The 136,311-nt window shown below is 34.7% G+C and overlaps 1 protein-coding gene across 4 annotated transcripts; it reads right to left on the reverse strand.

Moving 5' to 3' along the window:
* Positions 1-6,885: 6,885 nt before the first annotated feature.
* Scn2a (sodium voltage-gated channel alpha subunit 2) lies at positions 6,886-121,411 on the reverse strand. 4 transcript variants are annotated; one of them, XM_010606879.1, is made up of 27 exons: positions 121,177-121,411; positions 88,747-89,063; positions 87,562-87,680; positions 81,523-81,612; positions 80,691-80,819; positions 79,996-80,087; positions 78,842-79,114; positions 76,140-76,203; positions 74,495-74,636; positions 74,150-74,356; positions 72,443-72,730; positions 69,670-70,017; positions 65,624-65,756; positions 61,070-61,308; positions 51,104-51,277; positions 50,136-50,495; positions 45,803-46,282; positions 34,271-34,391; positions 32,203-32,357; positions 30,562-30,735; positions 27,860-27,982; positions 26,153-26,434; positions 24,871-24,924; positions 23,506-23,643; positions 23,018-23,122; positions 10,213-10,483; positions 6,886-8,667 (listed from the first exon to the last, which is right to left on the reverse strand). In XM_010606879.1, the coding sequence occupies exons 2-27, from the start codon at positions 89,011-89,013 to the stop codon at positions 7,472-7,474; spliced, it is 6,024 nt and encodes a 2,007-aa protein (XP_010605181.1). In that variant the 5' UTR covers positions 89,014-89,063; positions 121,177-121,411; the 3' UTR covers positions 6,886-7,471. The 4 variants fall into 4 exon arrangements, with proteins under 4 accessions (XP_010605181.1, XP_010605180.1, XP_010605182.1 ...); XM_010606878.1 differs by lacking the exon at positions 121,177-121,411 and adding an exon at positions 90,657-90,733; XM_010606880.1 differs by lacking the exons at positions 79,996-80,087; positions 121,177-121,411 and adding exons at positions 80,180-80,271; positions 90,657-90,733.
* Between the last annotated feature and the right edge of the window lie 14,900 nt (positions 121,412-136,311).

Consider the following 136,311-nt stretch of genomic DNA (forward strand, 5'->3'; position numbering starts at 1 on the left):
CTAATATACTGTTAGATTTATCAAGTTAGAAATCTTGTGCACATATTTACTTATATTAAGGTAAATATTGAGTCGTTCCCTGTTGCAGTTTACTTTCTCAGTAATTTTCTCTCCTTTTCTTGAATCCCTTCCTTCATGAAGGCCATGAGACATTCTGTTTCAAATAACAAAAGATCAGGTGCCAAATATATCAACAGTGGGAAAAAGTATTCACCTTCAAACTTGATATTTATAACTTCATAGTAATGTTATCAAGACCCAGAGATTTAAAAGATGAACAAAATATAGAAACCATGCCTTAATCACTTTCTCATCACTGAGACAAAATACCCAACACTTGTAACTTATAGCACAGGTTTATTTTGGCTCTTGTTTACAGTCCATGGTCAGCTAGCTTCAAGGCAGGTTGGCATGGCAGAGGGGCACAGTGAAGGAAAAACTGCTCACATCATGAAAGCTAGGAAGTAGAGAATGAAAAGAGCCAGATATACCTTATAAGTCCTACCCCACCAAGGACCTTCCTGTTCCCACCAGGCCCCATCCTCCCTACCATCAAATTTAGGCATAGTACCCTGCATGATTCATTCAATCTCTTTTCAAAAGACCAACCTCTAGGTGCATGAGAATTTGGGGGAGACAGTCCAGATATAAATCATGACGCGCCATTCGAAGAAGAATAGTATATTATGTGAAACACTTTTTTACCTCCCTGGAAAATAAAGGCATTTCCTGTTACTGGCTAATGGAAACTGAGAGGAAAACTTAAAAGGATCAGGTAAGAGACAGGTGATCTCCCTCCCTCACAAAATAGGATGGAAGGTGGTAGTGGTAAGCAGACACTGGAAAATAGAACTACAGAGCTACCAAAGGGTATATTCTGCAAGCTTTAAGATGTAGACAAGAAAAGTTGCAAGCTAAGTGATTTAGTATGGCCTGGGGCTATGTGGGGCTGTCTGTCAAGGAGAAGCAGGAAGAGTCCAAAGGAATGGATACAGTGCCCCATGGGTTGTTCTGGCTTGAAGAAAGATAAAGAGTGTCCTTGAAGGTCTGGCATGTGGACAGGTAGAAAGCTGGGTATAAAGACGACAAAAAAAGAAAGCCCAATTGACTAAGTAATAAGTTAAATGAAAACTTTGACACATTCATTTATTTATGCGTATGAGCATTATGGTTTTTCTGTGTTGTTTGAAACGATCTTTTTATAGAAGAAAAAGAATGTTATTATCAAAATGCTAAGCTGGAAAGATACTATTTAGAACTTTGTATTTAGTGGAAATATCCTTCAAATTGAAAATAAGAGAGAGATTGTTTGGTACCTAAACTTGAAAGTTTCAATAAAAGTGGGCTCACATTAAAGGAGATACAAAAGAGATTTTGTCAGGAAGAAGAAAAAAATGATCCACAGGTAAGGATGAAAATGCAAGAAGGAATAGAAAGCTAAATATTTTAGGAAAATTAAGTGAGAATACTGACTTCATAAAGACAGTAACAACAATAATACCTTCCAGAGTTTAAACTACATATAAAATAAAAATACATGATAATGTTAATAGCACTTCTTTGGTGTAGTTGGAAATCAAATGATAGGTGTGCTGTTCTTTATATGTTAAAAGGGTCATATCTAGTATTTGATTTTCAACAGTACATGAAATTATATGTCAGATTTAATAGTGAGTTACAGCACAATTCTCCCAAAATGCTAAATGACTAAAATTAGGCAAAGAGTATAATTTGAATAGAGTAATTAAACCAAAAATAAAATAAACATATTTAGAAATTTTCTCAAATATTTGATAACTAAGAAGTATTTTTTACTTTCCTAATAAAAATAAATCAAAAAATATATTAGAGAATACTTTAATTTGGTGATATTAAAATAAAACATACCAAAATGAGTAGTATATTATTAAATACAGGCTTAGAGAGAAATCTATAACCTTAGGTGTATTTACTTTAATAAAATGGTAAAGGCTAAAAATTAATAAGTAGTCATTTCAAGGATTTAAAAGATACCAGTACACTTAATAATGGATTAATGAAACCTTCCCATTCAGATCAGAAACAAAAGAAAGCTAACATTACCTTCTTCTATGTTGTAGTGGATTTTCAGACAGTGCAATATGAAAAGACCATAAAACTGATAGTCGTAGGATTAGAAAGGGCAAAAATCAATAAAATAGAAAACTAAAAACCCATTGAACAATAATCAACCAAAGTTGTTTTTTGAGTAAATTGATAAAATTAAAGAATTCCTAAAAAGGCTAATTAAGAACAGCAGATACATTTTAAATGCTTAATAATTGAAACAAAAGAAGGGATCTGAGTAGAAGTGCCACAGAATTTTTGAAAAAACAGAATAATATGAACAATTTACATACAAATAATATGAACTCAGTAAATCAGATGGACACATTATTAGTTCATGAAAATTAAAAGAAACATTAAAAAACTCAAGTCTATAGTTGTTAATTAGATTGATAGAAGTAAAAGGGCTGAGCCAGGGAGTTGGCTCAGTGGCACCAGGCCTGCCTGGCAAGCACAAGGTCCTGAGTTCGATCCCCAGTACAAAAAAAAAAAAAAAATCAAGTTCCAGATGGCCTTACTGGTGAATAATTCTGTCAATGTTCAAGGAAGAAATAATCCCATTCTTTTTTTAAAAATAATCCCATTCTTACAGAAATTTGTTTAGGAAGAATATTTCCTGGATGAAGTTTTATAACATCAGCACTGTCCTGGTATCAATACCTACAAGTGATCAAGAATAGCATAAACTTTAAGAAAAAAGATACTGAGTTATGGAAGACTTAGAAGATTCATTATATAACTCTCCACCTTCCCAGATGGAAAAAAATAGAAATGTGGAGCATAAAAACTTTGCATGAGTGAAAAGCTAATAATTTTCCAGAAGTATTTTAAATTGAATATAGTAATAGATTTTGAATTTTCAAATTATGTTGGCATAAACTAACACAAATAATTTAATAACTAAAATCATACAAATTGAAACAAAAATAATTATAAGCCAATCTATTCAAAATGTGGCTGAAATAAAGTCAGCTTCAATAAAAGGAATGATGAGTCAGTTTGCTCTCCAACCTTATAAATAGGATTTCTAAAGGATGTATCTGAAGAAGAAATAGAATACAAAGTGAAGAAGCAGAACATTTGAGGACAGGAATTAACTAGCATGTAAGTTTAAGCATTTCTATGCAAATCTGCAATAAAATAGTTTAATTTGTTCAGTATCAATTAAGCTAAAGTTAAAATATTAGACAAAAATAACATATAAGAGGTGAGGTGTAGAGGATTGTAGCATTGATTATGTCCAAAACAGGTTGTAAAGAGTCAACCTCACAACTGGCTTGTTTATAGGAGTGAGTCTGTCCAAAGTCTACCTGTTGAGGTTAGACTAACTCGCACCCAGATTCTGCTCCCACAACTAAAACCTTCAGACTATAAGGACAATATTTTAATTACAACCATACATTTTGTCTATTCTGTTCCTAATTTGAGAATGCTTTGTCTTATCCTTTATAAGCCTTGTTTACATGCATTTCCATAGAAACCACTCCTGGCTTGGGTGTAACCCAATTGTCAATAAAAGTTAATGCCTGGGACTGGCCAGTGCCTTTGTTAGCAGCACCAGCCTTGGTCGTCCTGGCACACCTCTCTCTCTCTCTCTTGGTTCTGTCTCTTAGTTCTGTCTCTTAGTGTCCTTTCCCGACAGTGCTGCAGCTATTAAAAGCAAACTTTTTTCAGGAGATAATTTATAAAGCATCCCCTCTCATTTCCTATACTCACTTCCCTCATTTTCCTATTTTTTTCTTTCCCCTCTCTATCTCTTTCCTTCTGGCTGTAATTTGTTCTGTTTTTATAGAGTTTAGGAAAACAACTGATCATGAGAAGTACTCCAAGAATGGTGCTGCTGAAAATGGGAATTTTGTCTGTCTCTAATTATGAGTAATATTGAAAAATTGAATTTTTTGGAGGGGGTGGATACTCAGAGTTACTTCCCATTGGCCCAAATAATGGTTCTCCTGCATCAGGACATACAGAATTAACTCAGGACCTGTTTGTAAATTCATAAACTTTCCTATATCATTCCCCTATTCAGATCACTCAGTATACATCATAGTTGGGATGCCATATAGTGTGTGTGTGTGTGTGTGTGTGTGCGTAATTTTTAAAAGTTTCCTAGACCATTTGAACACATTTTTCCTTTTCCACCAAAGTCCTCAAAAAGAACCCTCAAAATAAGTAGATCAATGTCACTTCTTTACACCAAAAGACAAGTACTCCAAAACATATTGACATTCTCATTCTGTACATAATGAGTTAATCTCATGAAGTTCTGCAGGGAACAGCTGTATTTTCTGTGTAATATTTTTTTCTGTTGAGCATGGAGACCTTAACTCATTAACACCATGCTTAAGGTTGAGCATGCTAAGGGTTCAGCATCAATGGTAAATAAGCCATAAAAATATTAAATCCATAAATCTTACCTGTAGACATATGAATCCAATTGAACTGGTCTTTATCTACACATGGCATTAGAAAAAAAAACTTATCAATAAGCTATCCAATATGCAAAGTTGAGAAATTGTTCATAGCTAAATGGGAAAACTGAATCTAATTGGTGAATTCTCTTTACATGTCACAAAATATTCAGATCTAAGCTTTCTTGGAACTTTTTGTCAAGGAAATTGTGTAAAATGCATGTAAGACAACATACCATGTAGATTTTATTAGTGTTACTGAAAATTATTAGAGGTCTAAGTTTGTGGAGTCATTCTTCATACAGTGCAAGAGATAAGACATTTGGTGACTAAAACAAACAAGATCATCAATACTGAAAAATGCTAAGAGCCCAAGAAAAGGATGGAAGAGTATATGTAACTGCAAGTCAGGAATATATAAGCAAGAAAGTTAAAGGGAAAAGTGAAAAATAAGACAAAACTATACATAGATGGGGAGGAGAAAGGATACACAACTTAAAATGTTAGTCAATTCTTTATTAATTTTTGTAACTTTCTACTACTCTACCTGATTCCATATCTTGGTTTTTGGCCAATATTAAAACTACATATCCGATACACTCCTCTGCATTAATTTCCAGTCCATGAAAAATTTTAAAGATGAATTATTATATTTAATGTGTATTCTTTACATTTATCTTTTGTTAGATCATTTTTACATGATAGAAATTTACCCTTAAATGGCATTTCAAATAGAAACAAAGACAGAACAATTAAGTATGAAAACAAAAGCGAAACCTTTATTCTTTTGGCTTGATTGTAATGTGGTTTACCGTTCTTTATGGTAATAGCATTTTCCTGCATGCATTTCATCAACACACTACAAGTCAATAGCGTTAGTATAAAGAATCTACATTTAATGTTGCTTGTGAAACACAAAATGTTTTGCTGTAACTGGTAATATAATTTCACTACCTGGTTTTGTGAAAAAAAAAAAAAAAGCTTGGATCCCATATCACATCTGATACAGCCCTAGTGCCATAAGGATCAGTAAGGTTAGGTCTATCTGTGTAAACAAATGTTGGAGAAGACTGATGATTGCTGAATTAAAAAGACTAGGTGAAAACATCTGATTCAAGCAATGCTAAAAATATCAGCTGGTCTTTCCTTAAGCCTCTTTCAACAATAAGGCATTACTATTTCAAAGCAAATAAACATTAGACTTAGTCTGAGAATTGTTTCACATTGAAATGTGTGCAAATTTACAGTACCATTCAAAAAGCAGGATTCTACACTGCATCTTAGTCCTTGTTTCTTATTTTGTGAAGTGCTTTCATTCAAAAGTGCTGGGAACAGAAATGAACAGTAGCGACTGTGACATCAACCTGAAGATACTTTTAATTTCTTATTTTATATACAAAAGGCTGAAAAATAAAATAAAATGAACTTTTTTTACAGTATTTATATTTTCTTAGAAAACTCTAACCATATATTTTCAACAGATTTAAGCAGCTTGCAACATTTGTACAGTCAGGCTTTTTACCCTAGAGTGTTCAATTAAGATTGGAAGAAGAAAAAGCAAGAAGCTCTTCGTCGATTGCTGCAACCTATTGCTCAAGGACATGAAGAATGAGGTCTTGATAGAACAGTTTGTTTCACTTCACCACTGACATATGGCTTCCCATATCAGACTTCTGAACAGTGGAAGGAATAAGATACGGCAGCATTGGCAAGATAAACATGCAGCAGTGACAGCTTCAAACTATAAGGGAACCGACTACATCATAGTACCTGTTGAAAGCTTGCAAACTATACTTACTGTGGTACATATTTGATGCAATAAATACTGTGCTTAACTCATCATTTTGTTTGCTCAAACATGCACCACTGGGTAAAATTACTATTTACAAAGCAGACTTTTATATTTTTAAATTGACATGTATTTTGTCAACCTTACCAAGAGCAGAAAATGGCTAAACAATATTGCAGGAAAAAGCAGAATCAACTTTATAAAGTGGTAGTGGGGATTCTTTTTGGTCAATTCAGTTTTCTTAGAAAGGACTGACAGGATATTTTTATTTTATGTCAAAGGACACTTATCAAAAATGTTTTAGTCATGCTGCCAGGACTGTGACTGACTGTGTAACGGCATGTGTGAATCTCTGTGTGCACATGTGTGTATACATATATATGTATATACACTCACATATACATATATACATATATACATATACAGATAATGGGTTATGTAAAAATAAAAGAACTCTGTAATGCTTGTGATTCTGTGGAACATTTACAGGCACATTCAAAATTTTCTGGATGAAACACCTTAAAAATATGAATAGCTATTTAAGCACCTCAAAAATCTAAAAACATCCCAAAACAAGAAGTAAACTCTTTCCTTTTGTGATGTGAATTTTTTATGCATGAATGAGAACTGCAACATGCCTTCATTTAAAATATATTCAGTTATACAATAGAGTAATGCAGAATTCCCTCCCTTTAATCCCTCTCCCCAAACATAGACCCATTTACAAAAATAGTCACATATAATAGTAAACAACCTGTGAATTAAAAAAAAAAGGTGATAAATTCACAGCACACATTTTGTAAAAATATGGCAGGTGTGGCAGTTAAAACATAAACAGCAGTGACAGTTACTATTGTCAAGTGTCACATGTTAAATTTACATAAAAATTTAACTTCCCTCCCCCTTTCAATTGGTTCCCATTGTCCAAGTAGCCATTACTCTCTGCTCCTCAGCAGTGTCAGCTGGTTGTGAAAACAAAAACCTCCTGGCGCTATTTCTCTGATTTATTGATTTCCAGTTTGCGGAACGGAGGCCCCTGTCTTATTATAGGCACTGACCTTTAGTATACATTTGTAAAAACAGTCAGTTTGGCATCGACCTCCTGTGAGAGTCCCATTGACACAAATACATCACCATCACAGGCTGTAAACAGTGGATCACAAAATGGATTATTCTTTGTTTATTTTTACTTTTTACTTTCCCTGATATCTTTTCCTTTGTCTTCCTTTTCGGATTTGTCTTTCTCAAATTTCTCTTTTTCTGGTTTGGTCACACTGTCATAGGAAGGTGGAGAGGTGGTGGAAGGTGTCACATCGGTTTTCTCTGGAGTTGAATTCTCGTTTAGTTTATCAATGAGGATATCTTCTTTGATAGGAGTTCCCTCGCCTTCTTTGCCTTTGTCTTTCTTATATATAGATGAAACCTTTTTAACTTTCTGCTTCAGGAGGTAGCGTCTATAAGCTCTCTGGATAACAATAGCAGACACCTCCTCTTGTTTGCGTTTCAAAGTGGTTGTGATGGGCTCATAGGAGACTTTGGAGGGATTGGAAGCCATGAACCGCTCTTCCATCTGTATTCGCAGGGCATCCATCTCTCCACTCTCACCCAAAACCCGCTTTGTAAAAGCAAATAAGATGTCCAGGCAGTGGATCCGGTCTCCACTCACCATGGGCAGGTCCATGGCAATGAGCTGGACTTTGTTTGGTTTTGCTATGAGAAGAGGAGGATCCAGGGCATCTGCAAAATCGGAGAGCTTGGCAAACTCTATGAACTGGGTTGCATCAGGATCAAACTTCTCCCAGACCTCGTAGAACATCTCAAAGTCATCCTCGCTCAGGGGCTCTGCGCTCTCTTCAGTGGCAACACTGAAGTTCTCCAGGATGACGGCGATGTACATGTTCACCACCACCAGAAAGGATATGATGATGTAACTGACGAAAAAGAAAATCCCCACCGATGGGTTCCCACAGTCACCCTTCACGGAGCTTCCAGGGTGATCTTTCTCAGGGTCACAGTCTGGAGGTCCACTGTTGAGAATAGGCGCGAGCAGTCCGTCCCAGCCCGCAGAGGTGGTGATTTGGAACAGGCAGATCATGCTGTTGCCAAAGGTCTCAAAGTTGAACATGTCATCGATTCCAACTTCCCTCTTAACATAGGCAAAGTTGGACATTCCAAAGATGGCGTAGATGAACATGACCAGGAAGAGCAGGAGGCCGATGTTAAACAAGGCAGGAAGGGACATCATCAAAGCGAAGAGCAGCGTACGGATCCCCTTGGCTCCTTTGATCAGACGGAGGATTCGGCCGATCCTGGCAAGACGGATCACTCGGAACAGGGTAGGGGACACGAAATACTTCTCTATCAGCTCGGCTAGAAACATTCCTGTAGAAAATCACAATCAACAAAAAGAGGGTTGTTAATAAGATCAGTGAACAACAATGTATACTACAAATGCTATCTAGTTTTACAAAATGTGTAAAAATTAAGTACCGACATACCAATACAAATAATCTGTAGTGTTTGTTTAATAAAATTAAACTGGCATGTTTGGTCTTATAACACTTAAATCTTTATGTTAAAAGAGGACATTAGTGATTATTTTCTTTGTTTAGAAACCGTCTATCAAAAAAAGTATCTTATCAAAAGAGAAACTCATTCACTAAAGGTCTAAAAATGTCATGAAGTGTGTGGTAGCCCAGCACAGAAATGAAGTTATACTTCCAAAATACTAGAATAATTTGCATAATACCTAAAAAACGTGATTCTTTATTAAAAATATGAGAATTATTATCTTTCTGTGATAGTAGTGATTTTTTTTCTTTTGGTAGCAAGCTAGTTACAGGAAAATAAATAAATAAATAAAAGCTTGGGCACCGACAGTTTGAATTCTTGCTCTTGGTTTCATGCCTTGTTAAATGATATTGCCAACTTCTTGTTAAACATTTACTGAATTTATTCTTCATGCTAGGTACAGTGTTAATTACTTTTATTTGCTCAATTGCTTTAATTATCACATCAATACTTTACAGAAAGATTCCTTGTAAAAAGAGGAATTGGGGGACTGGCATACAGTGCTCTGGGTTACAGAACTGATAAGGAGTAGAAAGAAATAAAGAAGCCCAGGTCAGAAGAATTTCAAATATCATCTTTTTAAAAAAATAGCTTTAAAATTTTAAACTGATACAGAAAAACATAAAGTGAACATATTTAAGGGGTACCCTGTAACATTTCAATATATGTATAAGTTGTGTAATGTTTAAGCCAGATCAAACATCTTTCTCCTTGAAATAGTTAGCTTTTTGGTGAAAAAATTCAAAATCCTTTCTTCAAGCTTTAGTCCTTTATTCTACATTATTCACCCTGCTGAGTAGTAGCATATCAGATCTTCTCACTTCTAACTTTGACTTAATCTCATTGCCCAACTTCCTTCCTCCCTTTTCCACACTTTCTCCAGAGCTTCTATTAATAACAGTTATTCTACTCCCAAATTCTATGAAATCAAATTTTCATATTCCTTCCCCCTTAATGACTATATTACTGCTTTGTGGTACTGTTGTGAAGACCAAATGCAGCAACATATTATTCCAATGTTCTATTCTTCTAGAGGGCAGTACATAGTGATATAGCAATACAGGCACACCTCAGAATTATTACAGGTTTGCTTCCAGATAACCACAGTAAGGTAAATAAAGCAGTAACTGAGTAACGTGAATTATTTCATTTCCCAGTGCATTCACAAGTTTATGTTTATACTATATTGTAGTTAAGTATACAGTAGCATTATGTCTAAAATTGTACATGTACCTTAATTAAAAATAATTTTTGCTAAAAGATGCTATCATCTGAGCTGTTGGGAAAAATGATGCCAATGGGCTTGCTTAATGCAGGGTAGCCACAAGCTTTCATTTGTAAAGAAAGCATTCTTACCTACAATGGAGAGAATGACCACAACAAAATCGAAAATATTCCATCCGATGGTAAAATAGTAATAACGAAGGGAGATCAGTTTCAGCACACACTCTCCGGTGAACAGAACAATAAACACCAGGTTAATCCAGTACAGAATGTTTGTCATCTCTTGACTTTGATCATCTGTTTCCACCATCATGGTGACCATGTTGAGACAAATAAGGATCATGATGCTGATGTCAAAGACTTGCTTGGTTACAAAATCGAAGACCATTCCTTGGAATTTATTCTGAAACAAGTAATGTGGAAAAGTTTACTTAGAGATTTAAAAAATTCTAATCCAATTATCTCATTTTAATATAGCAATATGAAAATATGCCTTTATGAGAACATACCCCATTTATTTTACGTCTGGTAGATAATGTTGTATATTAGAATATCCAACTATTCTCAAATGTATTGGTATACTATACATGATATGGATTTTATAAAGAACCACATACTATGTTATCATTCTCCTAAGCATCACCATGTAACTGATGGACAGTCAGTAAATATTTTATAATAAACATTTTTATTCCATGAAATAGACAGTGGGTATTGAAATTACCTTTAAGTATCTAATAAACAAGTACTTCTGTAGGAATTTCTCTTTTTTTGTGGTTTCTGCCACAGCATGTAACATTTCCCTTTAAAATTTATTTCATTTTAAATTTATAACTAAGAAAAAGAATATTAGTGAAAAAAACAATGAATTTGCATCAAATTCTGTATTTGTGTCATAGTATTGTCCCAAGATTAATTTCTTAGTTTTGATAACTTATCTATTGCTAGTCAGAGGTCTTCCCTTCACACAGGGAAATCTGTTAAAAAATTACATAGGTGACTTGTAAGAAAAAACTATCATTATATTTCATAATTCAGACAGTCAACCTTTGCTGTAGTCAAGGTGGACTTCATTTTCATTGGCCTTATGTCTTGCTTATGAAATTAAGTCTTCAACTTGTAAACTAGACATGATCTCTGGGTTGTATTTTGTTCCATTTTCCTGTATCTGTTTGGTATTTCAGACACTGTGAGGCGTGATTTAACCATTTGGTCTTTTTCTAAGGATGCTCTGCTATGGCTAGCTTGCTTTTCCAGATCCTGATACTTTCTTTGGTCTGAAAGTTCCATATTAGTGCTCTGCCCTATGTTGCTGAACTTCCATTCTTTCCAGTTGAAATTCTTGGACATCAAATAACATTTGTTCTGTTTTATTTTGCTCTTTTTGCTGAATATATATTCTGCCTACTGGGCCGATTTCTATGGCTGTAGGGGGAGTCTCTCCTTCCGGGGTGTCCTTCTACCCAATGTGTCTGATTCCGTTTCCCACTGTCACTTCTTAGTTCTTATTCACTGGAGTTTGGTTTTGCAAGTTTTGAGTGTTCCTTTTATGCTACTCTTAGTAAAATATGCAGATTCTGCCATACCATTTTGCTTCATTTATCTGTCCCCGTCTAAAATAAGTCCCATCCTTTCTCTGCCTGGTGAATTATAAATGCAGTTTATGTTTTAAGCACCTGATGTTCTCAGAAAACTTTGCTCTTCACCTGTCATAAAATTTAGGAAATTGTATTGTAAGTGGTTTGTCCTTAAATATTTAATTTTAGTTTTCTCTCTTCTGCACATTTGGAAGGTACTCAAGATTCCCATCCTGAGTCATTATTTGCCACCTCCGCTTTAAATCCCAGATTGTAGAATGTTCTGGAAGAATCTGCAAAAGCCTGAAGGCCTTACTTAACAGAGAACATATTCCCTAACTTCATTTTGGCCCTGCACAATAATTAGTAATCCTTGCCCCTAGTTTGCTCCCACGATAATTCCAAACTTCTCAGACACTTCCTCATTTCCTCTCTTGAGAACATCAAAGTCAATCAGTGTCAAGTGACTACTGTACGTCCTTATCCATTTCACATTGTCTTGATTTCATATTCTTTTCATGTGTTGTTATTCAAAATTCATCAAAGAACTCAGTTCCACTTTCTCTCTAAATCTAACCTACATGATTATCTTCTTGAGCTCTGTCTTGTGTAATCCTATTCCATACGTACTCTCTTTTTTCATACCTTCTTTTCCGGAATTCCCTTTACTCTACTCCCAACCTAATCTCTCAGTCTTGTTTCCATCATTTCTCTCTCTATCCCTCCTGCTTTTGTTTGCCAAATTCTGCAAACTAACGCCTCCAAATGTCTCAGTACACATGTCCTTTATATCCGGCATTACACTGAGGTAGGGCAGAAAAAATTAACATAGGTACAAAGAAGACAAGGAAAAAAATCATAATTTAAAAATTGTACTTTTAAGAAAAACTGCAGCTGCAGACATAGAAGTTATTTAAGATTACAATGACTTTCCTTTCCAGCAAATTCACTCCAAAAAAAATAGCCCCAAAGATCTTAAAAGATAATAAGCTTGCAAATTGGGCCTGGTCTTTTCATCTGTAAAATTACTCTTCCTCCTTCTGACCCCTATCCTGGAAAAAGCAGCACTATTAAGGATTCAGCATGTTTCAACTCCAAAAGTTCAAATGGCTTAAGTGATAGCATAGCCCACCAGGTGGGTAACCTGACTAAGAGTATATATTCCAGATAACACGTCTGGAGGACACCCTCATGGCCACCTAAAAGTCCCCAACCTCAGGCTATAATGCCCTTCAGCTTCAAGGTCCCCACACTCCATTCTGAGTGTGTACTTCTTTCTGCCTGATAAACCTCTTCATGCCTCATTAATGCATCTTGAAAATTTGTTTTCTGTGATTAAAGTCTGCAATCTGACAACCTATCCTGTGAGTAGGGTGAGCTCAGGATCCCATATTCTCTTTTAGGAACCTCCTCTGACCCCGTGTAGTGACATTTTTTGTCAAGTTAGGCAAAAAATAAACTGAAGAACCGACTTTGATAAGTTCAGCTGAATGCTTTGTTCTCAACTCTGCCCTCTTGGGGGGTGCTCCCCCACCCTCCCTTTTCTTACCTAATCTTCCTCTCTCCTTTCTGCATACCTCTGCAGCTTTGATTTCCCTTTCCAGCGGCCAGAGGCTCCTCAGACCTGAGAACATGAGTACTCACACACAAAAGTCCCAAAGATGCTAGACATTTTGTCTAATCCTAAGTGGCTAAACTAGAGCAATCTTGTCATTTCTTCTTTTCTCTTTAACTATTTTTATAAGCATACAAGAAAGGTCATGGAGACCTGGAACTTATAAAGTTTTGGGCTAATTCAATGTCTATCCCCAAAACATAACTACTACTTTGTATTTTATAAAATTGGAACCGTTATAAAATGAAGAAAAAGGTCGATTTCCTTTGCAACTGAGCTTAAACTCAATATAAATTAGAGACATGGGCTCAAAATAGAATTTCAAATTTTAACACAATATTTCAACCTAATTTTTGAAAGAAGAAACAATTGACAGAAGTCCCATATGTCTAGAGTTATTATAATCCTTTATGAAGATCCAAAATTACTTGGATCTTGTACAATGTTATGACCATGTTCCCATAGAAAAAATGAAAACCACATCAAACTCTGTGGAAGGCAAGCTTTTAAGTGTTTCAAGTAGAGTTCCCCGGATGCCTGGAGTCCCAATAGCAGGGCTCACTCTAGAGCAGCCTGGAGGAACCTTTGGATTCAGTTCAGGGAGTTTCACTACCCATCTTCTCCCTTGACTTCGGCCTCCATAACTCCACCTTCTCAAACTTTCTTTTTCTCTTTACCAGAGGAACTGGCCCTGATCCAGTAACAAACAGCAGCACCTCTCATAGCTGGAATAATACTCAGGATGAGGATTTCATTGCTGTTCCCCATCAAGCTCCTACGTGACAAAATCAGACTGGAGATGGGGGTCAGGAAAAACACAGTCACATGATTGCTTGTTTGACTGAGGAAATAAAAAGATGCATAAATAAACCAGTGAATTATAAAAAGGTACATCACCCAAAACAGCAAAGAAAATCCTGCCTTGTTTCTGCAATGTTTAACTAAAAACTCCATAAATATAATAATATTGATCTTAACTCACAGGTGGAATGAAGTTTATTGGGGGCATATTTTATTAGACAGAGTGCCCCAGTCATTTGTAAAAAAAATAAATAAAACTTCAAATGCAAGTCATGGGTCCTCAGAGTACTATTAAGCAACTATTTTGGGGAGGTGGGGTTGAGACAAGGTCTGACTATATAGTTTAGGTCGTTTTTCAACTCACTACGTAGTCCAGGCTGGCCTCAAACTACTCATGGTGATCCTTCTGCCTTAGCCTCCCAAGTGCTGGCATTACAGACGTGTTCCCCCATGCCGAGGTTCCTATCAATCAATTTTTAAAGTTGTCCTTAAGGGATTTTTAACAACAGGTACAAAGTGGAAACAACTGTCAAGGCCCAGGGAAAATGACTATAGGCACAGAACAGGGCCAAATCAGTTTCTTTGGTGTTAGAAAATAAAACCTGCCTCCACAGAGAAACCACAAGAACTCCTTTACAAAGAGGAGTAATAACAGAACAAATCATTGCCACTGCTATGGTGAGCCCCAAAATTTCAGTAGCGCTTCAGTAAGTGGGAACTTCTTCACTTGGGATGTGCTCCCTCTGCAAAGAGCAAAAACACTGGAAGCAAGACTGCCCTTACCGCCAGAGCACAGAAGGCTTCCCATTATGGGCACTCGGGAAGGCTGAAGCTACCTGAGGCCTCTCGAGCCCTGCTCAACAGGGTAGACACCACCCTAGCACAACCTCATGAATTAATGCGGCAGGTGAAAATATTCCTTTTCTTTTAGATACTTAGGTTTCAGTTTGTACCTTGCTCAAATCTCTTGGACTCCTTTCTAATAAAACCTGTGTTTTGACTGATGCATAAGGTTATCCTAAGGCCAAACACCTTAAAATGCCTTTAACCTATCTATCTGGGGAATTAATTTTCATACACGCGTTCTTAATTTCCCAAAACTATTCTACTTCATGATTGAGAAGAGTTCTTTTTTTGAGACAGGGTTTCACTATGTAGTTGAGACTGACCTGGAACTCACTATGTAGCCCAGCCTGGTCTCGAACTCACAGCGATCCTCCTGCCTCAGCCTCCCGAGTGCTGGGATTATAGGCGCACACCACCACGCCCAGCTGAGAAGAGTTCTTTTTGCATCTCTGGGATCAACTCTTTATCTCACACTGGGAGTGTCATCTCTCAGGAGCATTAATCTCAGACACAGTATTTAAGAGATATTCCTAGGGAAATTTTATCAAAAATAGATCCACAAATCTGGGATACTAACCCCCCAAAAGGCAATTAATGCTAAACCTGTTGTCATATCTTTAAAAACCCAAATATTTAGCCTCATAAATGGCATTGTCCCACTAAACTAGAGGACCACCAAAGGCTTTAGCCCTTTATTTTAAAACTCTTCAAATATGATATTTCAGTCTGTTGCCAGTCCCCATGCAATATTTCCATTTTTCCAGTGCCCAAATCAAGTAACATCCACGAGTCCAAGATTTAGAGGCTATTAATGAAGTTGTAATTTGACTTTATCCTATAATTCTAACCCTTATACAGTACTATTAATCCATATAATACTGAGTGGAACTGTATAGCTTACTGCTTTGGATGTTAAAGATTTTTTTCTGCATTCCTTTACATCTGATTCACAATGTCTATTTGCTTTCCAAAGGACTTATCCTGATACTATGGAAATTGCCCAATATACACGGACAGTACTGCCTCAGGGGTTCAGGCTCACACACCCCCCCAACACTCAAAAAGACTAAAGGTCTCTAATTTTAAAAATTGTAGACCTACTACAATCTGTAGATGATCGTCATACCGGCAGCCCTGCAGGACTGGACCCTGATGAGGACACTGTTAGAGTCTTGTATTTGATCCTATGTCTCCACAAAAGGCTCAGATCTTTCAGCAAAAACTTGAATCGTTAGGACCATCTTAACCCCAAGGGAACAAACTCTCACCCTTAAAAGAAAGGAAAACTTCTTAAAACTAAGGCCCTCACAAACTAAAAGCCAACTCAGGCCTGCCTAGGGAGTGGCTGGATTTTGCAGCTTGGATCCCCGCTTTTGAACTCAGAGCTAAGAAAGACTCTATGAGGCCACCCAAAGGTCTGATTATAACCTTCTAGATTAGACTGTAAGATAAGAGGCTCTTCAAAAGCTCAAAACTTTGTCACCATCTTACAATTGGGAAAGAACAAAGGAGCCAACACCTACACTGCAGACATACCATGTTAGTTCTTCAGCTTACAGTTGTCATATGGAGAGAAAGTGACTCATTAAAAAAAAAATCCCCACTCAAATACGGGCATGAAAGTCTTTCCTTCCTAAAAGCAGTAGGGTTATCTGCCCAGGTAGCAATAATGCACTGCACAGTGTATCTAAAGGATAATGCTTTCAAAACCCAGGAAAATGCCTTGGCACAGTGCCAAAGCAAGCAGCACTGCATATCTCAGGGTTGGCTTTGGTACTCCTGACTCCAAACCTAAATGGAAGCCTTTCCTACTCAGAAAATGAAAAGAAATGACAGCAGGGACATAAACCAGCAAAGGAAAGCTGGTGGATTAAAGAGAAAAATCATATCTTTTGGGGAAAAAGCCTCCAATTGGAGTGATCACAAGGGCTTTCCCCTTTATTTCTTCAACAATCCAGGAGAAATGTTAAACTTCCACCTTTACTTAGCCTAGTACAAAGGCATGGTACTTTCTCTGGAGAAGACTGGTAGCTACACTAGACCCACATACTTTCATGCCAGTTATAAACACCTCTTAGTTTTTGCTGACACCTTCTCTGTGTAGATAAAAACATCCCACCCAGATTGAAAATTCCCAGGAAGTCACTAAAGCCCAGTTGAAAGAAATTATTCCTAAATCTGGACTTTCCTGCCCACTTCAGAGTGATAATGGGCCTTCTTTTATTTCTGAGGTGACACAGTAGGTGTGACAAGATAATAATAACTCATTATCTTCACACTCTTGGCACTCTTAAGCATCAAGAAAGGCTGAAAGGACCAAATTACATATTAAAATCACCTTGGAAAAATTACCAGAAACACCTCAAGCCATGGCTAGACTACTCCAAATATGTAACTGTTTTACTAATATCAAAATTGCCCCAAAAGCTTTTCTCCAACTAAGCCCACCTGAAATGTTCTGTGGAAGACCATTTATTTTTCTTTCTTTCTTTCTCTTTCATTTTGTTGTTGTTGTTGTTGTTGTTGTTGTTGTTCCGGGGATGAAACTCAGGACCTTCTGCTTCCGAAGCAGATGGCAGAACCACTGAGCTAAAAACCCCGGCCCTGTGAAAGACTATTTCTGACCTCAGATCCAATCACTGTTCTTGAAATACAGGAAAGGGTTAAATATATATTTAATCTGGGTCAGTTATGAAAGGCTCTGTTAAAATATGATAATAAAGTCCTGACATTGTCAGATTCTTCAGCTCACATGCCTAAAATTCGACTGATTATGTGACACGTAATATTAGTCAAAAGGAGTCACCTATAGATCACCTCCTCCCTCCCTAAGTGCAAAGCCCCCCACCAAGTTCTTCTATCACCCCTGGACCTGCCAGGTTACAAGAAAATTCACTGTGGATTCACTTATTAAGAATTAAATGTTTCTCTTGGCACTTTACAGAATTAAGAGATGTATACCTGTGATCAGTATTCTTGTGAGTCTTTGGAAGATTTGTAAATAGTATTTTTTTTTAAAAAAAGTTTCACTCAGGATAAATTGACAAAGTTTATTCTACTTCCTGTTTACCAAATTATTGACTCCTCACCTTAAATATATCTCTCCTAACTCTACTATGTCTGCTCAAATAAAAATCTGTCATTTAATTTGTCTAACTCTTGTACCATTCTCCAATGGAGAAAACACTTTTCATTACCTAAATATAACAAGTACATTAATAAAAATACATGTGTGAATTGTAGAATGTTTCCCTCTTCTAGCACATCTGGCAGCCCCTTTACAGAGAAATGGATAAATCTGCAAAGTTTTTTTTTTTTTTTAAGTACTGCTATAGTTTTGAAGGCTCCTCTCAGTTCTATTGTTATCATCAAGAGGGCTGTAAGAAAAAAAAATACTTTCTCTTGCCAAAACTAATACTTAGATGTGGTAATGTGCAAGGCTTTATCTATCTCAGGCTCCAAAATCTATGATGATAAAAGACAGAAATCATAGATATTTTCAAATTTGGGATAAATACATCTAGCTGATATCCACTATGGTGTAATTCAGCCAGGTAGCTCCCCTTTTCTGGAAACAAACAAGCAAACCCCATATTTATGGTAAATGGGTCAATGACACCCACAATATGAAATGAATTCTTACAGAAAGCTCTAACCACACCACTATGTTAAGATACACTGATTTTTTGGCTACTGATTTAAAAGTAATAGCTGGGATAAAATGAGTTGCCCCAAATAGTGGCAAATGACTCTGTGGTATGAACTTACTGCCATAGTTGGATAGGATCTTCCTGGATATAGGAAGGTTTATAATAGGATATCCATGGGGCAAGGCTGCTAGATTAAAGTCATAGATCAACCAGCCAATCTCCTAATCTTTATATAACTGATGGGCCAGGTCAGTTTTTTTTAATTTAATTTATTGGTACATTCTAGGTAGACAGTACAGTTGCATTCATTACTGGGATCTTGTACCTTTACATGCCAGGTCTTGGTTCTCATTTATTCCTCTTGTCCCCACCCTCCCTTCACCCTCCCCTCCCCTTCCCCCTTCAAACACTTTAATTCCTTTTTTACATTTTCTCATATTTTTTTCCTCTTCCCTTATTCCCCCTTCCCTATCCTTCTCACTGTCCCTACACCTTTGGTCCTTTTCTTCCTGTTTGCTCATTGTCCCATTAGGATCTTGAGTACTATTTTAGTTTTTCACACCAGAAATACTATTCAGTATTTGCATATGTGTGCCTTATTTATTTCACTTAGAAGTATATCCTCAAATTGTACCCATTTAACTATGAATGAATCTACTTTCCCATTCTTTATGGCTGAGTAGTATTCCATTTTATAGAAAAACCACATCTTCTTTATCCAGTTTCCAATTGATGGGCAGATGGGCTGTTTCCACGTTTTAGCTATTACAAACTGTGCCGCTATAAACATGGGTGTGCATATATCACTCTGGTATGATTCTGTTAGTTCTTTTGGAAAGATACCCAGCAGAGGGATGGCTGGGTCAAATGGAACCTCTAGTCCCAGCTCTTTGAGGTATCTCCATATTGATTTCCACAGTGGTTGCACCAGTCTGCACTTCCACCAACAATGGAGGAGGGTTCCTTTCTCCCCACAACCCCGCCAACATTTGTTATTGTGTGATTTCTCGATAGCAGCCGTTCTTTGTGGGGTGAGGGGGAATCTCAGTGTTATTTTCATCTGCATCTCTTGAATGACCAGTGATGTGGAGCATTTTTTCATATATTTACTTCCTGCATTTTTTTCTTTGTCTGAGAAATGTCTGTGTTTTTTTTTCTTCACTTTTAGCCTTCATCTTCATTCCTCAAACAGGATTTGAAGACATCATGTGGCACAGTGAATCTTTTATTAAATTTACAAAAGGCTCCACATGACACTTTCTAGGGTGTTTCATTACTAAATTCTAAAGTTAAAATGAGAAAAAAACATTTCTTCCAAAACTGAATATCCCTAGACAATTTAGCTACTGCACAAGGTAGAACCTATGTCATTATGAAAGCAAAATGCTGTGTACTTATTCCTGGAAACTCTGCAAATGTGTTCTCTATATTTAAAAACCTACATTCACAAATTAGTGCAACGTCAGACTTGGCTTTAAGTGTCAGTGCCTTGCTGATGTCTGGTTCTCTGAAATAAAATGGGGAGAGAAAACTCTTATTTTTAAAGCTGTGATACTATGCATAAGAATTTTTCTCTGTTGCTTTATCTCTTTTTTGTAGGATAAAACACCTGTACCCTTACTCTCTTCTCCTCACTATCAAAAGATGATGGTTATTCAGACAACAAAATCTGATCTACCTTATATTTTAAATCAGTCAGGACAAGGTTTTTAATCCCTGTATAGACAGGGTTAATACATCCTCTCAACCTAAAGCAGCCATAAAAAGATGAATCTTCAGCACCAGCATTCCCTAAGAATAAGGGATCAAAGTCTCAAGGGGAAAATGCAGTAGGATTAAAAATTAATCAAGGAGAATCATAACTATAAAACTGTACTTTTAAGAAAAACAGGATACAAAAGTTACTCAAATTTACAAGGCCATTTTCCCTTACAGGAAATTCATTCCAAAAAACTTCCTACAGGTCTTAAAGATGCAATAAGACTGAAAATTGAGTCTGTGCTTTTCACCTAGAAACTGGCCTTTCTTTCACAAATCTCCATGACCTCTAGGAAGCAGTACTCTTAAGTGGGTAGTCTATCTCAACTCCAAACCCATTCAAAGAGCTTGCATACTAATACTGCCTAAGGGGTAGCCTGACAGACACTAGGAATGCACACCTTAGAGGACCGTAACCGAGCTTGAAGACATCACATTAATATACCCAATTCCAGATCATAACATGTGAGGGCCTCTCTCTGTAGTCTCTTCATGTATACTTATTGCTGTCTAATAAACCTTTTTGTTTCTCATTGATGTCTTTTGAAAAATCTTTTTCTATGATAAAAGTGAACATACAAACATTCCCCATGAGGGGAATGAATTCAAGTCCCTAACTCCTTTTGGGAAAACTCTTTGGACTTCATTTGGTGACAACTCCACTGTTCATTCAGCTGTAAAGGGCAAAAACTCATCGATCTTGTTATTTAATCTTTCCTACCCATATTTAATTATTCGAAACACCTTTTAATTTCACTTTGTGGTAGCTTACAGATTCATGTACTTTCATTATTCTCCTTTTCTCATTCTTTCACTACAGTTCAGACTATCATCTTTGTAGTAACTTCAAACCGTGTCTAGTGACACACATGGAATAGTGACCATCACCAAACCTAAGCTAAGTGGCTCCTACTTGATGGCTTCCCGTGTCTCTTAGGATAACACCTCTGGTAAAGGCTGGAATATCCTAATTTTGCTCTAACATGTCCTAAGTGAAACCCCATTCTCTGCCGCCCAGTCTCACCGGGCATGCACAAATGCATTTGTCTCCTACAGGCTCCTCTGATCCATGTTACTATTGGAATTTGCACATCCTTCTTGTATCCTCAGCTAAATAAAACTCCGAACTTCCCTAATTAATCAACCCACTTCATTTATCAGCATTCATAGCTGAATATATCTTTTTCCTGAATATATTTCTATCTGTTGATGGGACTAATTGACTGCTATCTATTTGGTTAACTAGACTCTACACTGCTCAATATTTAACCTTAATCACCTAGCCTACTGTTAGTAAATAGGTGGAGCAATGAATTTTATCAGATTACTTTCTGATTTCCCAAATTTTACCAATAATGTTTTAGACAAGTCCACTTATCATTTCCTATACATCTCCATACTACCGAGGTAAGTTTATGTCATCTGATGTAAATAGTGTTTTTGTAATTTCATGTATACATAATGTACCTGTCACATATGTATTATTGGTGAATGAAGGAGTACATAGGTAGCTATAGAGATACAGATAAATACAGATTTGCCTAAGCAATTTCATTCCCTTACTGATTTACTGGTGAAGTGCTCAGGACTTCACGTTTACGTCATTTACCTTTACTCTATTATAATTATTTTTTAAAAATGGATTTGTGCTTCAGAGCTCAACTGAATCCTTTTCTGACAACTCTAGAAATCCTCATCTCTGCCTGGACATTTCTCTCTCAAAACGTTTACTTGCAGGGCTTTGTCTCCTACTTTTCATTAATTCAGAACATACTATTTCCTCACAGATTACGCTCAAATTGTTCATTCTATATATCTTCTCCAACATAGCTATATACTTTCTTTGAGTCACAGGGAGATTTACAAATCAATCACTCAATTATGGCTAGTTTTATATTGTCCCCAATGGATTCACAGAATAAATTTTCTTGGGAAATACTAGAATGCCTTAACTCATGTGTGCCTCAGGAAAGGAGTTCTGAGACTTAAGGTCTGAGCTATTATTTCAGAAGTGCTGAAAAAATTTCATGGAATCTCCAAACAAATCTGTGTGGCAATCAAACAGAAGCAGCAGTCAATGGCAAATTAACAACTAAAAGAGACATAAAATGGCATAAAAAGCATAATATTATCCCATTTCAGGGAAGGTTAGTTGGAGAAAATATGAAGATTGGCTATTTTTTGACAGAAAAAAAATCTTGTGAATCTATTTCATTAATGATTACATTCAATTTGCAGAGTTGGGAAAAAAATGGGGGCTATATGAAATGTATCAGTATGTCCATCAATTCTCATTGTAGTCAGAGAACTTTCACTATTTCTCATATATATATATATATATATATACACACACACACACACACACACACAAAATGTAAATACAATGTATTTACATTTTAGGAATCCCCTTGCTGACATCAATTCTGCTACAATACAACTGATTCAACTAGAATTTAAGGCAAAATTTTTATCTGCATAGGTTTGATAAACTTATATATAATATATTGAATATTTATACATATTATGTATATATAAAATATAAAATCCATGCTACTTAAGCTAACTGGACACATTAGTAAGTTAAAACTATTGTTTTGCAAATTCACAAAAATGCTACTTTTTAGTAATTTTGTATGCGAAAGTGATAGATATCATAGGTTTGACTGACAATGACAATGTACTATTCTTACAGCAGGCCGAGGTATGGGCTTTTGTGGTTTCTTTGAACCCAGTTTTTTCATTGCATTATAGTATTTCTTCTGTTCTTCTGTCATAAAAATGTCTTGACCTCCAAAGTAAACAAACAAAACCAAAACTTGTTAAAATCATATTCTTTGTTATCTATAAAATCAATCTTAATAATAATGTGAAAATCGGTTGCCATGTACTATGCTAATGTTCCTAATTTCTATATTAATAGATATGCATATATTCAATAGACAAACTATGCCACAGTAGGCATAGTAATATAAATTGTGCCATATTAGAAATAATTATATATTAAAAATGCAAAAAATTCTACTCAAATTGTCAATTACCTGAAAACTTATTAGATCTTAAAATGATTTCTAAATTTTATGTATTTTGGTGGTTGTATTTTGGAGTCTAAATGAAATAGCATGGCACACTCAGGTGACATATCACACTCAGAGCAAAGGTAAAGTTTCAATATACTTATCTTCTTTTTCTGTTGGTTGAAGTTATCTATGATGACACCAATGAAAAGATTCAATGTAAAGAAAGAACCAAAAATAATAAAGATAACAAAATAAAGATACATGTACAGGTTGTCTTCATACTTGGGTTGCAATTCTACCTACAAAATATAAGGAAGAATAACCACTAGCTTTAATATTGGTTTCATAAAAAACACATCAGAGAATTGTCAATTGTCTTAGAATATCTCAATCACAGGGATGAAATGAAATCACATTAAATATATTTTATGAACTTTCAAATACAACATGTTTGTTGAAGAATCTTAGGCTATTCACAGACTTGAGATAATAAAATAATTCGTGCGAAATTCTAAGTAATTATAAATAATTTCACCAAACGAATGCCTACAGTATGAATATATTTTTCTCTTAATAGGTGAACATTTGAAAACATTCTGCAAATAGAGGATCTCCTTTCCCCCAGAAGAGAAGTTATAGTCAAATATTCCATTTTAAATATTTAATATTTACTTTTTCTTCCTATTTTCTTTATCTATGAATGGAAATAAAACAACCTTGTAGGGTAGGTGTCCAAGTTAAATATGTTAATGCACAAAAAGTGCGTAGACAGATCATAGCTGACAGTAATTGCTAAGTGTAAGGGTTTGATACTTACTGCACATTTCATTAGCAGACTAGAATCATTGTATGTATGCACTGTATCATTGTATGTTGACACTGAGAAATAGGATTTTGAGCTTATCTGTCTATGTGATTTTTCTCTCATTAAAAATGGTAAATCAATAGAAATTGTATAAAATAGTTCAAAAATGCTAATGTGTATAAGGTACATTATGAAATTTCTCCCTTCTATCACACAGTCACACCTCCAAGAATGCACCACAATTAAGGTTCTTTGTTTTGTTTATTTTTTTTCTTATTTACCATTACTCATATCCTTTTTATTACAAGGAAGATCAAAAGCTAGAGGAAAATCCATGACGTATGTAGAAAGTTGCCTATGAAGAATTTCTAATGCATAAAGACCCAGGACTATCAGAGTAATTATACAATGTCTTATTTTGCAAATACAGAAAATTGCCATGCTAAATGCTAAAAAAGATACCTTCAAAATTTCATGAGGAGGGCTAGGCATGTAGCTCAGTGTGAGAGCCTTTACCTAGCATGTGTGTGGTCCTGGCCTTGATACCGAGAACCACAGTGAATAGAGAAAATATTCTAATCAAATTTTGAAAGAACTATGTAAGATGAAATACTTTGTCATAATAGAGATGTGATCTTTTGCTGACAGCAGCACTAAATTACAATAATTTGAAAATATTCACTTGATCAAATTTTTTAATTTCCCAGCTAAATAGACTTACATTTCGTGAGTCAACAGCTGCATACATGATATCCATCCATCCCTTAAATGTGGCCTGCAAAAAAGTCATATAATATAATTTTCTTTTTGCTTAGCTAACTAACATATGCCCAGCTCTAACACATATTAAGAGACAACAAACTTTGTATAGACATCTTATTTCTAGCATGGCACAGCTCAGCAATCACTGAGGAAACATCTCGGCAGATGGGGTAAGGAAGTTAGCAGGCAGTAAGGAAGAAATATCTCATTTTATTTAGTTACCTTTTTATTTTTATTTATATATTTAATTGCATTTAGATATATAGCACTCCTAAAATTGTCTGTACTTTTGTTTTAATCACTTTTAAATTTTTATTTAATTTTAAATTAACATCAAAATATATGTTGTACAATTCAAAGTTATGAGGAAATGGCTAGTTTATGCTAATTAATGTATACATTACCTCACATATGATTTGTTTGTGTTGAGCACTTTTTAAATCTACTGTCTTTCAAGTATGCAATACATTTTTATTATCTCTAATCACCATGCTGTATAAAAATCTTTAAAATGTATTCTTCCCACCTAGCTGCCTTTTAATCAGTATCATTGTTCCTCCCTACTTTAATCCTGGTAGCCACTACTCCTTGCTTTCTGAGTTCAATTTTTAAAAATTCCTCAAGATAAATGAAACTGTGATATTTCTCTTGCTGTGACTTGCTTATTTCACTTAACATAATGTCCTCAAAATTCATCCACTTGGTTGAAAATGACAGGATTTTGTTCCTTTATAGGTTGAATATTAAATATCTACTCTGGTGTGTGTGTGTGTGTGTGTGTGTGTGTGTGTGTGTGTGTGTTAAGTACATCGATCCACTGATGGACTCATATTGGTTCTATAGTTGGCTTTGTGAGTAATGTTGCAACAGAAATCAATATATTTTTAATTGCAATATGAAATCAGTACAGGAAAAAAGATAGGAGAACAGATATCTTCCCCATATAATTATTTGTCATTTCATTTGAACATATACCCGGTAATGGTATTACTGGATCATATTACTGGATCCTTTTAAATTTATTTGAGGAATTTCCAGTGTCTTCCATAAGGGTGGTACTAATGTACATTTGCACTAACAGTTGGCAAGGATTAGTTTTTTCTACCTTCTTGCCAGCATTTGTTATCATTCTTTTTGATGGCAGTCATTCAAAGAGGAGTGAGGTGATATCTGATTGCGGGGAAGAATGTTAGACTTATGTTAATTACATATCACAAGAGAGTAAAGAAATGGTTACTTACCACTTGAAGCAGAGAAAGATATCCCAGTCCCACATTATCAAAGTTTACTTTCACATTCTTCCACCTGGCAGTTTGATTGTTTTCTATGAGGGCTTTACATTCACTGTAGTTGTTGACCACGCTTACATCAAACATCTCTCCAGTGGTATAGTTAATACAATGGTAAAATTTGCCAGCAAAGAGATTCACTCCCATGATACTGAAGATTAGCCAAAAGATCAGACAGACCAGAAGTACGTTCATTATGGAAGGAATGGCTCCTAGCAGGGCATTTACCACAACCTGATACAGGACAAGAAGGAAAACATAGATGAACAGCCAAAAATAAGTAATTCTTTATTTTAAGCATTGCAAAAAGAATGAAATTCAAATTACAGAAAATATATCTGTTCTCAAATTTAATATTAGGTGAAACATCCGATGACTGCAACTAATATAATTTTGCAATTATAATTTAGAGGGATGTAAACTGAATTTTATATAGCAAATTTTTTTCTCAAGAGGTAAGTTACACATAGCAAATTTTTATCAACAAATGGAGCTAATTAAAATGTAAAATTGAAACTACATGAGAAGGAGGGAGGAAATGAAAAGGGATTTAAAGCAAAAAAGACTTGAAAAAAATGAAAATGAGCTTTTATAAGTGGAGAAGGAAGAAGGGTTTGGGGAGGAGAAGGGGGACCAAACTAGAGAATTAAGATGTGTTATGTACTTAGGTGTTATGTACAAATCCCTTATGATGAATATGATCATTGCATACTGCAAACATGTACTTATAAAATATTTTTTAAAGTACATGAGTATATAAAAAGATCATTATGGGAATATACAACTTTTAAGAATGCAAACTATAAAATTTATGGGTCAAAAATTGAGAGTAAAACAGAACACAAGTAACAAACTGCAGAAATTAGAAGTATTGTTACAAAAATTGTAATACTCTGTTTATTAGAACTACTACTGCAAAAAATTGATTTCAAATTGGTAATGTGAAAAAAAATTAACTGATAACAGTTCTTTTCTACATAACCATGCATACACACTCACACGCACACATTGCTACATACAGTCTTGATCTCTGGTTGTTTTCAACACACCCACCCACCCACACACACACACACACACACACACACACACATCATTTTCTAAATTGGCTTTTGAATAGCTAAAAGGATGCGGACATCATTTCCTAGGTAATGAGGTCTTAGGTTTTGTGACTCAGGGAATGACACATGTCAGCACAAATTCCTCCCTGTTGCTTTGTGCCACCTTCAGAGTATCAGCATTCCACGTCTGACCTACTTTTTTAGACATCCTACATTTGAAAATGAAAAGGCCAAATTCAGACTTTAAAAGCCTTACAATACATCATACAGAATGATGAGGAAATGATGAGTAATGATTTGGTAGCCTTAGATTATAGCAAGTAGATTTCCCCGCACATTTATAAATGGAATGAAGAGAACTGATCTTGATTCAGACCAGCAGCCTACACAACATAAGAGATTTCCCACAAAGCAAAAACCTAGGCTATTAGAAGTGACCAAGCACTGTGTTCTGCATCTGATCAGTATTAATGATTTGATTGGTTATGTCAGGGTGAATGTAGAAGATACAAATTCTCCAAGGATTTGTCATTTCAATGACATGAAATGTCAGTTTCCTCTCAATTATAATTCCCACATTCTCTGAAGCATTGGTTCTTACCCTCATTCCTTCAAAGCGGGATAAGGCTCTCAGTGGCCTCAGAGCTCTCAGTGTCCTGAGGGATTTGATGGCACCAAGTTCTGAGTAGCCCAGGGCATTTGCAGTTAAGCTGACCAATGAGACCTATTCAGAAAAAGCAACACAATTTTCTAACTCATAGGCAAAAATATCTATAATTCAACCTTACTCTGTGCAATAAACCAGTATTTATCAAACTTCAAGGAGTATCAAAACCACCCAAAGGGAACTGGTAGAATTTGATTTAGTAGGTTTGGGGCAAGTCTTGAGAATTTGTATTTCTTCAAGTTCCTATGTAAGATTACTAATGCTGACCTATGAGCCACATTTTGAGAAGCATCAAATAAAATTAGTGAATAACTGTAAAATTACAAGAACACTGTTTTCTTTAGTCATCCATGGAATGATTAATGCAACTAATAAAAATTCTAAAATCTCAGTTAAAAAAGGAAAAGAAAAGCTGTCATAAGTGTCACAGAAATGGTTGATTTCCCATGAAAATATATAGAAAATTCAAGAAAATTGTATAAGCTAAGAAAAGATAGTTTATCCTACCGTGTCTGAGAATTTCAAAAACAAATAAACATAAATAAATGTGACACAGCTTTTTAAAGTATGGTTTTAATAGATATTTTAAAAATACATTTTCAAAAGAATAAGTAAAGCACATATAAAATTATTGCAAAAACATTTTATTCTTTCAGCTAATTTTGCATATGCAGCCTGAAAGTGAAATCTCTGAATTTAGAAAAAGAACTGAGCTTTGAAATTTTAAGTACTTTTGCACAGTTGTCCTAAAATCTAAAGCTTTACGATTTATAAGTCTCCTCTCCATAGACAACTGAAAAATCAAGTAGTTAAATCATTATGAATGGAAAGATTTTCTCTACTAGAAAATATGAGGACCTATAGTACTTTACCTTCTCTGAAGACAGACCCAAAAAGAATTAAACATACATTAAAGATGAAAGATAAAAGTTAGACATATGAAAAAATATTCTAAATAGGGGCAGTATTTGCCAGATAATTAATAGACCTAGTAAAATATGTAGTTTGGGTAGGTAAATATGAAAAGGAAATACATTTCAATCTTTTTAGGGCACTGAAACAATCTGCTAATTGGTCTTTTGATTTCTAAATAATTCCCTTTGTATTACATCACTCACGCCCCCATCAATTTCTTTCCTTAAAAGAGCACACTGGTCTTGTCACTTCCTCATCAGTAATTTTTCAGTTGCTTTCTCTTTACTAAATCAGAAATCCAAATTTCTTTTAGATATCATCTTGGCTTCTTCAACCTCTTCTCTAACTTACCTACCTTATCACCCAATTACAGACCTATTAACTCATCCTTTTTTTTTTTACCTTCAAGGACCACTTCTTGTCCCTGAAGCCATCCCTGCACCTCATGAGTCAGTGTCTGAACACATCAGGGTCTCTCTCTCACTGGGACCTGCCAGTTTTCTCATCCCTCAAGCTTTAGCTCACACTGCACCTCTTCAGCAAGCCCTTTTTCTCAAGGCAAGCCCACATCACTTGTAGGACAGGTATCAAGATCTTAAATATGTACGTATCTGTTCTCACTGTTAGACTATAGGCTCCTTTAGGACCAGAAAAATAAAAACGACTTATTCATATTTGTAGCTTCCATTGAACAAATGAGTGATGAACATACCTGATTTAAAGCAAAGCATTGATCAGTTTGATATATAATCATAAGAGTTTTCTTAAATGTAAACTACTAGACTCTAGCATATATTAGGTAATATGAGTACAAGCTGCAGGAAAACTATTTTTTTCTTAAGAGTTTATACTCAAGTAGTGTTGACTTAATGACTATTCTTACTTTGCTATAGTAAAAATGACATATTATTGTCAATGTGTCACCCAGCATAACCACATACAAAATAGTTAAAGGAAAGTATCATTCACAATCCAATTATACAAATAAAATAATGGTTATAGTTTTATAATGCTCAGACATATATGGTTTCAAATATAATTTTCAGGGGTTTTTTTCCTCCAAAAGACTTCCGATGCAATTCTGCATGTATCCTACACATTTACAATTAATCGGTTTAATATTCAATTATTAAAAACCTGTTTGCATTCTGGTACTCGGATTTACCTTTTTAAAAACCAAAATTGTTGGATAAAACCTTTAAGTAATGTCTTAGTAGCTAATCAGATTCTATAATGATCCAAACTAAATGGTTTCCTCTCACTTTTGGGCTTTTGAACTTTTCTTGTAATTAGTAGTCGGTCTGTGTGACAGTTACTTCTCAAGAGGCTAGCTACAGCGACAAGAAGGGTGCTAATCAAAACTAATTTGACACTTTGGTGTCAAAGATGCCTGTGCTATTGTTCTGTGAATGAGAGAGTGAAACAGCAAAATTTCTAAATTAATGTATTGTCTTGCATAAATTTGAATTTCAAGTAGAGACTTAAAACTAAATAAATGATTATAATAAAGTGGCATTTGACTATTAGATCTTGGAAAGTATATGTATAAAAATTAGCAAGTAATGCTTGGGCATCAGAACACTGGGAAAGTAGAACATATCATTTATATTTGGACTAATGCAGTGTTTACTGAACACCTATTATGTGCCAGCCACAATTGCTAGAATCATCGCCTACCACCACCTGTTAAGGAATGAAAGCAGAAACTGTAGAATACTCACATCAACAATCAGAAAGTCAAGCCAGCACCAGGCATTGGTAAAATACACTTGAAAGCCATATGCAACCCACTTTAGTAGCATTTCCAGGATGAATATGTAAGTGAAAACCTTATCGGCATATTCTAACATGGTCTTAATGGTTTTTCGCTGCTCAATATAGATATCTTCAAAGGCCTGTGAGTGAAAAAAATTCTTTAATTTAATTGTCCCTAATTTATATCTTTAAAAAACCTTTAAAAGCTTTTTATTAAGTAAATAAGGCTGGAAGGCTTAGTTTTTCTAGTGACTGCACTTGCTTTATATAGTTATCTCTATGGAAAAGGCTACTTACTGACTAGGTATTTCAGTCCATCAAAGAATTAGCATAGTTTTTAATTTGAATTTGAGAATTAGGATAGCCAAAAAGAACTAAAATTTTTGAAAGACTGCCAAAGACTTCTTTCTAAAACAGGAGGCAAAAAGTCATCTGGAAGTAGAACTGCTAGTTAGGGAATTCATTCTGCCTGGGAGAAGGGAAAATATATCTTCTTCCTCTTCCCTCTCCCCCACCCTTCCTTGCTCCTCTTCCTCCTCCTTCCTCTGTCTTTGTCTCCCTGTCTCTCTGTCTCTGCCGGTTCTCTGCTCTCTCCTCCTGTGGGTATGGTATAGATTGGGAACATCCTCTGTCACTATTTTGCACAGTTCTTGGGAAAAGGAGAAGCATTCATTTGCAGAAGTCCCTGGGCCTTGTCAAAGTAAACGATTATTCATCTAACTCAGTGCTTTGATAGGAAAAATTGTGAGGGTGCCCTGGTGGCCTTGGTCAAGGACAAGAGAGAAAAGGTTTTGTTTGTTTGTTTTCATTTTTAGAGAGCAAGGTGATATAGGGCTTGAAAGCATCGGAGCTCAGCTTGCTGCGGAGCTGGAGGCTCTCAGAAAACAGCGGGTCAGTGCCCTGCCATGACGGAACTGCGTCGCCAGCGGCTCTAGTTTCTGATAAGACTTTTTTACTCCCTCCTTGGCATCAAAACGAAAGTCTAGGGCCGGCGGGGATTTAGCTCAGTGGTTCGGCTGCCTGCCTCGCAAACTCAAGGTTCCGATTTCGATCCCAGATACAAAAAACAAACAAACAGACAAACAAACAAATAAATAATTCAAGTCTAATCCTCTTTATTCTGAGTACTTAGAAAGATGCTAGGTTCTTAGTTAATTCAGCAGTAGACTTAGATGCCTCCAGATACAATGTAAATGTTCTCCTAATGAAACCAGCACACTGAACACTTTAGTAATGGGGAAAAAAACCAAGAGGAATGCTATCACATTTGTATAAGCAAATGAGAAAATGGGTTGCACTATCCTCATTATACTGATCAGCATTTTGACCAAATTGATTATTTGTTAAATGAAACCAAATGTAAATTAGGTGCTTTTGTTTTTGTTTTTTTTAATGCTTTCGACATACTGTGTCTAAGTTTGATTCCACCTGAGGAAAGCTCAAGACAAAGCATCAAACATTTCTATTGATTTTGTGTTAAACGTATCACACATATTTTCTTTCTATCACAAGCACCTTCTTTTAAAAATGTATAATATGAGATTCATTAGAGGGAAAGGGAAAGGATTTCAGGTAAAAGGTGAAGGAGGAGATTATGTTACACCTACCAGAGCCCCACTGCTGAGAAGAATCATGAAGACAATGAAAGTTTCAAACCAGTTGTGCTCCACTATCTTATAGCACGTTTTTCTCACATTCCACCAGAGTTTGCCTTTACCCTCTTCTATGCTTATCTGACAACACTTGAACTTGCGCACACAGTCTAAAATAAATGAGAATAAATGAAGAGAAAATACTCTTTGATTATAAATATTTATGTTTATAATGGAACATTAATCTATATTATTGCTTTATAACACATTGCCAATAACTTTATTTTTAGAGATAACTTTGATTTCCACACGTTGAAATCATACATATTTTTATCATTTATTTAATAGAAATATAACCTTTTCCCATTGGACTAAGTCTTCATAAATAAGGAAGGGTGGAGGGGGAAAAGGGAGGGCAGGGGAGTGGGGAAAAAATAAGAACCAAGATACATCATGTAAAGGAACAGGATCCCAATGATGAATACAACTGTACTGTATACCTAAAATGTACCAGTAAATTTAATGGAAAAAGCTGAAAAAATAGATTATGTTCCATTATAAAACATATAAAATAAAAATAGAAAAATAAAACTATCAAAAGTTGATATTTCCATCCCTCCTTTAATTTATAATTCTACTCATTAGGGAAGTTGTAATTTTAATTCTTATTAGTTCACTCAATGTTATAATTATTTCCCATCTTATCACAAGCAAATTAATTTATGAGATATTTCATAATATTTCTCTAAATAAAATTACTGGAATTATATCATTACTTCACTATTATTGAATATGTAGGTTGCATTACCAGTAACAATTAATAATCATATTTGTGAAATTCATGAGCTACTAGATCGAAGACTCTTTAAGGCTATATTAAAAGAAATATATTAGAAAAAGGATAACACTGTAACTCTAAAACAGCATTGCCTTCAAAGAATGTGCACTTTTCATAGGGATAGTCTGTGTATAAATTCTGTAATTATAGAAGCAATAATTATCACAAAAAAAAAGTTTTATAAGAATTCATCAATACATATAATTTTTGAATTTTGTGGATCAAGTGGAGTCAGGACTAGGTCTAGACCGATTTGTAGGAATCATATTGAGGGCGTGAAAATATAAGAATAAAGAAACCAATATAAGGAAAATTTAGGAAAGTCTTACAGCTGCACAGAAAGAATTAGGAATCAAGATCAGAAAAGCAGCTTAGAGTAAAAGGTTTCATGTGGTTTAATAAACAGCATTGTTATAACAATAGATAATGGATCCATCCCTCAAACAACAGAATTTTAACATTCTTCAGAAAATCTTTTCAAGATTTCTCTATGACATGTTCAGTATCATATAATTTGTAATATATTTCAGCTTTTTATTATCTGTTAACTTTGTTCAGAAAAAATAAAAAGTATTTAACCTTGATTAATACTGAGAACTGTTACTCAAGAGTAGATTAATGTACATTAATCAATTGAATGTATATTAATCAATTAATACTCTCTCTACCATAAGAAAATAATACATAACAACTTCTTTCACTCTTTCTTTCTTTCTTTCTTTCTTTCTTTCTTTCTTTCTTTCTTTCTTTCTTTCTTTCCTTTTGTTTTTTTTGAGACAGGGTCTCACCATGTAGTTGAGACTGAACTGGAATTCACTACGTAGCCCAGGCTGGTCTCGAACTCACAGTGATCCTCCTGCCTCAGCCTCCCGAGTGCTAGGATGACAGGTGTGCGCCACCACACCAGGCTCCAATTTTTAAAACCCAAGCGTTTAGCTTTCTTTCTTGTTTTTTAGAAGGCCAAAGAAAAACCAATTACCAGCATTTCTTTGAGTCGAACAGGATCTTAAAAAATTAAACTAGTCACCTATGGTGAATCTTCTATCTTTAAATGTTTCCTTTGTTTGGAAATAAGAAAAGCCCAAATCAGCCAATAAATAAACACTGGTTAGATAGACAGATATAGATGAATAAGAGAGGGAGGGTTTAAGGAAGGAGGGGGGTGGAGAGGGAGAGAGAGAGAGACTGGATACCTGAGAGAGGATGAACGGGATGAAAGGCCACATGTCCTGCTGCTTCACTTACCTTCTGTAAAACACGCTTCAGGTTCTAGGGATTCTTCTGGCTCGACCTCAGGCTGTTCTCCCTCTGCGGGAGCTCCCATGTCAACCGTGCTGCCCTCGGATGAACTAGTTGCATTCAACTTCTGAAAATCAATCCCACAGAAAATATCGCAAATGTTTCCTTTAATGCAATGTTAAAATTTATAAAGTGTGCCCCCCAGTCTTCTGTATGCATTTTCTTCATCTGTAATTTAAGAATATCTTAAATATAATGCCAGTCTGCTTTAGTAGAGGTGGAGGTCACAAGATTAGATGCAGCACTATAACTTTTAAAAAAGCTGTGGTTCTAACAACTGCAGTAATTTGTGGTAAAGCCCATGTATACAGATTCTGAAATAAAATGCTCCAGAAAGCTTATGTAAACTGCCAGAGTTACACAGTCATCTTTGCTTTTGTAAATTAGTTCATAAATATTGTAGTTGGTTTTATTCTAAAATTGTGACCCAACCAACAAAAGCTGCACGTTTATTTTCATGTCAAATACAGAAAAGATTCGATCAAGTGCAAATACACAGCAACAATCTAAATTTATCCACTTTTCATTGACATGAAAACATATGCTACTGTTGTTATTAAATATATTGTATAATTTTCTAATTCCAAAAGAGCAGCACATTGTTAGCTATATAGCAAGAGCTGATACTTTGCATTCTCTTTGGCCAATGCACTCCTGTTATTCACTGTGCATTTGGAAACTACTTGTTACTCTGGCACTCTTACCTGCCCTGTTAGTACCGGTAGAAATGAATCTTTATTTATTATTTGTTTCCTTTGGGTTAAACCAAATATCACCAAAATACAAGTACAGTACAAAGAAGTAAACTTAAGTCTTGAGATGCAAAAAGCTTTAGCCCAGTCAGGCCGTTCTTTGGATCAGTAGTAATGAAGAGACCCCAGTCTTAAACCTAGTCTCAAAAATTCTATAGAAATGATGTAGGGCCAGGTGTGAGTGCCACATGGAATCAGAGTAGTTTGGGCCACAGCATTCTCGAACCTGTTATAATGTTATTACCATTAGTGCATAACATTAGGAAATGGTTGAGCTGAAAGAGCTACTTTATAAAGAAGATGAGGAAAGCACATGATAAAATGCACACTGAACTTTGTTAAACTAGAATAAAATGAATGCTGTAGTTAGTACTAGAAAAATACCACTTATGTTTGGGTTAAGGATTTTACAGGTTCTCCCCTAAGAATTGGCTGCTTTATATTATGAAAATAATTTTATATAAATATTTGCTTAGCATATTGGTCCCCATGAAGTGAAACTATTTTTATCAGATGTATATAAGGTTGAAAATGATTTTGCTTTGTGTAATTTAATAATATCAATGGCAGATACATAAACATTAAATACTCATGCTTTACAATTAATTTTATTTAGTTTTAAATTTTCCAAAATGGTTAACTGAAAGATAATAAACTATAATGTGCTTGAGTATTGTGAATTTTCTACTTAGTAAATATATTACAATAATAAATAATCAAAACATTCTGTTATCAAAATGTTTTAAAATGTTTCATTCTACAATGAAGCTCCAAACTACGGAGATTTATTGCAAATATTTTTAGTTTTCAGGACTCTAATTTCTTATCTTTCCCCCTTAAGATAGACTCTTTTGTAAACAAATAAAGTTGATTTTCTATACATGTAATTTCAAAATTAATTATTAAAATATTCTCTCATTTCAATTCTTCTAATTCACAGGAAGCTGTTACGTATTAGGGATCTGATAATATAGTTCTTGTCTTTTACAGGATGTTCAAATGTAACACAGATAATCAGATAATTTGAAGCTATGTCACATCTGACCTAGCACACAAAAGAAATGTAAAATGCTCTTTTTAAAAAATAGGAGCACATCAAAAACACAGGAGGAGGGAATTCTTGAGATGAGTCCAAGGGAAAAATAAGAATCTATATTCAGGGTTCTCCACATACTTAGCCAGGTATTGTCAAATGATGGTATCAGGGCCTATAGATATGTTGAGTATGTTGCAAGTACTCAGTAAAAAATGAAAAGTTGAGCGAAGAAATGAATGAAAGACTTCATAATAGTATGAAGATCAGTTTCAGGGAGAGACTGGGAACAGTCACCCAGGTACTAAAGGAAATTTTAAATGAAAATGCTCACATCTTCATAAGATCTCTGTATCATCAACTCATCCTTTTGTTGCCAATTAGTTGAGTTATTACGACTTCAAATGACTTTGGGAAGACTATGCCACCACAACCATTCCCTTCTTTGCAATTTTGCAAACAATCATGCTTCCTCCCTTCGTAAAATGTGGGCTCCTAATTTCCTTTTCCTCCTCTTTATCTTACAATATGCACCCTAAATTGTTAACAGTTCATTTTATGGTTTAAAATGCATTGTGAGGGTCAGGGATTTGGCTCAGTGGTTCAGCTGCCTGCCTTGCAAGTGCAAGGGCCTGAGTTCAATCCCCTGTACAAAAAAAAAAAAAAATCATTGTGACATTTGATCAAATATGACTCAAATTTTTTCAGACAGATTTTTATCTCTCTAACATGCTTGTTGGACATTTGGGGGCAGGATCTTGAGGCTTTGTAGATAAATTTAGTTGAATAACAAGGAGCAGACTTTCCATTGCCCATATGCTTTTCATTAAATACTGAATAAATGAACAAATTGCTAGATAATGCATCGTTTTCCGCATGTTGTTAAAATTAACACTTTACACAATAGTTTGACCTGAGGTTAAAATTACAAAATATTAACTAGTTTTTCATAATTAGTTGACAATAAGAACCATCTAGAAGTTTTTTAAAAATTACTTTTTAGGTTTCATCTCTGGAAATTCTAAGGCAAAAACCCTTTTGTGTTTTCTTTAATTTAAACCACATTAAAATAGGAGAATATACATTGTTCCCTTTCACCTTAGTGCACTTCTTTAACACTTATATATAACTGATAGATACACTTTTCCTGAAACCAAATACTTTATCTATTTGATAGTCAGATTATTACTTTCATAGAAGTAACACTTAAATGTATCTTGTGTTTCTAGAAGACATCTCTACAGGTTTAATTTTTTTTTTGAGCCAAGATCAGTTTTTTTGCCATCAATGTATCCATAGAATCTATCACGAAAGTTTATTTTTAATATATGCTTGTTGAGTAAATGGATGAACAGCCAGACACTTATTCAACCACTAAGTACTTTTAACATCTCCAGTTTGATGCATACTTTCACATGCAAGATAAAACAAGTAATATCCTCTTTTAATTGCAGAGTTATATAAACCCTTCCAGATTCTGAATTTTAAAACCAGGTGACCAGTAAATCAGCCCAAGAGAAGTCTGTGAAATAAACTATACTTTAATCCTGGTGTCAAGAAAACAGAATTATTTGACATTGTTTTCTCTCTTTTTACTCTCTCTACTTGGTTCTGTAGTTCTAGAGGTGAATGGAACAGCTTTAAAGAGAGGTAGTCTCATCCTTTCTCTGAAGAGGAAGAGCTCTGTGCCTCTCACATGCATTACTTGAATATCTTTACATTTTTCATACTTTTGGCAAATGACAAAAAACTAAGTTGTATATTAATACTTAAAATAAGCCTATCCAATGTCTCTTTAGATAAAGAACTGGGTTAACCATTTTGACATAGTTACAGTGAATTAGTGGTAGAACTCTAGGACATTTGTGCCCCAATCTGCCAGGATCTCCAGGGAATTTCTTTGATGATTCACAAGTAAATTCAACCTTCATCAAATTTTTTTTTTAGGTTTCTATGTGCTTTATTTTATTTTATTTTTTCCTCATTGAGTTTACTGGTACATTTTAGGTGTACAGTACAGTTACATTCATCATTGGGATCTTGTACCTTTACATGACAGATCTTGGTTCTCAGTTTTTCCCCTTGTCCCTGCCCTTCCTTCACCTCCTCCTCCCCTCCCCATTTACAAATATTTTATTTCCATTTTTTTCATTTTCTCCTTTTTTTTTTCTTTCCCTTATTACCTTTCCCCTACCCTTCCCACTTTCCCTACACCCTTGGGAAAAAATTTTTACCTGCTCCTCAGACAAAGGACTATTATCTAGAAATATAAAGAACTCAAAACAATCATCAACCCCCACCAAATATAAGGACCCGATTCAGAAACGGGCATCTGAAATGAACAGACATTTCTCAGACAAAGAAGTAAAAGCAGCAAGTAAATATATGAAAAAATGTTCCACATCACTGGTCATTTGATAGATGCAGATGAAAACAACACTGAGATTTCACCTTACCCCACAAAGAATGACTGCTAGCAAGAAATCAAACAATAATAAATGTTGGTGGGGTTGTGGGGAGAAAGGAACCCTTCTCCATTGTTGGTGGGAGTGCAGACCGGTGCAACCACGATGGAAATCAATATGGAGATACCTCAAAGAGCTGGGACTAGAGGTTCTATTTGACTCAGACATCCCTCTTTCCAAAAGAATTAAAAGAATCATACCACAGTGATACATGCAAACCCATGTTTATAGCGGCACAGTTTGTAACAGCTAAAACTTGGAAACAGCCCATTTGCCCATCAGTTGAAAACTAGATAAAGATGTGATTTTTCTATAAAATGGAGTATTACTCACTCATAAAGAATGGGAAATTAGAGTAATTCATAGGAAAATGGATACATATTAAGGATATACTCCTAAGTGAAATAAATAAGTCACACACATGTAAATACCGAATAGTTTCTCTGGTGTGAACAAACTATAATAGTACACAAGATCCTAATCAACCTTCATCGATTTAAAATTTTAGTAGACTGGATATGTAATTAAGTGTTGTAGGTTCGAGATAATGCATATGATATCACTGATTTTTCATATTGCATATTCATGAACCTTAGCAGTAATTCAAGTTATATCATATCTCTTATATGTATGCATTAATGTAGAGGTACATACACAGTAGAGTGCTTCACGAACAAAAAGTTCAAACTATAATCCTGAGATGTAGGCAAGAAATTCTGATTTATAAAATTATTTTTTATATCAGTACAATATCCTTTAAATCAAATGAAAGGTAAATAACATATTATTGATATATTGGATAAGGAACCTAAAATATAGAAATAGACCATAAATATAAGACTACTCAAATTAAGAATATAAAATTATTCAGTTTCAGATAAGGTGATAATTATGCTCAACCGCACTGCCGTGCAAATTCACTAACAGAACTATCAATGATAAATCACTCCGTGGCACTATCACAAGAAGAATTTTCAAGTGTAGGTTGCCTGGCAATGCTCCAAGCACCATTTACTGGAAAGTGCTACAAATCAAAACATGAACGGGCTACCAGTAGCCCCAGTGTGACAAGTTCTATATTTAGTCTTGCTAAAATTTGGAAGTTTAGCTTCTCTTTTTGTCACTCATTCTTATCAGGAAACTGGAAAAGTGGACTGAATGATATTATTAAAAGAGCCCTTGCCTATTAAAACCTTAACAAAATATGGGCACACTCAAATGTCAGCACAGTGAAATGACTAGTCAGGAAAAGCCAATTGTACTTTTACATTCTCCACTTTATATTTCTGCATCAATGGTAAATTATTGGCAAGCATGAATACGCCAAACTAACAATTCTTCCTTCAGAAAGCAAAAGTAAATAAATTAAAGTAAATTATTTTTTAGTTAATCATAAACAGGAAAAGGAAGAGAAAACATTTCCTGTTAAGTTTTTCCCAAAGACATTTATTTCTCATTGTGAAGAGGCATTTGTATGAAAATATAATTAATAACATTGTACAAATTTGGGGGGAGAGGATAAGTTTTAATGCAATTTAATAAAGTAGGATTTTTGAAAAGAAATAAGTTCAAATGTAGGTTACATCAAATACTCCACACTTGACTGTTTTGGTCTACAAGACTTTCAACCTTTTGTTCCTGGATACTATTGCTAACCACTGTTGAAGGCACTCTAAGCCATTTCTCATGAAAAAGTCTTAACACAAGAATGGAAGGGAGGGAAAAGGAATAAATACGAGAAAAGAAAAAAAAATGGAAACAAAGTCTTTGTAAATAATGTGGGTAAGGGAGAACAGAGGAGTGGGCAAAATAAGAACCACGATATATCATCTAAAGCTACAAATCCCCAGCAATGAACATCATCATACTGTATCCCTAAAATGTACCAATAAACTCAATGAATAAAAAAGTGACTCCAAAATCCAGAAAAAGAAAAAAAAATAAATAAAAGAATGGAAGGCACGAGCTTGCTTGATTTCAGTTGGGCTTCAGACCCAAGTGACACACAGTGGGTGAAAGGAATTGCTGATGTGATCTTTTTGATAAGACAGTAAAATGAAAGCAATCATTCTCATATATTATTCAGAACATCATTTTAGTGTTAATCATGGATACATTAGGAGAAATTTAAACCGAACATAGAGGACCTTAAATCCATAGCAAAAAGAATGGTTATGTCATGATGTCTTATTCCTCCATAGACATCAATAAAAAAAAAAAGACAGTTTCTGGCCCATTTTTTCTGGCCCACTTAGAGCCTTTTCTCCTGCTTAATCGCTATGCCACTTATCTCCTTCCCCATGAGGAAGCTTATTCGCCAGGATGAAAGCAAAGATGAACTCCTATAATTCATTCCACCAATGCTTACATACGTCTTCCATCCACCTGTCTATCCCGTTTCTGTCCTCTGTATTGCAATTTAGTAAATTATTTTAGGGAATGGACAGTGTTTCCTAAGGAAGGAACGGAGACTTTTTAAAGAAAATTGGAATGCATAATAATTGAGAACTGAGAGCAAGTGAGCCAATTCCTACTTGGTACTCTATCACTCTTATGCCAGATAAATTCCCTAGATACAATGGTAGATAATATGCTTGGATGTCATTTCCCACAAATAAATTTCTATGCAGAAATGTGGAAAATGGGATATTTAGAGGATAAACAAATGAACCTTGTCTCCTTCCAAGAAACTTGGAAAAACAAGCCATTATTTTAAGTATCTAAAATCTCATGCATTTCTGAATAAATAATTCATAATAGGACAAAACAATTATCTCCAGTCCTTGTATATATTCATGTGTATCTGTGTTTAAATATGAAATACTCAAGCATTTTGGATTTCCTTTCATAGGATACCATTTCTCCAGTACATAAATTCTTATCTTTTATCAATCTAGAACACCAGTGACTGAACATTTTGATTCAAAATATAAAGGAATACTCCAAGAATGACAAGTGTTGTTTCTTTTAAAGAGCCAAACGGCAGAAGGAGAGGAAACTTATTGACAAAGTAAAATTTCTCAAAAGATGATTAAATTAAATGGAACGATTTGGTTTACATATTTGTTCACAAAACTGTCATTTTAATATCAGATAAGTGGTCCACTAAAGATAGGCCACAAAATAGTTAGACTTATTGCTATAGTCACATTATAAGGGTGGTCTCTTTATTTTAGAAACATCAAAGGAACACAATCTCATGATGCTCTTCCTATGTAGAAATAGAAGAACATGATATATTTACAGAATATCTTTCCCAACAAAGTTTCCCAGCAGGTTTTCCACTCACAATGGACAGAGGAGTCAGCAGGAGAAGAGGAAGAAAGTGGCCTCCAGGTCTATTTTCAGGATGAACACATCAGCAAAAGGTTGATGTACATCTTTTCTTATTTTCTTTTGTACAAAATACATTTATTTTTTCTCTTTCACACTAGAAATTTATGAGTAAAAACAAACGAAATCTCCAAAGGAATCATGTTTTTACTGCAAAATATTTTTGGTCAATTGCTAACTGAAAGGGTGCCCTTCCTCAAAATTAAGCAGATCAAAAACCATGCTGCTAGCAACCAAAACATAAACATTCCAATTGATTCACATTATTATCACATGAAAACATCATTTAGGACATTTGTAAATGAGTAACAGATTGCTTTAATTTGCGGACTACCCTTCAGAAAAACTTAGTATGACAGTGAACAAAAAATTATCCCCAAAATTCCCTGAGATTGTGTTCAAAAAGAAAGAAAGAAAGAAGCAGAGGAAAAGAAGGTTTTTGCGAGAGTTTTCCAAAGGGCAACTGCTTTTCTCTAGATTCTTAGTATACCTAAAACTCTGTTAACACTAAATAGAAATTAAATTATCCATAAAGGCATGCATTTTTACTTTTCATTAAATATAATTTCATTCAGAATCTATGTAACAAAAATAATAGCTAAATATATAAATATATATATATTTTAGAAGTCAGAGCTGTCAGACTTGCCTGACCATGCTTCATGTGGCTCAGCATAATCGCAGCTGTGCATGTTTTTTATTTTACTGCCAATGGATGGGCAAGGAAAGTAGCTGAGTAACATGCAGGCCAGTCAAAGGTCACTTAGAAACTGATTATATTTAGAGAGAGAGACATATATATATATATACACAACTTGCTTGGGTAAGCTGGGTAAAAGTGGTGGCACGAGCCTCTGGCTGGTAAAAAACACCAGAGCTGCATTCTTGATGGCTCCAACTTGATTTTTTTACCCCTGTGAGAAGTAAGAATGGTAAGCAGTGAAGGTCACCATATTACACTACTTAATTTCACTTTGAAAAATAATCATTCAAGCATGGCTTCAACATTATTTAAAACTCTAAAAGGCAAATCACTCAATCAAAATTACAAAAGAAATTACATTCACCACAGCCAACTTAACCTAGTAAGAGTTAAAGCATGCATGATTGTGATATGAATTTATTTTACATCCTCCACCGAACTTCCAGAAAGCTAACAGAGAACCACATCAATTTGGCAGAGACATAAAAGAGGACTTAGTTCAAACGCCTCAACAACTCCTGAATCCCTTCGTTAGTTTATTATATAATTAATTTAGGAATTCTAAAAGAAAGTGCCTACACTTTAACTTTAGAAATCATTTAGAATGAGGTAGTAATAACCTCCTGTCACTTCTGACTATTCCATGTATGATAGTGAAGAGCACAAATCCCAACTTATCACTTAAAATATATCAAGCAAAAGTGACCAGAAAACAGACACCAAAAGGGTATTTCAAGGGGAAAATTTAAAATTCTTGAATACTTGCTTCAATTCTCTATCATTTTCTAGTGTAGAAATACAAGGTAAAGTTCTGAAAGATCAAAACAGGCATAGACATAAATGTAGATGTAGCTGTGGATGTAGATTCTTCCTAGACTGTGAACCTAAACACTTGTTACTTTATAAATTTATGTCTATAAAGTTTGATATAAAGCCATAATTAACAATTTATCCAAATAATAAACCTCAACACAAAGGTGGGATGATACCAAAGGTATTCTAAAACTTGATAAAATAATTGTGTTCACAACCAATGGATAGATCAATTCTCTACTTCCAACTTCAAAACATACTGAGTCCATAGTGTCCACAGTGTTATTTTGGAGCACTTAATTCAAACAAGGTTACCTCCAACAGAAAAATATAACAATAACAAACTATAATGGTAATAGAAATAGAATACTGGATTTCCCTCCTGTAATCCCAGTTTACTGAACATGTATTAGGTCAACTGCAACACTCTGAGGTGAAGCTTAACATATGCTCTTGGGAAGAACCAAAGGCTTCAAAATTTCTGAAGATTAGGAAGACTGAATGTCTCATTAACCACAACTCAAAAAGCACTAAAACTTAGCTAAAAGATTTAAACTAACCAATGACCTCAACATTCGATTCTATACAATTCACTTAGTTTATATGATACTTGAAACCTAAACCTACTTCAAAACAGAAGTTGACTTTCTTTACTACAGATAATATACCTAGTATCAGAGTATAATGTCAAAATAACGAGAAGAGAATATACCTTAAAATTCTAATGACTCAATTCTATTTTTTTAATTGCTGATTTCCTCTCCTGCTAATATACAAAATGAGAAAGTAGGTCTTACTCTTTGAGCATAACCCAATTAAGTATATTTATCAATTTATAATCTTAGATCTTAAAGACTTTAAGATATTAGTCCATCTTTAAATGAAAGTCCAACTAGTGGGCTGGAGATGTAGCTTAATGGTAGAACACTTGCCTCATATGTGCAAGGCACTAGGTTCAATCCCCAGAACCAAAAAATAAAAAAAGTCCAACTTGTTAAAAACTTTGAGTTTACCTAACTGCAGTTATTCTTGCTCAAGGCTCTAGATTTTACTACTTCCTCATTAAATTTGTGTCATTGGTTAACTCTGGCCCTGTTACTTAGATCTTAGTTTTTAATATCTAGAATTAAACATTGCTTGAATTTCATGGTTAGCATCTATTTCTACCTAACCATGAATCAGCAATTCTATGTACCTATCAATAAAGAACAGGAAATAGTATGTACTTTTTAGCAGTTTTATCAAATAAATATAGGACTAGTGACTGAAATATTCTAAAGTCTTCTTCTTTGAAATATAATTTTCTTCAATCTATAATTATTGGGATAATGCTATACTTTTTAAATTGTACATTTCAGTGCTTCAGACTCTCTGCATCTATCATTTTTACACTACAAGCAGTAAGAGCAGCCTTAAGCTTCCATTCTCACAGATCAAATAAAGAAGGGGCAAGCCTTTGTTTTTGAGAGTTATTTGTGACACTTTATGCAAACTTTAAATATTGCAAGTCCCATTTCTTCTTTTTATATAGTTGAGAAATTACATATTAAGATTTCAAATTCTCTCTTGTTTTCTCTTCCAGCTCAGTACTTACTAACTTGCAAGTTTATAACAAACAAAACGAACCAAAGACACACCCTGGTACTCATGCAGTTCCTATAAATCAAAGAATACTTTAAATTACCAAGACTCAATTCTTTCTGAGTTAATAAACTCAGAATTTTACATTCTGTAGTGCTATACGGCTTTCTTTTTATTTAAACTACATGCATGGGGATAAGGAGACTTAAAAAAATATTTACTCTGATTCCTTATTGTACATTTCTGTTTCTTAAAAAGTCATGCACTTCAGGAAGCATGAACCTAAAAGCAAACATCAAGCTAAGACCCCAGTCAGATTTTCCATGAGTTAATATGTCTGGGAAAACTAAATAAAATCACAGTTTATGCATTATTTCTTGAGAGGCAAGAATGTAACAAGATGAGAATTGAAACTACCTTCCATAAAGTTTCTTTTGGTACATATAAAAACCTCCATACAAAAACTGCCATTGTAGGAGAATTATAAGAAAAAACAGTTCATACAAACTGAAGCATTTTCATAAATATCAAATTATTTTAAAATACTTAGAAAATTTCATAATAACCTGCATATTGGTACTATCAAGAATTCAGAAAGTGATTATTTGAGCATATGAAAGCTTATCATTTGTCTATTTTAATCTATTATCACTTTATCAATCCTATTTTTGCCACAGAAAATATATCAATATATTTTCTATTTTCTTATAGTAAGGAGACATAATTTGAAATATCTAATTGTTTTAAAGCAACAGCAATGCACGATATAAAAATATCTCCTTATTCAAAAATCCCTACCTCTTTGCTTTCTTCCATATCTGACTCACTGCTGAACTCTTCAGTATTTAAATTTTCAAAATCAGATTCTCCGACAGCAATTGGTACAGTCACAGTGAGGCTGGGGTTGTTTATAAATGACATATAATCACTTTCATCGACGACATATTTTTCTACACTGCTCCCTATGCCACTGGTTGTTCCATTTCCATCTTTGAGATAGTTGAGGTCTTTGCCTATTTCAATAGTAGTATGGTTGGAAATACAGCTGTCTTTTTTGTTATTTAGATCTTCAAGGGGTTTAATTTCATCTAAAGCTTTCTGCTTTCTAACAAAGGCTTTCTGGATAAATTCACGAATCTTTCTTTTGACAAAATCGATTCCTTTCTGCATCCTTCCCACAGCAATCTGTAGGTTATTCATTTCATTATCATCATCAGTGGCAGCAAGATTGTCAGAACTGAAGGAACTCAGGAGCAAGGCCAGGAAGAGGTTCAGAACCTAGAACACAGCAGGAAAATAGGTGATCAGGGCATTCTGTATTTTTAAATGCTTTTATCTCTAAGTTTTTTTAAAACTTGTTTTTTATACCTTATTCTATGCTAGGTATTTCTTTTAGTCCACAAGAAATATCCTGAGTAAATACCGAATGAAATAAAAAATACCTGGCCAACATCAAATAATACTGTATCACAGTACTTCCTTTTTAGTTATTACAAACTCACTAAACTATTGTTGCATGGAAGTTCTATATTAATTTCAATTTCCAAAGAGAAATCTAGACAACAGTGCAATGACAAAGGTAAAAACAAAAGCTTCATTCTGGATGCTACACATTTTGGCACTATAACCATAACACTAATAACTTTTAACCTTAAACCAAATATAATTCCAAATATATTTAAATATTATTTGATTTTCATGCTTTTGCATAATTTCTCATTTAAATAACTTGCTAAATTAGAGAAAAATATACTTGTTGCTAGATCAAACATCTTAAATTTTGATTAAGGAAATCATGGCTCTATATTTAATCAACAGAAATAGTATAAAGAAATGGTTGCTATAAAACAATAATGTTAATACTGAATTAAAAATTGGAGAGTGGAGGTATTGCCATGGATATCCAAAAGTAGCCATACTGCTATGAGTAAGTGAAAAGACTAGTGACAATAACCCTACAGTGCTAATTATAAAGAGGCAATTTATTAAAGAATAAGACATTTCCAGGGCATAAAATTTTTGTCAGGATTTCATTCATTGTGTCCAGGAGTCCCTAATTTTCAAGCATACAGATGTAAAGAGGACTAAATGTAAAAAGTAACTGCTATAAAAGGGAGATCCTGAGAAAGAGTTTAAGTAAAATGCCAATGAAAAATGAAGGTAAAAATATATAATATCCAATGAGTGATAAATGGAAATCTGCACTGGCTCAACCAACAATGGTTATTCCATGGCTTATGATAATCACGGTATGATTTATTTGTATGGTTTTTGGAACTTTTCTTTGAAATTTTTATTTGAATGAGAAATAGAGAAAAGTAAGTAAAATTAAATGCTAAATTTTACTTTTGTATAATAAGAAAATGAATTGTGATGTGATAATTATTTTCTATATTTAATTTCCTAAGATTTATTAATGTATTGGTCTGGTATCTGGAAATTTTACTTGGTCTACATCAATTAATCCTCCCACAGTGATGTCTAATATTGAATACATTTTTATTATATTTTTATCTGACACAAAAATATGCACACACATACATATATGTATACACACATACACACACACACACATATGGTCAATTGTGACTTTTTTGTTTTTGGTACTGGGGATCGAATTCAGGACCTTGAGCTTTTGAGGCAGACGCCGTGCCACTGAGCTAAATCCCTGACCTGTGATGCTTTGATATACATTATGTAATGATCAAATCAAGGTAATTAGCATATCCATTACCTGAAATGTTTTTTATTTCTTCTGAAATATACAATGTATTATTGTTAACTATAGTCACCCTACTGTGCAATAAGATGCCAGCGTCCCTTTTTTAAAACAAAGAGAACTTCACCAGCAGATTGGGAATTCTTTTAGTTCAGAAACATGCTAGGTTAAACAGAAACATTCTTGAAGCCAGGTTCTGGAGCAAGTAATTATAGCAGTAAAAACAGCTTTTTACTAGTCCCTGAGAAAGTACCGGCCCTGTTGTTAAACATTTTACAAAGTTCATATAATTTAATTTATTCTCACAACAAACTGATAAAAAAGGAATCATAATTCTAGCTATTTTATAGGAATTGTGATTGTCACTGTTTTCTAGATGAGATAACTAAGGCTTCTTTACACATTAAATGCCTTTTTGAAGACTACAGTTAATATATAGAGTTGGTGCAATTTTATTTTGGTAATGTAATTCTGGGATCTTAATTGTTCTTAACTGTTACATTTGGAGAAAAAAATGAAGAAACAGTATCCCATGTTTGCTGATTGATATTTCCAGTTGTTTATATTTTTTAATGTATTTATTATTTGTTTATTTATTCACTTATCGGCAGTGCTAGGGATTGAATCCAGTGCCTTGTGAATGCTATGCAGGCACACTGCCACTGAATTACATCCCCAGCTATCAATATTTCTTTTTTCTGAACTCTTGTCATACTTACAATCAACAATACAAACTATACTATTAATTTTGTAATTGTTTCTATAGTCTATTATAGATGACAACTTTTTTCAATGTTATTTTTATTGTCCAAGAAAAAGTAAATGTTCCCTGAACATACAACTTTCTCATAATTTCAATAAGCCAAATTAGTCTCCCGAAAGGAAAATGTTACTACTATTTCCATTTTGGTTTCCAGACTGAAACTCATAGCATATATTCATATTTTCTCTACTCTTTGGGAAGAATCCCTTACCCTTCCATTTTTTCCTGTGTGCTTCTGTTCTTCCTTCACTTAAGAGCCAGAGAAAACGGTACTCACTGCTTCTAGAGTCGACAGTCTTCAAAAAAACCGCATTCACTTTCTGGAACACCTGCCTTAAACTTGAAAAAGACTCAGAAATCCTCATAAAAAATCTTGGCCTCAGGTGGCGCAGTGTGTGACCTTCACCTCTCTCTTGCCTGTGTACCAGGCCCAGCAGTGATTACCAGGCCCCAGCAGCCAGTGTGGGAGCCCTATAAGGCAGTGGCGTGTGTAGAAAGGAGCTAATGCCGTCTCACTTAGCATGCGTGAAGACCTCATTTTAATCTGTATTAAGTAAATAAATAATAAATTTTGTAATTATCTAAGTAATGCTGAGGAGTTTGAAGTCTGATATTGAATAAAAATGAAAAGATAATCTCTTGTCTTTTTATCTCCATTTACTTTCCTTTGGGGAACTGGAGGTTATTTTTATGTGAAAGAAAATAAAGTTTGAGGTTATATGTAGACTTAAAACATTGGTTATACTTGTATGCTTTCTATTCCACTAGATTGAGTGCTGACTTAAAAATGTAGTCTAGTTCTTTTATTTAAAGTATAAGGGCTGCTTCTTTTCACAAAGTCTATTGTTCTCTGCTCCCTAAGTACTTAGTGTCATGTGCTCTGGTTTAGAATGGCCAGCTTTCTCTATAGCAAGCTACATCTTACAATACAATTAAATATATTTCAGGTCTAAACTCTGACAAAAACTTCCACGATCAATTTTGCTACTATAAAGCTATGTTTCCATTTTGTGAACCTGGCAGATAACACTTTGTTTTCACATTTTGGACATGTATTAGTTTCTTTCTATCATTTATTTATGTTTGAGTAAATATCATGACACTTTCTCATATCATCTTCCCAATATTGCTCCCATGTTTTCAAGACTCAGTATGTTGCTGCTGGGCAAAGCTCATTTTATAGAGAAATGATAATTAATGTCACTGGTTTACGTTACACTTTCTAGGTACCAAATAACTGATATATTTTAATGAACTGAGATGATTAGTAATTTTTTAAACTTCATTTTGTAAGAAACCATACGTAAAACATTTTCAAAGAATAGTTATGATATACAAAGTAAATAACTATTTTTAGTGATACTTCCATACTTTAGTACAAGAACTGAAAGACAAAAGCCAGAGATGTTTCACTTCATGGAAAAGAGAAGTAATAACAAAGCACAATACCTCAGTGCAAGAGGACTTTACAGTTTGTATGGATTAAAGTAGTCTAAATCATGTCTGGCACTCGCAATCATAAAAAACAGAGTTAGAAATGACCTAGATCCAAAAAGAAGTTTCCAAAAAAGCATACAAAATGTTCTTCAGTTGAAGCTACTTTTATAACATTATCTTTTACTGAAAGTGAAAAAAAATGTATTACATACCACAAGATTCCCAATGACCATGACCATCATGAAGACAGTAAGGCACATGGTTTGGCCAGCGACCTCCATGCAGTCCCACATGGTCTCTATCCACTCTCCACACAGCACGCGGAACACGATCAGGAAGGAGTGGAAGAAGTCGTGCATGTGCCAGCGTGGAAGTGTACAGTCCTCATTGGAAATCTTGCAGACACATTCTTTGTAGCTCTTCCCAAAGAGCTGCATGCCGACAACGGCAAAGATGAAGACGATGATGGCCAACACCAAGGTGAGGTTGCCCAGAGCCCCCACGGAATTGCCGATGATCTTTATCAGCATGTTCAGGGTCGGCCAGGATTTTGCCAACTTGAAAACTCGAAGCTGGAAAAAAAAAAAAGCAAGAAAGCTTGTAAATAACTGGCATTTCTAAGACATCGTAATTTTATTCAGTTGAACTCTACAGTGTAACCATCTCCATTGTACAGTGATGGACTATTTATATATCAAACTACTATCCAGCAAACGTAGCAGATATCTGATACTACCAAGGTATTTTTCACTCTGAAAGTGCCCATTTTGTAAATAAAAGCATAACATTCCAAAGTTTTTGAATTGTCATGTTAATTATAAGATGCTTCAGATTTTACAGGATCCTACCTGTAAAATGAATGGCTACAAAACCTCAGGTAACTGAGTTGACTACATATTCAACTGTGATTTGAATTTCTCCACGTTTCTCCTTTTCTCCCTCCTCATTAGATCTGCCATTGATTACAAAGGAGAGAACTGTTGACAGTTCATTTGAATAAACTTTAGTCATCAACATTACTATGAAGGAGGAACTACAGTCCACTGGTGGAGCAACTCAGTGTGTTTAGAGACATATTCAAATAATATTATAATTAAGAAAAATCCTGATACTATTACTATGTTGAGAATGATGAGTAAATAAATTATAAAAATAAATATTATGGACATTCTTAATTTACCAGTCGAAATGATCGTAGAACAGATAATCCTTCCACGTTTGCCAAACCAAGCTCCATTAAACTAAGGCTCACAATAAAACCATCAAAAATATTCCAGCCTTCTTGAAAGTAATAATATGGATCCATAGCAATAATCTTGAGAAACATTTCCGCAGTGAAGATCCCAGTAAAGACCTAAATGTAAAATATAGTTGTTTAAATGAGTGAGTACTCTGGGAACACACATAATTGAGCAATTTCATTTGCTCACAGCAAATCAAAATTAAATTCTGATTTTTAAAACATGATTTGGGTTCCACGAATTAGTATTCTCAACTGCTTTGTAACCAAGTCAATATTTAATTGCCCATTCTACTTAAGGCTTATCAAGTGATAAACTATACACAGATGCAGACAATACAATTAATTACTTTTCTTTTCAAATTAAATGTACAACTTCTGGACTCTGCTACTGTCTTCTCTAGTCCTCCAAAAATTCACTAAATACAGTGGACTGAGCTCTTTCATGGTTCTGCATAGAAATCTGGTGCTAAGGAGACCCCAAGGTAATCTGTAGTAAACATGGTCACTGCTACACCTGCAGATAGTAAGGATGTTAAAAGAACTTTGTTGGAAAATGAAAACACTATTTTCTTTTATTCACTTCCATTTTCTGCAATTATTTCAAAACTTCTTTCTTCTTCACATATATTTAATCATTTTTCTTATTCTCTACTCTTATTGATCTTGCTTCTCATAGGTAATAGAAGTAGCCAAGCTAAACCATTTGTTTCCCTTTACCTACCAAGCTACTTATATCCATACCCATGCTTTGATTTTTTTTCACCTTAAATATACACCATTATTATCTAATGAACTCTTCTTTCACTGTTATCTCTTCTAGCTGCCACTATCACCTCCTTATAGTTAGATTTATATGAAAAAGGGTGTACTTCTCATAGTACACTATTTTTAAACAAAAATAAATTTGACCTACACAGCCTTTGTATTAAGGGTAGGTCTGGCCCAAAATGGCCTATACACATACTAAATTGTAATTTACCTTGGTTTGTAAACACACTGTAACCTAAGAATACACTCTTAAGTTATATACTAAAATTACTGAGTCTCAGACAATCAAAATTGCTGAACTGCCAGCCAATCACAGGTTGAAAACCTCTGAATCACAATGACATAGGACAAATGCCAAATGTATCCAAGCATGTTGTTTCTGAATGTCAGATTCTTTTCTTTGGCTATAGATAAAATTTGCATATATGGTAGAACAGTGTCTTCTGAACAATATTTCACCTGGAATGCTTTCCAGTTCTAAGACCACTTTTTCTTGCTTCAATAAACTTCGTTAAATTGAAATGATTGCATTTTCCTCCTCATATCACCAATCAACACAAGCTACTTTAATCAAGATCGTCAACATCACTAACATTACCCTAACTTCATCTAATTTAAAGGTTGATAGTTACTCGTCATTGTTGAAGTTTATGGAGTTGTTTTCCATTTCTCATTATTTGAAACATTTTGTCTTCAGTTTCTATAAGCCATGCTCCCCTAGATGCTTTTCAGTTACTTTTTTCCCCTAACAATTTATTCAAACTTGCAATTCTTCAGAGATCTCTGTAAGACACTCTCACTCCTGTCGCTCTGTTTCCATTTTTTATCTTACATTTTATATCTTTAGATCTATTTTCTGTTCAAGCATGTGTCCCAAATTCTAGGCTACCTAGTCACTTGCCCATTCACTACCTCTGTTTACTCTACTTATATGACTATCTCACACATATATCTGATTCAGTGGATCCACAATTCAACTTATGATTTTGTATGACTCTAGTTCTCCTCTGATATTTCAAACTCTGTAAATGGAATCTCTCTACATAGGTGGCCAAATCAGAAGTCTGAGAGACTTAGAGATTTTTTCCAAATATCTCCAATAGCTCAAATTGAAAAGTATCCATGTTGTATTACTTTATTCTCCTTTTATTTGGTGTAGAACTCGATTGTTTGAATGTTTCATAATCAAATGTACATTTAAATAATGAATAATACTTTTGTTTACTTTCCAAAAATATCTGCCTATCCAAAATTTTCAAAGATGGTTTCTATTGTTTTATTTTAAAGTGTTATTGTTTTAGTTTGTACACTTCAGTTACCACTCACACTGGGTTTTGAATATAGCATGAGACTAGAGGTGAGGTTCATTTGTCCCAATGCATTTATCTAAGTGTTCCATAAATTTCTTCATACTTTTTTCTTATTTAATTTTCTCAGTGTTTTTTAAAAACTTCATAGGCATATAATTTGGGTATAATTACAAACTCTGCACTATGTTTTATTGATACATTTAAGCCAATGCCACAGAATCTTTATTAATATTGCTTTATTATAAGCTTTAAATCAGATATGTTAACTTTTTGCAATTGTTATATCAGAATTATTTTGATTAATTTAAGTACCAGGCATGTCTATACAAATTTTAAAGTCAGTTCATCAATTTCTGCAGAGAAAGTCTGCTGAGATTTTGATTGGGGTTAGGTTAAACTGATAGATAAATTTGGATAGAGGTGATATAGCTTAGTAATGTTGAATCAATGGTATTGAATTCAATAATGTTTTATCTTTTATTCCATGAATGTATATTTATTCCACTTCTTTAAATCATTTTAAGTTACTCTCAACTATATTTTGTAGTTTGCAATGCAGATGTTTTGCAATGATTCGCTAAATTATTATTAAATAATTGTGGGGTTTTTGATATATAAATAAAATATTGAGATTCATTGTTTGGCTCTAATTGTTTTTGAAGATTTATAGGATTTTTTATATATATGATCATTTGTTTAAATAAAAACATTTCAATTTTTATTCATTTTCTCCTATTACACTTTATCACACTTGATAAAGCTTCCAGCTCTATGTTATCTACAAATGGCAAAAATAGACAGGAATCATTCAAGTTTTCTTAGAACACTTATATTATAGCTAACATTAACTAGAATTTTCTATTATGTCCTGTATCAATTTACTTTCTGTTTCCAGTTTACTAAGGAAATTATCTTCCTTTTCTAGTTTATTAAGTTTTTATTATGTTTGTAGAGTTTTTTCAAATGCATTTTCTACATTTATTGAGATGATCTTATGCTTTTCTTTCTTTTATTCTCTTAATATAGTCATTAATCAATCTTTTTTAAATGTTCAACGACTATTCCTCTTCTGAGATAAACCTCATTTTTTAAGATCTTTATCTTTAGCTTAATACTGCTGGATTTTATTATTAATTTTTTGCTAATAATTATTTGCAAGAACTCTTAAGAAAATAGATGGCAAATAATAATTTCAAAAAGAAACATACCTCTGGCAGTCACTTCCTTTTTACCCCAACCCCTACCATCAATGTTCTGCACGTCTCCATGAATTTGCCTATTCTGGGCATTTTGTATCAATGGAGTGATGGAATGTGGCTTTCTGTGAATAGCTTTGTTCACTTAATGTACTCTATACAAGGCTCATCCATTGCTGTAGCAGTGCTTCATCTCTTCTTACGGCTGAATAATATTCCATTATGTGGATATACCACATTTTATTTATCCATTCATCATATGGTAGATACTTATTTTAACTCTCTGTTATTATAGAAACTTGAGTTACTTCTACTTTTTATTACTGCTAATGGTAGGTTATTCATGTGGAAATATATTTTTAACGTTTTTGAATGTATACACAGCAGTGGAACTTCCGGATCGCATGGTAACTGATGGTGTCCTTAACTTTTTAGGGAATAGCTGAATTGCTTGCAAAAGTGGCTGCATCATTTTACATTCACACAAAGTGTTTCCATCTCACTTTCTCCACACATCCTTACCAAAAACTGTAATAAACTTGTCCTTCTGACAGTAGCAATTCTAATAGGTATGAAGTATTGTCTCATTGTGGAATTAACTGGCCTTTGTCCATAGATGAATGATATTGGATTTTTCATGTATTTATTGGGCATTTATGTATCTTCTTTATTCAAATGGTTATTTAAATCCTCCTATCATTTTTAAATTGATGTTTTTATTTTTTGGTATTGAATTGTAATAATCCTGTATATAAATATATATGCAAAATATGTGTACAAACAAATGCCAGATATGTTATGTGCAAATGTCTTCTTCCATTCTGAGTTGCCTTTTTACTTTGTTGATGATATTATTTGTAGCACAAGAATTTTGTATTTTGATGAAGAACAATTGACTTTATTTGGTTCCTTATGTTTTTTATGTAAAAAATACAAAGTATTGTTTAATCCTAGATTGCATGGATTTACTCCTAAATTTCCTTCTCATTATTTACAGTTTTGGCTTTTACATTAGGTTTATGAGGCATTTTGGGTTCATTTATGTATATGTTGTTAGATAAGAGTTCAATTCCATTCTTTTGATGTGAATATTCACTAATCTCACTGCCATTTGTTTAAATGATGACTTTCTTCAATTGTCTGGTCACCCTTGTTAAAAATCAACAATATAAATGTAAAGGTTTACTAATGAACTTTCAGTTCTATTTCCTTGAGCTGTAGATTCATCCTTATGCAAGTACCAACCTGGCTTACTTTAACTTTGTAGTAAGTTTAGAAATTCTAAAGTTTAAAGTTTTAAATGTAGCTCTTTGTTAAGAATGTTTTGGCTCTTATTGCTTCTTGGCCTTTTGGCTAAGATCAAGTGAAGAATGTTTTAGCTCTTGCATTTCCATATGAAATTTGTAATCAATTTGCCAATCTTTGCAACATAGGTAGCTGAGATATTGACAGGTTGCATTAAATTTGTAGATTAATTTAGTGAGAGTGGTCATCTTAATGATATTACCTTCTAATCCATAAACATTCAATGTCTTTCCACATATTTATTGCTTCTTTAATTTCTTTCAGGAAGGGTTTATAATTTTCAGTTTACAAGCCTTGCACTTTATTCATTATGTTCCTATTTTCTTCTTGTTAATGCTGTTAAAATAAAAGTTTCAGGGCCAGGGATTTAACTCAGTGGTACTGCATCTACCTCACAGGCACAAGGCCCTGAGTTCCATCCCCGGTACCAAAAAAAAAGTTTCTCAATTTCATTTTAAGATTGTTTCTAGTATATAGATCTGCAACTGGTTTTTATTTAATGTCCTTGCATTGTGCGACCTTGTTGAACTCACTTATTAGTGAGTGTGAATTGTGTGTGTCTGTGTTTATTTTGCAGGATATTCTAAATATAAAATAGTGTCATCTGTGAAGAATTTTACATCTTTCTCTCCATTTGGATGGCATTTATTTCTTTTTCTTGCCTCATTACTCTCATTAAAACTTTCAGTACATGTTGAACAGAAATGGCAAAAGCAGATATCCTTGCATTATTTCTGATCTCAGAGTGAAAGCGTTTTTCATTTTTATTATTAATTATGATGATATGGGTGTGAGATCTGAGGGTGATTTTTGTAAAGTTGGGGAAACTATCTTCTATTTTAAATTTGTTTTATCATGAAACATGTTGAATTTTTCAAATGTGATTGTTTTAAAATTAATACATTTTATTAACTAATTTAGTAAGTTGTTGCAACCTTAAATATCAAGGTAAATTTTACTTACTTGGGATATGTAGTCCAAAATCCTAATTTGCTGTGTGATTTATTTGCTATTATTTTGCTGAAGACATTTGTACCTCTGCTGAAGTGAGATATGGTTAGTCTATAGTTTTCTTTCTTTTTAATAATATTTCCTGTTTTTGATACAAGATTAATTCTGGCCAGGTAATTCTAGAATCATGAAATTAACTGATAAATATTGCCTTTTCTTCTAGCTTTTTTGAAATACATAGTTTTCTGGAGTTACCATACTGTACAAAAGAACATCAGAACTTCCTTCTCTTCTCTAACCCTAACTCAGTATCCATTGACCAAACATTTCTCATCCTTCTTGCCTCTTCTTTCTCCCCAGATTCTTGGAACTGCCATTCAACTCTCAACTTTAATGAGATCAACCCTTGCAGATTCTACACACAATTGATATAGTGCAGTATTTGTCTTTTTGTGCCTTATTTCAATTAATATAGTAACCTCCAGTTCCATCCATGTTGCTGCAAATGACAGTAATGCCTTCTTTTAATGACCGAGTAGTGTTCCATTGTGTATATACAATTACATAACATAGTATATGTGCCACATTTTCTTTATCCCTTCAATGGTCGAGGGACATTTAGCTTGTTTCACTATTGACTGTTGTTAATAGTGCTGTGATAAACATGGTACTAACATTGCCTCCTTCACAGACTATTTTCACTTCCTTTGGATATATACCCAGGTGGGCTGTGCTCATCATATGATGGTTCTTTTAATTGTTTCCTCAAATCACTGTACTGTTTTCCATAATAGCTATACTAATTTACAGTCCCAGTAGTGTATTAGTATTACTTTTTATCTGCATTCTTGACAGGACTTGGTATCTCCCATCTTTTGGTAATACCCATCCTAACTGGTGTGATGTGATATCTAATTGTGGTTTTAATTTGAATTTCTCTAATTATTAGTGATGCTCCACCTTTATTTTTTCATTCACTTGTTGGCCATTTATCTATCTTCTTTTGAGAAATGTTGGCTAAAAGATAGTCTCTTCAAATTATAGTGCTGGGAATTTTGGATTCTCATATGCAGAAGAATGAAACTTGATCTATATCTCTCATCATATACAAAACCAACACCAAGTGAATTAAAGACATAATAGCAAACTACATAGAAATTATAAAACTACCAGAAGAAACCATAAAGAAAATGCTTCAGAAAATGGAATGTAGGGGACAGGGATTTAGCTCAATGGTTCGGTGGCCTGCCTTGCAAGAGCAAGGACCCAAGTTCAATCCCCGGTACCAAAAAAAAAAAAAAATTTTTTGAATTCAAACAAGTAAATACTCATGAAGTACTTCTATAAAGAAATTCAAGAAGGCAGGATGGCAACCAACACAAGTAAGATTATCTCCTTCTATGGAAAAGTTGCACACTGACTGATTTCAGTGTGTGGGCAGGACAAACACACCCACCCTCTGCTTACACAAAACATAATCAAACAAGCATTTTGGCGGTTATTTGAATGAGAACCATAATTTGATTTTATAAGCCTTTCTGTTTAAGAAACTGTTAAAATTAAGCATAGTAAAAACTAATGAGGCGGGCCGGGGATTTAGCTCAGCGGTTCAGTGGCCTGCCTTGCAAGTGCAAGGATCCAAGTTCAATCCCTGATACCAAAAAAAAAAAAAAAAAAAAAAAAAAAAGGGGGGGGGGGATGAGCAAGGGTTTTCTGTTAAGATTTCAAAAGCATAGGAAATAGACAAATTACATCAACTAAAAACTTCTGTTCATCAATAACAACAAAAAACAAGCAAGGAGACAACCTAGTAAATGAGAAAGTATTTGTATAGTATACTCTGACTGAGGTTAATATCTGGAATATATAAGGAATTCAAATTTCTATGTTTTCTCAAGTCACTATCAGTAGTTTGTTACCTTCTAGGACATTTTCTCTCCCATCTCAGTTATCTAATTTGTTGGTATAGAGTAATAATAGTATTTCTTTTTATAATGATCTCTTCATTCTTGACTTTAGTAATCTTAACTTCTTTTATCTTGGTTAACCTAGGTGAAGATTTGTAAACTCTGTTGATTATTTCAAAGGACCAACTTTTGACTTTAGTGATTTTCTCTGTTCTTCTATTCTTTGGTATTTTCATTGTTCTGCTAACTTTGAGGTTCGTTTGCTCTTCATTTATAATGGAAATGCCCATGATAAAAAAGACAGTTTCTTATAGTCACCAACCTAACCTTATCCTTCCTACCTAAAAACTATTTAGCTGTCCCCATTATTTTGAGTTTAGAGCGTTTTCATCTTCCTTAATCTTAAAAATCTTTTTTATTTCTCTCATGACTTCTTTAACCCACTGTTCATGTAAACTGTTTAATTTCTACATAGCTGTAAATTTTTTTTACCTTTATTATTTCTTTTACCGATTTCTGATTTAATTTTATTTTTGTCAAAAATACTTTGCAGAGTTTTAACTTTTTTCAGTTTTTGCAAGGATTTTTGAATAATTATACTTTATCCTGGGAAATATTTCATATACATTTGAGAAGAGAATGTCCTATGTATATATGTTCTACCATTCCATGATGCACCTCCCCTACAAATCCTACCTTTCTTAACTCATAAGACAAGTCCCGACTTGAATTGTCTATCTACTGTTCATGTCTTTCTAGCAGCCACTCCTCTCTTCAGATAATGACATTTTAATGTTTGCCTCCAAAATCACACGAACTTACTCTCACACTATTCTGATCTAGACAAATACAACAGTCTAGTCCTAGAACTTAACAAAGTCAAAATAATCATGTGACTCTAATAATCAAGACACTTTTATTCAATTCTTGGATCTGAGTTAAAGCTACCAGTTAGGAAGCACAATCTTTCTGTCTCAAGAGCTATACTGGTAGAAAAAGTTAGTAAAACCTTGGCAAAAATAAGAGAATACTCAACTAGACCTTAGGAAACATACTGAGAAGAAGGGGTGGTGGGGGAGGAAGAAGCTACTTCCCAATGATATGGACTGAGAACTGGAATTTATCTAGATAAGAACCTGGAGCTACCTTCAAATAAAAGTTAGTTACTTGAGCCAATGAGTTATCTTTTTGTGTGCTTACAATCATTTGATCCATGTCCATAAATCTCTCGTGCATTGCTTGCCCATTTTTTAGATGTAATGTTGAAGTGAAAATTTGGAATAACACTACTATCTTTTCCTACTATAAGTTTCTGTTATTTGCAATCACAATGTTATCTGAAATAGCTTATAGGGTCTTTGGTAGAGTTTCCAGACTTTCCATTGCTCTATCAGTTTTTCTTGGGTATGATTTTCCCAATTTTATATTAAAGAAAAATCATAGTATTTGCTAGCCTAGGACTAGCTTTGTGGAAACCTAGAGAGAGAGAGATTTCATGCAAACCCTTTAGTGCAGTCCGTGATGCAAACTAACTGATCAGTGTAAATTTTTATCATTTGATGCAGTTTAAGACCTATGTGAAATATAATAAAAACTAAATTAATAAAGTTCATAGTGGTTAATTCAAGGCTAAAATATTATTACTATAGTTTACATTATATATGTGTGTGTGTGTATAATCTGTCTATATGCTCATTTATAAGGCTATAAGGTGCATTTTTCATTTGTAATAATATATTAAGGCATGACTTTATTTGATTTATCTGCATAAGATCATTCTACTTTCATTACTATCACTCTACCAAGTAATGTTTTGTTGTTGTTGTTGTGGGGTTTTTTTTGTTTTGTTTTGTTTTGTTTTGTTTTTTGGTACCAGGGATGAAACTCAGAACCTTCTGCGAGGCAGGTGGCAGCACCACTGAGCTAAATCCCCGGCCCTACCATGTAATGTTAATATAATTTTTTAAAGTAAAAACATAAAAATTATCATTTATATATTTCTAAGATCACAAGAGAAATTAAAACAGAAAGAGTAATCTTCATATCAAGATTTTTGTCCCAAAAGATCCATTTTCAGGTATTTTAAAATAATATTTCAAAATTATTTGACTTGGCATATTTTATAACTAGTTTTTCAAATTTAGAAATGCCCTAAACAATTTACTTTGAATATCTGAGGAATATGTCAGGATTTTCTTATCACAGGCCAATTGTCTCTATATTTCATAGTTACCTTTGTAATGAGTGAGCAGTTTAAATGCAATTCTAAATCAAACTGTATATCCAATCTGATTCTTTTGCATTATGCTTAGCAGTGACAATACTGTTTTGTTACTAACAAAAGGATGTCGAGCTTTTGCTGTCCAGTGGCCAAGGCCAATAGTCCATATTTTGAGAGTGATATGTGGAGCTCACCCAGCCAGCTGTGAACTCTTTCAGTGGGAAGGGCGCCCTCAGTGATCTTACCAGGTTCCCGACAGACAGCACACTGCTAAACTGCTCTGTCATGGGATAGTGCTCCATGGCCATGAAGAGCGTATTTAACACAATGCAGATGGTGATGGCCAGGTCAACAAACGGGTCCATCACGACCAGGTTGACAACATGTTTCACCTTTAACCATGGCTTACAGCAGTCCCAAATCAAACACATGTTAGCAAATTTATACCAGCACGGTGGGCACTTCTGTCTGGATTCTTCAAGTTCTGGAAGAAAAAAAAAATTAGAATCCTCATGAAAACTGCATACTTTTTAAAGTAGTCTTTGGTTTAAATTAGAAGTAATTTTTTAAAACTCCGAAGGTATTAAAAGATATGGGTTAATTTTATGGTGGAGCAAGAGAAAAAGCTCATAATGGGTTTGCTGCCATAAAAACGTTGGGCACAGAAAGACTAGTAAGCTTCCAAAATTTTTCATGGCTAACCACGGTTCCAAGATTCTGTCTGCAGTAGCAAACTGTTTGACAATTGCTTCAAGTCTACCAGAAATCAAGCATTAGGACTCATATTATAAGTACACTCAAAGCTCATCCATATTCAAGATAGAGATACAAGAAGCATACATGTTAACAAAAACTTCTGAAGAGATGTCTTGAGAACATTAACCAATCACACTGAATATAAGATTCTTTGATATATATTTTGGTAGATTCTAGTGAGATAATTTTGTCAGAGTCTCAGGTTAAAAAATATTTCAATAAAATTAAGCTTCATTCTATGCCGACTAGCATATAAACCTCAAAAGGTTTATTTTCTATGTACTTCTCAATTTAACTATAGGGCACAAAGGAAGAAGAATGAAGAATTAAGAACAATAAGAAATTGGTGTCTTTATGTTGGCATAAATTACATTTCACAAATTAAAATTATTTATTTCCTTAAAAATACAAGGAAATTTTAGGTAGATATACATAGAATTCATAAATTTTATGGTATGCTTTTATTTAAATATATTGGAATTTATTCTTTAAACCTAAGACATAAAATTCCATATTAAAAAATTTGAGAAAAAAATACAATGCTTTCAAGAAGATTTTCAACTAAATAATAGGAGAAAAAAGGCAGAAATACGCAGATCTCTAAGGTCTTATCCCAAATAGTGAAGTTCAGTAAATACTTGCAAAGAATTTTGAGGAGCTAAGAAGTAGAAATTTATCTACCATATTTCATTGATAAGATGACCTGTTAATGAACTCATGAATGGGAAAAGATCCATAGTTTGTTGCTTTCTGCCAATGTGTTTGCTGTATATCTTATTACATGCTGTGGCCAGACATGGGACTACTATTTCTGAATATGAGGAAAGATTTAGCACTGGATTAGAGGAGAGATTTCTTCCTTTATCAACTGTGGCATAATTCACCCTGGTCAGTCACTTTAGTATCACTATTGCAGCAATTAGAATGTCTTTCCATGTTTGGTAGAACTTACTATGAACTAAGATGTGTAAGGTAGGAACTAGCATATGAAGTGAATCATAGTCACGGGTAATAATTTTTCTTCTGCTGTTTAACGTGTGCCACAAATTAATGCTATAGAGTGCATCACATCCCTAAAATAAATTAATTTACCCTTTATTTTTAAAGCAGAATTCCATTAGAAGTAAAATCGTTAATTCTTTTTGGATATTATTTGTATTTCTTTTAATATATAATTTAGTAAACAATAAAGAATAGTAGATTTGTAAATAAAAGAAAAACATAAATGTAATATAAATATAGTATATTTCTAACATTATTTTCTAGATACTTTTAAGACTGTCAAACAGATTCATGTTCATACCGAGGAGAAAAAAAGAGATAACGTAACATCATTTGCAATAAGTATAACAGAGAAGCTAGGAAATCTCACTTTGCTTGTAGACTGTCAAAATAAGCTTTTACTTCCCTTCTTTTTTAAAAATGCTAGCTACCAGGAACAGAGTAACGAACGGGAGTAGCACAGAAAAAATAAATGAGAGGAATTGAAATGGGGGAATTTAGCAGATGTTGTTCATCTCGACACCAGGGAAAACTGAAGCAAAGTTATTTAAATTCTAAAATAAAAGCATTCAATTATTCATTCCAAAACACGGAAAAAAGAATTTCACGCTTCGAAACAAAGCAAAGCACTCAGCAGAGAACTACAGCCACCTCTTCATTATTCCTGTGTAGGTTCCCACACTGAGAATCATAGCTGAATTTGTGTCTTCTGCCAGCTTACCTTGATTCCCCCAGTGTGTTTAACTCCCACTCCCACCATCCCTTATGAAAGTGCGACCAGGAAGCAATTCTATAACGTTTTACACTGAAAAAGAAACTTTAAAAAGTAAACAATTCAGTTTTGCCCTCTACTGTTCTTTCACTAAGCACAAGCCTATTCGTTATTCTGGACAACGAAGACGTGGCTGTAGTTTAAAGAAGTAAAACAAAAGTTGCTAGCTGGATCAAAAGTCTGGATCATAAAATGGAAAAGTAAACTAAATCTTAGAAGAAATGATCTTCAAATAAACAGATTGTATCAACCAAGAAGCCTTTCCACAGTCACCAGGACCAAAAAATAACAGTACTCAAGTCAGCTCTAGAATACACGTAGATGCTGAATAATGCCACCAACCAATCTTGACCAGTGCCACAGTGTTAGCTCTAATTGAAAAGTCAGCCTTTCATTTTATGTAACTCATGAAAATCAGAATAAAACTTAGCTACTCTCTGTCACAAAAAATACAAAGTCAAAAGCTTTGCAGGTATTAAAAACAAAACACTCTCTGTGTGTTACTTCCTAAATTATACTTGTTTTTTACACAACCCATGAGACATTTTTCCATGGAGAAAGACATAGATGCATTGCCTTTGAATCCGTATTCTAATGAGTGGACAAGCCCAATGTTGTATGGTTTTATGTTTGTAAGTAATTTCTCATGTTAGTTCAAACTTAATGCTATTGGAAGTGTAAAGTATGACTGTTGATTTAGACTTACCCTGTCTCCTTCTCTACTTCCTGCTTTAGGGAGCAGGAATGCTGCTGACATCGGTAGCAGAACCACTGGCAGCTTCCTCTCAGTGGTTTTGCTATGGCAAGGAGCAGAAGACCAGAGACTCTTCAAAAGATTTACCTGGAGGGATAGGGAGGAGCAAGCTACTGGCAGCTGGGAGGGAAGAGGGAGTGCAAGCTAATGCAGGCAAGGTTGGAGAAGAATGTACTAGAGTTTAATATTTCATTGAAATCAGTGAAGAGATTCCTGATGCTGTACTAGGACATTACAAAAACTGGGTCATGTAATACTGTCTTGTCTGTGATGTGTACAGTTATCTACACTGTGAGTTTGCGTGGCTGTGACTTTTAGGCTTTTGGTGCTGATGTTGACTTTATGGGATCTTTGCATTCAGACTGGAAAATAATTATTCCAAGAATCTACCCAATCTCAAGAGAAACTGTACTTAATGTCAAGAAAGGCTCTCCTTTGGTTTCATTTTTCTTCTTTTCTTCTTTTGACACATCCACACAGACACACACACACACACACACACACACACACACACACACACAAACACACGCACTTTCAGTCATGTGGGAAAAGGTTTGGTTTGAGGGAAAGTCAAAAGAAGGAGAGACAGCAAAATACATTTTATACGAAAGTAGAGAGGGAAGGAAAGAGGGAGGCAAGGGAGAATAGAACACATTTTACATGAAAGAATTTTCCAAATAAAGCTGACAGTTGTTGTTTGAATTGACTTAAGAGCAAAAACATATGAATTAACAATACAATAGAATAAATAATATTATAACAGTTATTTACTGTAATCTGCATGCCAACTACATAGGTGCTTTAGCTATGATGCTTTATTTGGTCCTTATAAAAACATATTTGACCATCATTATTCATATTTCACTGATAAACCAAAATTCAAAGTATAAATCAACACATTAGCTTGTGGCTGAGCTAGGAATTGACCATCAATTATGTTGACTTCAAAATTTTCACCGTGGTATTATGAGATCCAGACTTCTAAGCATTATATTAACAACTCAGGTATAATCTGAAACTAAAGAGAAAGCTGACATATTACAATACTCTGCTCAGAGAAAGGCAAAAGTAGGATTGCAGAATTTTGACCATGTTGATTAAATATGGTTAATATCAAAATGTAATTTCATTAAATTACATTTCCTTTTAAATGAATGGATTTTTTAAAACTTGTATCTCAAGCAGTTAATATAATTCAAATGGATCAGCATCATCACAATGATGATCATTTATCATTATACTCTTTTCAATGTCATGCACACAACAATCTTCAAGCATTTATTAATCTATGAAGGTAGTATCCCAAATATACCTTGAGTTTGCCTCAGCTCCCTGGAGAATAAATGCAAATATTAGTGGGAACCATGTGTTGTGCATGGATTTTACTCTTAGTAAAATGAACTAACAATCATATGATAAAAAAGTTGGTTATCAATTTCATGGAATTTAAAGAAGTGGTTTTGGGTCATTACCAAAGTACCACCAAGTAGCTATGGTATAAAACTCTCGGCATACCTTCCATAGTGTTGGTCAAAATACTGGCCATGCTCATTGCTCTTTGTCTTGAGGTGGGATCTTCCAACAAATCCATGGAAACATGGTAAGAACTAGATCGTCTCTTTCTTATTTCTGTTTCAGTAGTCGTGCCCTACAGATAAAATTTCAGACAAAATAACTTTTATTAGCGAAGGCAGCAAAACCCAAAGCAATCCTATAATAAGTGTCACATAATTAAAGTTCACCATGTGTTCTAAAATGTAAACAACTCATAACAATGTCCCTAAAATTTCCACTTTTGGGGAGTGTTTGAAAATCCATCCGATTTTCGGCTTCCTGGGGTGCCTGTGTTTGCCAAAGTCACCTTTCCTATTTTCTCATGTTGAAGCTGTGCGCTGAGGGAGCACGTCTACTATTGCATAGGTAATTTTTTAGCATTTCAGTGAATCTGACAAAGGACATCAGATTGAAATATGCCGTTCCTTGATTTACCACCAGGTTTAGTTATTAGATTATTATACACATAAATTCATTTATCTTAATATATTAAAAATATTTAGTTTCCCCAGTATGCTTCAGTAATATTTCATTGAGTATGTGAGTTCTAGACGTAAAATGTTTGTGTTTATTAAAAACTGGTAACATTTCCCAACATTCGGAAGAGTAAAGCTGAATTCATGCAGTGAACTTGATTATCATAGGACCAAGAGCCAAATTCAAGCATTTTAAATTCATGTTTGAGTGTTTTAATACTAAGTAAGAGCATTCTCAGTTTTCTGAGTATTTTCTCTTTTATTAATTAATTTTATTGGTACATTTAAGGTATGCAATGTAATGACATTCATCATAATCCATCTTCGTTCTTATTTTTCCCCATTCCCCTGCCCTCTCTTCAACCCCTCCCCCTTCCCTATCTACAAAGACTTTGTTTCCATGTTTTTATTTTCTCATATTAATTCCATTCCCTTCTTTCTTTTCCCCTCCCCCTCCCACTTCCCCTTCCCCTTTGCTCCTTTTCTTCCTATTTCACATTATCTATTATACCTTTTAGTCCTTATTTACACTTTCAGTTTCTCACATCAGAGAAACAATTCGGTATTTACACTTGTGTGTCCTATTTATTACACTTAAGAATATAGCCTCAATGTGCATCCATTTAGCTATAAATGTGTCTAGTTTCTCATTCTTTATGGTATTTCACTATTCCTAAAAGTACAATATGAGTGGTGCTATTCATCTGTTTGGAGCTTTCTGTGACATGAGCAATTATTATGTTTTATCTTTATTAACTGCAGATCTGTAATGCATATATATTCCCAACCGAAGTTTCCATGCAACTGAAATGATTGTCACTAGTGGGTGTAAACATCACACAGGTCACTCTAAAATTAATTTTAAGTAAAAGAGAAGTAAAATAAATGAGTAAAGAAATAAACCACACTCTGAAATAAAGCTCTTTAAATCCAAAGGGAGCCTCTCAATCAATGTAAAATATGTTCCCTTATTAAAGGGAGGTAAACTTTAAGGAAAAAAATCCAGTCAAATAAAGGCCATACAGTCTCTTCCATTCCATAGAGAACCGTTGACAGAACTCTAGATCTGCTTAATTTTTAGAGTCCAAGACTTACAATATTACTAAGGAACCTCTTGAATTTAAATATGAATACAGGAAACTGTGCTCTGGAAAGTGTCATCTCCCCAGAGCTGTTTACCCTTCACCTCTTCAGCCCCCAGCACCAGCTTCATCTGTCTGTTCATTCATGTGAATCAGTGTAGTGTCTGACCTCAAAGCATCTGGCTGCGAGGCTGAAGAACAGAGGAGTCCAGGTGGGAGATACAGGGTTTATAGTAGGCTTTGCTTCAAACTTTGCCTTCAGAGATTTATTCCATCCTCTCTGATAGGATAGGAGGTTTATGATGATTACTGGTAAGTACCAGGTAGTTTCTTATGAACTGAAATTCTCTTTTGTATTTATGCAAAGAAATTATGATTTGTATTTTTGTTTCATTCTTGGTTCTTGCTAAATTGACATTACCAAGATAAGGGATGGTCCTATATCATTATGTGTAAGGACCATGTGGGATGCTTGTTATGGAAAAAAGATTCCCAGAATTTTCGATCTTCAATGTTTCATCTGAGTAGGTCTGGTTTAGCCCAAGAATTTCCATTTTTAAGAAGTAGCCATGATATTCTGATGCAAGAAGTCTGAGAGGGAAATAAATTTTGAGAAACACTGTTTTAAGTGAAAAAAAATCAATTATCATTCGTTCTTGTTTTAAGAAAATTCAATGGATGGCAATATTTTGGTATAGACAGAATGAAGTCTGGTAACCAGCATGCCTGGGGTCAAATCTCCACCATGCACAGGTCTGTTTCCTCCTCTGTAAAATGGGGATAATATTAGTAACTATCATAAAGGGCTGGTGTGAGGGTAAATTGAGTTAATAAGGTAAAGAGTCCTGAACACTGTCTGGTACACAGTAGGCTATTTTTTTTAAATTGACATTTTTCTCATTATTCTTCCTGGCTCCTTCACTACCAAGTTCTACTTTTTCATGGTTTGTTCTCACTCTAGACCTGGATACTTCTCTGAAAGCAAAGTGAGGAGAGACCATGGCAAAAAAGCAGAAAAGATCAGTGACACAAAGCTCTTCTGTGAAGCAACTGAAAACTCTTTCATTTTAATGTGGTCTTAAAGAGCTCCTTTAACTGGAATAAGTGGAGTTATGTAAAAGAAATACAAAAAAAATTTAATATGACTCAGAAAACTATAAAACATTTTGAAATGAAATTGCTGGAGTATTTTTATACCAGCAAATGAAAATTCATTTAGTCGCAGTGTAAACTGCTCCTTATGAGGAAAGGTCACTAACATACTGTGATGTCTGTGGTGCTTGATTACTTGAAACTGTTTTCCATATACTGATTTGGAGCCAGTTTGTTTTCAAAAGGAATTCCTGACAGTAACATAAAAGTCAAAGTCCACTCTAATAATTACAACACACAACTCTACTAGGTAATTTTGGATGATTTCTTTAATACCAAAATTTCTAGTAGCTACTGGCATTTGAGCAGGTGTCAACAACACAATGACTTGCAGAGAGAGAGAATGTTGTACTGTGTGACACAGATATACGCAGTAATAGCATCTACGTCAAGCAGAAGTTTCAAATTCTCATTTAAAACAACCACATCCGACCAGCTAGTAATATGGCCTGATAACATCACAGACTGTCAAAATTATTATGTGACTTTTCAGAGATATTTTTCATGACTCAGCTGCACAGCGGTCGAGCAAGGAGTGCACAGGAGGCAACAGAAGGCTGTGTAGGGAAGTTCTCAGGCTGTGCCAACTCCTCCACTTCCTGCGCCTGCCACACGCAGTCCAACCCAAAGCTACGTGTATCAGGCATTCTATGCCTTGTGTGACATGGCAGGTACAGCGCAAAGATCAGGGACGCTTATTTTTATTAAATAGAAATGTTAAGTTTTCTAATTCATTTATTAAACTTGGGCTTATGTTGTTTCCTAAATTAATTTAATAATTTAAAATGTTTATAAAAGGGAAGTTTTGTCCCCTATATGCATAAGCTATGTTATATACTGCATATTTTATATGTGGCCCGGATGAGTCCTCTTCACTCAAAGGGGCCCAAGTAAGTCAAAGTCACACATGGATGTTCTACGGGAATAATAACAGTAAGTCATTAAGATGAATATTTATATATTTTGTGCACATTGATTTCCTCACATTTAATGAAGTTGTACTAATGAATATTATGCTTGATACGTTGCTGCCTTGCTGTTTGGTACCCTTCAGATTGTGATAATAGTGCCGAAGGAACAGTGCTCAGCAATTGTAGGAGACCTATCCTGTGTTTTAATTGACTTGTAGAATAGCATATAGAACAGTGTGGCAAGAGAAGGTCATAGGTGGAACTAGTTCCTGGTCTTTGAAGAACAGGCTCAGGACGAATGTTCTCTGCGGAAATGAAAGAGCAGCCCCCTGGCCTGCAGGGGCCCTGGGCCTCCCTTCCAAGGGCCGCAGTTTCAATGACCTCACCTCTGGCAGCAGCTGCCCAGCTGGCGACGTGAGGGCGGATGGGCCGCCGACCAGCGAGACGACACCGTTGCAGTCCACGGCACTGTGCATCTTTCCATTCACTGGCAGAATTGGGAGCACCCTGGAGGCGCGGCTGGCCTGGCTGACGGTGCTGTGCCGCCGCTCTCCGTGTCTGTGCGGCACGAACAGAGAGTCTCTCCTGCTGTCGTTGTCCTCAAAGGTGCTGTGCTCGTCATCGGCGAAGTCATTCTCAGAGCCAATATCCTTTGCTCGACCTCTGAAGCTGAAAAGACTCGCCCTACTGTTGCGTCTCGCAGAGAAAAGCGAGCCCCGGATGCTCAACAGAGACTAAGCGTGAGAAGAAAGGGAGTGAAAACAAACGCGCAAAATTAAGAGAGGCATCCTGAGAAAACATGACTAGACTCACTGTTCATCGTTGAGCAGTGTTGAACAAGCCAAGTTTGGGCAAGTGTCACCAAGGACGCTGAGGGCAGCCTTTGAGTGCATCCTGGTACTAGGTTCACCTGTTTACTTTCTTTCCTCCCTTTCCTTGTTTTTCATCTGCTTTCACTTTCTTCTGCTTTACCTCTGCCTGAACATAATCAAAAATATTCCCATAACACTGTTTTGTCTTATTACTGACTCCTAGAACAGCATTTTTTTGCTAGGCCCTTTTCTAGAAGCTATTTTCACTTAACAATCCAGTGGGAAGCTATAAAATACGCACCTACATTTACATCTTTTGAAGGCAAAAATATCTTCACTAAGAGCTCACAAGTGATCACATGCTGGTGCAGTTCTACTCATGGAGGAAAATTAAAATAAATTTTGCCGGTAGATCTGTTTACTGATTGTAAAAAGAGCAGCCTCTCCCCTTTCTGTATATTTTATAATGGTCTTCATGAACAAATTAAGTAAATCAAACTGAAACAACTATATGATTCATCCCCTCATTTTCTGTCTCAAAATCCTGAAGGGCACATATTTATGTGGTCTAGGCTGGGAATTTAGCTCAGTGGTGCTGCCACCTGCCTCACAAGCAGAAGGACCCAAGTTCGATCCCTGGTACAAAATAAAAAACAAAACAAAAAAACCTGATCTTCTCTAAGAATGTGATCACAATCATTGAGAGCACTGAGAGTTTTCTAAATAGTAAATTTGTCATTGACACTGTGCAGTTTACCTTGTTTGTTACCTACACTAGCACTGAAGAGTTGCTTCCTGTAGGTTAAGGGTCTACTTCCGTAATCTCACGCTAATGAACTTTTCTGCTGACCGCTGTATCAGCAGCGGGGTGAGGACGTGCTGACTGAATTGCTAACCATTCCATAACCCGTCTGCTGGAGGCAAGCAAGGCAGGGCATGCTCCATGTGTGCCTAACCAGTCATCAAAGATCCGCTGGATACAGCAGAGCAGAAGTGAGGGCTCTCTTAGACAATTTAATTTGGGAGACACTAAATCAATGGGACGATGTCAATCAGTGTATTTCAAAACTCTAGCTTGTGGAACGGTTTAAAGATGGGCACAAGATCTCCTTGGTCCACTGAGAGCTACCACCTTTCTTTTATAACTGATGGGAAAGAGGTGACTTTACAATTGGGGTTGCCAAAAATATTGCATATGAATTTGGAGCATCTTGCACAGGAAGAAACTGGACTGAAAGTTGTGGAGAAAAAGCTGGTCATTATAATGTTAATATGCTGAACCCCTAGATAGAGGCACATACCTTATGCTATTCACAAATATTATTTACTTGATTTAATACTTCTGTTTTATGCTTAAGCTGTCTTGAGTTGAATTTCCACAATTATCAGTAGTAAGAATACTGATTTCATCATTACATATGATTGGTTTGATCATTTTATCTCTAAAGAATTTAAAACCAATTAGTTATGAATTATTATATCAAAATTATTACTTAATTGCAATGATTGAAATTTCCTGATCAATAGGTATGTTTGCAGTTTTCTTTTTAGATAATGAATTTTTATTAAAGATGCCTATATATGTAAGGCACTTTTTGCCATGATTCTATTCATTACTTACAGAAAGAAGCACATCCCAGAAGTCTGCTCCACCAACAGTAATCTCCTCTCCATTTCTTGTTCCTGTTTTTCTCATCATATCATCACCTTCATTGCTAAAACTCATCCCTGTCTTTTATTACCTTCTACATAAGCAGATTTTTATGCATCTCCTAGACTACCCAATCCCTTTCATGTCTCTCTGTCAGAAATCCTCCTCAGTGAATGTCCACCTAACATTCTTGGCTGCACATTTAGAAAAGTATTGTTCTAGTTCCCTTTGAAACAAGGGCATGAAGAATGCATTTTGCATGTGAAATTTGCTCATGGGTGGAAACAACTACACAGATGGCCTGAAAGCCTCCATGATCCATGCCTGAGCACCTGCCGCTAAGAAAACTCAGTTCCTGGGTCCAGGCATAGCAGCTAAGAAAGGATGGGGACCATCTGCCGATCATTCCTCATGTGGAAAACTTCCCAGAGATGCTTAAGTCTTTAATGAAACTTTAAACCCACAAACCTTCCAAAGCACAGTACAATCTAAAGATTCCTTTCTAGGATTCAAAAAAGTTGTAAAATCCACAGTGTCTCTTAGGTCACAGCCCAAACACTGAATGGCCATTACCACTTTGAAAACATTGTGCTGTCCAGCTGGAACACAGCTTTATCTGCAGCAAATTCTAGAATTCTAGCATAAGATATAAAAAAAATCCTTGCTTTGCAAATGTAATTTATTTTTTATGTTTACCTGGTGTGGAGAAGAAAATCTCTTCTCATACGTGAGCCTACTTCCTTCCAAGGAAAAACGGAAGCCTTTTCTTCTGATGCTGTCTTCAGATTCAGATTTCCGGACTACATCTTCTTTCTCTTCTTCACCCAACTGTTCTTTCTGTTTCCTTTTTTTTCTTCTGTTTTTCAGTTCTTTTTCGCTCTTGGAACTGAGCTTGGATGCTACGGAAGAACTCTCTGAGAAAACTCCGATCCCACCAGCGCCGCTGAAGTCTCTGGATTCAGCAGATGCTGCTGCGGCTGCTGCCTAGAAAGGCACAAAATCAATGGTAGATACATGGAAACTTAAACATATTACCTGTGTGATGAGTTCATTTATCTTCAATATAATCAATATAATCTTGAAAAACAATTAGTTTTATTCTGTATTTTGGAAAAACTGGTTCATTTTCACTTTAGATATCAAAGAAAAAAATCAATATCAAATGGAAGATGATACATGTGAGTGCTAAAAACTTTCACAGCCATGCATTCTGGTTGTCTAGTGATATGATCAAGATGCTCGAGTACCATAACATTTCCTAAGACATAAGCAATATTTTTCAGAATTAAAGCTTTCACTTTAAATCTGGCTGAGGTTTGTCCTGAATCACACTTCCCCTTGATAATGAATTTTAGTGCTAGGCTGAATTACTGAACTTAATTCACTCAAATATTTTAATTTAACAACATTTTTCTTTTTTATTTATTGAGTATATGACTGGAAAAGCACAAAAAAGCCATATTAGAGATTGTGTATTAGATAATTCTGGATTGTGGCATCTACAGGGATATACAGAGATATATAAATTAAAATATTATAGTTTTTTAAAAAATAAAGTAATAAAGTATTCAATGTTACTACTGCATCAGTGTACATTATTCGTTGTTCTTTTTTTTTTGGTACTAGGATTGAACTCAGGTCCTTGTGCTTGTGAGGCAGGCGGCAGAACCACTGAGCTAAATCCTTGGCCCCTTATTCATCTGTTCTTCATCACATATTTAAGGATAATAAGTGATAGACTGGAACTGCATTCAATACTCAAGAAAATATAAAAATAGAACATTGGATTGGTTTAATGCCAAGAGTAATATTTTTTCTTATTTTGTAGATTCATCAGGGAGTCCAAATTTAAGGATTTACAGAATAAGAGGCAGAGAATATTAGTGCTTTGATTATTTCTGTATATGATTCACAGACCTGCATTTGCATACTTCATATGCAGGAGAAAAAGTATTGAATAGTTCTTTACCTCGCCAGCTGCTATGAAATAATCTTCTCAGTTTGACTCTATTTTTCTACCCTTTCTCACCTCTAGTAACACTGCAATGAAGAAGCAACTTTAAGGAATCGCTGTTCTCCAGAATATAAAGAAAATGCTTCAGTTACAGGCATGAAGCTCTACCTACTCTCTGAGCTTGAATAAATAAGGGAGTTAGTAGTCAATTTCTTCAGCAAGGCTCAAGGGAAGGAAACATATCAAAGAAGAAGTTATAATTCTCAGTGTTTCAGTACCAACCTGAATGACGGTAGTCACTAAAATAAAGTTATAAATTCCTAATGACCAAGTGCACTTCTAATACCAAATACATATGACTTTTTAAATGTCAACTACCATGCCACTAACCTCAACAGTTGGGTCAGCAAATGGAGATAAAGCAAAAGATCTTGGGTTGTTAACTATACCTGAGCTTCTTCTTGCTGCTTTTTCAGCTGTTCAAGCATCTGCTGGAATTCAGCTTCTTTCTGTTCTGCCTCTTCCAGTGTGGCCTGATTCTGCTCCTCATATGCCATGGCTACCACAGCCAGGATCAAATTTATTAAATAGAATGAGCCCAGGAAAATGACCAGCACAAAAAATATCATGTATGTTTTCCCAGCAGCACGTAATGTCTGTAAATATGGGAGATATTTTGATAAATTTATATAGACTGTTACAAGTTCACACACTGAGTAATAAAGTATTGAACAGCAATCTTTAAATTATCAGTATTTCATGCTTCCCAGAAGAATCATTATGTCTGTCCTCACCAGTTGATAAAGGTTTTCCCAGAAGTCTTGAGTCATGAGACGAAATAAGGACAGGAAAGCCCAGCTGAATGTGTCAAAGCTCGTGTAGCCATAGTTAGGGTTTCTCCCAGCCTTCACACAGATGTACCCTTCTGGACACTGGCTGTAATTAGGTAGGGAGAAAGAGAGGAGATCCACAGCTTCAAGTCTGCTAGTTGGCTTTTCTATTTTTGGAGATGCCTTTATACAGGCACTGGGGAAAGCCTATTTCTTTCACATTATCTGGTGCTTAATCCTGCAGCATGTGAACTCATTTAAATCCTAACTCAATCTATTTATTATTTTTATCTTGTGGATTTTGCTAGGATTCCTAATTGTCAAGTTACATTTACCACACCCCCATATAAAAGCAATCACATTCTGATTAGATTAGCGTCTTCTGGAACTTAAGCCTGACCAGGCAAGTAAGTCTACAGGAAAAACTGTGAGGTGTGTGAGTGTGTGGTAGGGTAGAAGTGTGGACATTTTTTTTTTTTTGTACCGGGGATCAAACTGGGTCCTTGCCCTTCTGAGGCAGGCAGTGGCACCACTGAGCTGAATCCCAGGCCCAGAGGTGTGGACTTAACAAGTGTGAGTAATCTCAGGGGAAGAATGACAATATGTAGTTGATCTTAAAGATCAAGGTGACCTCGGTATTGTGCTTATTTCTGGGCTGAATGATCTTAGGCAAGTTTCCTAATTTTGTTAATCTTCACATACCTCATATGTAAGAATGGGCTGATAACAGAACTCAAAAGTGACATTGAACATTGAATGTATAATATTTGTAGAGTGCAGACAAGAATTAAAATGTCTGTCATTCTTGTTTTTTGAAAACTGGAGATATGGTCAGCATAATTTTTACCATAGGAGTCAAGTGTAAAGACTAGTACTGAAAATGTTGTTCTAGATATTATTTACTAGTGCTTACAATCTTCTCTTTTACCAAAAGAATATTTGACATTTCTCCATGGTTGTAAAATCTTTCTAAATAGGGAAATGTAACTAAATCTCTGAAATTTCCTAGGCTTTGGTCTACGTCATTCACAATAATTAAAAGCTATATATAGCTATGCATTCACTAATCTACTTAACCCACCACCTTATTATTGTAGTACCCTTTTATTTCATGAAAAACAAAGGCATAGTTTTTATACGGTGTAGTCAACTCTCCAGAAGATGATTTTGATTTGGAGGCATTTTGTTTCAATATGCTAGACATATAGTTACCATGCCTCAGATATCGACATTATCTTCAGAGAGATTTTACATTTCAAGCCACGGAGATCACATTAACATAGCATAAATACAATATCACACTTCTACAAGTACATGCTTATGAAATTCTATTAACTTAAGCTTTTTATGTATATGCACTGCTTTTGTATTTTTTCAATGAGCTAATTTGGACGTTTGGATATGACCTAGTATGGAAAAATAATTTCAGCAGATGAGTATGTGAAGGAGGTGAGAATCCACACTTAACCCGGCTATTCTGAGAGGCAGCGTGAAGTGGAATTTGTGGAGGGTTTTGGATGAAGAGTGAACTGGCCAGGTGGGGAGAGCTGACAAGTTATGGAGGTCGATGGGCCAGTGCAGACTTAGATTTAATGGAAGCACAACTTACCCTGCATCTGAGCTGTTGCCACACAACAGAGCATCATTCTGCCCTTCCAAAAAATAAAAGTGACCTATTCAAACAGCAAGGAATAGAATCATTAAAAGTCTTTCAAACACTTCTGCCACTGTGTTTAAGTCATAAAACTTACACGTTTTCAATCACAATAAAATGGATAAACTGAATAAATACGTATGGCTAAATGAAAAGATTTTCAAATTGAATATTTGTTTAGTATTCACATTTGTTTAACATGAAAATAACACTCTTTACTAAACTAGTGCTTAGAAAATCTGTTTTAAAAAGCAACAATTCCATAAGGAATAACTATTATACCATTCTCCTATCAAGACTGATTACAGATACAAACTCAAACTGCTTGAGTGCTTCAAAACAGAGCTGTGGAATTAAGACTGCTTGCCTGGCATAAAGTGAGTGTGAAACAAGCCTTGTTGCTTATCATTTCTTGCATGAAAATAAAATTTTACTTTAAAAATACTTTTTTGCCTGAATTCAAAATAGATGTAGACATTTTTTACTGCCAATTTAATTTCTCATGGAAACTGGGCTTAGGTGTTTACTCCCATGTTTTTTGTTGTTGTTGTTGTTTTGGGTTTTTTTTTTTTTGGAGTTTGCTTGATTTGTCTTTCAAATGAACAAAATGAACATTTTTTCTGGGACTACATTTTGTCTAAGTAGATCTAATTTTCATTTTTAGGATATATATAACTACAAAGATGATCTGAAGAAATATATATATATTTCACAAACACACACCTAAATGAATTTAAACATACATGTCTTCCTCCAAAATTTCTTATGTTCATATTTAAGAAGATTGAAGTTTTGTTCAAAGATACTCTAATAGATTATTTAGCAAGATTCTGGGTCATAATTTTGTGAATATTTTACATCAAAGTATACATTGAAAAACAATTTTAGATCTTTATAGATTTAAAGGCCAGAATATTAATACAATATCAAAAATATATGTATTTGTTTTGCATGTAAAAATTTGGGTTATTATTTTTATATCATAGTCAAGAAGTATTTTTAAAACAAAAATTTAAAAATGTGACATTTAAGATTTGATTGCCTAAAAATTAAAATCATTTTGACATCAAATATAAGCAATAAGATGAAAAATAACCTGAGAACACACTGGTCAAAGTAACAGGCAAATTGTTAATATTCCTGATAAACTAGAGTCCTTATGACTCTGGGAGCTGAGGCAAGAGGATTATACATTTCAACCCAGCTTGTGCAACTCAGAAACTTAGCAGGACTCTGTATCAAAATGAAAGGGGAAAAAAGGGGATATAGCTTAGTGCACAGGCCCTGGGTTCAATATTCAGTACTAAATTATAAAAACGAAAGCGAAAAGTCTACATAAATTTCCTCAAAATAGTATCATCCAATAAAATAAAGAGTAAAAATATCAACAGAAAATTCACATTATAAGACATACATAACTTGTCACTGGTACTAGTAAACACATTTAAAATTATTTAATTATTAAGGAACAAATAAAACAGTATAGAATATTTCCTTCTACCAATAGATTTTAAAATACTGCAATACTCGAGGCAAGTAGGAGTTTAGTAAGGTGGTCATTGCTGCAGGGAGTACAGAATACTATGATTTGTCAGAAGAACAACTTGACACTGTATCTGTGCAGCCTACAAATAGCCATTCTTTTGACCCCTTCTAAAGATACTAATATAAATCCATCTGAAGGAAACAATTAAAAATAAAGAAATGATGTATGTGCAAAGTGTGTCACTGTGCCACTGTAATATGAGTGGATAACAAGTTTCATAACTAATGTAATCATTTGCTTCATTTATTTGCTGATCCAACTTCTCTGAACCTTATTCTCTCAAGTATAAATATTCATAAGAATGCTAACTTTTTAAACAGTACTATAATGTGAGAAGAGGTATAATTTAATATCCTAAAAAAACAAGTAGACCATGAAAGATATCTTAGAATAAATGTCGCAGTGGGGTATATGTTATGAAGACACCAGTGGGACATGTGCAGCCTAATAGTGCATGGAGAGGAAGATATTTAGTCTACTGAGTGATGGACGTTCTGGCCAAAGGGATAAGAAACAATGCTGAAGTATATGACATCATAAGATTATTCTGATATCCATAGCTATAATACAAAGATTGATTCCAAAGCAATAAATTAGAATATCAATAAGTGAATCCATGAATCAAGGTTGCTTAACTTTCAATGAGTTCTCATGTTCTGATTTCATCTTGGTGGAGTCTGTTTCCACGAACATTATATGTACTCAAGTCAATCAAATAGGTCCAAATTATTTTCTCCAGTCTTCTTAATAACATATTTCAGTATAACACATTCAAACTCCTAATTGATTCAAACCACTGATTTAATAAGATGAATGGAAACTCCTGACCAGTGTTTACCAATAAATACTATTTGTTTATGCAGCACAATATGGGATTGTTTTGGACACGACATTGTGTCGGAAAAGAGAACACATTGTTCTGCAATGATAATTTTTATCATGTCAACTGAGACATGAGGAAAGAGAGGTAAGGTAGTGCTTGATTTCCTTATTAAAAATACTATGACATTAAATTCATCATTTGATTCACATAATAGTTGAGATAATTTTCACCTTAAATAGTTATTAATATTTAAAAAATTAAGGTTAAAGATAAAAAAGTATGTCTTACTTTTATCCTCAATATATTCATCCCAGTTAAACATGCTCACTGTCCTATTGAAAGTAGTACCATTCCCATCCAATGAGTTATTAAAGAAAGAAGTGATATTTATTTCAAAGGAAGAATTGTCTGGGGGCCATTGCAAACATTTATTCCGCAGGTTGCCCATGAACAATTGCAGGCCTATTAGTGCGAACACACTCAGACAGAACACAGTCAGGATCATGACATCTGAGAGTTTCTTCACTGACTGGATCAACGCCCCCACAATGGTCTTCAGGCCTGCAAACAAAATCAGAGGGAAGAATTTTAATGTACTACTCAGTGGCTACTTATCAACAAAAAATATCATGAGCTTGTCCTGGAGAATAAAAACGTCATGCAGAATGCCAACAATATTAGTTATTAATGTTTGTGACTGAAGAACATTTTCATGAAAAGCCTGCTAGCTGGTGAAAATGAATGAAAGCAGAACTTGTATGTTCATTAGGAAACTGTGAATGGAAACAATTCAAATATGTGTTTCCAAACACTCTTTAGAGCAAAAGAAATAATTTGGTTATTCATGCTTAAACATTGACCTCAAGTAAATATTTTGCTTTTATTTGCAGATGTCTTACTCTCCAACCCCTTATTGGTTTTAGAAAAATCTATCTGCACAGGGTAGGGAGAAATCTTCATATCATTGAATTATGAGTTTATTAGTTGATGGATCCTGAAACTTGAGTATGGGTTTAAAAAAAGGAAGACATCTGAAAACTGAGCCCCATGCAGCACTCATGCTATCCCTCGCTCTTTCATATATCTGCAGTTAGAAACGCCGCCAATTTGGGGCCCAAATGCTCAACTTTATTTCAGTTGGAATGTCTGATAGTTTAGCTTCTACGCAGAAAGCTTGATGTTACCAGATGCAAATCAGCTAGCCTGTTACTGCAAATTTCTCATGCAAAACTTGTTAAACTCAAAGGCTGATTTAGAACAATTGTTAAGAAAGCAACTAGTAAAAAACGAAGAATTGAATCCATCCAAAATCCGATGTACCAATTCTTGCTTTATACATAGTTATTTGCAATATGCGACAAGCAATAAGGCCTCTGCAAGAAAGCTGGGATTGTAGCGTCGATGCAGCTAAAGTCAGCCTCAGTGTTTAACCTAGCTCTCACCTGGAATGACTGAAATAGTTTTCAATGCTCGGAGAACTCTGAACGTTCTCAACGCTGAGACATTGCCCAGGTCCACAAACTCTGTCACATATCTGTAATAGGGAGTTCACACACAAACACAATAACACACAAGAAACAGTTGGAGATATAAGGAGCCTACCACCTTATACCACTTTCTTCTTACCTGGGATTACAGAAATAGTTTTCAAAGCTCTCAATACTCTGAAAGTTCGAAGAGCTGAAACATTGCCTAGGTTTACAAATTCTGTTACATACCTGTAGAATTAAACCAGAGTTATTCAGAATTTAGGGAAATCTAAGTTCATGTTGGTCTTTAACCAAGACTTTTCAACTTCAATAAGTGTTGCCATCGAATTTTCCAATTAAGAGAAAAATGGCATCGTTATTGATCATAATCTTTATTATTTGGGAAACCATTACTTTAAAGTGTCATTTTTGTTATTTGGGAAACTATTACTTTAGAGTGTTAATTGAAATCAAAACTATATAATTTATTATGATAGTTCCTAATTTCTCCAAACTGAATGATTTGATTGGAAGAAAAATATTCTAAATTCACATGATTTCTAAGGAAAAATGATTGATCTATAAAGGGAAGCCACCAAGGACAAAAATAGTATAGGCTTCCTGCAGTAATATACTCTCCAGGACAGAAAATGTATGAAAGTACTTACGCAAAAGTAATGACAGTGAAATCCAACCAGTTCCAAGGATCCCGTAGAAATGTAAAATCTTCTAAACAAAAACCCCTTGCAAGTATTTTAATAAGTGATTCAAAAGTATAAATTCCTGTAAAGGTGTACCTAAGAGAAAATGGCCAAGCTCACATTAAAGATAGATAGATAGATAAATAGATAGATAGATAGATAGATAGATAGATAGAAATAGTTATATTTTCCTATGATATGCACACACCCACACACACATATATATATTCTCTCTATAATATACAGCCTAAGCAGGGTTTAATGCATAAAATTACTATTTAATTAATTCTAAAAGACATTCTCATCAAATTAAATAAATGAACATTGTACTATTTTAAATACTCTGCATTTCAGTTTGATTTAAACAGACATAAATCCCAAAATGAATGAAGCAACTGTGTTTCATAGAATATGTACCACTAAAGGCCCTGAAATGTAGTCTACTAAAACATAGAACCGTAATATCTAAGAGAAAGGGAATATAAACATTAAGTATGATATTTATCTGTAGATATTGGCAAGCACTGGCAATCTCAAAAGAATATAAAACATGCAAGGAAGATAAACAGCTACAAACGCTGGCTGTCAAAGCCACTACAGTAACTTGGGTAACTGAGTGAGCCACTGCAAGTTTTGTCCGAGAAAAACTGGTTGTTGAAATGAATTTGAATTAGTGTCTGATTGCGAATAGATGACGTGATTTGGTAAGGAAACTGAAAAGGTTTCAGGATGTAAGAGGCATGATTTGAAACAGAAGGAATTGTACAAATTGAAAGATATTTTTAAATTTTCCACTTACTCTACATTCTTTGTCCAGTCTGGAGGGTTACTCATGGTCATAAACACACAGTTGGTCAAAATAGTGCACATAATGAGCACATTGAATAAAGTAGAAGAATATTGTCAAGGAAGACAAAATTCAAAAGAAAAATCTCACTTTCACGCATTACCGTGCTTTCACCACCACAAAGTTTAAAACTTGCAAGCTAATTATTTTATGATACATATTATTTTATCACTGAATCTTTTCTCTCCATTTCTGTAATTCAACTACACCATATCTAGAACATGTCCTCAGGCCAACTTATCATCAATTATTCTGATGCTATTTAGATAATTGTAATTAAAAAGATTAAAAGCAGATAAATGAGTTCATCGGTGAATAATTTATTGATTTAACTTTTCTTAATGACAGACTCAACCAAACAATAGAGCTGCAAGTTCAGCATGCAAGTAAATACTGGCAAAAATTCAACAAAACCATTCAAGTAATTAACTTAATGCATTATAAATTCATCCGAAGGGTCACCCAGCAGACTGTCTCGTAATAAAGTTCTTTATAAATTGTATTGGGGCTGGGGATTTAGCTCAGTGGCTCTGCCACCTTCCTCATGAGCTCAAGGACCAGTGTTTGATCCCTGGTACAAATAAATAAATAAAGCATATAATATACTGTAATTGCTCATAAAATTCTGACTTGTGAGAGAAGATCATTGGTGTCAATGCAGACATTGCTTGGGTTTGAAAGTAAGACCAAACAGTTTATTAAATTTCCTGAGATTAGACTGACTTGGCAATGAAAATAAGAAAAACCAATCATTTCACAGGATTGGTCTGTGGATAAAATTAGTGAAAATATGTAAAATTTTCTACCATGTAATGTGTGCGTAGTAGAGGCTCAACAAATGGATTTCCTTACTTCCTGAATAATAGAAAAAACACTGTTTGTAACAAATATGTCATTTGTTTGACCCTATCCTTCTCTGCCTTTGAGGTGTAACCAATACTCTTTTCTTTATGATGAAAAAACAAAACAGCAAAACAAAAACAAATCAGCAGTCAGATATTAAAATATTCAGCAGTCAGATAATTGAAATGACTTTTATATTTAATATGAAAACAGAAGAATTCACTTTCAATAATGTAAAACAGCACCCTTTTAAAATGTGAATTGAGACACAATTATAAAACTCTCAGAGGGAATAAATACTATTGATAATCCTTTTTATTGTTATATAAATCATGATATACTTTGCATACAATAAAACATTAACTTGATTACAAATGTTGTTCAGTAAGCCAGTGAGTAGGCAGTGTTGTATTAATTTAGTAAGGAAATGTCCAAATTAGTCAAAGCAATCCTTGATTGTTTTGTTTTTAGTAAGAGCGTTATAAGGGCCCTGCTTAATGCTCAATTTGTTAAAATGTATCCACATGAAAACCTTGATAAGTAAATGATGTACATCAGCCACGTGAGGGCACCACACTCTAAAGAACACAGAAAAAACTAGTTCAAAGAAGAAATGCAGTTTTTCATTGCTAAAAATAAAAACAACAAAAATAAAGCCAAAACTGCCTTGCAGACAAAAGTGAGATTACCTATTACACCTCTAATCCCTCCTCTAATCCCAGCACTCTGAGAAGCTAGGGCAGAAAAAAATCACAAGTTCGAGCCCAGGTTGGGCAACTCGGCCATTTAATGAGAGACTGTACTAGGGGTGTCACTTAGTGTGAAGGCATGGATGGGTTCAATCCCTAGTAAAATACACACACACACACACACACACACACACACACACACACACACACACTGCCTTTATAAAGCTATGTCTCCCTCAGTGCCTGCTGACCAGTTAGGCCCCATCAGGGAACCGAAACACTTTTAGCAGAGGGGTATCACCTAAATGAATGGCCATCAACCTCAGTGGTTCTCACCACAGCCCTCAATTTTTCTGTTTGGTTTCTCCTCCTGCCTATCAAGACAGATTTGAGCATTCTCCCCTTTCCTCCAATTTCAAACTTGCTTCCTCCATTCCAAACTGATACATTTATTGTCATTTCCTAGAGAGAGGAGACAGTGTCCCTCATACTGATAACCACTCTGCATGTGGTACGTACCGTACATGACATCTCGATCATTTTTACTATCCCTTTCTGGGCCTCCTCTCTCCTCCCATCCTCAATCCCCTTCCCATCTCCACAAAGTCTACCCTTATGTTTTTCTATCATTTCACTTCTATTTTACTCTTTAAATTATATTTTAGGTTCTGCTTAGAGATCATATGATATTTAACATTTAACGTTTATTGCACTTAGCATTATGGTCCCAAGATGCATCCCTTTTTCCTGCAAATAGCTCGAATTTATCCTTCCTTATGTATAACCCAACTTCTTGAAATAATTATCTTTCTTTTCCTGACATATTTATTGCAACCTCTGCCTGCCTACATTTCTCTCTAGAGGAGGAAAATATGTTCATGTTTTCTCCTAAAACAAAATGAGAACTCTGAGTTCCTATTTGACTTGCTTTTCAGCCGTACTCAACAAGGACAGTGATTATTCCCCTTTCCATGAAGTTCTCTTCCTTTTGTTTTCAGGAGGTCCTGACTCTCTGGATTCTGAATGCCTTGGGGGAACTAGTTTTCTATATCTTCTGACATAATGAATTTCCATTTTTGAAAAGAAATAGCATCATTGCCACCTACCCTCTCCTGCTATCATGATTCACTTATCAGTAAACACAACTCCAGGTGCTATTATGTACCATCAACATCAAATACAGCCCTCCGAGCAATGCTTTGCTTTGAATTCCATGTACACAACTCAGTTGTCCACATGGCGCCTACACTTACACATCTCACCACTGGTTCAAAATCGTTTAAAAGTTTCTGAGTTCCACAATTGAGCTAAAAATCTTTTCAATCTATCCCTCTGCTCCTTTGACATCTCTATATTCTATAACATGTCCCACAAACTAGCCAGCCATTTAGAATTTTGGATTTCTCTCTCTTCCTGAACCTCTATGTCCAACTTAGCACCAAATCTTGTTAATTCTGTCTTTATTTTTTATCTTTACACTGCTGTTTGGCCCAAGACTAACATTAAGTTTAATAGTTTATCTTTATTATTGCGGTCTTCTTTAAACTAGTATTTTTGAGCTTATGTTGGGCTCCTTTCAATCTATTCTGCACTCTGCTTCAAAACAACTTTTGTAAAATAATTTGGATCATTTTGGTGATTCTTCCCTACTTTTAGAATAATGATCAACATGGAATAAAGATTCTAAGAGATCTGACCCAGTTTATTTCTTCACCTTCAACTTCTTTTCATTATACTGTGTACATTCTAAAAAATCTGTAATTATTTTAGGATATAGAATGTTATGAATGTTTTCTTTGCCTTTTCTTAAATCAAAATCAGGATCTTCCAAAGTAGAGGTCTCCTGGAAAAGCTCTCTGCTTTAATCAGGCCAATTCATACATAACTTTTTAACCCGCAGATAAAGTTATTTCCAACAGACTGACAATTATATATCCATGTAGCACCATAAAATATTCTTCCAATGTCAAACTTCATTCATATTGGGCGTACAAGTTTCTACATTTTTTCCAAAAAGGTAGGATATAAAATAAACATATGGTGAAAATTAACACCCTGGTGAATTTTGTGTTACAAAGGACTCAGCCACAGTTTTATGGTACTTGAAAAAATTCTTTTTTATAATAGAATTTAACAATATAAAATAAAATATACTTAAATATTAATAATATGAAAGATTCTGTTTAGTAAGTCCTAGGTAATAAGGCATTATATTCAATGTTTACTACATTGCATATGTGTCATTTTAGTAGGCTACATTTCAGTTAAAAATCCTGACAGACACTTGAAAACAAATACAAGTATGTTGATTTTAAAATAAAACAGTGGATAACAAGAATTAGGTTTGTACAAATTTACCATGCTATGTCTCTAAAGTTTCAAAATCTATTAACTGTACTAATCATTCTTAATTTATATCAGTCACATATTTTCAAATTCCTGAATTTTGATGAGGAACTGAAATAGCAAGGATTCTGATAATCATAACAAATATTTAATGAACAAGTACAATGGAGGTATAAATTTTATACTGGTAATATTGTGCATTGAAAAATAAAAAAAAAACTGCACATCAAAGCAGATTTCACTGAAATACGTAATTCTCCTGCAAAGAATTTAAAATAGAAGTCTAGCTTTTTTATATTATATTAGGACTTTTAAAATTCGGTCTTCAAATACGGGAAAAAGTAAGATTTTTTCTGATTCATTCAAATCTCCCTTTCACTTATTTTGTATCTGATTCCCAATCTCCAATTTAACAGTCACTGAGTCAATACACATTCTTGAGGCTGGAGGGTGTATGTAGTCCCGTGGTGGAGCACATGCTTAGCACTCACTAGGTACTGAGTTCAGTCCCTTGCACATTAATACTCATTCTCCCAGTGTATACTTTATGAACAGAGTACTCATCTAAGTCTAAGTGCTCCCCTTAATTTCATATATCATGCATGTTTACATAAGGGAAAAGCAATTTTTAAAATATAATAATTTATGGAGAGATTATATAGTACATAAGTTATGGGACACTCAAATATACATCCCAACTTTATTACTCATTTTTAATGCTAACTCAAAAAATGTTATTTTCTATGTGCAATTGAGTTCTCTTACTTAAAAAAATAGCAAAAGGAAATACTATTGTGTAAGGTAATTCACAGTCAATTTTAAAACCTAAAACAAATACATCAAGTGTAAATATATTGAAGTCTTGCAAAACTTGGTCAAGGAATGGATGAGAGGCAAAAACCAAACCAACAGGATGTTGAGTTTCTAAAGACACTGTTGCCACATGGCCAGGCAATCCTGGAAACATGCTTTATCTCCCTCCATCCAGAACCAAGGGAAAGACACCATACCCATCCCAATGCCCGAATTCCTTCTTTATCTAATACCTTATCTAATTCAAAATATTGTTTGTGCCTGCTAGTGGTATTGAGGTTTTTATGCTGTAAGCCTTACAGAAAGGCTCTGGACTTGAATCCCAAGTCATGACTCTTTCTAAAGAGGAAAGGACATTAAGAGTAACCTTATGTGAAGTTCTGCTAAATTTCATTTTACCCCGTTTTACCTCTGGCTCAAGATGCATAAAATTTCTTGTCCCAGGGCTTCTATATTCTGTCTGTAAATGTTCCTGCCCAGCACACCCCTGGTCTTCCAAATTTTTGCTTTCTTAGTTTTTCACTTCTGGGTGTCAGCCAGACTATTGTCCTCAGCCTCCAATAAAACCCCAACACTTTATGTAACTTTAAGGAGAAAATCAAATTACTATATCTCATCATAGTATCATCAACTTTATTGACAGGAACAAGATACTTCAATAAAGAATAAAGAAGAGGCAAAAAGTAAAGCTTTGAAATAAGACATTAAAAATGAGTAACAAAAAAGAACAACATAAAGAAAAAACTTAATGGAATGTTATGGGAAAATAATACAGAGAAATGTTGGAAAGGTTAGTATATACACAAATACAGTATAAATATTTATTAACCTAAAACTTGCAATATTATAATAAAAAGTAAAAAGCACTACAATTCAGACCTAAAAGAGAAAAAAGTTATGTAGTTCAGATAATGTATATATACTTTCCAAGCAGTATAGAAAATTAGTATATGGAAATTACTTCATTACATAACACTGTAAAATTTGAAGACATAAAAGAGGCACTGGACAATACAGGTAAAATTAATGAAATTGGATCTTGGATGTAGCAAGCAGCTCATAGGGACTAGAAGAGAAAATTAAACAAAAGTAGTGTCAGAGATAGGAGAAGTACTTAAAAGATGGGGAAAAGTGCTGTACTTACCTTAGATCCCATTTTCCAAAAAGCTAATTGTTGAGTGCAAAGAAAGAAAAAGAAAGTGCATATAACATTGCCAATCACATTTATTTAGAAACTCTCAGATCAATAATTTGATCAAAGAAAAAAATACCATATTAAGTAACTATTAGAAAAGGATATGAATGTACCAAAATCTTAATAGCTAATTTTCTAATGGGGTTGAAGGGAGTTAAAATGTACAGGGCAGAGGTGGCACTGAATCGAGAGATTGCTTTCCCTTTATTCAATACTATAAATGTCTGAAAAAGAAACAAAAAAACATAAGACAGAATTTAGAATACACATTCAGGATATTTTAAGAAAGTGATACCATATCTAGACATAGACATTGTTCTATAAAATAATGGAGTAATACACTAATTATCCACATAGACAGGGTAGTAGTGCTTTTTTTTTCTTTCTGAGCATTATAAACTCTTGACAAATTTGATAAGTGAGGAGAAGATGTGAGTATAAAGAAAATTTGTAGTCAGTGGCATAGGAATTCATAGTATCTTTAGAAATGTTAACACTATTTTTAAACTGCTTTTAGCTGGGTGTGGTGACAGCTGTCACCCCAGCACTCATCATTCATCACAGGGGGATAAAGCAGGAGGGTCGCTAGCAGTTCTACGCCAGCCTGCACTAAATAGTGACACCCTGTCTCAAAAAACCAAAATAAGTAAATGAACGCGTAAATTGCTTTTATAATTCACATAATGCACAAGGATGAGGTTGTGGCTAGATGATATCCTCATGAGAACTTTGAAGTTTTCCAGGTGTATTCTTTGGTGAAACGTTTTGGCACTTACAAGTTAACTGCTATTATTTTTTCTTCAAAGAATCATAGAAAGGAGAAAGTCTGGTGTGAAGGCATAATTAAATCTGCTGGAGATCAAAGTAATTTATATAGAGCTAAAGATAAGAAAGAGCAACTTAGATACTGCTCTTGGAGACATAAAAAATATACTTCTACTTTCCTCTTTTCACTGCCCCACATTGCAAAAGAACAGAGGTTATCTTACACTCAAATAAAGATATAATTAGTGTGCATGAATAGAATTTGAATAGAATTTTGCCTATCCTCAGTACCCTATTGCATGATGCCTCCTCAGTTCTTTGCTTGTCTCAAGAAGGCAGGCTCAAATGAATGCTTCCAAAAGTCTTACAGAATCATTCATGCATTACTCAGCCAGGCCCACCCTGCATCCTAGTGACACTTAAGACAGAGGAGAGGAGAACAACATTCATCACCATCATCTCAGGGACCAGCCCGGAAACACCTTAGAAACAGGAAAAGTAAAAGCAACTTGACTAAAAACTCACTTTCTTATTGATATAGTAGGGATCCAGGTCCTCCAGGGGCTCTGACACCATCCCTGGAGGAATGTCTCCATAAATAAATGGGAGGGATTTTCCTGCTTCCAAGTCACTGTTTGGCTTTGGGCCATTTTCATCGTCCTCATCCTTGCGCTCCTGTTTGGGTCTCTTAGCTTTCTCTTCTGCAATTCGTTGTTCAATGGCAGCAAGGGATTCCCTGGTAAAGAAGCGGAAGCTGTCAGGTCCTGGCGGTACCAGCACTGATTGTGCCATCTTTTCATCCTGCTCCTTTGTCACTGTTTAGCTCCTTGCATAAGAAAGTGCTACAGAAACAGGAGGGAAAAAAAGCAATGACCATTAGGATAAAAAGTGACTGTGGACACAATACGACACTGAACTCTGACATAAAGTGTACAAATGAAGATAGCATCTAATTTACAAAGGAAGCTGCTTTTAGCATTTAGGGAATCGCATGCGTGCATTCATTTGCTTGCACAGATCTATCCTGCACTTTCAGTAGGTGTCTATGAGGTAATCTGATTTCCCACTCCCAGAATGTTTTGAGTGATTGTGCTACTTGGGGGAAAATACCCAATTCAGAGCTTGGAAATGGAGGATACTGTTTTGTGCTTGCTGTTTCACTTGTGTGACTATGTTGGCAGCCATCTTTTCCAGCATTCTTTCTGAAAATATATCAGATCCATCACAGATTTTAAAAGCACACAAAATTGTAGAGCAGGGGCTGTGTGCAGCTCTTGTACGTCCTTCTCCATTTGCTTTCTATGTTCCCTTTGGCCCACATTATCACCTTTAAAGTTTATTCTAAATCATCACACCCGATAAAGAGCTCTGGCAACTCTGAAATGCCACGCTGTGGAAACATAGGTAGATATTGCTTGAGAGCAAGAGAATGGGGAGGAGCCGGAGATGCCTTATTGTGCTTGGAACTGCTCGGAAGCTGCACAGGAAGGGACCCAGCTCCGGCCAAACCAGGCAGGAAGTCACTCACGTCAGAGGTCTGCAGTTGGACCCCCTGGCTCAGCAACCTGCTGCTACCTAATGTATTGCTTCTTAAATTAACAAATTTGCAGTATCTTAGGAAATACTGTAGGGATAGCCTATTTTTTTTTTCCCAAATAGATCTCATTCTACAAAATCTAATCCATGGATCTATTTCAGAATTTGGACTTTTAAAATAAATTAAGGTAGTTTATCTTTTAAGCAAACTTCTCTTACATGGGTCTTTATGATAGCATAAATGAAGTTTTATTTGTATTCAAGTCATATTTTACTAATGTGGATAACTCAGCAAAGCACAGAAATCATTCCAAATGTACTCTGTGAACCAGGAGTTCCTCTACTATTTGAATAATGCAATCAAAATCTTGACTCATTAATTTCATCTGTACAAAATCACTTAACCTATTTTCCCCTCTTTTTAATGTCAGTCCATTTAACCTCCACACTACAGAAGGAAGAGTTCCTACTGAAATACCAGATGCATTTTGTACGAGTAAAATATATTGATCTTCCATTCATTTCTGCAGTGTATACCAGATAAAGCAGAGGAAATGTGAACTAAAATAAGCTACTGTACAGTTTCATAAATTGTTTTAAAGCTTGACCAGAACATTTCAGCCACCAGACTGCCCTCCCTGTATCACACTACCTTTTAAACATCTCTTGCCCTTCCCCAGAGACCCTCACACCCAACGGCACACAGGCATGAAGATGATCTTTGCAAACTCAAGGAGGAAACTGTTATGCCTGGATGGTCTAACAGAAGAGACATACTCAAACATACAGCCAGTAGCTTCAAAATGAAAGTGGTCCCCCTGCAGATCCCCCCAAGGATTCTAGTGTAAGGTAAAGAATCATCACAGAGAATAAGCATAATAATAATATTAAAACATTACCCCTGCAGAATCTTTTACACTCAGAGTTTGGGATTGATAAGCTGGAACCAAGAAGACTGCAGCTAAAATTCCATCATCCTTAAAAAAAAAATTTTTTTTTTAATTCTCCTTCAAAGACCACACCTAACTTCCTGTAAAAGGATTCTGGTAACTGAAGTAAGATCCCTCGTTTCCTGTTCAGGGACTACAAAGTGGCATTACTATAACTGCCACTAGAGGGCTCGGACGGCGGAAAAACTGCATAAAGACAAATGTGAAGCAGCCCAAAGTTTTTAGGAATGTTGCTCTGATCTTCCAGGCTTGTCTTAGAACTAAACGTTAAGACTTTGCTGGTTTAAATGATTGATTTTGTTAACCAATAATACTTCTACTTATGCTTTTTATTTGCTCTGCCAGAAAGTTATTCAACCTAAATCTAAGTTATAATTAAAAAGAGAGCAAATCGGGAAGGGTTGAAAATAATAATCCATATAAAACAGCAATTAGATTAGTGAGACAATTACATAGTCAGACTTCACATCAGTCTCAATCCTGGACTACCTGTAAGCCAATAAAATTATTTGATAATTTAGCTAAGAAATGGCCTTTTTTTCACAAAATTTAATTTTCCCCAAGGAAATAAAATTAACAGGCTATACATCAACATATTTTTTCTCCGATTTGGGTCATTGAAAAGCAACCAGAATGAAGAACCAATAGGAAAGTGAGAACCTAAATGCCAGTCTTCTGACTTACAACTACAATATAGCTACAATTTGAGGTCTTATAAAGTGCCAGTTTCTGGGCTAAAGCAAAACTCTGTAACTCTATCAAATAAATTCTTTCATTATCTTTATTTGAAGACTTAAGAGGTGTACTGAGTTTAGAAAATGTCTGATAAAATAAAATATGCAGGATTCAAATGATGTCTGACCTCAAAAATCTGTGCTGTTTCCCTAGTCATGAAAGAAACATTTGTTCATGCAACTAAAGACTGAAATATCCATTAAACAAAAATTAGGCAGTAGTACCAATTATAATAAGAAAAAGTGTTAACTATTAGACATATTTATACATTTTCTACTTTCATTTTAATATAATTTTCATTGGAAAATTAATTTCTTGGGCGTCAACAATATATGCATGACTTCATAGCCTAAATCTATTTTATTGTTCCACTTATCTTCCCATAAATGAGAAATGTACCATTAAGATACAAACTTTAAAGTGTAATGCGAAACATATCTGGGATTTTATAAGCCAGTGGACTCCCACTTATACCCAAGATGTTTGTATAGACCAGCAGACCCACTACTAGTAGACAAACTGGAATAACTTACTTTCCCTTATACACTTGTTGGTGGGGTGCTGGCTTGACTTGTCTGGAAAGCAGAAATTGTGTCCTAGTACTTTTGCATACTGAGTACCCTGGGCCCAGACGTACAGGAGGAGCTCACATATTCACAAGGAACTAATACATCAACAATGACTGATGACTATTCGGTTCTCAGTGATTTGTCCATTCTTTTGACTCCAACTCATAGTTATGGTCTCACTAGGCTTGAACTTTCATCATGATCATGTTACATGTATGCGGTCTCTCCTTGGTTATCTGTTCTTGGAGTCTCAAGTGAAAATTTCTGAAATTGGAGCTTATCTTACCTAGAAATTGGTGCCATTTCTTAAATATTTCATTTCCTTCAATGGCACCATTTTTTTCAATTTTCCTTAATTAGAAATGCTTTCGTTTCCTTCTTTATTTATGATCTCTGCCACTGAATCTTTATATTCCAACATCTAGGAAATACATATAAGATTTGTTTCTATCACTGCACCCTCATTATCACTAATGTATCCATGCACAGATACAAAATAGGCCCTATCTATTCACCTCTATCTATAATTTATCTACCTATTTGTTCACTAATTCATTTAATAAGTGATGGTCAGTTCTTCATGTGAAACCTTAGAGTCATCCTTTATTCCTTTCTCTTGTTCTCATTCACTGTCCATATCAATTAGCACATTCTTTTTGGCTCTATATAAATACATATCCCAATCATGTCTCACTTTCTCTACTGTCAAATCCCTGGTTCAAGTTGCCATGGTAGAAGTTTGCAGAGGTCATTGAGAAGCTGTAAGAAGGGGAAGAGTGATCAACCTAGGATACAAGGGACGTGGGTGCAAGTAGTATTGAGCCTGTCCGTAGCAGGGAGACAGTAGGCAGAGTTTTCAACTGATATTTCAATTAGAATCTTTCAATTGCCAGGGCTACTAACATAATTTATGTATTACAACCCAAAATAAAATATGAAATCCCTTCTTCAAGTGACAGGAAAATGGGCATATCACAAGACAATAAAAATATTTCCTCATTTATGTGACTTCATTCCTGATCTGATAGTTTTTATTTCCTTTTAATGTTGCACTACCTAGCACAAGGAAATAAAAGACAAGCATAGAGTGACATAGGAACTCTTGATTTATACTGGAACTATGTCTACCCTTGTTTTCCACCTTTGGCTATCCACTTTTCCTGGCTACCAGGTGCTGGAATAAGGTGGCCTGAACCAGTTGATATCAGAGAAGTCAATCTGCTCATCCTATGAGCCTACTGCCCCAACTAAGTTTGGAGGTGTGACTCCTAATGGACTGAAATTTCTGCACCTGAATACATCTGGATTGGAAATAGATGACAGGCTGAGTGTCTCGTGTGACTTGGTGCTGCCAGACCAGAGCATGTGATCCTAATTAAAACTTGATCTGCACTTGTGTCCCTGAGTCCCAATACAGCTAGTGAGAGTAAAACACAGACCTCTTTGGAACTGCAGCCTGTTTTCTCCATGATGGAAAATGACAGAGGTCATTGAGAAGATGTAGGAAGAATGATCATCCAAGGATATAAGAGATGGTAGTAGACAGAGATAGACATCAAGACCTAGAATATGTTGCAACTTCATGGACTTACTTGCAAATGCAAAGATAAGCTACTAAAAATAACCAAATTTTGGTGCAGAGCATTAGACTTCAAGTGTGGGGAACTTCTAAGCATTTAGCCCTGTGTGATTCCTGTGGAGCCAGTAATGATTCTCTCTCCTTTATTTTTGGTCTACTCAATGTAGTAAACTGATTTTCTTTAAATGCAAGACAGTCGCATCACTGTTCCATTGAAAAGTCTACAATGATTCTCCATTTTACTCAGAGGATGAGTCAAAGCACAGACAATGGCTCGCAACTACCCACCTCCTTCATTACTCCCATTTATTCCAGTCCTGTACTATGCCATGTGCGTGCACTTCTCTGAGCACTCTGAACCCAACACCAGCATCTGACTCTTCATTTGCTCTTCCCTCTGCCTATAATTTTTTTGCTCAAATACTTGCATGGCTCATTTTCTTAGCAATCCAGTCTGTGCAAATGCGGCCTCAGTGGGGAGGTTTTCTCCAACCTCACTATGGTGCCACTCCAAGAACAATAACAACAACAACAACAACAACATCAAAAGCCGCAAGCAATGAGCAGAGCTACCTGAAGAAAACAGCAAGCCAGGAGAACTACGACAAGCAGTACTCTAGAGGAGGGGCTGCTTGAGCCCTTTGGAGCTCACATCTTGCCACAACTTGCCTCAGGTGCTGGACATGGAGCTACAGGATTGATTGTTTGCCCTAATGGTTTTGGTTTGCTTTGGTCTCATTCCTTCCTGGCTTCCTATTTCTACCTCTAAGAATGGGAATGTTTACCCTGTGTCATTGTATGTCAGCAGTGTTTCACTTTCTTTTTTGTTTTTATAGGGGCTCAGTTTGCCTTGAGTCTCACGGGAGACTTTGGACTTGGACTTATTAACAATACATGGTATTCTTAAAACTTTGATGGCTCTAACGGTTAGACTAAATGCACTTTTCATAAAGAAATGGACATGAGTTTTTGGGAGCCAAGGGCCAAACATTATAGTACAGATCTAGAATGTCTCCCCAGATGCTCATGTGCTCTGAAGTTGACTGGATTTTGGGAGCATTATAACTGATTTGCTATTAGGAGGTGGGGCCTGATTGGAAGTGGGCCACTGGGAGCTTGATCCGGAAGGGTATATCTCCCTCCAGTTCCTCCCTTCTGTCTCTGCTTCCTGGATGCTATAATGTGAGCAGCTTTCCTTCCCCAGACTCTTCCACCACGTTCTTTCTGCATTGGAGCCAGCCAGTCATCCACTGAAAACATGAGCCAAAACAAACCTCGCCTCCTGTGGGTGTCAGATATTTTGTTCCAGCCATGAAAAAGTGACTAAAACAAGCATCTTTAAATTTCATATATTACATTCCTCATGAATAGTTTCACATTCTTTCAGGTGGATATATTGCTTTACTTTTTCAAACTTGAGTACTTGGTTTTCACACACTATTTGTGAAAATAAAAGTAATCGCTTCTATTACCTGAAGATTTCTGCATCCTTCCTTGTAATTCATAAAGCACATAAAACAATACCTCACACAAAGTGGACACTCAAAATAACTGAATAAAAGTTGGTTTCAAAGAAATGTAGCATTGAAAAAATTGTTACTTTGAATGGGGGTTCAACAAGTTCTTGTGACAATAGAAGACAGATCTAAGATTTAGGAAAGAAAATTTTGACTCAGTATCTTAAACTGAATTAAGACCAAGAACAGGCATGAAGAACCCCTGAGTACATAAGGCCATTGGACCTCACAAATGTCTTTACCTTAGCTTGATTTGCAAACATATCCAAAACTTAACTCTAGCCCTTTCTTGCACAAGAAAAGTGAAATTTAAGATTAAGCAATGAGATGCTAACAATTAAAATAGTTATATAACCATATCTTTAATAGACTTTCCAGCAGTATAGAGCAAATATGGCAACTGTGTAGTCATAGCCAATCAAATGTTTTCTTTGCTGTATTTTTCTGTTTGCCTTGTAAAGGCTCCCCCCTAAATTACCTTGGGGAGGCCCAAAACCATTTCTTATCTGGGGTCATCTGATTCAAGAAATACAATTTGTTCAAGTAAATTGTTTAAAATTATATTGGCCCTCAGTTTACTTTTTAATAAATAAAAATATTTATCAAATTCTGAAATTTGTGCAAAACAAAATAAATATTTTTAATATGAAATAATCTTCAATTGCCACAGATATTCAAGTAGATCCATTGTAAGGATGTTTTTCTGAGAAAATAATTGGAATGTATAATTCTAAAATTGTTTCTGATTTCTGGATTCTGCAATTGCCTTAACAAAAAAGAGTAGCAATTTTTCTTTTACTAAATAAGAAAAAATAAAGATATAATTATAGTAATTATTAAGATCATTTACATAAATTTTGGATTGGTGATAATTTAGCATCAAGGAGATAGTCATAGAATGCTCCATTTTCCTGATCGCTGCAAGGTGCTGATCTCACAGAGGAGGAAGCTTAAGGGGCTGGCTAAGGATTTTTCAGTCTCTAGTGCTTTTCACATCATGTGGGGGCTTTATAAATATATGATGCTAGGGCCGGGGATTTAGCTCAGTGGTGCGGCCACCTGTCTCTCAAGTGCAAGGTCCTGAGTTCGAACCCCAGCTCCAAAAAAATAAAAACAAAATAAATAAATATATGATGCTGAATTAATAATGAACCTTAATTTACATCTGTGTTACCAGGTCAAAAGTCATCAAAGGAGAAGACAAAAGAACAATCTTACCAATAAAATACAGTATATTTCAAAAGTAAAAGTAATTTTAAATTCTTAAACTTCAATTAAACAAAGCTTTCAAGACTAATGTTCTTGAAGTCTTATGCCTCTTTTAGCATCAGAAATGAATTGTTTTGTGTCTTTTGGATTCACATTGTAAATAATGTATTTTCAGCAAATACATTAAAATATGTGTCTAGACTTGTTTTCCTATTTAAATAAGTTGCCCTGAGATTAAAACTCTCAAGCCTAGAATATTATGGCTCTGCATAATTTTGGAATTTCTGCCTTTGTTACTAATTGATATTAGGGAGCTACTTTGAAGCTTTTTTAACCAAGCTTTTTTGACACTCAGTGTCTGACTATGCCTTATTCATGTAATATTACTCACTTGGAAGAACTCCTATTTGCTTAGGGCTGTCGAGGGGAATCGTGCTAAGGAAATGAGACTTAGGCAGAAGCCCCAAAGAAAGATGAGGAAGCCAGCTTAGTCATAACCTTCCTGCATGAAAGTCTTCCCAGACAAGTTAATGCATCCTGTGACTTACGGAAAGATACATTTGGAAGGGCCTGAGGAAGGTAAATAACATTGACTGAATAAAATGACCACACAAGGCAAAAACACATTCTCAGGAACAAGAAAGTAGAGCAGGTTACAGTGACAGTGGGGACAGTAACAAATGCTGCCAACTTCAGTTAGATCTGCCATCTGGTTTCACAGCAGTTTCACCAGTGACACCTGGGACGTTAATGTCAAGCTCAGAGCCCAAGCCAAACCCTGAGAAGCAGCAAAGGAAAGCTCATTGCCATTTGAGGTCTTCTCCCTGAGCACAGAAGGAAGATGTTGAAAGTGGGAGAGCCATGCCTGGTCTTCCCAGGAAAACCCCAACCTGCTACAGGGTTGACCTAAGAATGGAAAGGACCACAGTCAAATTCAGCAACCAGAAAGAGCTCAGTATCAGGGGTGTAGACAAAGCTTCTCCTCATTGTCTAGAAATATTTTTAGAAATCTTAAAAGACTAGCAAAAGATACTTTTTTTTTTTTTTGGCCAAAATGCAGTTTTAAAAAATAAAAGGCAAAACTGAAAAGATATAGCTACAAGTCAAGTATTGCTACATAATTTATTTTTATTTTCATTTGTGAAAACATGGAGTTATTGTCAGTATATTTGTCAATTCAGTATGTTGACAGCTACCTTCACCAACTCATTCCTTTATTTCTAATTACTACTAATACAGTATGGGTAATACAAGGATTTAGCCACTCTGGTCATTCATTTACTTGATCTCTTGACCATTTGATTTAAACATACATATAAAATATTTCTCTCCTTCTCAGAATAAAGATAATTTTAGTCCTGGTTAGATCCATAAGGCTGTTATTGAAATGGATTCAGATTATTGGAAGTGAAACATTCTTTTGAAATGTAAAGCGATATAACTTTAATAATTCATTTTCTTCTGTTTCTTAATATTATTAAAATCCAAAATGTATCTGCAAGAATAAATGAAGAAAGGGCACATTTAAAACAAAGAGAAATTATCTCCTGCACTCTATATTTAAATTTTCTCTATGCGATTCTATATATATGAATTTTAAACGTATGGCTGGAACTCATAAGCTGGTTAGATTTTGGACAGCATTTCATCCATATACACAGAGGCAGAAGCCCACATATGTTAGATGTATGTGATTTCCACTCTACCATATTGCTACACTAGTTTCCTCTAAAAAGGACATAGGCACAAGATCAGGCCAAGAAGGGAAAGGGACAAAGACTCAGGAAAACCCATCATTGCCATCATTCTGCAAAGTCACCATTTGGTTTCTGCATATTCAGTACTGGGTTCATACCCATAAATGACATTTCTCATTTATTTTTCTCACTCTCAACCAAACAAAATATGCCCTAAAAAGTTAAAAGCTACTTCTAATCCATAAAAAGTAAACCTTGTCATTTTGAAATTATCAAAGCGAAAGAAATGATTCACATGTTTTTGGAAAAGCTCAAATCATGACCATAAATTGTAAGCTGAGTTTCCTTTTGATTTCTCATAAAGGACAGATCATGTAACAGGATAATGGTTTGTGTTCTAAAAGAAAATATTTTTCCGAATAAAAATTTATGAATTAGGAGACAGGAGAGATGTAGATTTAAATCCATTATAAGATCTTCAGGTTTTTTTTTTTCTTATGTTGGCACTACAGTCAATACTAATTAAAATAATGGATTTTGTGTTTGGAAGGGAGCCCCCAAGAGATCATTTAGTCAGGCTTCTTATATTCATTAAGGATTAAACTAAAATCTGAGGCAGATGGTTTTGTCTCATATCTCATAACAGAGATTTCACATATTTCCTTTGTTGCTGATTCACCTCTTTAATCGCTCTTACTTGTTCTTTAATTGTAATCTCAATCAATATTAGCACTATCCAAAATATTTCCACTAGAATATTATTGAGTGAAAATGGAAGCATCGAACATACCACTCATTGTGACTTACCAAAAAAAGTCAAGATTTTTATTTACTATTCTATTTATCAGCATACGGAAAAGATATTTCCCTACTGGTTTAACCTAGATCCAATGACTTCATTACAATTAGAGTGGATAAAAGCATTGGCTGATGAGAGGATTGTGTCCCATCATTTGTAGCATTCAGTCTTTTTTCAGCCCATCCTTTTCTCCCATTTTTTTTCTGAAGAGAATAAAATGTTAATTAATTAATGAGCTTCTAAGATGACAAAATAGTTAAAGGCAGGAATAGATAGATGTTTAAACATATTATATTTTAATTGTCTCTGAGATTAGAATATTTTCTAGGTATTTCTCATGATTCTTTCTTTGATAAGTAGATGAATTATTTGGAAATGTTGCTTAGTTTTTTTAAAGGCCTTTTCTACATATTTCACTGGTTTCTAATTTAATCTCATTGTAACCAAGTATTCTTTGAAATGTATTGAAATTCATTTATGGCCTCATATATAGTCATATTGCTGGAAAATCACGCATATTCTGCTAGTTAATATGCTACAAATGTCATTTAGATTTGCATGCTTGATAATACCAGTTGAATATTCTGTGTCTTTACTAATTTTTGTCTTTTTGTTTTATCAACTACTGAGAAAAGACTGTTAAAATCTCTAATAATTGTAGATTTATTGACTCACTGTAGTTTTGCCATTGTTTTTTGGGGAGGGGTTTTGAAACTTATTTTATTACATACTTTTATGGTTGTTAGTTCTGGCATGAATCAGCCCTTCAACCCATATGAAATGATCATTTTTTTCTGTTAGTAATCCTTTGTCTCAAAATATAATTTATTTAAAATTAATATACCCATATCATCTCTCTTTTCTTTAGCGCTATTATTTTACTTTTAACCTGTCTCTATTATTATTCTTAAAATATGTTTCTTGAAGGGAGTGTATCACTGGCCTTGCTCTTTGTTAAGTCTGGCAATTTCAAGAGTAATGAAAATATATACATACATAAGACCTATTCTAGAATATTCATAGCAATCTTTTTCATAATCGCTAAAACACAGAAACTACTCAAATATTCATCAACAGGTGAATGAAGAAAACATAAGATATATTGTAGAGTACTACTCAACAAGAAAAGAGTCATTGAAGTACTGATAACAAAATGGTTAAAACTAAAAACAGAAATACTGAGTTGACTGACAGGAGCCATTAAAGAAAGTACATACTTTATTGTTTTACTTATGTGAAGAAATCATAAAAGTAGTTATATTTCAGAGTAAAACAATTGACTAGGAGGAACACCAGAGTAATAGAAATATTTTACATTTTTACTGAAGTAATGATAAAGCATAATGTTTTCAAAGTTCTAACTAATGCTCATTTGAAAAATGTGGTTGTTCTATTTTATGGAGAGTATATTTCAATGAAAAACATGTCATAAACCAAAGCTTCAGTACCTTTTATCTACTTGCCACTTTCTATAAGACAGTCTTAGAAATCTGAAACAGATCAATTGTCTGTTCTCATATTTTGTAGAACCTTTGGGCTAAAAGTGTTCTTATCAGGTATTTTCGTCTTACCAGCCCCATGTGGCCAGAACAATGAAAACTGCTTGGAAATGAATTTCATACATTAATGGGAAGCAAAAGCCCCACTAGATATTTAAGTTTAAGAGTAGCAGAAGTTGGGTTCATCTGACCCCAAAGAATTCAAAATATTATTAGGTAGACTAAATAAACACAGACATTTAACTGACAACACTAAGTTTAGAAACAATACAAAAGAATAATGTACAAAAGCAATACAAGACAGAAAGCTAGTATACGCTGTATTAGTGATAATGGCATGATTGATTCACTTTTAAAAATTTATAAAATGAATTTATGTGCATTATTTTATTTTCACTTGTAGCAATCCTGAGAAGTAGATCAAGGAAGGATAAATATTTTCACCTTTTAGATGCCAAAACAGAAAAGTTAGATTATGTTACTGACCACAGCAAATAAATCAAACATGGAAAAAATACTTTTTCTACCCTTGTTTCTAAATATCATAGGCCTTGAGGGCGGAAGTGATTAAAAAGGCTTTTTAGGTGAGCTGGTATTTAAACTGAGCTCTCAAGGATACGCTAATGAGAGTATACATTCCAGTTGAAAGGGAAATTCATGAGCAGAGTCCAAGCTTCAAGTGGGACTTTTCCTTGGCTGATGAGAGAAAGCAAGTCAAATTAGGACGATAAATGAGAGGACTAGTTGCAGTAAAAGAGAGGTTCTTGCCTAGCTCAAACTGCAGATTTAATCTGGGAAGGATAAGAGCACAGTAAAGATGTCAAACAGAATGCTAAAGGTCAATGGCCATTTGCTGACGATTTTAAGAAGGAAAGGAAATATTAAGAAAATATATTTCACAATAGCTTAAATAGTGCGCAGCTGTAATATTATAAAATACTGATTTTTTAAAATACTTTTTTAAAAGTCAATTTGAATACACTCATAACAATGGGTAAACAATGAGTTATGGAGAAATAAAATGAGCTAAACTTATTTAAGAAATTTACAAGTGAGAGTAGAGAAATAGGGGCAAAATAGGACCCGTGAGTGCATTTCCTAGTGTGAGAAAGAGCCATGCTTTCCTGAAAGCAGAAAATAATGAAGAATAAGAAATTAAAGATATGGAAAGAAAAGTTGTTTAAGAACACTTCCTTTTGAAATAAGGATTGAATGAGATCAAGGGAAAAGGGGAAATCATTGAGCTTGGAAATCTAGGGGAATAATTTTTAGCAAAGTGAAAGTAGATAAACAGATAAATTTTTAAAAACATCAAAGAATACTAAATCTGCCTGACCACCTCAATCTTTTCAGCGAAGCACTCTTCAAGATCCTGCTTTTTAAAAAGGATGAAAATAGCTGAGTTTGAAAAATTCAAAAAAGAATAATAAGTGATCATTGACAAAAAAATTTTTTTGTTGGCTATTAGGTATAAAGTAAAATACTACAGTAAAAATACAAAAATTTGAGAACATGATTTTAAAAATCAAAAATGTGGGAAATAATACTACATATATAAGAATTTCTTGCAGTAATATTGACTTTTATTTTTCATGTGAGTAAATGGCATATGATGTTTCACTTGCTATAATTTGGACTACTGCCCCTCAAATGTGCACACGTGGGTTTATCCCTGACTCAAGGCACTACTAGGATGTGTTAGAATCTTTAAGAGATAAGGTCCATTTGAAAGTCTAGGCACATTGGGGAATGTCCTTTGGAGGGGATATTAGCACCCAGGCTCCTCCTTTGCTTTTCTCTTTGCTTCCTGGGGACCATGAGGTGAACAGCTTTCCTTACTATGTACTTCCTGCGAGGCTGTACTACTTTGTAATGGGTTTAAAGGCCCTGGAGTCAAGTGAGTAGTGACAGACATCTCGAAGGTATGACAAGGCAGCAATAATGGGGATAAGGGAATGACCTGAGAATGTCCGAGGATCCTTCAACAAAGTGTGAAGTTTTATATGTGTTGGTGAGGAAATCGCAGAAGCTGAAGCTGACTCTTGTTTGGCAACATGATACAGAAAAGACAGAAAGCCTCTCTGGCTTTACCAGCTCTTATTAATCATCTTACTGACAGTGTAATTCCTTGTGATATCATCCCAAATTTATGGAGGAAAACTAAATGGAAGTTGTACTTAAAAGAAATTATTCTGCCTTGAAATCCTGGAAAAAGAAAACTAAAAGCAAGGACAATTGTGAGAAACCTCTGCCAGAAAGAAACTCAAGTCAGCTGAATGGAAGACTGTGGAGAGTATGTACTTTCAAATATGTCATAGAAGTAAAGCTTGGGTGAAGCTTGTATGGTTAATAAACACGTTATTTAATAAAAATGTATATATGCTTTATAATAATAAAAATGAATATTTCCACAGTTCATTAGATCATTGTAAACTGTATTTCTACAGCAAAAAAGGTAAAATCATGACCTTTCCAAAAAGAAAGGAGCACTCTGGTTCCACGCCATGGTGACGTGCAGTTTTCCTCCACCCAGGGGCTTCCACGATGCCTTCCTCCCTTGGAGCCAGCCAACCATTGACGAAAAGCCTAATCCAGGATGGGGATTTAGCTCAGGGGTTGTACAGCCTGCCTCACAAGCGCAAGGTTCTGAGTTCAATCTCTGGGACCACACCCCGCTCAGCAAAAAAGTAATCCAAAATAAACCCCACCCTTTTGCAAATGTCCAGTATTTTGTCCACGCGATGAGGAAAGTGAAGAAAGATGAATTCCATGACCACAACTAAATCTTAAGGCAGAAGAGCAAGTTTTGCATCTTGTGGTATGACACTGAAGATCGCGCCAGTATTTCTGAAATGTTCACCAGATGGAAAAGTATGTTCCTGGCTTACAGGGGTAGAGAGCCTTGCCAGACCAAATATTCCACAGGAATTATGCGCACAGTGAAGGCACTGAATTCAGGAAATGATCACTTCCCGTGTTTAGTCCTGGATATCAAACCTACACTTTCCCTGCTGTGACTGACTCTTTCTGAAGTTACCAAAGCTCTCAGCAAGCAAAGTTAAGATGAGTTGAAGTAGTAACCATCAAAACAAAGTTTTCCCTTTTGCCCAAAAGATGTTAACATGGTTACAGAAAAATAATATTATTCGATAGAATTCTCTGAAATCTCAATATTATTCAGCATAGAATATTCTCTGTAAGTATAAGTAAGAAGAAAAAAACCACAAGGCAAAGAAAAAATGTGCAGTAATTGCTCAAAATAAGAAACATGTTCGCAGTAATGGGCCTGGGGGGGTTATGAGACAATTACTACAAGTGGGGGCAAATACTTCAGTGTTAATCTACTCTAAAGAAAAACACCCTAGGCACGAAAGCAAAGCCATAGCAAAGGAGTGCCACTGGGAACAATAATGATACTTTTAAATATAGCTAACTTCATGAATATAAACAATATTTTAACATAAACAGTAAATTTGAAAATGCAAAAATTCAAATCTTTTAGGTAGAAGCCAAACTCAAAAAGTTTCCCAAGTTTTCAGAGTAAATTGACAGGGAGATAGAAGTGATTAAAAACATAAAGACATGAAAGAGGCAAATGTAAATGATATTGTAACTGATGACAGTAATTTGAAGACAAATGAAACCAAGCATAGCAGTGGCAACAAGTCTTAATATCAGGGAGAAATAGAATCATTAAAACAATAGTGTTTAAATCATTAGGTATCACTGAAGAACCCACACATTAATGAAGCATCCCACATGCAGACAGCTTGTTGAGCTAGAAAAGGTTAAAACAAAGAAAAAATATCTACTTAGTTCCTGGTAGAAAGAAATAGCATCCACAAAGAAAGAGAAGAAAAAAAAAAGCAAAAATCTGACTCTATACTGTCTCTCTCCATACTAAATGCCTGAGATTAAATAAATAAGATATTTTAAAGGAAAGTATTTGTGTACCAACAGAAATTGTCCATGTATGAAGTACAAATTTTTTAAATTTATGTATTTATTTATTTTGCTGTGCTGTGGGAATCCAATGCAGGGCCTTCAATATGCTTGGCAAGCTGTCGCTGAGCTACATCCTAGTCCAGCATGTATACCATCTATCTATCATCTATGTGTGTATGTGTATATATGTACTATATATGCACAATCTATATGCATTACATAGGTAAATATATATAACAAAATAGTTGAGCAGGGAAGACAATAGCTAACATCTTACATAAAGGTGGTTAATAGATATTATTTCATTGTTATTATGTGGACTTTCATTCTTTCAAAACTATTGTCTGCAAACAATGCCCTATTTGCATTGAAAATAGCTAGAAAACAATAGAAAGAGAGAAAAGGAACAAGGACAAAACTGTAGCCAATATACCCCAATAGGCAAATCAGAAAGAAATAAAGAGGATTAAAAGTGGAAACCACGAAACAAGTTGTGAGAGGGAAAACCAAATATACCTTCCACTTATATTAAGTTGTGAGCTGGTTGATTCATATTAACTAACAAAAAGTACTAAATTAGATCACAATGCAAATGTTGAACAGATGCTGTTTTTTAAAAGTAGCATGGAACAAGTTGCCAAAATTAAAAATAAAATATGGGTAAAAATATATCAGGAAAACACAAATAAAAATGTAGGTTTTGAAAAGTTATTAGAAATATAACAAGGCAAAAACAAGTTACATATATAAGTACGATACTTTGATATTTATAAAGGTAATTTTTGAAGTAAAAATACTGATAAATGCATGTTCTTAGTAGTGCATTATTATATAAAAGTGGTAGAAAGTCAACACAACTGTAGGAAACAAATTCATTTTCCTCAGTTTTTGAGAGATCAAGTGTGCAAACAAAGACATTACTGTTGTTTTAATAAACATATACCAAACCATCTACTGTACAAAGAATACTTTCTAGAATTTCCCAAGTGAATCAATTTAAAACAGTAGTTATCATAAAATTTTAAAAGATCAAACAGCAGTAAAGCAATAAAACAAACAAACAAAAATCCCACCTCCATAAACTTTTAGAAGTAAAAATTTGGTAGACTTCACCCATGTGTCTTGACCAGAATACACCAAGCTTAAAAAATCTTGTAGTTTCAACTACTAAGTGAAACTAAAATTCTTCTCAAAATAAATTGATTAAAAGAAAAAAACAAAACAAAACAAAAATATCACACAAATGCAGTCTTTCAGGAATGTACTCATGGTTTTGAAAAAAACGAACTTGTATTATGATATTTTAATTATTTAGTATTAAATAAAAATTCATTAGTAGTTTCAAAATAGAAAGAATAAACAAAACAGAGTGAGAAACAAGAACATACAGAAGTCAATAGATTAGTAAGTAGAGTAATTGATAAACATATCTGATTTTATTTGAAACTTCTGATAAACTGGAAAGATTACAGCCACCTTTGCTGTAAAGAAAAGACATATAGTCAAAAGTTGAGAAAAGTGACTACAACACACACAACTATGTCTTTAAGAGTTTTACCTATTTTATCTTCCAGCAGATTGCTTTTGTTTTAATATTTAGATCTTTGATCCATTTTTATTTTACTTTAATACATGGTAAGAGATATAGGTCTAGATTCAATCTTCTATCTGTATCAAAGTTCACATGATTGAATAAACCAGAACGGTTAGATGAGAAAGAAATAAAAGGGTACATACAGAAAAGAAGTAAGTCGAACTATGCTTATTGGTAGATAATATGATCCTTTACATGGTGGACCCCAAAAATTTCCACAAAAGACTCCTAGAACTAGTAAATTCAGCACAGTAGCAGGATACAAAATCACACAAAAATCAATATAAAAAATCAAAAGCATTCCTGTACTCCAATAATGAACCCACTGAGAAAGAAATTAAGAAAACAATATTATTCACAATAGCTTCCAGGAAAATTAAATACTTAGGAATAACCCTAACAAAGGAAGTGGAAAAATTAGAGTACTCTGTAAAAGGAGATTAAAAAGGACATCAGAAAATGGGAAGATATCCCCTGTTCCTGGATAAGCAGAACAAATATTGTCCTAATGATCATAGTACCAAAATAAATATATAGAGTTAATGCAATCCCAATCAAAATACCAAAAGTATTCCTCACAGATCTAGGGAAAACCAATCCTAAAATTCATAAGGAACCAGAAGAGACAGAGAAGAACAAAAGAGCTATTGCAACAGTAGCAAATCAGGAAGTATCACAGTCCAAGATTTCAAGTTACATTATAAAGCTAGTGTATTCTGGCTTGTGTCTAGATGTACTCCTAAAGCCTCACGCAGTCATAGGTGGGGCTTTTCAAGGTCACTAAACCTAGAGTATGTGATGCTGTGATTAAGGGTGTATGATTACTAAATCAGCCCACTGATTGATTTTTTTTACCACCCTAAAAGACATATACATAGTCAAAAGTTGAGAAAAATGACTACAACAAAACACAACTATGTTTTTAAGAGTCATAATCCCAGTAAGAAACTTTAAGAGACTTTAATCTCGGTAGCCTAGAGTATAAAAGGGGCAGAAAGAAGCTATTAAGGTCCTTGCTTGTTTTGCTACCTTCTGCCCACCATGAACTGTTTCTCCCCTATGATGCCTGACTGCCATGGCACCCTGCCTTGGAATCAGCAGATTATGGACTTAAACCTCTACAAACTGTGAGCTAAATAAATTTTTCTTCCTTTAACTTGTGGGTGCTGAGTACTTTATTTCAGCAATAAAAAGTAGCTAAAACATACAGTAATAAAAATGACACAGACCTGGCATAAAGCATACATATGAATCAAAGGAACAGAATAGAAAATGCAGGAAAAAAAAATCAAGGCACACTCAGTCATTTGATCTGTTTGATATGTTTATAACAACATTTTAAAACTGTATGTTGAAGAAAATCATGCCCCTCCACTTTACTTTTTTCTTAAGAATTAAGATACAGTGTTTAATGATATACTCAAGTGTTCTAATATGCAGAATTTATGTATTGGTTTTTTCCAACCTAAGATCTCTTTTTCTTCAGTTTTTAGTTTATTATCACTTAACAGAAATTTCCCGGCTTGCTTTTACTTCTTTTATTTTTCTTAGATTTTTATTTATATAGACACCAAAATAGGAAGCTATCTTTTAAAAAGCATTAGTGTATTTACTACCATCTCTAAGCCCAGGCCTGGCATCAGACTCCCTGGATTTTATTTTGTCTTACAGCTTCACCTTTGTGACTGTCAAATTATTTAAACTGTATGTTCTTCAGTATCCTCTAATTTTAAATGTGGTCATAATACATAGCTCACAAGATCATTGTGAGGATCAAATAACTGGATTCATGTCAGTTGTTTCAATAGGGACTATATTATAATAAATCTACATAAACATTTGCTATTTAATCAGACAAAATCTTTACTAGAAGCAGACAACACAGCCTAACAGGAAAGCTTTATTGAAGAGAGTGAACACACTAACATAGAAGAGACTATTAACCAAAGTGCATTTGTGCCTCCAGAAACCAGCAAAGTACTGTGCACACCAGAGCTGGCAGCAGCAACAAATGAGGAAGCAATAATCAGTGGAATCCAGAGGCAGTGGAGACGCCGGGTCTGTGGATTTCATGTTTGACTATGAGAATCTGGTAGAAGGGGATCTTGGAGATGAATATCCTAGTCACATCCCTTTTAAGGAGAACTCTGAACTGTAAAAGGTAATGAAAATCCACTGGGATGGCAGACAGCCAACATACCAGCACAGGAAGCATGGTGTGCAATTCCTGAGATAAAATATTGTCAAGTTCTCTTTTAATATCTAAATGTAAAACATATCTGATTGACTTTTTTCTTTTATTATTGCTATCATTGCTATGATTGTTATTTTTGTCATCTACCAATATTCAATTGGTTTTTATCACCTATGTATTTGATTAACTCAAGGACTTAGCCTTATATATGTGTTACTTTTCAACCAGCCAATACATTCCTTTTGCTTATTTGGCTTCATTTTGCTTACTTTTCCCTCAATCTGTTTATTTTCCTCTCTGTACAGATTAGTTCCTGAATTATCATTCCTATTTGCAAGAAACTGTCACTAAAACTAAGACAAAAGATGCTAAAATATAGTTGAAAATCCATTCAAATCTTGTAGAATATACTTAGTCACAAAATTCATTTTAGTAATTTCTTAAAACATATTTTTTTCACTTAAAACTCTTTTCAATCTTTAATAATGAGAAGAATTTTTGGTAGAGTCAAAGTCAGGAATCTGAGAAAACATAATCTTGGAAAAATAAAGAAGATGAGATCACACTTATTGGCTGAGTATGGTGTTGTCTCAAATAATTCTGCAACTAAGGATTTAAAATTTCTGTCAAAATATACATTCCTTGTCGTTATGATTTCCGAAGATTATTCCCATCTACTCTTCATTCTCTCTTATAGAAGCTAGGTTATATATTTTATAGGTTGTATTTGAAATTAAATAACTAATGAAAAGAGAGGAGGCTTTTTATCTAAGTGTGTGTTTGTGTGACTATTACTGGTGAATTCTATTATTGTTTATAAAATGCATATGGAGTAAGAGAATGCCTTATGAACGAGATAAAGAGATGTTCTAAATTCAAATTATTAAAGTTACCCCTACAAATCATATATATAATGCATTCGTATCACTTTACAAATCACTAAGTAGTCTACTCAAACTAACCACAAATTTAAAAGCTATTGAAGGCACTAACATTAAACAACTGGTATCTATTTTAATGAGTCACTTGAAATAGAACATATTTAAATTGCAAAAGTAATGAAAAGTAATTGAAGTAGCTCAGCAAATGCATTGATCACTTCCTGTGGAAGGCAGTGTATGCAGGGTAATGTGTAGCCTGGTGGAGCTATAAGGCACAAAACTGTCCTTACATAGTTCTTATTTTCACATGAAAGATGATGTCCCAGGTGCACATGTATTTGGCTAATATTCATTACAGTAAGTGTAGAGGTTATAGCAGGATATAGCAGAAGCACATATTACATACAAGAACAGAAAACAACATCAGAAAGGAAGTGACATTTGAGTTAGATCTAATTAGGGAAGAAGTTCAAATATACTTTCTGAAGTATTAGAGATTGCAAAAAATCCTTATAGAAACTTCGAAATTCCAGAAGGGCATAAATTAAGAGCAGAAATGTATACAGAAAAAATTTATTTCAGTATATGATTCTATGTAAAGTGATATATTTTAGAGTGGACATTTGGCAGCTCATATAAGATAAACTTTCTACAGATCAAGTAATATAGACATTAAATGTTCAACACAGACATATTTAAGAAGAGATTTAGAACATGACAATGCATGTCAGGTTTATGGGTGCAGACTTTGGTAGAAAAATGTACCCAGTGATCAGTCTGTAGTTTCAGTTTTCTCAGGGATGCAGGAAACAAAGTTTTCAAATAAGAAAGATGAAGGAGATGTATTAGTTAATTGAGAAGAAGAAGAGAGGATGTGGACTGTAAGTCCTCGAATCTCAGAGAAGGAGTAGTCTCTGGACCTGTACTGCGATTGCAGGGCATCATGAAGTGCCTGCCCGTACTTATGTTCAGCTTCATACATGGAGAAAGGGGGACTTGGATGTAACTAGGATGGGAATGTTTCTAGGAAATTACAGAAGGAAAGCCATGAAATGGGGGGGTGATTCAGTTTGTATGTAAATACGAGAAATGATGATTATGACTGACCAGGGAATTGAATGTATTTGCTGAAAGTGGGATGAGATGAACAAGTTGCAGGCCTGGCTGGGTTCAGTGACCATTTGAATGAGGTGCTTGATGACAGGAAATGCAAGGAGGAGCTGTGCAGAATACGTGTTTTAGAGATTATGGAAAGACCACAATCATCTGGCTATGATGAAATCTAATCTGAAATCATGGAAGTGAAGGAAGGGTAAAGAGCATATTACAGGAAAGGAATATAAGAAAGTTAGAGATACCAGTCTGTAGCTAGGCCATTCATACGCATAATGAAATTAACAAGATTTGGGACAAGGTTCATGCTGGAGAAAATGCCAATGTTCTTGGAGCCAATTTCCTATCTCAAAAAGTTTGCATATTTGTAAAAATTTCTTAGAAGATGCACTTTGCCATATGAAAATAATTTGAATCCATTTTTCTCCAATTTTTGTTTTTATATTTCTATAGATATATGATGTTAAAAGGGAGAGAAGCCAAAAATAAATCACATGTAAGTATAATCCTAAAAAACAATCTCACTTAGAATAAAAACTATAAAGTATATTCAAGCTATACAGATTACAATAGAAATACTTTGATAAAAAATGTTAACATTTATACATCAAGGAAAATTGTCTTCTCTTTAGATTCTGAACAGTGAAGAACATCTTATCTACATTTTTAATCTAAAAAGAAATGTTATTAATACTAAAATGTACATGAACAAGAAGAAATAAAGTTAAAATAATTCTATTATCAAACCTTCCTCATTATAAAAGTCAAGAGCCCAAAAGTAATCACAATTAAATACGAATTTATAAACATCCAAAAACTCTCTACTCACCTAAAATGTTCTTAAATATATACATATATGATATAATATTAATCAAATATGTATATATGAAATCCTATGTAAATAATAGTTTTCTTTGTGTCTTGTTTTGCCAAAGATGAGATGACAATATAGTGTTATGAAACTTACCTTTTTCACTGCACAGTATTTCTTGATCATCTTCCAATAACAATATAGAAAAATATAAACTTATTTTAGCAGCTATGTAATATTTCTTACACAGATGCATCATAATTGAATAAAACTATTACTATTGGTAGACATTTAGGTCATTCCAAGGTTTTTGCTCCTCGTAGTCAATGCTGTAATGATTATTGTTATTAAAATGTATATGTTATATCTTGAGACAAATTCCTAAAATTGGAAATGTCAGAATGAGAGAAAAACATCATTTAAGTATTGATAGATACTATCAGATTATTTTCCGAAGTGTTTATGTTTACATTTTTATTCAAAATTTAGTATTAATAAACAATAATTTTATTAATGCAATATGTTAAAAATGACTTATTATCAATAATAAGATAAAGAATAGTAATGGAAGTTCATATTAGGTATTAAAATATATTATAAAACTTTATATCTTAACAAAACTAAGTGAAATAGACATTAATAGCAAATGCCCATCAAAGTCTTAAGACTAGCTATTAAAAACTAACATAATAATGTCTTCTTTAAAAAAGGTGGATGTTATATCACTTCCTCAACTTTTCTAGGAACCCATGACTAATAACTAATTTACAAATTGGTTTCCTACCATACACTGATTGCTACTATAGAGACCAGATAAATTACAGCACTCAAAATACTTTCAAAATGCTCAATATTTACATACTTTTGAGAAAGTGGTCTAAGTATTTAATTTTGCTAGAAATTATCAAGTTATATATAAGTATATATAAATGATAATATATAATCTTATGTTTATAATATATACATATAAAGAAAATTTCTGTATATGTAAATAACAAAAGATACTACAAATAGAAATACCATTGTACCAAAATGAGAAATGGCTTTTAAAATTTAAATCACATCTAGAGGTTTGTTTTTTGTTTTGTTTTGTTTTATTTTGTTTTTGTACCCGGGATTGAACCTGGGTCCTTGCAAGCTCAGGCCACCGAACCACTGAGCTAAATTCCCGGCCCCTAGAGGTTTGTTTTTATGATGTTTAAAGTATGAGAATCCTCATATATTGCAATAAGCACCATTACAATAAGAAAAACTCAGCAGAAGTTATGGCCAGACAATTCATGAAGACCCAAATGTCATAAAAATTGGCAAAAATTTTAATCCTCAATTAAACAAAGGAATTAAATTTGACTATCAAAATTTTAAAGATTAATGCTTAAACTCCAAATAGGCATACTGAAAATGAAGTTGGCATTTGTGTAAAATGCTGAAATGTAGATATTTTTAATTTGGCATATTTGAAAGTGTGCATATCTTTTAATTGAGCAATTGAATATCTAGAAAATGTCCTAAGAACACGATAAAGTGTTTACAAAAAATTATCATACTATTTCTGATATATTTGTGATAAGAGAATACAGGTATTGAAAGTAACCCACACATTTAACAGGAATTTGACTAAATAAAATTTGTATTGCTCATATAATAGAATATTCAACCATAAAAATGATTATATACACTAATAGAGAATTAGCTAAAAATATGCTTGAAAATAGCTTAATAAAATCATATGTCCTTTAGTTTCCTTTTATGTGTTTCCTAAAGGGATTTGAATTTGTATACATTTCATCTTCATGGTAGGGAAAAATCAAAGTGATTTCAATTTAATGGAAGAAATAGCCCTGAGGTTCCCGAAACTATGCTCCCTCCCCTGTATACGAGGGCTCTCAACTCTGACTGCTCCAGGGTCTGTACTTCTTTATATTTTCACAGACCTTCTTGGCCATGGTATGATACACCTCCTTCTTTTCCTCATGACCCTGCATCAGATTTCTTGTTCATCACTAAAGGTTTTAGTTGTCTTCTTATCAAACTCGGGCCCTTGCACTTGCAAGGCAGGCAGGCAGCAGAACCCCTGAGCCAAATCCCTGGCCCAATAAATTATTATTTTTATCTTAGTACTCTCCTTTCATCTTAAAGGTGCTGGAAATGTAGAAAGCTCTTAGCTTGAGTTTATACGAAGAGGACCAGAAAGCTCCACAGATCTCTTCGTTAAAGCTTGCAAAAAAGCTATACCAAGTGCAGAAAGGTTTCCCATAATCTGTGTGTGTGTGTGTGTGTGTGTGTGTGTGTCTAGATTAGTCAAAATAGTATAGAATTTACTAATAGTTGTCTCTGCACAGAAATGATTTCCCTTGAAAGTAAATATCAAGATTCACAGTTACATCATCCCAGATGATATAATTAAGGAGTTAACAAGATGCATTTGAGGTGTCAGTCGGTGGCTCAATAGATGTCAGTAGTTGAAACAGCTTGTGTACAGGTTTTTAATTGGTGGGATATTTTCTATTTTAACTTTCTGATACCTAGGTAAGAAAATCATGAAGCATTTGTTTAGATATACACAGACTCATCTTCTGACAATCCTTTCTTTCCACCCTTAGAAATAGAGCAACTGTACTTAGTTTTCCAGGGCCAGTGTTAATTTATACCTATTGTTCCGGAAAATTTACTAACAAGCAATATCAAAGTAAGGCTTGTCAGTTCCCAGACTGTGGTGCAGGAAATAGCAGGTGTAGGATTGACATTTGTTTGGCACATTTTAACTGCCTGAAAAATTGCTGGACTTTCTCAGTTGCTCCATCTAGGGTAGAAATGAAAAAAGGGAAAAACACCCCACCTAGTAAGATAGTGATGGACTGATAAAAATAACATCATGACCAGCTGGGCATGGTGACCTACACCTGTAATCCCAGAACTTGGGAGGCTGAGGCAGGAGGATTGTTGTGACTTTGAGGCCAGCCTGTGCTACATTGTGAGTTCAAGGCCAGCCTTCTACTTTGCAAGACCCTGCTACAAAAAAATAAAAAGAATGAAGGAAGGAAGGAAGGAAGGCAGGAAGTCAGGAAGGCAGGAAGGGAGGAAGGAAGGACAAGATAAGGGAAGGGAAGAAATGAAGGAAGGAAAGAAGGGAGAAAGAAAAGAGGAGAGAAAGGAAGGAAGGGGAAGAGAAAGAAAGAAAGAAAGAAAGAAAGAAAGAAAGAAAGAAAGAAAGAAAGAAAGAAAGAAAGAAAGAAAGAAAGAAAGAAAGAAAGAAAAAGAAAGAGAGAGAGAGAGAGGAAGGAAGGAAGGAAGGAAGGAAGGAAGGAAAGAAGGAAAGAAGGAAAGAAGGAAAGAAGGAAAGAAGGAAAGAAGAAAGAAAGAAAGAAAAGAATTACACCATTTACGCCATCCTCTGACTGACTTGTTTCATGCCTTAGAGATTTCATTTTTTGAGATGAGTTGGAGAAAGGAAATAATGTCAGTAACCTCTTATCAAATCTCTTTATAAATTCCTTTTCCCCTGTAACCTTTCAACTAATCCAGTATCTTTCAGATGTGCTTGATCAGCATTGTGTTATTCCATCATCAGTCTCCCATACTCATCACCCAACCCAAAGTGGAACAGCGTGTAATTACATAATTATGTAATTGCATGTTTATTCATTAATTCCAAGGCATGTTCACATTGAAAGCATATTATAATCTCAACAGATTCTAGATACCAACAAAAGACCTACTAATTCAAAACTGTAATAATAATTGAAATAATTCCAAGCATTTCTTGAGAATAATCACTTCTTAAGGTCATTTTATTCCAGTGTAAGATTACTTTTTAGCAAATGTACTCAAAAATTAACCAAAATTATTATTTTCTTACCTTTAAACATTTTAAAATATTCTGATGATTAAAATATATTTAAGCACCCTTGATTGTATTTCTTTGAAAATCTTCACTAAGTACCCAAAATACTTTAAATGAGAGAAAATTTTCTGGACTATTAATGTAGTTAGGAATTACATGAAAATAAATGTCTTGATTTAAAAGTTTAAAAGAATATTAGTGGGAAAAATTTACACTTTTGATTTACAAATTCCACCCTTCATTCTATTCCACCTGTCTCCAAGTAAAACTAAATTTAATAAGGGGATATGACATTAATATGTGAATATTACAGGGATAAGCAGTCTATCTTTGAATTTTAATAAGATTTCATTTCATGTCCTTGATGTGAATCATCTTTTCTTACAGAGAAATAATATTCCAATAGGAAATATACTATTGCTAATAGAATTTATTATTTTCATTAATGTATATAAAAGTTTGATACCCTGAAAACCAAAATAATGCAATATTGCTTTTTAATTATTAAAGATTTTATTGTTCTTCATTGACAGCATGATCTTTAGAATCTTAAGCAAGACATTATGCTAACATAAGCAAATGCTTTTTTTATGAATATTAACTTTTTATATTCAAACAAATTAGAGAAGATAATGTAAACTTGTGTCCTGTAGAAAACAGACAGGTGAAACAGCTGGCAAAAATTCCATATTTTAAAATTCAAAATATATATTCAAATCTAGAGCTTTGTAACAAAATTGATTCTACAGTGAAATAAATTTATCTGTAACCATCATCAGTAATTACAAGATGGAGAATAAAGTGTATTAATAATTTGTATAGAAAAACATGGTAACATCAGGAAAAGCAGTTTTTTGTTGTTGTTGTTCTTGTTCTTGTTTTTTGTTTTTTTTGTTTTGTTTTTTTTCCTATTGGAGCATCTCAAAGTTGGTTAAGAGTTGATATTAAAAGTTTTTGTGATCTTTGGTACAAAAGGTTTTCAATAGAAATCAGAAGAGCTTGATGTTACCTTTTATCATGTTTGCTTAGAGCAAAAAACTGAAAATCATTATTCTAAGATTTGCTTTGTGTATTTCCCTCTTTTTTTTTTTTTTTTTCGGTATGCAGGACCTACACTTATGAGGCAGGTGACATCACTGAGTTAATTCCTGGGCCCTGCTTAGTGTGTTTCCTATGGCCTCTGCTTAAATTATATCATTATTAAATACCTCCAAGCTGAGAAGGAATGACTTAGCTTTGCCACATGTTTAGCATTCACGGCAGCACCTCTAGTGCTAAGCATTGTTCATGAGCCTCCTGTGGGTGGGCGACAAATGTTAATGGAATTAAATTGAAGTTAGTGCTTCTATTTCAGATCATCTGATGTCCCATCCAAACCCCCAAAAATGTCCATTTTACTGTTTTAAAAAATGAAGACATCAACATTCGGAAATGTATTGGGTCATGAACTCTACAGCTGGCAATAATAAAGCAAATGTCTTAATAACAGAATAAAACCCAACACATAAGCAATCTGAATTTTGTCCTATTTAATAACTGGGGATTGGAGTCAGATAGACGGATTAGATACATAGATAGATAGATAGATAGATAGATAGATAGATAGATAGATAGATAGATAGAGATTTTTTTATTTTTAAGACTTCGAGCTGAATGAGGTAGTTGTGAAGATATCCAGGTGACCCTCAGCAGAAGAAGCCAGGAAGGCAGAAACGGACATCGGAGGGCTGGTGGACATCTGCCCTACAGTTTTTTCCAGTATAGTTCCTGAGGGAAGCAACTCATCAGGGTCTACACTGCTACTTATATGCCTTCTTCCGTCCTGCTCACTGTGACCTGCCAGCCTCGCCATACAGCCAGATGCAGTCACCTCTGAAATGAAGGATATCATATTTCTATCCAGCCATGTCTAAATTAAACAATCTGAACTAATAAAGCAGCTATTTCAAAAGGCTGCAGTGTGAAGGATGGAGTTCTTTAGCAGTGCCCGAGTCATTTTCAAGGTTGCCATTTCATGAAATGCGAATGCAAAAGATTACCCAAAGGGGAGGAGAAAGAGAAACCGGAGTGGTGGGGAGGCGGGGGGAGGGAGGGAGAGGGAGAGAGCGGGCACTTCTTTCTGACAGGTAGCTTCATAATGGGAGTTAGTTCCCTCAGTAAAAAGAAGTTTATGATTATATTGAAGTTATTTTCTCCATATACAAATCTTGACGAAAGTACTAATGAAAAGAAACAGAATTAAAGAAGAAAGAAGCTTGAATACATAATTCAGATGCTAGCAATAATCAACCTAATTATGTACAGTGGTCTAAGCTAATCCAAAATTTCTTCTTTTTTATTATGTTTTTGGAGCGGTTTTGAGACAGGGTCTCACTATGTAGTTCAGACTGGCCTGGAACTCACTATGTAACCCAGGCTGGTCTCAAACTCACAGGGATCCTCCTGCCTCAGCCTCCCGAGTGCTGAGATTACAGGTGTGCACCACCACGACCAGCTCCCAAATTTTCAATAGAACTAGTTTTTAAAATGGGTCATTCTCAATGAATTAGACAACTGAGGAATGCAAAATAAGCTTAATATGAAATTGTGTTAGTAGTCTCCAGGTCAGGATTAACGTGACTAAACTATGCTCTGCAGGAAAGAGTTTTGCTGCAGAAGATTAATTATTTCATGCAGAAAGTCCATATGCCACAAATAGCCTTTACTGAGACACCAACTGATTTAAAGAGATATTTTATCTTACAAGTAAAGATTGAATTTTCAAGAACAAGCCACCCAAAGTGAGCAGCAGTGAGTTGTTTCCTATACAATCACTCATTCCTTTTTCTGTCTCAACTTAAAAAAAAATACATTAAACAGTTGAACCATTCTTTTCCTGTCTCTTCTAAGACTTTGTTTTTTGTTTCTTTCCTTAACTTCTCTCTACTCAGTATGTATTCTTTCTCTACAAGGAGGTATAAATTTCTCTAAATCTAAATAAAACCAGCTTTTCCTCAACAGTGCCTTCTTCTATAGAAGCTATAAAATATCTTGCTTACCTTTCACTGGTAAACTTCCTAAAATCTAAATCTACTTCTCAGCTCTGAAGTCTCCTCATTTTAATTTAACCTTCAGTCAGATAAATTATCTCTGAGAAATTGCTAACAGTTCTCTCTGAAAAATCCATCTGTGATTAAATCAAAGCTTAGTCCATCAGTCCTTCCCTATTGTCTTACTCTTTAACTCTTTCATGGGTTTTCTACCAAAGCTGATGCTGATCTTCATTTTGACATTCAGTTTACCTGTTCTACCTCCTATAGCATTGTTATTCCCCCAACATTTCTCATTATATTTCCACAATTCACTAATATTTTTCTGGATTTCCTTTACTTCTCACATCTTAAGATTGTCCTGCCATCTATTTTGACTCCATTCACGTACATTTATGTTGACCTAATGCTGATTTATAACTTCATGTAGACCCATGTATTTAGCCTTATCTTCTAATCTGATATCTGGACATAAGATTTTCAGTATCTTACAGGTAACCTCCACATATGAGTCAGTATGTCAAATACCTACAATTGAAAAGCAAATTCACTATTTTATTTTTTCTGCCCAAGGAAATAGTCACAATAAAGTAAAGCAAAACAAAAACTTCAATGAGTTTGGATTATTTATTTTTCTCTATCATTTTCTTAGATAGGGCCAAATAATTATCTATTTATGTGTATTTGTTTGCCTTATATCTGTGTCTGCAACAGAGCAGTTTTGTATTTTTGTTCACTTACATCAAGCTTTGCCCTAGAGACCTAACTCTCATGTCTTTCTGAAATCTGGTGCCCTCATTTTTCACACCCTCATGAACAGATATTGTGACTATTCTTATTTTGAGTCTCAGGATGCAACACCGTGCCTGGCCTTATATACTGATCCCGTTTTTTTTCTCACATTTGTTCATTCCTCATATTGGTGCTCATAATACTTTGGGTTATGATAGTGTTATGAGTTGGGTCAAACATATTTTTCAAAAGGCTTATGTGTGCAAAGTGGGTCTTTTAGAGGTGATTGTAGCATGGGTGCACTAACCTCAGCGATGGGTTCATGTACTGATGAGTTCGTTAGCTAAGTGGACTGTTAAGTTTTCAGACCGAGCTGGAGGAAGCAGATGATGAGGCACATGCCTTTGAAGAGTATGCATCGTGCCCGTCTCTTCCCTGTCTCCGCCTTCCTCTCTCTGCTTCCTGACTGTTATGAAGTATGCAGTGAGCAGCCTAATTTCACTGCGCTCTTCTGCTATGACGTTCGTTGAGGCCTTGGTGTCAGTTTAAATTGCGAGTCTAAATAAAACCACTTCAAATTTAAGTCACATATGTTGGGGATTTTGTCCCAACAACATAAAAGCCGACTGATACAGGTAGTATATGTACATGACTATTTCCACGTTAACTTCTTCAAGGTAAACTCTGTGGCTATTTCTCCATCTTTACCATGGATTGTTCTCGATATATATATATATATATATATATATATATATATATATATATATATATGTGGTATTCCACGAACATTAGATACAGCAGTGCCACATTTGTTATCTATCTCTTTTCTTAAGATATCAAAGAGGTGAGGTATCTGTACCTATTAAGTGGGGAAAAAAAAGACAGAGAAAGGCCAAGACAGGATGATATTCTTGTGTCACAGGCTAAGCTATATTATAGTCTAGTCTGTTAGGTTGAAGGAAGAATTGTGAGTTAGTTTGTGGCCATGCATGAACGTGGAGTAGAACAGGACACCTAATGTCACAGTGAAAAGAAAACACTAGGAGGCACAGAAGCCTACATAATTGTTAATTTAGTTTTCCTAACAGGAACCCTGAGAAAATTTAGCAATGTATATAATATTTCACTGAACAACCTGTACATTAAGAGAAACTCTTTTTTATTGAATTTACTCAGAGAATCCACACACACACACACACACACACACGCACACACAAAATATTATCACACCTGGTATATGTCATCTGGAATAATTCACAGTAAAAGTAAATTTTGTTATGTCTATGTAAGGTACAAAAAGCTGGCAATCAGTGTCCTAGCCTTACATGATTTTCATTTAGTATGTGATTCCAATGGGAAGATCCACATAATGTGAAATGTAATTCAGCCACAGTTGCTTTTCTTAAATGATAACATGGATAAAGGCTAAAATTATTCTTTGATTTCAAAACTCCACATTTATAAAGAGCCATGTGGAAGTGAAAAGCCTTTATAGATTTTGCATATTAAAGTAACAGATTTTTTTTCTTGGTGGTCCACTCTTTCCAACAAATCATTCTCCATAGCTTTCACAGCCTCTGACACTGCACAACAATCTCTTTATAAGAAAATGATGACTGGGACAGAAACACCCTCATGTGCCTCAGCATCTGCCACCCCCACCATCTCACACACACACACAGACACACACACACACACACACACACACATACACACACAAGCACACCCCTCTTTCCACTAGAGAAGGGAGGGAAGCAATTCTTTAAAATCTTACAAAAATTATGATATTATTGTATGATTCACTTAAAATTGATTTAAATGATAATCATTGGCTTTTTAATTGTGGTATTTTTATATTTCTTCTGATAATTCTGATGATTAAAAAGAGGATTGAAGGGAAATCATAGAGAGCAGCAGAGAGAAGCAAGGCTGTGGCAGGCAATTTCTACCTCCTGAGTCATTCCACTCTAGCACAGCCAATGTCACATGACATAAAATAATTTAAAACGTGAACACCTTTGACAATATCAACTCTTCTAAATGGTCACAGTCTTATTATCACAAATCCACTAAAATGTAAAAGAAAAAGTCATCTTCACAGCAATTAATTGCTTTTCAGTCTACGTCTTCATTCTGGGGGAAGGGGAGTTTTTGTGCTCTCATTCCAAGTCTATTAAACACATTACATAAATCTTCATTCACGTGGGAGAAGTGACTTACATATTATTTCTAAAAGGTAAAAGCAAAGGCATAAACAAATCATCCTACGGTAGCCACAGGAATGGCTCCAAAGACTGTTAGGCGCAGGCTGCTGGTGTGCCTTTCAGGCTGCTCTCAGGAGGCTCAGCCCTGTGCTTTGGCAGAGCCACTGCCATGTTAGTCTGCTGCGTTACATCCCACAATTTGATCGGTGCATTAAGGAACAATATTTCCCTTGTGAGAGGAAGACCCTCCTCACTTGGAAAGCTGCACCTTTAAGAGGTAAACAAATATAGCCAGACATGAACACCAAAGCCTGAAAACCCTAAGGAATATTAAAATACAGCATGCCATAGTCAGAGCTCATTTTAGCCTAGGAAGATTTTTCCATGCAGAATAGCTAAAATTCGAGCTTTTTAATCTTTTAGAACCAAAGATTGCAAAGGAAATCTTATTTTAAATGCCATTATCAACATAGACAATAATGTATTAAAAGATCAATAATAGAATCATGTTGACTTACCTGAAATAATGAGAAATGAAAATCGTAGAATAGAATCCATGTGTGTGCTGAATTTAGTAATCTCCTAGGCAGTTCTTTAGAAATCTTTCTAGAACAGAAAGTAAAATCTCACATGTGCTCTATACTCACTAAAGAATAAAAAACGAGAAAGGGGGATGACAGCATCCTCTCTGCTTCTGCCTTAGCTTTCTGTAATGACACTCACTCGATGGTACCCACTGTCTGTTAGAAAACAGCATGCTAAATGAAAAAATAAATAAATAAATAAATACAATGCAGTCTCTTGCAGCACAGCGCCATCTCCTGGTCACAGATGAAACCATTTTAATTCAAATTCCTTTGCCGATGCAGTATTTAGCATGTATTTTTGGATGGTGTGCAGCCCATCATTTCACTGTATTTGAAATCAACTAACCTAATTAATTTAAATTAAACACTTAACAAAACTTGTACTATCAACTTGTAAAAATTCAATTTAACTTTTAGCAGTTAAATTTATTTTCTTTATATTTCAACTAAATGGATACATTGGTAGCTTTCTTAAAAATGCAAGGCTTAAGACTTACTTAACTTAATGGATTACATGAAAAGTAATACTCATCTCCTGGAAAAGTACCTTATGATGTCAAACACTGTTACTGAGCATCTCCCTGTGGGGAAGCATATGTTTTGTTGCTAGAGTAGTTCTGCGTCGTGTTGGTATTGCTTAGGCAAAATTCTGCGGGCTTAAAGTTAAGGATGGACAAGGACATGACTCAAAGATGAACTTTAACCACTCCAAGCTTTATAAACCATTTCAAAGTGTACACATATTCGATTATAGGCTACATAGAATTCGATAATTGTGGGATACTATAGAGTGAAATCAGGCCTCATTAGGACGATAGGAGGAATTTTTTTTCATTTTGTAAATAATACCAGGTGTAAAAGTAAACTATTACTGAACATTTGATGTGTTCAATATATAGTTGTTAAATCATTTAAGTAATGTAATTTGCTAATCTCTGGTTCTTCCTTTAAGTATTTTCTGTGGTGTTATGTAAAATTATGTATGGGTTTAAGAAAATCAAATGCAATAGTAAAAGTATTTTAAAATAGATAATGTCGCTAATTTTCTTTTAAGCAAGTTTTTATATATTGAAGTAATTGCAAAGTCACATGCAATTGCAAGAAATAGTACAGAGGTTCAGTATAAACTTTACTCAGTTACTCCTGAAAATAACATTTTTAAAAATGATAGTACATACTCAGCCATAAAGAACGAGAAACTAGAGACATTTATAGCTAAGTGGATGCACAATGAGGACATACTCTTAAGTGAAATTAATAGGACACACGTGTAAATATTGTATAGTTGCTCTGGTGTGATAAACTAAAAGTTTAAATAAGGGTCAAAATGTATAATTGGTATCTTGTAATAGGAAGAAAAGGTCTAAAGGTATTTTACAAATGGTATGGGTAGGGGAAAGATAAAAAGGGAAGAGAAAAATAAGAGGAAAGGAAAATAATGGAAACAAAGTCTTTCTAATTAGGGAAGGGAGAGGGGGAAGGGAGGCTAGGGAGATGGGGAAAAATAAGAACCAAGATATGTCATGTAAAGGTGCAAGATCCAAATGATGAATGTAGCTGTATTGTATATCTAAACTGTACCAATAAATATTTTAAAAATAAAAAATATTACAGTATAAAAACCAAAAAATCTTGAAATAAAATATTTTCTTCCCACTTTCTGCATAATATAATTTATAGTTGGAGGCAAGAATATAGCTAAAATTTTCCCTGCTAAGGTTCTGATAATACAACATGACGCTGTCCGTGGTGCTGAAAACTGTGTATCAATCTCACAGAGGGTTCTAGGTTTTAAACTAGTCTGGAATAATCTTTTTTCTTCTTCTTCTTCTCTTTCTTTCTTTTTTCTTTCTCTTTCTTTCTCTTTCTTTCTTTCTTTCTTTCTTTCTTTCTTTCTTTCTTTCTTTCTTTCTTTGAGACAGGGTCTAGCCATGTAGTCCAGGCTGGCTTTGAATTCATGGCAATCCTCCTGCCTCAGCCACCCATGGGCTAGGATTATAGGCATGCACCACCATTTGCGGCTGAAATTGTCTTTGTAAGACATGATGCAAGGTTTCTTTTTAAAAGTTCTACACCAGCCAGAACTGGTGATGATATCTAGTGTAAAATTAGTTATATTATATTTTATTCACAAAATATGCACATATGTCAAGCAAATTCATAATGCTAATGGATCTATTTAATAAAATATGATTTCAAGTAATATTTTATTTGGACCCTTTGTACTTTATTTTTTATTCGCTGAAGTTTTATTAGATAGATTGTGCTCTCATTGAATAGATGAGGAAATAAAAACCTACTCTTCAGAAAGTTACCCAGAGCTAATTGATAAACAAGTCATTTTGGTTCCTTAAACTATGTTAATTTCTTTTTTCAGTGCTGGGCCTAACTTATGCCTCTGAACTACATCCTCAGCTCTTACCTTACTTTTAGCTCTACAATATCATTAAGATGTATTGTGTGGATTTTAGAATATACTATTGGCATTGTTCAAATAATTAAATCTACTAGGTCAAAGTGTTTCACTGCATATACTAAAATACTTCATCTCATAAGTTTTCTGTAGTAACATAAGACACTGTTATAAATTCTCAGGGTACACTAGTTAAGATGACATGATGTTCAAACTTTTTTTCAAATCACTGCCAAAAATTAAGAATCATGAGCTGCTGGGATTAAAGACAGGTGCTACAACAGAGAATATCATTAAAGCCTCATTTTATCTTTAAAATCATGGGAATTTTAATACTTCTATAATGTTTAACCATTTCTGTAGCACAGTAATTATTTCCCCATAATTTTGAGAGTAAATTTTACCTAGTGGAAATGTGTACCTAATGTATCCTGTGACTTTGTACAACTTTAGCCACACCATCACATGCCCTGAGGAACATGGTATCCCAATCTGAAGACCAGGAACTTACGTCACACATCACCAGAGTATTTCTTCTAAACTAAGTCATGCCACATGCCTCGTTCCTCTAAACTTTCCAGATGCTAATTGTGTTCTCAACAAAATCAAAGTGTACCCTAATGCTCAAAATCATCTACACAATCTATGCCTGCTTACCTCTCTGATTTCTACTTCCTTCACTCACTTTATTCAGTCCTTATTTCTTTATAGTTACCTCAGCATAACAGGCATATATCCTCCTCAAGCACTTTCTGCCTTTTGATCTTTTCCTGGGATGCTCTTACCTGGACTCCTTACAGCTCACAGCCCTAGTTCTAGTTGTGGCTCAGAGCTCCCGGCACTACCTGGGTTTGACTGAGTCCCAACATCACACACTCTGCCTCCCTGCTCCCCACATCATGCTTAGTGGACTTCCTCTACATTTTGTTTATTCTTTTCAACTTCTAAACTAAATAGAAATTTCATGAAGGAAGAGTTATTTTCCTGGTTTGGTCACTTGTATAAGCCTGGTTCATAAAGCCATACCCAAAACATAAAAGCTAAATGAATGAACATCTAAGGTATGGGAAATGCATATCATTTATATTATTTCATTATAGGTGGGAATGCTATTTATCTGTGGATGTGAATCCTATCATCTGATCAATATGTACGTCACAGAGTGTAAAATAAATGAAATACTTTCACCAGACAACTGTTTCTTTAAATCTTATAAACAAACAGCTGAACATATAATGAGTATTCATTGTGTTGGTTAGTAGATGCCCATGTTGAATTTAGAGCAATGTATTCTCAAGTTGTTTTCAATAGCATATTGGCAAAAGTTTGGTAAATTAATGTTAGATGAGTTTTTTATGTTAGCTTTTGTGCAAGGTGAAATACTTTGGGATGACTATTGCAAGTTTATTTTCTTAAGAAATATTTACCCTCATCCAAAATATTTTAATTGTTTCAAAATAAGTTGTAAAAACATGAAAATATGTCCTATGGAACTTGCATGTGTACATAAATGATATAGAGAGATATATATATATATATATATATATATATATATATATACACACACACACACACACACATACACACACAGAGACTCATTTTTTTCTGAGTTATGCATTTGGTTGATTCCAAAAATAACCTAGTGATAAAAATTTTCATTCATATACCTCTCTGTTTCTGCTTTCATCATAAAATCCACACTTTTAGTTGGACATCTTGATGTTGAAAATTAGTATTTTAATTTTTAGGAATAAAAGCCAGTAAGATTATTTCATTCCCACTAAGTTGTACACATTGACCAAAATTAACTGGTTTTACTATTTCTCACCTTGCCTGTACATTACTTATCTGATACAGCAAATAAAAAAACATTAAAAATTAACATTTTCATTACACCACTTTTTTTCCAATTATAGAGATTGAACCTAGAATTACAACCACACTCCACCACTTCTTCTTAAAGAAAATATCTACATTTGACAAATGCAAATGAATAAATATTTGAAAAGCAAGCACCATTCATATGACACAATCTTAGTTACATTAATTTATACTAACCTGCTTTAAAGTTTTAGTAGCCAATTTTAGGACAGTTTTAAGAAATTGAATTTATGTTTCTCTTCAAGTATTATCATTAGAATATCATGGAATTTCAGGATATAAAGGGCATATTTCTTGTGCCGTGTTGAAACACTGCTAACATTGCTGAGTAGCGTATATCCCACATTAATGTCAATCAATATAAATCACTGACATTTAATAATGTTATCAGCCAGGTATGATGGTTTATGCCTATAGTTCCAGCATTCTGGGAGATTGAGACAGGAGTATGCTAAATTGAAGCACAGTGTGAACAATTTAGGGGCTTAATAAGACTCTATCTCAAAGTAAAAACAAAATTCAAAAGGGCTGAGGGTGTAGTTTACTGCAAAGGCCCTAATTTCAATCCATAGTTCTTTTTTTAAAAATCAACTAAGTTATTAAAGATAGATGAAGACTGGCACAAGCATATACTATAATTTCTACAAATAAATTCTGGCAAAATATGTCCCATAATCCTTTGGAAAAGGAGATGTTACAGTAATGTTAGCAACAGATAATACTCCCTGTGCTATTCATAGGTGTCTAAACAGAATGCTAACCATTTTGCATACATTGGCTCATTAAATTTTCAGCAGGTCTGTACAACAGTTTCTATTTTTTTTCTTGAGATGCATACACAAAATAAAGCCAAGCCCCTCAGTTAGTAAAAGATTTATCTTCAATCTAACTCAGACTTCTGTTCTCAAAGCTTGAGTCTTTTTGAAACCTAAGGAGATATAAACTCCAAGGAAATTATTCCACGGACCTTTATGTGCTTTATGTGCTTTTTGTTCTCAGAGCCAGGAAGGTGAGATAGGGTGGGAGAGAAGGATGTACTTTGGAAATTGTCCTCTTCACCGAAGTATTTCAGAGCAAGGATTAGATGGAAGGATTAACACACCAGAAGAAATAGAAGAGATTAGGGTGATTAAGAACAATCAACTGTTAGGAGACTAGCTAGCAGAGTGATGAAAGAAGAGGACAGTACCCCCAGATGCCTGAAGGAGGCCCTTCTCTTCCCAGAAGACGACGGTACGAGACAGGACCAATGGGATCTATGGCAATAACAAGTACTCATACTTGCTCCCAGCCTAGCAAGATCTTGTTACTGGTACCAGAAATATACCGATGCTGGCTGTAGCTCCCTGCTGAGAGCAAATGAAGCACACTTAGGTTGCCCTGACACTGCTCATTAGGAGGTGTGTTTCTCTGGAGCAAATAGCTAAATATGGAACAATAAGGAGTCTCTTAGACAAACTGACACACTCTGAACGCTGTGCCAAAATATGGACAGCAGGTATCCAAGAAAGCCACCCCCACCCCAATAGGTAGAAGATTGATGACAAAATCATATCTCTTTTGATGGTTCACATGGTAGGCATTTCATAGTATTTACTTCTTTCCAAGAAGATCATTACTATTATTGCTAACAATAATCAGCAGCAGCAAAAGATGAAATGATCAATTAAGAAAACTGCTTTGTTCAAGCTTCTGCTTTACATAAGGACAATTTTGCTTCTTGGTGACGTAGAAAATACAAGACAGAGAGCAATCATCTTGTTCTTAATTTATCCCAACAAAGAGCTTCAGGATGGTATATCTGGGATGTGTTAGAACATGGAGTATAGAAATCACAGGTGTTTAGAATTCATATAGTAGTTCAGTGGAACAGGAAAATCACTAGTCACAGGTTAAGGATTCAGGTATGGAGGGAAACTCCTACAAAAGAAATGCCACAGAAGTAACAGCTTTTGCCACTTGAACACTATAAAATGTTTTCTAGCATTCAGGACCTAGGTGATGCAGATATCTCCATTACTGAGGATTAGGATATGCCTAGGAAAGATCACATATACCCAACTCCACTTCTAAACTTCTAGATGGAAATTAACCAACGATGTAGAATTCAATACAACAGTTTCTATCCATGGATTTCAAAGGGGAAAAGAAATTTCAAAATAATTGCAGAGAAATCACGAAACTGCTCCTAAAATTATACATGTGTAGAAATAAGCACAAATGTACTTAATACAAATGCATCCTACATATGTATACACACTGCCATAGTTTGGATTTTCAGTGTCCCCAACAATGGCCCATATGCTAGACTTCCTCCCAGGTGGTGCTATTAGGAGGTGTAGGAGCTCTTAAGAGGTGTGGCCTAGTTGCGGTCTTTAGGCCTTCAGAGGATTGTGGGAGTTTGCACACATTCTTGCTCTCTTTTACTTCCTGGCAGTGAGGTGAATGTTTTTGCTCTGATACAGTACCTGTCCTTGCCATAGGCCCAAAACAATGGATCTGGCCAATCATGCACTGGACAAGCATTTTATCTTTTGTAAGTGAATTCTCTTAGACTTTTCATTTTAGTGACAAAAACTGATTAACACAGCACATATATCTAGCCCAGTTTTGCTTCCCTTTGATATCAAGCATCTCCTTGTTCTACATTCATTGGCAATTTAGAATGCTCTAGTTATATTAGCATTGCTTGAAGTGCTAGAGAAAAGGAGTGAAATCAAAATTAGAGCCTAGGGCCAAGGATTTAGCTCAGTGGTGCTGCTGCCTGCCTCCCAAACTCAAGGTCCTGAATTCAATCCCCAGTACCACACACACACAAAAAAAATTAGAGCCCAAATATGTCCTTTGAAAGAGTAAAATGCCATCGGCATGACAGTGTTAGCAGAGATAAACTCTAGTGTAAAGTCAGAGGTACAGGAAAGGGTAAAGAAAGCCCTTGAAAAATAAGCTACGTCCTCAAAAATGTGCAGATGTCTTGACATAACTGTTCCTATGATCCATGAGTGACATGGACTGAGATCAAGGAAATGTCCCCAAAGAAAGTAACTCAGGCCTCATAGAGATTTCTGTGAGTTAAATGATTCAACTAGCTAAGCAGGACTAGCTATCTGGATAAACAAAAATGAGACACGTTTTTCCTGGAAAGTAATATCCCTTTACTAAGTCAGGATCAACAATATATCCATGCCAATTACAGAGAAATTAACAACCTTTGTATGACCAAAGCTTCAGATTTACTTAAAGACCAGTCTTTAGATCAGTAATGGGAAAATTAGCTGTGTCTCATGTTACACATGGTCCAACCAGAAAGTCCTAAAGACGACAAGATATTCTTAATTAAATCAGTACTTCCCAGAGATAATACCTCATCTTACATTGTGCAGATGCCTTGTCATGTACACTATGAAGTCCCGTTGTGCTTCCAGAGATGGCTTGAAATGCCCATTTTTATCTAGAGACAGAGTTACAATTCCCGATGCCTGGCTAGGGAATAAGAATGAACAAAATAAACAGAATAAGCATTACCACATACATCTATGACAAGTATTAGAGCCACATTGTCATATACAAATGGAGTAAATGGGAGCGGTGAACCACAATGTTGAAACTCAAGGCAAACCCATACCTTAGGAAAATAAAGCTGTTGAGGGATATTTAGTGTTTACCATGATTTTTTAATGTTCCCCGGATGACAGGGCCAAGTTGTTGGAGAAGCAGATCACAAAAGGATCAGACACGTTGCAGATAAGATCGCTGATCATTTGAACAATCATGAAAAGAGGTGTGAGCATAAATAATGTAAAAGGACTATCAATCGATTCATAATGGTTTTAGGAGAATACATTCCATTTAGATGTATACATTCCAAATGATTTTAGCAGTATATCGTTGTGTAGCACAATATGCAACTTAATGATAACTATGTGTCAATGGATACCGCTGTCCTGGTAGACAGATATCCCACTGCATTCAGAGAGTTTGAATCCCTGCTACACATGTCAGTTTCTTGTACAGAGTATAATGTAGCATTAGCTGATTCCTATATTCACTTTGGCTTTTAGATTGGGTACAGTGACCAGAGTGAATACGTAATTACCTCTTTCATTTTATGAATCGGACAACTGGTCTTCAGACAAGGTGGCTCACTGAGATTATTCTATTTAGAAGCTGACTCTGTGGTACTAAGAGATACCCCATAATGGGTGAAGTTATTTCTGAGTGTGTCTGGATGAGATTAGCATTTGAATCAGTGGTCTAACTACGGAAGAGCCACCTCCACCCAATGTAGATAAGCACCTTTTAATTGGCTGGGGTCAGGATACAAAGCAAAGACAGAGGAAAAACAAAGGCAAATTTACTCTTTCTCTTCCGGAACTGAGACAACCTTTTTTCGCCTGCCTTTTGATATCAGAATTTCAGACTCTATGATTTTTTTTTGAACTCTGAGACTTGTGTCAGTGTCTCTCAAATTTTCACGTCTTTGGCTTTAGATTGAGAGATTATGTCATCAGCTTCCTTGGTTCTTACGTCTTTGGCCTTGACTGAGCCATGCTACCAGATTCCCTGGTCCTCTAGCCTACAGACAGCCTACTGTAGAACTTCTCAACCTCCATGGACCAATTCCCTTCAAAATCTCCCTAAGACTTTCTCTCTGTCTCCTGTTAATGCCTATGTCGGTATGGCGATCTCTGACTTAAATCATGACTTGACCAAGTTTTCACTTCACAGATCTAGCACCCTGACCACCTTGTCCTCCAACCAGCATTCATTCCACTGAGACAAATAATCCATGCTTGACGGAAAGAATGTACAGTTCTTCATGGGAGTGAAGTGAGCAGTCCCAGAACTTTGTTCTTCTCTATGTAAGCATTTCATATATTTTCAAAAGAGTATAACTAGGAAAAGTTAAATAAAAGACAGGAACCTCTGATATTTTCAAGCATGAGACTAGCATAAATTTTGTCTGTTCACAAAACCTCATTTTCCTCCTTCGCATGCAACTAAGGTACATTTTCCCATTCCCTCCCTGGTAATTGATAAGACCATGTGACTGACTTATAAGCAGTGCAGCACTAAACAAGAGTAATGGTCACCTCCTACACAGTTGCCCCTTTCCCCTAAATTTTCGGGTCGTCTTCAACACTTTCTTTTATCCCTTGTGATCTAACCAAGTCCAGAAGACCAAAAAAAGCAGGGTTCTGAAGAAGATAGATAGATGGATATCTGGACCTTGGTCAATGTTTAAAGGCCAACCCAGAGATAGAGCCAGTGAAGGAAATCATGGACCAAGTCACAACTGAGGGCACAAACTGTTGGCCACAAAGACCAGAATTAAAGAATCTTTTGATGTGCCTAGTGTTGCATAAAGTATATTTCTCAGAAATTTAGTTTTTTAAAGATCTTAATAGATTTTCAATTAGCAGGTTAAGGTAATTTCTGTGGTCACAATAGTCTAAGAAACAAGAGTGCAGTTGGAGAGGAAGAATCCATTTAATTTCTATAGCACTATAAGATAATATGATTGACAACACTTAATTCTATATTTCAAAATAGCTAATACAGAGGATTTTTATGTTACCAATGCAACCTAATAATAAATATTTGAAGTGATAAATATACCAACACCAGGTTTCACCATTGCATAATGTACACATGTATTGAAATATCATATCATACCTCCTACATGTGTATAACTTTGTATCAGTTAAAGAGAAAAAAATGATAGGACCATGTTAACCACGTGCTTAACATAATTCAAGAATTTTGAATACAACAATGTATAAGCTGAGACATTTTAACAAAGCTAATTTTTAAAATCCTGGTCCAAACAAGACAAAAATTATCTCTCCTGTATGAGAATAGGATTTGAAAGCACGCTCTGCTTCCTAAACCATGAGGATTCCATACTGTTTTATTCCCTCCTAGGGTGCTGTCTTCAACCTCATACATGAGATTGGCTTACATTCATGTCCACATTCTGGCCCATGGCCAGAAGAAAAAAAGAAAAGCAAGCAATAAAACCTTAAACAGATTTATTTGGTACTGAAGAACTTTCCAAGTTATTTAAAGCTCTAACGTGTATTATGGTTCTTTAACAGAGAACTTTTTATAAAAATTTACCATAAAAAATGAAGTACAGAAAACTTTTTCCTTGCACATCTGTGAGGTTAGTTTTCTATAGAATATATTCTCAGAAACATCAGTCTGTGAAGCTTCCTTAGGAAAAGAAAGACTTTTATTCTGCACCTCCCCAGAAAGGATGAAAGGATCTCTCAAGGTGACCAATAGCTCAGAATGCAGCCTGACCTCTCTAAAGTTCTGCATGAAATACAACCAGTGATATGGAACCTAATAGAACAATGTCTCTCCCCAGATTCCAAGGGGGAACATAGATGAAAGTAACTTCAGAGAATTTACCTCAATGCTCCAAAATTTGTGTATGTGCTTCGAAATATATACAAATGCTTTCTTCAACTGAACTTTCTGAAAAAGGAAAATTCTTTACCCACACATTAAAAAAAAAAAGATCACCAAGCTGCAGTCAGTATTTTTAACACTTGTTAGTTAAGAGTCATCTAGCCTTATAAATTTAAAACAGAGGACCAGCATGAAGGTTTAAAATATATGCATGGGAGTTTCTCTGTAGGGACAAATATATTGGCAGTTGTGGGTACAGCAACAATGCACAGGTTTTCTGCCGTATATCCATACATCTGAAGCTGTCTTGTAATTTTCTGTCTATTCTGCAGATTGCTGTCTTTCTGTCTTCTTCCTTCGATCATCATTTCTGCTCAGTAAGGCACAATGACTTAAGAATAATGTCATGTCATATTTAATTAGTGCTAATATCTAATTTTGGCATCATATTTAATGGGTTATGATACAAGTGATCATTTTCATTAACTTAAAATATGTATGAGATTAACTCTATAATACCACACTGACTTTCATCCACAGAGGCTGTTGGGTATGTTTGTTAGTTTGTTTTTGATACCAGAGATCAAAATCAGGACCTTGCACTTGCCAGGCAGGCATGGTACCACTAAGCTATATCCCCGGGCCATAGCAAGGGTATTTTTGAGAGAGGAAGAGTGTTACATTTATGAGTATCATGTTAATAATTGCATTTCACGTTCAGTAGAAGCATGTAATTGAATCTTAGTTATGAACAGCATAAACTTGGGAGCAGAAAAATATTATATGCCTCTTTTCTCATTATGAGCAAATATACTTTATAAATATTTTTACCAAGCAAAGAAGCATTCACGTTTGTTCCCTTCAACAATTCACTGACAATTCATTGACAGTCAACAATTCACTCCTTTCCAAGGAAGAAGTCTGGAGAGATGGAGGTGACATTCTTCGAGGCATAGTTTCTGACTGCTTTACCTTTGCTGTCATACCTGCACAGCCTCTCCACCAGGTATCGTGAATTTCTGTACCACTGAATATTCCTAAGCCCAACATACATCTCCATCCCTCTCCCCATTTCTTCAGGTCGTCATCCCTACTGGGAACTTTCCCCCCAATTTCTTCTGCCTCGCAATCTGTTCTTCTTGTAAACTAAATCCTCGCGAAGATTTTGCCAATGTTCTCAAGGCAGATCCCTTAGCACAGGTACATTACTATAGCTTCCTCTCTCACTCACCTCACAGCGCTGCTATAAGGATCAAGTGAAAATATGTTCATGAAAGTATTCCTAAAATAGTCAACTACTACAAAATTATTTTGAAATTATCAGAAGGCAGTGGTTAATAACAAGCCTAAGAGGACTTTTGAGCTTTCTTGTCTTTACACCCTTTGACGCTGACATAGATGTATTATAATTATTTATTTGATTTTTGCCTTTGTGCAGCCCCTCCTCCTTTTACTTTGTCTCTGGGAAGGCAAAGAGCCGACTGCTAATCCAAATTCCAGCTGGAATGAAATTGAGCGTGTGGGTGCTGAATAAAGTAACACTAAAGTCCAAAGCAAAGAATCAGAGGAACGCTTCCTAGAAATGGCTCCCGTGCTCTCCTTCACCTAGTTGGCATCTCTGGGAGTCAGTCATGTGAGTGAAAAATGACAGAAGCAAAATGTTTTAAATCTTTCCTTGTCTTTAAATAAAGGAAATCCCAAATATCTGAGCAGATTCACACCATGGTGTAGATCCACTTAATATTATAACTATTTGTTACCTGGTCCTGTGTTAGATTCCAAACTTACAAAGGTAAACAAGGCAAGGCCTCTGATTTAAGTAGCTCACTTTCTAATAGGTAATGAAGAAAAATAAGCCAAGGGATCACTGATTAGGATTTGTTTCATAAAGTAAATGAACATGACAAACAAAACTCACAAGGCTGGAAACAACGAAGAACTCAAGCAAGGCTTTTCAGGTTAAAACAAACAAACAAAAGGAAGAAAGTATAATGACACCGCTATATACAAGCATTTTTATACAACTTTCCATCATAAATATTTTTTATACTCTGCTTCAGAGCATATGTCCTATGAATTTATCACTTGGTCAAATAGCTTCTAAATTTGGAAAAATGTCACAATTTACATTTTTAATTACAAATGAAGCTTCACTTTTGCTTTCTTGCCTTCTATCATGTTTGAATTTTAAATAAACTTGATTTTTATTTAAACAACATTTGATGTTATATTTAAACAGTATGACTGAACATATTGCTCTTCTTACTAATAAATCTCTTACAGCCAAATACGTTCAATTATATGGCACTCAATGTCAAAATGAATTATTTACAAGTTTATTTCAACTGTAACTCATTTTTCACACCCTTTTAATTTTATTTTTGCATTTCAAAAACTATCAACTCTTTCTAGTCCTTTGGAGAAATTGGTTCATTTATAAAGACAAAAGATGGTTTTAAGTTCCACTACCATATTTATTGTTATTAGACAGAATTGCAAAGTGAACGTGAGAAATTGAGATCCTGAAAAGAAATCCATTTTGTGAGCAGTTTTGATTCTTAAGGTTTGTGTGTTTTTCCAAGAATCTTGAAGCATCCTGCTTTAGGACCTATCAAATAAAAGCAATTTATCTCTGCTAATAAATTATCAAACCCTAAGCCTTGCATGATAGCACACACCTGTAATTTCCATCGCCCAGAAAGCTGAGGCAGGAGGCTGGCAGTGAGTTCAAGGCCAGCCACCCTCTCTCAGAAAACAAATTATCAATCTCTACAGTAAATGCAACAGACAGGAAATTAGAAATAAACCTGGTGTCTGTACAATTTCTTAGAGGAAATTTGATTAGATAAAACTCATGTGGGAACTAAAATCTGGAAAAATCCCCAAAAGGTACGAGGTGGCTCTCAATTTGTTGCAGTTAAATGGCTGTATTGGAGGCATTCATATGATCTTGTCACATGAAAAATTTCCTGATTAATTTCAATATATAAAAATTCTGCATTTGTTTGAATCTGATGACCAGTAAAAGAAGCAAATCTCCCTGGCCACGTGCTAGCCCAGCTTCAACCAGTAGGAACGTGAGAAAGAAATGAAGCTTAACACAGAGTGATAGCCTACAATCACATTGCGTCCACGGGGCAAAGAGCTAATTTAGTGCTGCTCTTTTACAACAGGCACAAGTAAAGAGTTTTCATCCATGCGTTAATTAAGCAGATTAATGTAAGCACTAGTTGAAGGGAATAAATGTTTGTCTTTTCCATTCTTGTGTGTTATGATTTGCTTCTTGGTAACTCAGCTCCATTTCAGATACCTTAGAGGAATAATTATGCTTATTCAAGCATACTGCCAGAGCTGTTTCCAACAGAAAATATCTTTGCATCTCAGAGTATGGCTCAAACGTATCTGCAGAGAAAATACCATTTCTATTAAATGAGGCAGGAACATTTGTCCCAAAGAGATGAAGCAAAAAAGCAATCTCTTATGAGGCCCAGAGTCAAAGTTCTATGAGAATGTTTCCTTATGCCACATTTTTCTTTATAATAAAGCACTGCATCCTCTGTCTTTCATTTCTCCTAAGGACTGGACCAAGAATCATCTCTTTCTGATTTTGTCATTGCTAACCACAGTCCATATCACTTTTATTCTCTAAACAATGCAATGTTTTGCGTAGGTTCTGACTTTTTACAGAATAATATTTTGATATATACTTAACCTAGGAGAAACTATTGGCTTTGCAGCACAACAATTCTTAGGCGAAAACGTGGTCCAAATATTTACTAGTTCTGTGACCTTGAGAAGTGTACATAACCTTCCTAGAATCAGTTAATGCTTCTGGATTACTCACTTATAACTACCTTGCCAAGTCCTGAGGACTCAGTTTTAAAAACTGTACAGTGTCTAAAACAGACACTCCATATGTGTTTTTATATTATCTCCACAAGTGATATCATGGACTATAACAAAGTTTATTCATACTGATTTTCATTGAAGAAAGAGAAATACTTTTTTAGATGTAATTGAGATTCAAAATCCATTTATAAATTTATTTCATAAATTTTCCAGAAAGGCTTATTAGCCTGTAGAAGCCCCTTCTGAAATATTAGTAGATTCATTTATTTGCATCTTATGTAAGACTATTAAATGTTTGAAACTTTTCCTAAAATAAAAGGAAATCGATGTTTTCTATCTGCTCCCTATAATTTTATTTCCATGTTTCATCCATTTCCTTTCCATTTAACAAGATCACTTTCTTCAGTCAGTTACTTGGTACTTTCCCTATCATTTAATTGCTTCATAATGCATAAATTTAAAAAGGTTATTTCTTTTTTTTTTCTTTTTTTTTTTTTTTTTTTTTT

Source organism: Fukomys damarensis, unplaced genomic scaffold (assembly GCF_012274545.1).
Source record: "Fukomys damarensis isolate Sample0158 unplaced genomic scaffold, DMR_v1.0_HiC HiC_scaffold_26, whole genome shotgun sequence".
Taxonomy (NCBI): domain Eukaryota; kingdom Metazoa; phylum Chordata; class Mammalia; order Rodentia; family Bathyergidae; genus Fukomys; species Fukomys damarensis.

What these genes read in the sequence shown, in the direction of transcription:
- Scn2a (XM_010606879.1), bottom strand. Translation starts at nt 89,013, where the DNA reads ATGGCACAATCAGTGCTGGTACCGCCAGGACCTGACAGCTTCCGCTTC. An exon ending in TGCTGTCTGTCGGGAACCTG is followed by an intron (nt 51,278 to 61,069) that starts GTAAGATCACTG and finishes TTTTACATTTAG; the next exon opens with GTCTTTACTGGGATCTTCAC. An exon ending in CCCGCTTTGAAGGAATGAGG is followed by an intron (nt 26,435 to 27,859) that starts GTAAGAACCAAT and finishes GTCCTGTATCAG; the next exon opens with GTTGTGGTAAATGCCCTGCT.